General features: G+C 43.6%; 2 protein-coding genes and 1 long non-coding RNA gene across 5 annotated transcripts; 1 reads left to right on the top strand and 2 right to left on the bottom strand.

The window, feature by feature from the left end:
* Positions 1-20,462: 20,462 nt before the first annotated feature.
* Positions 20,463-57,945, bottom strand: ENTPD4 (ectonucleoside triphosphate diphosphohydrolase 4). 3 transcript variants are annotated; one of them, XM_004763258.3, is made up of 14 exons: positions 57,756-57,945; positions 56,490-56,549; positions 50,024-50,122; positions 48,606-48,803; positions 47,893-48,098; positions 44,389-44,539; positions 43,727-43,830; positions 35,326-35,385; positions 34,472-34,626; positions 32,397-32,563; positions 28,678-29,002; positions 26,842-26,927; positions 25,777-25,938; positions 20,463-24,705 (listed from the first exon to the last, which is right to left on the bottom strand). In XM_004763258.3, the coding sequence occupies exons 3-14, from the start codon at positions 50,029-50,031 to the stop codon at positions 24,477-24,479; spliced, it is 1,851 nt and encodes a 616-aa protein (XP_004763315.1). In that variant the 5' UTR covers positions 50,032-50,122; positions 56,490-56,549; positions 57,756-57,945; the 3' UTR covers positions 20,463-24,476. The 3 variants fall into 3 exon arrangements, with proteins under 3 accessions (XP_004763315.1, XP_004763316.1, XP_004763314.1); XM_004763259.3 differs by lacking the exon at positions 56,490-56,549 and having other exon boundaries at positions 34,496-34,626; XM_004763257.3 differs by lacking the exon at positions 56,490-56,549.
* Positions 40,576-41,429, bottom strand: LOC101692185 (60S ribosomal protein L7-like). The gene has a single exon (XM_045069471.1). It carries the CDS (start codon positions 41,402-41,404, stop codon positions 40,658-40,660), a length of 747 nt encoding a protein of 248 aa, XP_044925406.1. The 5' UTR covers positions 41,405-41,429; the 3' UTR covers positions 40,576-40,657.
* Positions 57,946-72,294: 14,349 nt separating the features above from the next.
* LOC101691992 lies at positions 72,295-89,576 on the top strand. Its single transcript, XR_006603518.1, has 2 exons — positions 72,295-72,658; positions 89,008-89,576. It is a non-coding gene; the product is annotated as an uncharacterized LOC101691992 (long non-coding RNA).
* The last annotated feature ends 28,376 nt before the right edge of the window (positions 89,577-117,952 follow it).

Here is a 117,952-nt window from a genome sequence, read left to right on the forward strand (position 1 = left end):
TCTTGAGCTCGGTGGTCAAATACCTTCTAAGTCTGGGTATGTCCCAGGAAGGACAACTGGGCTCTCAGTGGAGGCCCAGCTGATCTCCTTACCAATCTTTGCCCTCAGGGGGCGGACACACCTGTGTGGGGAGACAGACAAGACCCAAACGGACATGGAAGAACAACGCAATGGGGGAGAAGCCGATGACAAGTACTACGGAAAAGACCAGAGCGGAGGGAGGTATAGGGTGTTATTTCACCAGCGTGGCCGGGAAGACCTTGTCTGGCAAGGTGGCATTTTGGGCTGGAAAGACTCACCTTCCTTTGGGTTCCACCGCGCCCCCCTCATGGTGGTTATGTATCCAATTTCTCTTTCTTATAGGACTATCACAGGCTCCCTTGTGCAGAAACCATGGGTCTAGAGCGACTTTGCCTCTGTAGCCACCTGGGGAGCTAGCAGTGGACCCTTCACATGTCACCAGCATCCGTGTTTGTTGAAGTGAATAGACTGAACTGAAACATATGAAAGCCTGTATGTCTGACACATCATTGTAGTCCACATTGTTCATGATTGCAGTAAGAAGAATGAAAAAAAACTAGTAGTTTCAATCTATGCCATCCAAGAAGAGGCTCCAGCTCGCCTGCTTGTTAAGTTAAAAGGGGAACCTAGCAACCAAACAAACATTGGTTCCTTTGGGAAAGTGATTTGGAAATGCACGCTCACGGCCAGGGTGGTGGTCTGCTCTTGTGCTCGCACAGGGATTGCAGTTTAAAGAAGTCAGGCTGGTCAGATAGTTCATCTATCTGACCATGTTGGCCAGATATCAGACCCCCCTGGCTGGCTTTCTCAGATTCAGCGATCTGTAGTGTTATCACAATCACCTTAAAGGGGTGTGGGTGCTTCGTAGGACGAGCTTGGGGAAATTCTCTTCCTCCTGGCCGGCAGCGCCCCCTCGTGTCCGTGTCTCGCACGGCGTTGAGCGCCGGCACTCTTCAGGCGGTGTTGCGAACCGCGGGGGGGGTGGGGGGGGAAGGATTTGGAGAGGACCTGACGTCTATCTCTGTTATAGCTGCGCTGTCTGAAACCTGCATCCGACCGCAGTGCGGGAGTAGCTTAGCCGCAGAGCCGCGAGCTGATCCAGATCGAGGTCTTCTACGCCCGAGGAGAACCACAAATCTCCTCGGCACAACTGTAAACTGCACGTGTGTGAAAGTTAAGAGCCCTTAGGCTGCCTCCGCCTTTTCTCCAGAGAACGCGTGTTTTCATATGGTAAAAGTATAATTTCACCTGTATAACCTATTTTCTAGGATGTGTAATCATTCTTTGTCACACACCTAGGACCAAGCCTCCTCCCTCTCTCCCCTTTTCCTTTTCTTTATTATTAATCATTATAACAACATGTTTGAAGGTGCAAAACAATTTATTTGGGACCCCAAAGTTTTTCAGAGCCTTCTCCAATGACGAAAGCAGAGCAAGGCAATTCTTTACATTCTTCAAAGAGGAAAATTAAGTCTAGAAAAGGGAAGTTCCATTTTTCCACGACTACCTGGCCATTTCTGTCCAGAATTTGAGTCGGCAGCTGCTTGGTTCCTTGGATAACGTCTGGTGCTTGTAGCCCATTTGGGGTCCTGTTTGGCCTGATGTGGCCCAGTCCTCCCCTCCCTTGCAGACTCACCAGGGTAGCTCTAGTTTACATAACAGCATGCATTCCTCTTCTGGGGGTTGCTGTGTCTGAAATTCTGTCCTTAGAAATTAGTCTCTTATGAATAAAGTCCCGATACATGCAACAGTATGGTTGAGTCTCAAAATTTTCCCGTTGAGGGGTACCTGAGAGGCTCAGTCATTGGGCATCTGCCTTCGGCTCAAGTCGTGATCCCAAGATCCTGGGATCAAGCCCTGCATCAGACTCCCTGCTTGGCGGGAAGCCTTCTTCTCCCTTTCCCACTTCCCCCTGCTTGTGTTCCCTCTCAACACTGTGTCTCTGTCGAATAAATAAAATCTTTAAAAAAAATTTTTTTTTTTCCTGTCGATCCCCTTCCTAAACAAGCCAGCCACCAAAGAGTAGGATACCGTATGATCCCATTCATAGAAAACTCTGGGACAGTCAGCACTTAACTGCTGTGACAGAAAGCAGATCGGTGGTGGCCTGAGGCATGGAGGTGGGCATGGCATTTGCCTGGAAAGGAGCAAGAGAGGACAAACGTTTTGGAGTGATAGAAATTATCTACTTCTCGATTGTGGTGGTGTTTACATGGGTATACGTCTTCTTCCCTAAGTCGTGAAACTAAACAGTTAAAATGGTTGAATTTTATTTTAGAGAAATTATTCCAGAACGAGTGTTGTTTGAAACCTTGTCCTCTCTTCTGGGGCTCCTCCCCATTCTGATGTTCTCTTTTAAAATGCAAGCAGCAAACCCCTTCTCCAGAAGGGGTTTGAATCCTATTTCCCCTGCTTGCGGAGTCCTGTGAGCTGAGCATGTCATTTAACCTCTCTGGGCCTCGGTTTCTTCACATGTCAAATGCCTCCGCATTTTCCTGCGCAGAATCCTCGTGCGGCCGGATTGAGTTCATGAACATGAAGTACCTGGAATAAAGTGTCTGGTGCGTGGGCACCACCAGCCAGTTTTAAAGCAATTCACACGGAGGTGTAAATGTCACTTCAAGTTGTCTTCTTTTTTCTAATTACTGTGTTTTTGAGTGTAGTGTGAGGTTTACAGAAGAATTGAGCAGCCAATACGAGAGCGCCCACATATCCAGCCTTCACACAGTGAATTTCCTCTCTTACCAACATCTTGATTAGGGTGGCACATTTGTTACAATTGATGAACCATATGACACCATATTATTAACTAAGGTCCATAGTTTACATTAGGGTCTTTGGTTGTACATCCTGTGGATTTTGACAAATGTGTAATGACATGTATTAACCATTATAATATACAGAAAAGTTTCATTGCCCTAAAAATCCTCCCTGCTCTGCCCGTTCTTCCTCCCCGCTGCTCAACCCCCAGCAACCGCTGATCCTTACATTCTCCCCACATAGTTTTGTCTTCTTCAGAATGTCATATAGTTGGAATCCTATAGAGTGTCAACTTTTCAGATTGGTCTCTTTCACGTGGTGATCTGTGTTTATGTTTCTCCCGTGTCTTTTCATGGCTTGATAGCCCAATTCTTTTTATTGCTGAATCGTATTCCGTTGTCTGGCTGTAGCACAGTTTTTCTAATCCATTCACCTCCTGAAGAACATCTTGGTTGCTGCCAAGTTTTGGCAGTTATGCATAAAGCTGCTATAAACATTTGTGTATGGTCATAACTTTTCAGCTCATCTGGGCAAGTGCCAAGGGGCACCACTGCTGGGTCATATGGTGAGACTCTGTTTAGTTTAAATGGTAGAGCCCTACAATGGAATATTATGCAGCTTTAAAAAGAAGGAAATTCTTTTTTATTTTTCTTTTTTATTTTTTATAAACATATATTTTTATCCCCAGGGGTACAGGTCTGTGAATCGCCAGGTTTACACACTTCACAGCACTCACCAAAGCACATACTCTCCCCAATGTCCATAACCCCACCCCCTTCTCCCAAGCCCCCTCCCCCCAGCAACCCTCAGTTTGTTTTGTGAGATTAAGAGTCACTTATGGTTTGTCTCCCTCCCAATCCCATCTTGTTTCATTGATTCTTCTCCTACCCACTTAAGCCCCCATGTTGCATCACCACTTCCTCATATCAGGGAGATCATATGATAGTTGTCTAAAAAGAAGGAAATTCTGACACGTGCTAAAATGTAGGTGAACCCTGAGGACATGACACTAACTGAAATAAGCCAGACACAAAAGGACAAATACTGCGTGATTCCACTTATATGAGGTGATTTAGAGTAGTCAAAATCCTCGAGACAGAATGTAGAAGGCTGGTTGCCAGGAACTGGGGAGAAGGGGAGTGGGAAGGTGTTGTTCGATGGAGACAGAGTTTCAGTTCCACAGGATGAAGGAGACGGAGTTATGAGATGGTATAGAGAGTTCTGGAGATGGTTGGTGCTTATGGTTGCACAACATTATGAATGTATTTAATACCACCCATCGGTATTACACTTAAAAATGGTTAAGATGGAAAATTTTATGTGTATTTTACCATAATAAAAACTATAGGGAAAAAAGGCCATATAAAGCAGAGAAATGGGGGTGGGGGGAAGAGTATACTTTGTTTTCTAAAAAACTGTCAAACTGTCTTTTGAAGTGGCTGTTCCACAGTGCATTTCCACCAGTGATGAATGACTCCCCAGGGCTTGCATTCTCACCAGCACTTGACCTTGTCCGCTCCAGTAGGTCTGTAGTGGTGTCTCACTGTTGTTTTAATTTGCATTTGCCTGATGACATGTGATGTGGAGGATCTTTTCTTAGGCTTATTTGCATCTGCTCACGTTTTTTTTGGTGAGCTGTCTTTTCAGATACTTTCTCCATGTTTTGATGGGGTTATTCATTTCCTTATTGTTGAATTTTGAATTCTTTGTATATTTTATATAGTCCTTCATGTGTTTTGCAAAGATTCTCTCCCAGTCTGTGGTTGGGAGTTTTCACCAAGCACCTGGAGTTTCATCATACTTCCTCTGTGTGTTGGAGATGGGGGCGGGGTTGTGTATAGCAGATAGGATTGGAAGGGGGTGGGGACTAGGATTAAACAAAACTTGATGCAGTCTTCAGGAGGCTTATATTGTGATTTAGGAGAGAAGATCACATAGAAATTAAATAACAACAATCAGAGGGACCAGAGAGTCCCAGGGGCTTCGTGGTGTCTGGGGAGTGTGATAGGTGGGAGTGGGGGATAAGACGAGGGTAGGGACTAGACATTCAGGAAGAAGAGGCAATGCCTGCCAGGCTGGGCCGGGTGGGGGTGGCAGGAGGAAGACACACCCCTGGGAAAGCAGCTTAATCCTTGCTCAGGAAGAGCTCTGGGACATCTTGGAGCAGGTTGGATGTGGCTGGGCACAGAGTGGACCCCGGAGATTTGGCAAAGGCCCAGAACATGGGGTGATGGGTTCTGAAGACAGGCTTCACCCCCATTATGGTATTTCTGCTCTCCTCACTTCCCACTTGACCACTTCTCCAGGAAAGTCTCCAGCTGGGAGAAGAGGGAGACTCTTCCCTAGCACAGTCGTTTGGAGGGAAAAAAAGAAAAAAATTTCCAAATCTTATTCCCAGACACCTGGCTTCTGCTAGTCTGACCACCTTGTCTCAAAGTTGCTGCTAAAACAGGGAGGGGGAGCACCAGAGAAAAATGGGAGCTTTTCTGCAGAGCGATGGGTTGGCACCCGGCAGGGCCCTCGCTCGCGCCCGCAGCCCAGCAAAGCCTTGCCACCTCCCAGAAAGCATTTGAGCAGTCCGGCCAGGTCACTCGGGGTTGGCTGAGGACACAGCCTGACTCCATTCCATTCTAGCCGCTGGCATTTACAAGGCTCTTGCGTGCCCAGACCCAGCTCGGCACCCTAGGGTAGGGAGAAGAGGTATGAATTCTACTCTGCCCACCAGCCCCTTGCTCCCGGGGGAGAGGCCCCAGGACCAGCCTTTCCTGGCGGCTGTCTTAAATATCTCGAGAGGCTGGGAGGTTCCGAGGAAGGCACAGTTCAGGAGAAGGTCTCCAAGCTCCAACAGGGCCAGTGACCAAAATGGCAGGAACAGGGCTGTGGATCGAACTGTGTCCCCTTGAATTCACATGCTGAAGCCCTCCCAACCCCCACCCCAGTGTGATGGCATTTGGACAGGGCTTTGGGAGGTCATGAGGTTAGATGAGGTCATGAGGGTAGGGCCCTCATGATGGGGTTTGTGGCTTTGTAAAAAGAGGGAGAGAGATCAAAGCATGTGTTCTCTCTCTCTCCTCCCATCAGGTGAGGACTCAGCTGGCTGCAGGTGGGCAGGAAGCAGGCTCCTGCCAGGAAAGGTGGGCAACTTGATCTTGGCTTGCAGGCTCCAGAACTGTGCGAGGTAAATGCTGCTGTTGTAAGCCGCCCAGGTGTGGTTTTTGTTGCAGTAGCCCGAGCCGACTTGCACAAACACGCCTGTGGCTCTTCTTCCCAGACCTCTGCCACCGCGGACAGCTGGCAGCATGGTCAGCCTGTGGCTTTGGCTTCTTTGTCCTCTGACTTCACAGTTACTCCCCTCCTGCGCACAGGCTCACTCCCTGACCCCCATCGCCTCCCCTCCAATGCTCAAGCGCAGCATAAATTAAGATGCCCCAAATATGTGAGCCTATCTGCCCCTTCCCCCGGCTACTGCCCTAACTCTCCTCCAGGTGACTGCTAGTCGCTGACTTGGCCCCTGATGCTCTAGGCCAGCAGGGCTTCTCAAAGTGTGCTCTGGGGACCCCTGGGGGTTACTAAGACCCTTGCAAGGAGTCCATGAGGTCAAACGATTTTTATAAAACTAAGACCTTATTTTCCTTTTTATTCTCATTTTTCTGGAGCTGGCCATAGGCCAGGAGCCATGGGCACCCCTTCCTCCAGACTGATAAACAGGTGTTCTGGAACGTTCCAGGAATGTCAGGCAACTCAGATTTTGGTTTCAGGTTTTCTCTTCAGGAAACAATAGGTTGAATTAGATAATGAAGGATCCTTCTATCTATAAAAGTGGCATCACTCTATTTTTGGGAGGGGGGAATCTTGGTGTTTTTCCTGTAGATTAGGATCTAATTGTGTCTTCCCCCACCTACGTGGTAGAGCTCTTGAGAAGACAAAATAGATTAAACATGCATGTGGTCTAGATGGGGAAAGTAGCTCCTCAATTATCAAGTGTGATTATGGTGAGTGGGACAACCCAATAAACATCAGGGAAGTCCAAGGCCGGTCCCCAACTACCAGCCTCCTTGGTTGCTAGGAGACCGCATCCAGGAGGCTCAAGACAAAGCAGCCGTCTCTCCAACAGCTTCTACTTTAGGAATTGGAATCATTTTTCCTTAAAGGATCCCTGGAGCTGTGGAGCTGTAGTAAGAAACAAAACAAAACAAAACCCCGTTCTCCGCGGTTCGGTGTATATCACTTCTGGCCCTTCAGTCTCATTATCTATCTGTCTGTTGATCACCTCAAAACTTTTAAAATGATGGAATATAACCTACACACGCACAAATGTATAATATATAAATATGAGCTTAATGAGCTAATATAAATAAACATCTAATTATGGTCCAGCTGGGTAATTAGAATATTACTGGCGTCCCAGAAACATCCCCACAACACAAGCCCCTTCCTCCAACGCTCTCTCTTTTTTAATGGTGATGACTTTCCTGTAGTCTCTCCCAGGTGTCTTATTGTCGGAGGCTCCTGGGACCAGGGCGGGTTTTACCCTCTAGGCCCCTGGGTTTAACTGCTTCTAGAAGCGTCCAATGCCCAAACACGGACCTCTAGCCTGCTCCTCTCCAAAGCCCTTCAGATTCCTGGTGTCTGACTCTGTGCTTCATGTCTCCCCTGGGTATCTGAGTGATACCTCAAACTCCACTTCTGGTCCTCTCCCCCACATCTGCCCATATCAGAAAAGGTAAAGCCATCCTTCCTGCTGACTCATTCACTTCTAATCCCCCAGATTCACTCCAAATCACTGGATCCCCAGAATCCCGACTCCTCACTTCCGGTACTCATCATCTCTCATTTAGATAACTAACACAGCTCAACTGATCCCTTCACTTCTATCTTTGCCTCAACAGCTGGTTTCAAACCCATCAGTCAAATTCTGTCTCTGCTCTGACGTCACCTTGTGATAATCTCCCATCACACCGAGAGTGAAAGCCAAAGTTCTTACAACTAGTCCATGAACTCCTAGATGCTCTGCCCCCGACTGCATGCCTCTCCGACCTTATCTTCCTTTTGCTATCTCTGCTCCAGCTGCCCTCTTTGCTGTTCTTCAAATGCCCCACATCTGTTCCTGCTCCAGGGCATTTGCACAGGTTCCTATCACACTGAAACTCTCTTTCCCAGGGTCTCCTTGGACTTCTTCTCTTGCCTCCTTCAAGATTTTGCTCTTGTGCCATGTTCTCTGGAAGAACGTTCTTTTTAAAGATTTTTTTTACCTATTTGACAGACAGAGATCACAAGTAGGCAGAGAGGCAGGCAGAGAGAGAGAGGAGGAAGCAGGCTCCCTGCTGAGCAGAGAGCCTGATGCGGGACTCGATCCCAGGACCCTGGGATCATGACCTGAGCCGAAGGCAGAGGCTTTAACCCACTGAGCCACCCAGGCCCCCCTGGAAGAACATTCTTGACGGTAATAGTTTAACTTCCAACCCCTCCTCCCAACTTTGGCATTTCCTGGTTACCATCTCAGCTTTGTATTTTTTCCATGTAGCCCTCAAAATTTCTAGGCATACCATATACATTATTCATTCATTTCCTTTTCCACTGGTGTGTGAGCTCCACAGGGGGCAGACCTTGCTTTTTTTTTTTTTTTATTATTGGTTTTCTCTTCTCACTGCTATTTCGAGTACCTAAAACAGTACTTGTGGAATGAATGAATGGGTTTCTCTGAGACCAGGGGAGCCGGAGGAGCAGATGCCAAGCGCGTCATGTCTCCTGCTTCGCACCTCATCTCAGCGTGCTCAGTCACAATCACCTCCTGATGTCTCTCAGAAAATCAGAAGTTCGTACCTCTCTAGGTTTTCATGATGATTTTACAGACATATTCACAACTCCCTACAAAGCTGGAGAAAGTTATGTCCATTTGGCTGAGGGAAAACTGAGGTACAAGAGAGTGAGCATGCTGTTCAGCATTTGGCTGTGTTACAGTAGCTGCAGGTTTCTTCAGAGTGTGTGCGCGCGCGCACATGTGTGTGTGTGTATGTGTGTGTGTGTTGGGTTGGCAGTTGTTGTATAAGAAAATTTGTCTGGTCTTTGTCCTTGGTTCTGGGGAGTAAGGCTCCAACAACTTTGGAGCACCCCTGGATCCGTGGCACCTGGAGGAAATCCCAAAGGCTTACTCTCGAACAGCCCTTCTCCCCCTGTGTTGGTTTCATTTCTTCCATGGCAAAAAATTCTTTGTCAGTCTAGGGAAGACAGTGAATTTTTTATTTCTGTTACTGTAATTTTTGGCTCTAGAATTTTCTTTTCTTTTGTGTTTGTTTTTAGTTTTTCTCTTTCTTAATATTTCTACTTTGTTCATACATTGTTTTCAAGACCTTTTCCATAGCTTCCTTTAGTTCTTTGAACATCTTTAAGACAGTTGTTTTAAAGTATTTGTCTAGTAGGTCTGACATCAGATCCTTTTTAGGGAAAATTTCCCTTTGAATGGGTCATACTTTCCTGTTTCTTTGTATTCCTTCTGATTTTTTGTTGAAAAACTAGACAGTTCAATCCTATCAGTCTGGAACTCAGGAAACTCTGGGAATCAGGTCTTCACCTTTCCCTTGTGTTTGCTGGGGATTTTTATTATTGTTATTGTTGACTGTTTTTTTTATTGTTGTAGGCTGCCTCTGTGGCACTGATCCTCCTGAGGTATAAACTGAAGGTCTTCTCAGGTTCTGAGTGGGCCCTTTCCCTAGGCCCATAGGGTCACTTCCCAGTTTTGCTCAGGGATACACTGTATTTTATTTATTTATTTATTTTAATTTTAAGGCTTTTATTTATTTATTTGACAGAGAGAGAGCACAAGCAGGCAGAGCGGCAGGCAGAGGGAGAAGCAGGCTCCCCGCTGAGCAAGGAGCCTGAATGTGGGACTCAATCCCAGAATCCTGGGATCGTGACCTGAGCTGAAGGCAGACACTTAACTGATTGAGCCACCTAGGTGCCCTTTAATTTACTTATTTATTTTTACAGATTTTACTTATTTATTTATTTGAGAGAGAGAGAGAGAGAGAGAGCGAGCAAGACAGAACACAAGCTGGGGGAAAGGCAGATGGAGAGGGAGAGGCAGACTTCCCACCGAGCAGGAAGCCCAATGCAGGAGTTCAATCCCAAAACCTATCCGACCAAGCCACCCAGGTGCCTCTATTTATTTATTTATTTCTTAATTGGCGGCTGTTAACTGAAGACATAAACTCACTCAGATCTTGACTGGAAAGGAGGGAATCTCAGATCTATTCTTGCTTCTTCTTGGAGACATACAGGCAATTAACTCATGAGGTCCATTAGATCCTCATAATAAGCCCATGAGGTGCATAGAACAGGTCTCGTTATTCCCATTTTACAAATGAAATGTAATAAGATGGAGAAATTTCTCTTCAACCAAGTTTCAGGTGGAGGGAGGAGTAGTTTGGAAATACCCAAACTGCTTGGTGGGCTCCCCCATATCAGAGGAGCGGCGCCGGGGGTTGGGGGGGAGGCGCTGGGATGGCAGTTCCCCAGAGGCCCCCTGAGGGGGGAGGGGCGTGCTTCCGGTGCAGGATCTGGAGCCGGTACAGTGTGAGAGGGTGGTTTTGTGGCAAGGGCACAGAGCTGTAGGCTCTCTCCCTGGGGGTAACCCAATGTTTCTAGGAGAAGCTCTGATCCATGAAAATGCTAGGGGACGCGGATTTCTTGATAAAAAGTTCACAGGTCATGCCTTGGCGTCTGGATACAGTGTGGGATGGATTGGAAGCTCTGCAAAAGACCATAGGAAGGCACTCCAGAAAGGACAGATGTGAGACATCCTCACCACGGTGGCTGAGTTTCCCCCAAAGGGACAGGAGGAACCCAAATGGACCCTTGTGCTGCATTTTATTGGCACATGGAGCTCATTTTAACAGTCTGAACTTTATGAAGATGGATAACGAGATTAGTCCTCTTCCCCCAAAATTCTTCCCTGAAGTAAACAGTGTAAAAGGTGTGCATCCTTCCATGTGTGTACTTTTTTTTTTTTTTTTTTTTTTAAGATTTTATTTGTTTATTTGACAGACAGAGATCACAAGTAGGCAGAGAGGCAGGCAGAGAGAGAGAGAGAGGGAAGCAGGCTCCCTGCTGAGCAGAGAGCCCGACGCGGGACTCGATCCCAGGACCCTGGGATCATGACCTGAGCCGAAGGCAGCGGCTTAACCCACTGAGCCACCCAGGCGCCCCCATGTGTGTACTTTAATTTGGAATCCAGGGGCCTGGAGTCAAACTATTCCTCAGCCCTGGTTCATGACATGCCTTGGTCATACCATGTCATACTATGACATACATCCTTGATCCATTGTGCATGGCCAGATGTATTTTGTTTCATTTGTTTATTTATTAATAAAAGGAACACTCATGAGTACAACATCTGGCCAAAAAACTGGAGCATTATTGATAAATTACATTTATGTACACACCCCTCTCATATGTCATGCTCTAGAACTCCACAGAAGCAACCTCTCTCCTGAAGTCTGTATTTGTCAGCTTCTAACTTTTGTTCTGCTTGTTCAATATCTGTCTCTCTTTCGTTTTGGTTGATTTTTGTGTTTCTCGATAGTGTACACTACTGTATGCAATCTTCTGGAACTTTCTTTATTCATTCGGTTTTATGTTACTGACATTCATCCTGTTGAGCGTAGTTGAAGTATATTTATTCTCACTGTAGTATAATATTCAATTATGTGACTACATCGCAATTTGTTTTTCTAGACTTTCAATGGGTCTGAATTATTTCTAGTTTAATACAATGAAAAAAACAGTGCTATCCGGAACATTCTTGTGCCTATCTCTAGTGTGTGTGGAGACCTAGACTGCCCTTTCTGGATCCTAGATTGTGAGAATAGCAACTTTCTATAATAATATCAGGATGTTTACCAACTTTCCTCCTACCAGCAAGTTAGACTTAATCACTTCTTGACCAAAATCTATCAGGCGTCTTAAATGTCATTTGAACGAGAGTAGAATGGTATCTCATTTGTGACCTTGATTTGCATTTCCCTGACTGCTAGTGAGGCTGAGTGTTTCTCCGTGTGCTTATTGGCCGGACGGGTTTTTCTCCTGTGCCTATTCATTTTTCCCTTCGGGCTGCTGGGCCCATATTTTCTCTGAGCTGTATGTCATTTCTGAGACATCCCATGTGCATGAATTAAGAGGATAATCTCATAAAGATGCCAATTCTCCCCCCAAGTTGCTCTGGAAGTTTATTTCAACTTGAGTAAAAAATTCTGCCAGGAATTTTACAAGATGATATGGAAAAGCAACAGATCAAGCATAGCGCAGATACCGTTAAACAAAACAAATGAAGTGGGAAGAATGACCCACCAGGTTTAAAAATGTACCGTAATGTAAAGGACATTTATTAAGGAATTGGCGGTATTGGCATGGAGTAGGCCAGTTGGCAAGGAAACAGAATGGAGAGGCTGCAAACAATCCCACGCATGTATAGATTTTTCATTTGCGACAAGAGTCAAGGCAGATGACTGAGGGGAAGGGAACTATTGAACGAGTGTGGCTGGAAAATGTAGTTATCTAAGATACATGAAAGGAACGGAATCAGATTCCCAGTTATCACCATGCACAAGAGCAATCCTAGGGTATTAATAACATAAATGTCAAAGTCAAAGGTTAAGAAATTTAGAAGACAGTAAAGGGGAGTACCCTTCTAACCTTGGGGTGAGAAAGAATTTCTTAAACTGGAAACCGCAAGCAGAAACCATAAAAATAATTGATACATTTCATTGTGTTAAAATTAAGAACTCCTGTCCATCAAAACACAACTTTAAGAAAGTGAGAATATAAGTCACAAACCAGAAGATACTTGTAACAAATATAGCTCCAAATATTGATATTAATAACTTCACTGTTTAATCTGTTATTCAAATGCATAAAAATGGAAAATATATTTTTGAAATCATTTAATAACATATGAATTACCAGAAAATTGCTCATCTACTTAAAAGGTGTATCAAAGGCAACCTTCTAAGATCTAAATAATACATTTAGACCCCACTCACTCCTTTTAAGAACTGTAATATTTTGTAGCACGGAGGTTTCGTGATTTTTTCGACCACTCATTGCACTGGGAAAGGACATTCAGATGACTCCATTTTTGTGATCACAAGCAATTCTGTGTTTAGGGTTGTTTGCTAGGGAGACAGATTGCGTAGGCTGGAATCCTAGTTTCACCCGAGCTGTGTGCTTTACCAAACTGCTGGACTTGACTTTCATTCCTTATGTGAAATAAGGGGAGAGAGTAAGAACTCTCGCTTTGTGGGATTGTTGTAGGGATTAAACGAGGTTATGCACATAAAGAGGAGTATAGAACTATGTCTGGTTACATCACAAAAGCTGAGGAATGTCAGCTATATATCCTGCAATGTACACCCAGTTTTTAAAAGGTTTATTTATTTAAGAGAGAGAGAGAGCGAGAGGGAACGCATTCTTACACACATGTGAGCGCACAGAGGGGAGGAGCAAAGGGAGAGTCCTTTTTAAAAAGTATTTTATTTATTTTTTTGAAGGAGTAAGAGGGAGAGGGAGAGTACAGAGGGAGAAGTAGGCTCCCCATGGACCAGGGAGCCCCATGTGGGACTCAGTCTCGGGACCCCAAGATCATGACCTGAGCCAAAGGCAGACACTTACCCAATTGAGCCACCCAGCCGCCTCTAAATTATATTTCCCAATTCTGTTGCCAATGTATAGAAATACAATTGCTCTTTGGGTATTAAAACCTTGCTAGCTCTCTTACTAATTCCACTAAATACTCTTTTATTAGGATCCATGTAGGCAAGCATATTATTTGTGAAAAATTATGCTTTTGTTTCTTCTTTTTCAGTTCTTAAAATTTTGTTGGTTTTCTTTGGCCTCATGAACAGACCTGGTCATTCAGTAAGAGGCTGAATAGAGGTGGCTATAGTAGGGATCACAGTTTTGTTTCTGATTGTAGAGAGAACGTGTAACTTTTTACCATTACAAATCAGGCTGCCTGCAGGCTGGGGCACATAACTTTTAACAGGGTCAGGGAGCTCCCTTCTGTTTCCTGTTTGTCTGAAGATTTTTTTTTATTACAGATACATTGAATTTTATCACATATTGATGTGATCTTTGACTTTAATTAAGGTATTGGAATTACAGAACCACGTTTCTTGGTTTTTCCTTTTCTTCCTGTCCTCCTCTAGTTCCAGCATCAGGCTAGCCTCCCAGAAGGAACTGGGGAGTGTTTCCTCTATTTCATATTATCTGGAAAAGTTTGCAAAAGACAGGAATTATCTGTTCTTTGAATATTGGTAGAATTTTCCTATGAAAGTACTGGGCCCAGTGAGAAGATTTCAAATTACTAATCCATTCTTTTATGAATGTAGGTCTATTCAGATTCTTTATTTCTTCTTGAATCAGTTTTGGAAAAGTCGTAATTTTATGGGATTTTGTTCGTTTCATCCAAGTTTTAAATATAGTGGCATTAATATAGTCATAATCTTCTCTTTTCGTTTTAATGTTTTATTTGTAGTTATAGCTCTCGTTTATCATAAAATTGTTTATTTGTGCCTTCTCTTTTTTTCTTGAACAATTTTGCCATAAATTTGTTCATTGTATCAGTCTTTTCAAAGCATGAACTTCTGGCTTTCCTGATCTATTTGCACGCTTATTGTTTGTTTTACCTTATTTTCTCATTGTTATCCCTTTTTCTACTTAATTTTCTTAAATTTTATTATGTGTGTCTTTCTAATGTATACATTTTAAGGCTACAAATGTTCTTACTAAGAGAACATTAGCCACACCCAGCAAGTTTTTAGATGTATTTCATTAATGGTCAGTTCTAATTATTCTCTAATTCTGGGTATGGTTTCTTCTTTGGTATACAGATTGCCTAGAAATGTTTTAATTTTTCAACTATTAAGAGTTTAAAAATTATCTTTTGTTAGTAATTTCTGACACAAAGATATTGTGGTCAGAAAACGTGGCCGGTGTGAAATGAATTGCACAAAATTTGCTAAGCTTAAATTCTATAAGTGTTCCAAAAAAAAAAAATTCTATAAGTGTTCCATATAGGCTTGAAAAGTGTGTGTTCTATAAACGTTCATGTTTTAGGTTTGCTTGGCATGTTATTCAAGGGCGGTAAACTGATTTTTGCTGCTTGATCTATTAATAACTAGGAAAAATGTTAAAACCTTCTGCCACAGTGAATTTGCTCATTTCTCTCACTGGATTCCCTACATTTGTCCTATTAACCATGTCATCTCAAGAACCATTTCTTTCTAGAAGATGCTTAGTAAATGACCCCCCACCACCGTTGTTGTGGGTTAAGTTCTGTCCCCCAAAAAGATTGGATGACGTCCTAACACCAGGACCTGTGAATCTGATCTTGTTGGGAAATCAGGATCGGCTGATGGAACGGACTAAAAATGAGATTGTACTGGATTAGGACAGGTCCTAAATGATGATTGTCCTTGTAAAAAGAGATAGAAAGACACAGAAGAAATCCAGAAAAGAAGGCCATGTGAAGATGGGGGCCTGGACACTGTCATATTCACTGTCTCTATCACCTCGTACAATTTACACAGCATTTCTGGGTTTCCACGGATAACGTGAGTAACTCCTAGGTTGGGATTATTTTGCAAAGGACACATTATTTCATCAGTAGGGCGGTTTAGGTTCTCGCAAGGAGCAAGAGAGCATGGGAGTTAGAGCAGCCACTAGGTGGCGACATTTCTTTCCGTAGTTAGTCTGTGGCCAGAGTCGGTCCCTGACCAAGTGCTGCCCCACCACTCAGGGTCCTGGTCCGGTTCTCAGGGAAAACTCTCCAGATAGGCTGGCTGAAGCTGCACCTTGAAACATATCCAAGGAAAATGGTGGATCTGATACTTGATTGGTAGAGATACTTGATACTTGATACTGATTTGATGGAGAGAGCATGGTAAGAAATCATCTAGAATGTTTCCAGGTTTCTGGTCTGAGTTACCAGGTGGTGCATAGAGAGGAGGTGTGACGGGAGGAGGGGTGCCTATCTGAACGTGAGTTTCAAGATCCCTTGGGACACCTAAGTAACGTCCAGTAGGAAACAGAAATCAGGGAATCTAACTTCCGAGAGAAGTCTGGAAGGAAATTAAAGGCAGAGAATGGGATCTTGGAGGCAGGATATGTTTTCTTAAAATTAGCCCCACCATAGTGTAGGGTCTAGAGTAGGAGCTGGAAATCTACAGCCGGTGGGAAGAATTGGCCCACTCCTGCTTTTTGTGAAGGAAAAAAATTTTATTGGCAGAAAGTCACACCCACTCATTTAGGTATGGTCTATGAAACATTTCACACTACCAAAGCAGTGAAGTAATTTTTGGCCCAAAATCAGGTGGTCTGCAAAGCTAAAGTAATTACTACCTGGCCCTTTGGTGAAAATTTTTGCTGACTCCTTGTCTAGAACAGCATTTCTCCACCTTCACTGTGCATTACGAACCACCTGGGGACCTTGCAAATAGAGAAACTGGTTCAGGAGATCTGAGACCAGCCCATCTATCAGGTTTCTGTGATTTTGATGCCACTGGTCCTGGGACTGTGCTTTGAGAAGTGCCTAGACCAGTGCGGTCCAATAGAAACACAAGTACACAAGTCACTTAAGTTTCTAGTTGTCCCCATGAAAAAAATAGGTGGCAGTAATCTCTTATTTAACTTGATACAGCAAAAATACTATCATGTCTTAGGTAACCAATATAAACAAATTGAGATATTTTATGGAATTCTGTGTGCTAAGTCTTTGAAATCTGGTGTATATTTTGCATGTATAGCCCATCTCAATTAGGACTCAACTAGGACTGGCCACATTTCATGTGCCATACTGGCCAGTGTAGCTCTGGGGTAGCCAGGCTGCCCGGTGGCCAGTCCCGTGTTACTAGCTGTGTAGCTACAGTCAAGTTACGTAACTTCCCCACATGAGTTTCTCCCCCGTACAATGAGCATCGTAAATGCCCCTTCTCATGATGTTGTCTTCAGGATCACGTAAATTAATAAAGTGTCTAAACATCCTGTTGGGCACATCGTAGACCACTCTTATGCCATTGGAATGATTCTGTACAGCAAGGAGTTTCTTCCCCTCCTAATAAAGGAAGGAGACTGAGCCCTGCTTCCTGCCTCACGTCCCAGTGGCAGAAGGTGGAGGTAAGTATATTCCTCAGTTCTCAGCCCACAGTTCCCACCTCCCACAAGGATCTTTTTTTCTTTCTTTCCACAAATATTTATCGAGCCTTTACGGTGTATCAGATCCTGGGCCAGGCGCTAGGATAGAACACAGAGATGAACACAGAAGCCCTCTGTCCCCATGGATTACATTCTAGTAGAGAGCTTCACAATGAACATGATGTAGAGTATGCTGGAAGGTGGTACCATGGGCAGGAAGGGGTGGGGGGAGGAAAGCAGGGTAAGGAGGCTGGAAAGTGCTGGGGAGAGGAAGAAAGGTCAGTTTTAAGTAGGTAGCTGGTGGGCTTTCTTGGGGCAGCAAGTTACTGATGGTCCTAAGGCCAGGGGGGGCTGGAGCATAGCCCATTTTTCTGCTGACTTCCTTTTCCTTGTTGATTTGCAAGAAACCTTGTAAATATGTATTAGTCCCTTGTCCATTGTAGTCACTGCAAATACCTGCTTGGTCTGTCTATTCCCTTTGACTATGGTAGCTGTTGAACAGAAATCCTTACTTCTGCTGTTTCTTTCTTTCTTTTCCTTAAAGATTTTTATTTGAGAGAGAGCAAGAGCCTGAGAGGGAGACCATGGGCAGAGGGAGCAGCAGACTCCCCGCTGAGCAGGCTCAACCCCAGGACCCTGAGATCATGACTTAGAGCTTAACCGGCTGAACCCACCCAGGCACCCTCTTCTGGTATTGCCTTATTCATCCTTTCTCCCTTACATTTGGTGCTTTAGGATGTGTGTGGGGGTGGGGGGTGGGGGGGCTGTTAAAAAGTGATTGGCTTTTAAGGATAATTTAGAGTAAAAAAAAATTCTGAAGTTATGTTTAGAATAAAACCAATACACAGAAATCATTTCCTCTAAGCTGCCTTTGGGAAACATCCATCTTACTTTGCCGCTCTCGTTTCTACCTTATTCCAGGTTTCCTTCTCCTTTTCTCAGGACTGAGTGCATTAAGAAGAAAGGAAGCCACTTGATTTTCCCAAGTTTTTCTAAACAGAGCTCTAAAACGCACTGCTCCCTGCCTGAGTGAACTTCACTCAGTGAGAGGAGGAAGCGGGGCCGGGGGGGCTGCTGCTGAGGGGCCTGGAGACTGTGTCCCCCGCTCATCACGCTAAAAGGGCACAAAGCTTGGCAATCCCAAAAGAAGAAAGCCGATGATGGAGAATGAGAGATGTGTAAAAAGATCCGCTTCGGAAACCCGAGGAACCTAAAGTGGTGGTGTGACAAAGAAACCAGATTTTGATTAGGACAAATATTTAGGAAGAACTATATGCTACAAAGTATTCCTTCACCAGCTTAGTTATAAATATACAAACACAGGAAGTGAGCACATCATAACCCACGTGCAAGGGGCTTCAGGGTGGACAGACACAGGGTCCCCGGAGGCTGAAAGTGATTTAAGCATGTTATTGGAACAGAATGGAGAAAGGCCAGGAAATTTCAGGAAGTCCTCTTATGCTGCCATGACCAGAATAAAAAACTTCACAAGGCTAAGTAGAGCCCATTAAATATTTACGCGTCTGTCTTTTTGAATCTCAGATCTAGGTAATAAAGCTTGTGCCGGGTGGAAAAGCTGGAATTTTAGGAGAAAGTGTGGGCGTAGTTCCTGGATTGGAAGCTGTGAAATCACTGGCAAAAAAGGCATGATTCCTCTTTCCGAAATTGCCCACGCCAAACCCTGATTACCATGGAGGCCAAAAAAAGGTGAGAGGTGGAATCAAAACTACCAATTAAAAGCCTGTGAGAACGGTGAGAAGGGCTGGCCTGGGTACTTTCCAGAAATAATACGGGGAAAGAGTTAGTTCCACACCTGGAAGGAGGAGGGCGCTCTTTGTCTTCCGAAGACCTGGCCACAGACCAACTCTTCCCCCTTGTCCTTTTTTTCAGGAGGAAAAAAAAAAAAAGCCCCCTTTCTCCTCCATTTAGTTGTTTATATGTATTTAGACAAGATGCCTGTCTTTTGTGGCCGTCACCATTATGTTCTGTGAGGAGACTTTGGTATTTTTCTCAGGGCAGAGATCCCTCTGAAGGCTGGGTTTTCTTGTTTAGGCTGCTTCTTTGGGTCTCTCACATGCAGCAGGCTGTTGACAGAAACAGTCAAGTGGCCGTGAAGTCTGGAGCCCAGAGGTAATTCACCTGCCAACCAGGATCAAGCTCAAAGGGCAAAGGTAGGAGGCCGAAGCGGCCCCCATCTGGGCTGTGGCATGGCTTAGTCTGGCTTAATGGACGCATTCAGAGATAGAGGCAACCCTGCACCAGGCAGGAGGAACGAATGGCTTGTTAAGAACAAAGGAAAATGCCTTGACAGGTCAACTCTCCTTTTGTTATGGGAGCCATCGGGCTCCCAGACAAGGTGGGGCTGGGGGGACACCTCAAGGTATTTGGTTTCATGCAGGCACTGGTGCTGCAGGCAAACAGCCCAATCTGCCATGTAGGCCTCTGGGAGAAAAGGACACTCCTTTGTCCTCTGGTGACCCTTCTGTAAGAAGACAGCCTGACTCTGATAGAGATGACGTTTGTGTCTCTGCTTCCAGACCAGTGTGAGCGCCAAAATCTGTGCAAACCATTAGCATTTCAGGATCTTGAAAAAAAAGAAGAAGAGCCACCAGTGCATTCCAGACTCGTGGGACAAATGCAAAACAGATAAGGAACAAAAATCCCGAGCCACTGCCTTTCGGCCCCGGTAACATGGGCAGCCATCGGAAATGTATTTACTTCTCTTCAATCAAGTGGAGTAAAATTTGGACATGGTTAGATGCCTTCAGTATTTCGTGTATTTACCCTCAGGCTCAAAGACCTGCATTCACCATATTACCTCAGAAATCACTGAAGTCAGTTCTCTCTCAACACGGTCATCCCATTCCTCCTGCCCTCCAAGCCCCGGGCCTCTGTGCTCACCCCGCACTCCCGTTTTGCTCTGTTAGTCCTTCAGCCCTCCCGGGATGTCTTTCCTAGGCTCTTCTTTTTGTTGCTAACAGCGGGTGCCTTCCTTCTCCATCTGTCTCTATCATCCGTTTTTTGGCTTATGTCTCAGGCCCACCTCATCCCCATCTCAGGGGAAATCTCTATTTTATATATTCTCAAGTTGCTGAAAAAAAGCTGTAGTTTCTAATAGGTACTAGTAACAATAGTGAGATTCACATTTCTCTGGAAATGAGCCGATGACTTTAAGCCTAGATCTAACTGCAGAATCATGTAATATCAAGTTAGTATTTTAATTACTATTTGTGAGAAAACATGCATAAAAAGTTGGTTAATTCCAGTTTTTTGGGCTATGTTCATCGTTCACAGGTATCTTAAAATGATAACCCTGTCAAGAGTTGCCTCAGAATGGCTTTTATTGTTGACGCCAGGGTGGATACGACATGGCAGGAAATGCTTGTCCTTGGGAACTCCTGGGCTCTGGGGCTGCAGGACGCACAGAACCCTCCCTCCAGAATCCAGACAGCAGGGCTTTGTTACACGCACATAAATACGGCAAATGCGAAGTGTTCAGTCAGACTCGGGCGATTTATTTTACTGAATTTAGATTCAAGTTCAACTAAGCTTTCATAACAGGTAACAAGATTCGAACATCGGAGAAAAATCCATGTCAGTCATAAGAAACCAAGACCCTATGGGCCAGTGGCTGAGCTTTCATCTCATTGGCTCTCAACACCCATCTGTGTGTTAAGTGTGGCAACGTGAGGTGGCCGAACACGGAAAATGATACGACACCACAACACCCCAAAGATGTATTCTTACCTTGAACAGAAAACATCACTTAAATTAAAAAACAAACAAACAAACAAAATGTTTAAAAGTTCTCCCTCGGTGTTTGTAATTCCTAACTGTAAAGTATCATCTCAGTAACCAAACAAAGAATTCTCCTGGGTTGGTCACATCATTCATTACTGAACAGGAAAATCAGTATCATGAAAAATGAAACACGGAAGTAGAAATAAATAAAATAATTTACATGTAGGTAGTTTTGCTGCATTGCACATAACCACACAAAATCCTAAAGCTGATTTTTTTTTTTTAAAGCTCAGAAAACACATTTGCCTTTCCAAGTTTCTTGTAAGTGATGCATGCGTCTTCTGAAGGAAAACTATGCAGGCCTGATATTTAAAATTTAAATACCTGTCAGTCTAGAATTTGCCTACCTGGACACGCAGGTGTGGACAATGAGTGGTGAACAAGCGGCCTTCCCAGCCTCCTGGGGGCCCAGGCCTAGCAGCCTGCAGCCTCTCCAGCTTACCCCCAGGCCTATGGCCAGCAGTTTAGGGTGAAAATATGCAAAAAGCATTGGTATAAATGGGTATGCTTGTACTTTTGCTGTGATGTCCTTCAATGGACCATAAAATCTTTACTAGCATCCTCGGAAGGTTTAGAAAGAAGCATTGCACGGTATGAGGAGGGGACAACAGCATTTCCCATAGTGCTTCCAACAAAGCTCAACACAGAGTAGTTTTCTTCCACAAGGCTCTTAGCAAGTTTCTACCAGTCCAACTTCTTTTGCTTCCTATTCCAAGTATTCCGAGTTCCCTGCCTTCTTGGCCAGCCCTTAACTGATGTGAATTACTCTCCTGAATTAAGCTCCTCCCGGGCCTGCCTCGCAGCCTGGCCCTCCCTGGCATCAGAAAAACCCCTGTGCAGTCCTCTCGAGACTGCAGCCTTCTCAGCACTGTGCAGTGAGCCCGCTGGAATAGCACTTTTTCAGTCTGTGGGGGAAGGGCCTGTTTGCTGGCTTATGAGAAAACGGATCTTGAAAATAATCTAGAGGGAAAGATGACGAAGTGGAATTCTGGTGCACACTCAAATATTTTAACATTTAAGTCTGTTCTCTTCTCTTGTCCATCTTTCCATTTCCACAAATGGCAACTAGCCTCCTGAATTAAGAGAGAATGTCAATGCACATCCTTTCTTGAATGGGGTTGTTCGTGCAGGGGTCAGTGAACACTTTAAAGGGACATCTGTCCATAAAGGGACATTTAGTAAATATTTAGGCTCTACAGGTCACATACAGTTTCTGCTGCATTATTCTATCCCCCTCTGCCCCCACTTTTTTCCTTTGACCACCCTTTCAAAACTGAAAAACCATTTGCAGCTCAAGGCTCTTCTAGATTTTCCCTGTGGCCCATAAGTTTGCCAAGTCCTGGCTCCAGGGAGTTCTTTGGCAGGGGAACACGGGCACTTCACTTTGTAAAGCATAAGGCTGTTTGGGCCTCAGAGCCCTGATTTGGGGATTTCTTTTAGACAGTGAGGTAGGTCCTTGCTGAGGGATACTTAGAGCATGCATAAAGCAAAACTCCCATTTGTCTTGATTCTGCTCCCCGAATGGTACTGACAGGGCCCAAATGGCACCCTTTATTTAAAAGGTGGCAACTTATGGTGGGAAGCCTTAATTAAGGTCCATTTAAATCTGGGCCTGGGCTGGCTAATCCTTGCCTTGTTTTAAAGGCAAGATCACATACTCCAGGTGTCTGAAGAGTTTCATTTCCAGGTTACTTACTACCGCCAATGGTTGGTGGTAGAAAAGCTCAAGTGTGAACACGCTTCCTCTTCACCACTGATGCCACCCATAGTCTACAGAACAAACCCCATCTGGCAAGTCAAGAGGAAACACACCAGCTCACTCTACTTCTAGGGATACCTAAAACAGCTTGTCTGAGGCTGGGTCTTGATAAGGAACAACAGTATTTACCAGGGACCAAGCACTTCAAGAGCTGCAGACCAGTGTTTCGGAAGCCAGATCTCCCACAGGGACATTTACCTCCCTCCTCTCTGACATGAGAGGCTGTACCACCACGGAGCTCCTCCAACCTTCTGGGTATTCGTGAGACAAAGAGTCTAACAATAACTTTCTCACTGTTAGAATATTCATTTTGAAGAGCACAGTAAGAGAATTTGCTCTCTTTTCTGTATTTGTGATCTTTTCAAGTCATCAATATACTTATGATATATGCCATTTTAAATAGTTAATAAACAAGATAAAAGTCCATTTTTTTTTTTTAAGTTAAATAAAGTCTTCAGGATCTGAAACCTTTCTCTAACAAATGATGTCAGGAGAAGCTCTTGGTTCTCAAAATACACATTTGCTACCAACCAGGCCAGTTTAACTGTTCTGGGATTAAGAAATAGCATACGTATATACATACACACTCACAAAAAGAACTTTGTCTGAAAAATCTAGGTATGAGAATTCCCAAAGCCTCTAAACTAAACGAACAGGTAAAAAACAACTAATCTCACGTAAGCCAATCTAGTTGCTCTCTTTCGGTTTTTGTTTAAGATATTGAACCTGTTTTCTCAAATTGGGAGTTTATTTCTTGTATTAAAGCCAGAGCCTTCTCTTAGTCTGGATTTACAGTGGAACTACCACCATAGCCTCAACTATGACAGTAATAAAGCCAACCAGTCAAGCTAAGTATGGGGTCTCCAAGATAAAACCACTGAGATCATTTTTCATGAAGGAGGGGGGACACCAACTTGAATTGGAAGAAACTGGAGTGCGATTAAATCAGCAAAAGTGTACCACTAAGAAACAGTGACGTGTCTGCCTGTGGGTAGACACTAGCTCCAGTTCTAATGACCTCAACACTGGTGAAACTTGATGGATTTTCCAACTCACTCAAAGACATACTATTCTATGGCTGCTGAAAGGTGGGACTAAGAAAGTCATTATCTGTGTCAGGAAAGACAATGGTAATGGGGATTTTTCTACATAAAAATAATTGAAACAATAAATTCTAAAGTATGTGTTTTTTAAAAGAAAGACTACTGCATTCTCTCATCCTCTATCATTTCTCTCTCACACACTCGCACACATTGTCTCACACACATATTATCTCACATGGTTTCTCTCACACACATTCACACATACTCTCACACATTCTCTCACACACATTCTTTCTCTCTTACACACACACACACACACACACACACACACACAAACACACTGCTCTAGTCATTATTTCACATCTTCCAGGACTATTGGTTTTAAAAATAGTACCTCCTGGTGCCTATATCTTGGATGTAAATGGTTTTGATTTTTTAAGACTATGAAGAAACTATACAGGGACAGACCTGAACAATAAAAACAATGCATCACCCTGTGTAGGTCAGAGCTTTTGAGATAGACAAAAAGAGGACTATGATTCAGCCCATTGGGTTCTGTTTGGAGAAAGCATCAACCGTCAGCACTACCTTCTCTGATGGAGAACAGCTTTGCCATTCCCTTCACTATCCAAGTGCATGTTTCAAATGTAACACACCTCAAAGAAAAACAGAAAATCTCAGGTTGCTATCCTATGCAGCAAGAATGAAGTGATTTTCCCTTTTCCCTGCTCCTCAATTTAAAGCTGTAGACAAAACAGTGGAGCTTACAAACAATGGATTTCAGTTTCTGTTTCAAGGAACAAAAGGGCAAAGGAGAAACAAAACCAAGTGAGAATAAAGAGGAGAAACCCTGAGGCAAAAATGGCTTTTCCTTCAGAAAGTCTTCCAGGGCTCTCGAACGGCCTTCACAGGGCGCCAGCAATCTTCTGGGAAGGGAGGCCTTCCTCCAGCCAGAGGGCAGCGGTCGAGGCGCTGCGGGGCGTCCGCCGGTGAATGCGCCGCAGCCGCAGCAGGTACAGGAGGATGGAGAGCACGACCACCAGGAAGCAGCCTGAGAACAGGTAGTGATTGTAGACGAAGGAGAAGCCCCGCCAGTGAGCGTGACTGGCCCGGAAGGTCTCCTGCTGGATGTCCCTGCCCGCATGGAAACAAAAGCAAACACCACACGTAAGCGAGACTGGGACTGACCAGGCCAAGCCACGTGGTGGAACAGGTGCGGGGTCTCTGGGACTCGGTTTCCTCACCTCCGAAAGGTAGGCCAACGTGGCCTAACAGAGGGTGATTGTAAGCAGTAACAAGAGAACGCGTGAGAGCGCATTTGTACATCTGCAGCAGTTACCGTCACTGTCATTTGGGAAATAAAACCCAGAATTTTAAACGGTGACAGTTTCCCTGACATACAGGAGCCACTGTGGAATGAGGGCCCCCGTCTGTGAGCAGTAATACCCACCACCCACAATGTCTGCAGGCAGCCCAGAGAAACGGACTGCCGGCACATGCTCCACTGGAAGAAAGGGGGGGATCCCCCAAGAAGTGCATTTCTCGTTTATCAGTGCCCTGGGGTCAGCGGGCAGCAGATCTGTGAAGGGGAGCGGGAAAATGTCTGTCTTCACTTGCCGATCTCTGACTGGCATTTCCACTGGCCATGAATGCAGACAACAAACTACGGCAGTGTCTGTAGAACTTGCAACTTGGATCGTGGCGACACTTGGAGAGCTCTTAGACCACACTGTGGTAGTTTGCAAACACCTCAAAATGTCGACACACGTCACTGTACAGGAATTACGGGAAGTACTAGCTCTGCTGCCAGAACACATATTACTGTACCACAGATATGTCTTCTGTAATATTTTGATAAATATATTTCAATACGGCAGTTTCCTCTATACCCTATTTATTTACATATCTTAGGAGCAGTATTTTGAGGAGTCTGAAACCATAAAGATGAAGAGCCCCAGCATTAGCCCTTCTGTGCAGGGGTTGGGGAAAGATGCTTGACATAACCAAACACTTCTGTGCTGCATGTGATGGGACGGTGGGTGGGAAGGAAGCACGGGTGTGGCAGACCAAAGTCAAACTCCAGTCTGCGGTCCTGCCCGCAGCCAGCATGCTCCCCAAACACCTGCCAGCCCCAGCTGCCATGCGCTATCATAATGCAGAAAAGCCTGTTTTGTTTGATTCTTGTTACCAGATTCGCAGCCATACCTTAATGGTAAAAAACGGGTCCTGTAAAGGATTGCTCCGAGCGTCCACTGAACCTCCTTGTCATAAACTTGTAAGGCTGTCTTTAAATTTTTATAGTTGACAGGAAACGAAAAGCCCCTGTGAAACACTTCAAACATCCAAGCCGACTTGAAGCACTGATACCTAGAAACACCAAGCACAAACCTATGTGGGATTCACTTACTTGTCACCACAACCCGTTTGCTGGGACGGCCTTCCCCTGCCACCACGGTGGGTGCTGAGGCCTCACTAGGCTGGCGCTCCGAGCAGACAAACCAACTGTGTGCACTTCTAGTTGACGGACTTGGTTTGTACCCCTTGTCCCACAACCCAAAGAGTTCACCTACCAGAATCACTAAGCGCATGGAACTTGGTCTCAGTAGGATTTCACACCTTGCCATGACAGATTTTTTCTCCTCAGGCATTCCCTCATTTACTTTCTGATATATACTGAGCAAGTTCCAACTTCTTTGGACCTCAGTTTCTTTATTATAAAATGAGAAGGCAGAAGGGTCCTTTTCAGCTCTGATAGTGTAGGATTCTAAATATCAGAGGCTTACTTATTGCAAAGTGCTGGGCTAAGTTAGTAATGAGATATAATAGCAAGTAATAAGATACCCCATGTCACTTTAATGACTTATGAGGACAGGATCTTAAAAAGCAACAAATAATTATGAAATAAGGCAGAACCTGATAAATGCCACTAGGGAGACATATTGTGTCCTTTGGACACTGAGAGAGGGATGGAGTCTGCTTGAATGGGCAGAGGGAGACTCAACAAGGTCAGCATCTGACCTGACTCTGAGGTCTGGCCAGGACTTCAACAAAGCAGGGGGTGAACAGGGGAACTCTAGAACTGAATAAAACTGTCAGATACGTTTGCACACAAGTATCTGCTGTCCTGTTTGAAAGGAACCCAGGGTACAAGAGGAGAAACCGGGATCAATGAGGATGCAAAAGTAGGTTGGGGTCAGGGTGTGGCAAGCCAGGGGCCAACACTGAAGCATGGTTTCTGGAAAGCGTGTGGTTCAGCCACCCACTACTTACTTCAGCCGGTGGAGGTCGGCATGGGAAGCGTAGAGTCCGCGGTCAAAGCGTTCCCGCAAGATCGACCACTTTGTTGCACAATAATCCTGGAAGAAATTTCACCCCAAATAAATCATCGGTAAGGTGAAACAGTTTCTTCATTTTCAAAAGGGTTTACCAGATTCATATTTCTAACCAACAGATACTTCCAATCAGGCAATACAAACTTAATTTCTATATATAACGGGAAGACAAGATGCACAAGCTTCCAGCAGACACTGATGAGTGCATGTTCCATCTTAAAATGCTGCTGAAGTTTTTGTGACAGAGAATTTCACTGCCCATAACCAACCTCTTCAACACTGCTTACATTTCCCCCTGTGTGATTGCCTGTGCCAGGCAAACTTTTGGAACAGTGAAGTGGTGCTTTAGCTAGGTCAGAGTGGGTACCTGTTTCTGTGGCACCACAGTGCAAGGCTCTGGGAACACCAACAGGATTCCAAAAGGCCCGCATTTAGAAGGGAAAGACATGCCATGTTTTCCTGAAGTTATTTGTAATAATATTGATAGCTAACAGTTATGGAGCACTAAGTGCCTTTTCTGAACACAATACTTAAAGCCATTCCTTGGCATGGCTAGGACTCCAACCTCTATTTCAAGGATGAAGAAACGGAGGCTCTGAGAGATGGTGAAGCGTGCGAAAGGGGACACAGAACAACACTCGGTCTGGGGTGAGAGGCAAGGACAGGCATTTAGGGCAGAGCAAACACCGTGAACGAAGACAAGAGGGCAAGTAGCTTAGCTGCCCGGGAAACTAAGAGCTGTCTGCAGTGATGAGAGTAAAGGCATGCCGGGTGGGGAGAGGAGGCCCCCGAGAGGGGCAGACATCCAAAAGCATCTGCAATTTATCCTGGTATGAAGGAAGCTACTAAAGACTGTAAAAAGGAGAGGGGCCAGCACTTGCGTCTTGGACAGAACTCTCTGGGAGCGGCATGAGGCATGAACGGTGGAGGGACACCGGAGGCAAGAAGATCGACTGGGAGGTTCCTACAGGTGACAGCCACAGGCCTCACTAGGGCAGTGAGAGCAGGACGCAAAGCAGGGAAGGCTTTGAGAGAGGATATGCATGAAGTAATGTGCTTGTTGACTGATTGTGGGGCGTGTGTGGCGAGGCTGGAATGGATGGCAGGGAGAAGCCTAGAACTCGAGTTTTGGGAGGTGGACTAGATGGTCAGGGATGCCATTAACCCAGACAGCATCACAGAATGAGGGAACAGAGAGAAAATGGTGGGTCTGTTTTGGGTCATGAAATCTAGGCAGGGGTCAGGCCTGGAGCCTCTTCTTGACAGGCAGTGGCAGCAACTCATGAGCATGGATGAGACCATCAAAGAGCCTGAAGGTCCAAGGGCCAAAGGTGGCTGTTGGGGATCACCCAGGGTTAAGGGGTATAAAGGTGGGGAACCCTTGAAAGAGCCGAAGCCACCATCAGAAAGGGAGGAGCCAGCAAGAGAACAGGGGTCCTGACAGCTAAGCGACAGAAAGGCTGCTGGGAGTGGCCAGATCATGGCTACATTATCTCCTCGAAGTACACAAGTCTGTCACCTGGAAGCCACTGATGCTCAGAGTGGCTCATGGAGTGGTGGGCAGAAGTCAGTGGACTTCTCACTCCTACTGGGACTGCATCTCTTGTTCAACCAAGGGAACAGGGTCCCCAGCAGGCTGCCCTACATCCTTCCATCCTCCACCCTCCCCTTCTCTTGACTCAGGCCTCTCAAAGTGCAGGAGGGACAGAAGCTGCCACTGTCCACATGAGTCTCTCAAAAGCATGCGGAGGAAGAGGATGTCTTTGAAGGTTACCTTTGCAGCTTTAGTAAACGTAGCAGCATTGTAATCCCCCCCCATTCGTAACACATCTTCAGTGCAATAGTAGAACTCCGAAAAGCCATAGAATTCACTGTTTTGGAAGTGAATTGGGGGCTGGTAGACACCGTTGAGGGAAGTCTGTGTCTCATTCGTTTTATTCATGAAAGGCTGGATGGTCTCTCGACATAGGTCAAAGTCTCCTGTTCCCCGGAGGTACATGGTCTGTCCATTTTGCTGGATTTCATCTTTAATGTCTAGGGGTAAGCAGGGGTCCAGGTATGGAGTATCAGGAGCCAGACCCGTCTGTTTCCCCAGGAGCCTACAGGACAAAGAGAAACTTGATTTGAGACTGACAGAAAACCGTTTTTTGAAGAAGCAGCTGCAGGTCAGTGTTTCTCAAGACATTCTATGGACCATGAGCTCAGCAAGGTGTTCTGTGGGAATGAAAATGGATTCTGGGGTCATAAGGTTAGGGAAACAGGTTCTTGAACCCCTCTTGGAGATTCACCATCCATGCACATGCGTAGGGCAGACACTGTAACAGGGTCCAGTGAAACAGCTACCTGGTGAGATGATCAGTGCTTTCAGTACCCAGGAATGTGGCCTGTTTGGGTGCCTATGCTCCTCTTGGTTTCAAGTTCACTGCAGCTGAATGCCTACCAACTGTGTCATTCCCAATCCTGTTCTGCCACTAGAGCCTGTGGGTTTCAGTGTATAGAGATGAAATGTGACTGTGGAAAAAGGTCATTGGCCCCAGGCTCCATGCCTTGGAGGCAAGGTGCTTACTTGAAAACTACTATCAAACTCAGTACTAGCAAAGTTGAAAAAAATTGGGAAAATCTAGAAGAACTGGTATCAAGTTGCTTCACAAATGTTTGCTAAGCCCTTGGTAGTCTTTAAAGAAGCCAAATGACACTGAGATGAGCAGATGCAGGGCAGGCCAGAGCTATGATGGCGGTAGCCTAAGAAAAAAGAGCTGTGACGGCGGTAGCCTAAGAAAAGACCTCAGTCTGGAACAAAGACTGGCCCATGAATACCTAAGCTAAAACAAAGTGCTTACAGTTACATTCCATTTTGGATTCTACTTTAACTGATTTTTAAAAATTAATCAACTATTGGTCCCAATTGCTACAGATAAGAGTTTCTATTGTTAATTCAAGGTTCTGAGACATTCCATGGACAAGATATCTTAACTGTCCTCTGAAATCACTTCCCGATGTGATTTCCCTGCACTAAGATCTGTCGTCCCCTGTACATACTCACTGCTAAGCCACTGAGGAACCGGAAAGAGCTCACAACCACTGGGTTTACTTTAGTAAACCTCTTGATACTGTGACATCACATGGGCCTAAAAAGGTGTTTAAATTTTATTATCCGTCACTCGAATGACAAGTTTTTTATTCCTAAGATCAAGGCAACTTAAAATGCACTTGAATGTAATAAATTAAGGTCTTTGCCATTAATTAAAAATATCTTATTTTAAAAACTCAGTTGCTATTGATGGCGAAGAGATAACTATATATTTCAAGGCTCAATTCCTCACATATATAAAAAATGATGACTAATGTTTATAATCATTATAAAAGTCCAAGATGGCTTAGTCAGCAAAGCGTCCAACTCCTGATTTCAGTTCAGGTCATGATCTTGGGGTTGTGTGATAGAGCCCCTCATCAGCCTGCACACTCTGTCCAGAGTCTGCTTGAGATTCTCTCTCCCTCTGTCCCTCCCCCTGCTCACACACACTCACTCTAAATACATAAATAAAATCTTAAAAAAATAAGTCTGAGACTAGTCAAATGTACTTCAACACTACTGTTTTTAGCTGCCCTACAACTACATTAAGAAGGGCCACTGAACTGTCATACAAGTTTGACATTAAAGCCAATTACTAAAAATTAGCATTGCAGGTGTTTCTCTGAAGTTCTAACTCAAACATCACTAAAGAAGTATTCCTATATAAGACTATTATAAAAAATAATTATACCAAAATGTAGTATATTATATACTACATTTAAAAGAAACTATGGGACTACCAATCTCTTAATTAACACCATTCAATTAATGTCTGAGCAGAAGAAGAACAAGTTTTTACGGCTCTTCCTATTCACATATGTGAATTTCTGGAAGATGTGGTACTGAATGGCTGTGTCTTGGTCTTTCTTAAAGTTCAGGCCTCCACAATTTTGTTAAGATTAAACTGATCAAGGAACTATATACTACCATTTATCTCTACAAATTGGGATTTTTTTCCCCTTCAAAACCAATCATCAAAACAAGAAAAACTAAACACAGTAATTAACAGGATATCTTATATAACTCCACATTTCAGGTATTTTTATTCATCCAAACAGCTTTGCTTTTCTTATGCCCCAATTTCAAATAAATAATTGCTATATACTTAAACTTATAAATTTAAACTAATTAAAGTGCTGATTTAGGGACACCTGAGTGGCTCAGTCAGTGAAGCGTCTGCCTTCAGCTCAGGTCATGATCCCAGGATGCTGGGATTGAGTCCTGCCTCGGGCTCCTTGCTTGGTGGGGAGGCTGCTTCTCCTTTTCCCTCTGCCTGCTGCTCCCCCTGCCTTTACTCTCTCTCTGACAAATAAATACAATACAATAATGTTGCTTTTATTTGTTTTATATATTTTATATAGCAGAATTTTTTATAAACTCAGTTTTTTGGGTTTTTTTCCGTAAAAATCAGGGCAATTTTATTTATGATGATGTAAATTTAGGGTGACATAAATACCCAAGACTCCACGTTTGGATGCATGGGTGAGATAAGGACCGAGCCCAGGCCTTCTGCTTCTCCTTGGGATTCCTGGGGGCAAACTTCTCTTGCAGTGTCTTCCATATGTCTTTATTCATTTCCTTAAACTCTCTCAAGTTGTTTGTGGACAGGATCAGCTTGTACTCCTCCATGAACAGGCTGCTGAAGCTTGTGTCTCTGGGACGAGGGTACTTGTGTTTGTAATAGTTCAAATGGAGTTGTGCTAAGCTCTCATACATCTGACCACAGGCCTTAGGTTCTGGAATATGGGTGTTCTCTCCATCCTTAAAGGCCTGTCTTACCCTGTGCCGCAGATAAGTGCCCAAGTCCCAGCCCTATTTGCTCTCATCCACTGGCCAATCCTCACAGAGCTTAGGGAAATGCTCATAGCAGCTGGTCACAATTTTGGGCCCCTCATAAACACATTTTTTAAAGTTTCACTGCTAAAAATGTTTAAAATCACTAACTTAGACTTGTAGATCACTTCTTTCTCTCTGGTCTTATCCACTAACTGACTGCACAGGCTGGTTTTCCAGAACACCACCAGAACATCAGGTAATCCCCTTCCATCCTCAATGACAATCTGATCATCACTTACTGGAGGCCTCTGGGACATCTGCAGAGGCCCAGGTGCTGAGTTTCCCAAGGGCTCTGCAATGTGAAATACACTACCCAGGGCTCAAAACTGCCTCAATACATTAATAGTGAAATCTCTAATCTACGGAGGTGTGGGTCTGAGGGAGAGATCTTCCTTCGGAAGCTGGAAGGGTTCAGAGCCAAAGACATATGCTGTCCCTTCATTTCTCAGCAGCCAGGGGAGTCAAAAGCTGACAGTGCTGATATACTTCTGTTGCTTGAGGTCTCCCTGCTTTGCCTGGATATGTTTTCTATGAGGAGGTACCAAGGTTTGAAAGTTAATGCTACGAAGTGGAAGGTGCTTTACCTGTTCTTTTGAACTGTGCTGGCAAATATTCGGTCTTCGTACCTCTGTCGAGCAGCATTGCCACCAAACCCAAGAAATGTGGCCACATAGACTCGGTATACATGCTCAGTTTGGTGAACATCACATCCCAAGTTAAATTCAGCTAACAAGTTCTTAGCTACTTCTTCCTGCAGGTGCAAGGATAAAAGACTTCACTATTTAAAGCAATACAAAAACAATAACCTCCTGTGAAAAAGGATCTAAAAAGATTCCCATCTAAAAGCAGCAAAAATGTCTGCTTCTACCTTTCCCAAGGACCCTTCCAAGCATCCTTCTGAATTCAATATGACAATTCTGACTTAAGAAATTCCAGATGTGCTGCACATCTGTGATACTGTTGCTTTTTGGAAAGGGAAGTTCATACCCTCCAATGTAATATATGTACTTTGGAAAGACATAGCTCATACCCTCCAATGTAGTATATGTACTTATGGAAGCCTATGTTTTAGAAATAATTCTAAACATTTTAAAGTCTCTACATACAAAGATGACCTCTGTGTCCTGTGAGAGAAAAAAACAAGTGTCATCTAAATCTACAACTCTGGGGCACCTGGGTGGCTCGGTTAAGTGTCTACCTTTGACTCAGATCCTGACTTTGGGATCTTGGGATCAAGCCTGCATCAGGCTCCCTGTTCAGCGCGGGGTCTGCTTCTCCCTGTCCCTCCGTCCCTATGCCCCTGCTCCTGCGCTCTCTCTCTTGCTCTCTTTCTCAAATAAATAATAAAATCTTTAAAAAAAATTATTTTTAAGATAAAAAAAATCTACAACTCCAAGGAGGGCTTAGTTCATTATGGTAATCAATAGTATGTGGAAGAATATGCTTATGCACTATTAAACGAGGGACACAAAATTATATAAACAGTAAGATTACAACAACCATATTTGAAAAAAAAACTATAAATACAGAAAAATGAATGAAAAGAAATACACCAAAATGCTAACGATGATTGTTTTTGGATGACACACCCATAGAAAAGTTTTAACCCTGATTTTTCAGTATTTTTTTCGAAACTTGCTTTCTGTGTATTTTTTACTTTGTCTTGAGGGGGAAAACACGACTTTTAACAAAAGGTATAATAGTTTCTAGAGGCATGCGGGGATGAGAAGCAGGACACAGATATCGTTGTATTTGAATTTACAAAGCATTTCTGTAAAGAGCTTAATAAATACGCCAGTAACAGTGAACACTAGGCAGCTGGCAGTACATCAGCTATGTTATATGCACTATCTCATCTCAGCCTTATAAAAGCCCCATGTGAGAGCTGCCTGCATGGACCTCTACAGATGAAGAACCTCCCTCCCAGGAGTTAAACGATGTGCTTAAGGTCACGTTTAGCGAGGCTCACGTGACAATGGAGGCCAGGCTTTTTTAACCACTACACCACACTAGGGGGAAGTGCAGGAAACCAGGTTTTAGTAAGAATTTACATCTGAGTGGAAAGAGAGTCTTAAAGATGTGTAGCAGTTCAGGAACACATCTGGAAACTTTCTTGGTGCTCTCTAGACAAGGCTGCCCAGCCTATTGGGAAACTATTGGTAGTGACTACGGGCCCTGAGGGGCACGGGAGAAAACAGTGGAAACCCTAAGTTCAGAAATGTGCAAACAGTGCATACAAACCTCAATTTTTTCTAGAAAAGTCAAAAGCTGTCTGAGCCTTGAAAGAAACCCCAGTATATTCCCCAACATTAACTTAAGAAATGTGATGCTATTACATTATGTTTTATAGTATCTGTTGAGAAAAGAAGTGACTGAAGAGAAAATACAAAAAAAAAAAATTCAAGCATGTGACTAAAATTTATACCAAATAAAAACGCCCAGTTCAGAAAACAAACCGGCTGACTTCAATGAACAAACACAAACGGCTTAGCGGAGGTTTGCGTGGCTTTCTCCTGACTCCGTTCTCCTGGGTTGGGAAGGTAGGGCCTCAGCAAGCATAGTAAAGATGTGTTCAGACTCAGAAAACAAGACAAAAATGGATGGAGACATGTTAAAGGAAAACCAAACCAAACAGAAGAAAATTTGTACGGATAGTAACCTGCTGTGAGGAGGCAAAGCTTACAGTTTTGGGAACTTCGTACGCTATCTGAGTCGACACGCCGCCCATGTCCAGAATACCGGCTGTCCTTTTACGGAGAATAGCTTCCCTGCTTTCACTACCAGGAATGTTAACCTCCACAACTGCCTCCTCATCTGCAAATAACAAGAAATATCTGTTGGAACAGAACCAACCTGGAAAATGGGGATCTTCTTGTGAGTCCCTTTGTTTCCATGGTGCTTATCTTAAGCCCATCTGGGCAAACTCAGCCTACTCCTCCCACCTATAGTCAAATTCATAGTGGGAAAGAGCAGCCCTCTCTCTACTCCTACCCACTTAGCTGTGTCACAAAACTTGGCTCCTGGGGGTGCCTGGGTGGCTCAGTCAGTTAAGTGTGTCTGCCTTCAGATCAGGTCATGATCCCAGGGTCCTGGGATCAAGTCCCACATCAGGCTCTCTGCTCAGCGGGAAGTCTGCTCCTTCCACTCCCTCTGTTCCTGACTCATGCTGTCTCAAATAAATAAAATCTTTTTTTTTTTTTAAGATTATTTATTTATTTATTTGACAGAGAGAGAGATCACAAGTAGGCAGAGAGGCAGGCAGAGAGAGAGAGAGAGAGAGAAGGAAGCCCTAGACTCCCCACTGAGCAGAGAGCCCGATGCAGGACTCGATCCCAGGACCCTGGGATCATGACCTGAGCCAAAGGCAGAGGCTTTAACCCACTGAGCCACCCAGGCGCCCTCAAGTAAATAAAATCTTTAAAAAACAAAACTTAGCCCCCTTTTTATCCTTTGGGATTAGACAGAACAGCCTCATTTCCAGTCAGACAAGTTGGTTGGAAACATGATACTTACCATCCTCAATATGCTCGAATCGTCCAAGGACAAAATTAATGCCAATCCAAGCATACACACCTACAGACATTTCACAGGGGGAAGATAAGAAGGATAAAGTTCTAAGATAATTTTTATAACTTTTATCCATGCAGTTAGCACAAACAACTCATCTACTTTACTCCCTGACAACCTATGAACACATTATCTGAAATAAAGCATCCCTGATAATGTATTTTGTATTCTCCTAGTGGCTTTCCAAGAACTTTCAACTTTAAAATGTATAATTCTTATCATTTACATGGGTAAAAATAGAATTCCCTCAATGCCAGCTTTCACTTGGAACTTTTTTTGAAATAATGGAGTTTTTACTTCATGAAGTTAAGCCTAGCAACAGCAAGCTTGAAAAAAACACATTAACTCTGACTCTTCCAGTTCCTTCATCCCTTGCTTTCACTCAGTTGCCAAGCCTTGTTCCCCTTCTACATTCCCTCTATCCAGTCTTTACCCACTTCATTTCCACCTTGATTTAAGCTGTTACAGAGACCTAGTCAATCTCCCTGTCCTCATCCCCCACTCCAACCCATGCTATTCTCTGCTATTGGCCTGACCTCTAGAACAAAGGGCAAACGCCCCACAGCCTGACAATCCAAGACCTCTTGGATAAAACCTTTTTGTTTTTCTTGAATAAATCAGACATGTAACATTGTGTAACTTTAAGGTGTACATTGTATTACTTTGATAGGTCTATACACTGTGGTACAATTGCCATTGCCAAGTTACATACAGTATTACTGCCTATACTCATTATACTGTCCACTAGAACTCTATGGCTTGTTACTCATTCCAAGTTTGCACCTTTAAACACCATCGATCTTATCAACCCCCATTCCCTGTTAACCACCATTTTATTCCATTTTTCTCATAGGTTTGACTTTTTCAGATTCTACAAGTAAGTGACATCAAACAGTACTGTCTTTCTCCGTTGGACTTATCTCACTTAGGATCATGTGTTCAAGGTCCATCCATCTTGTCACCAATGGCAGGATATCCTCCTTTCTCATGGCTGAATATTACATTGTGTATATGTACTACATCATTTTTAACCGTTCATGCATTGATGGACCCTTGGGTTGTTTCTCTAACTTGGGTTCTTGTAACTAACACTGTGATAAACATGGGAATGCAGACATCCTATTGAAATCCAGTTTTCATTTTCTTTGGGTATATATCTGGAAATGTAATTACTGGATTGTATGGTACACCTAACCAATTTTTTGAGGAACCTCCACATTGTTCTCTGTAGTGCCTGGGCCAATTTACACTCCCACTTACAACGTATAAGGCCTTTTCACCACATTCTTGCCAGCACCTGCTACCTTGTCTTCTCAATGACAGCCATTCTAACAGGTATGAGATAAAATCTCACTATGGTTTTGCTTTGCATTTCCTTGACATTAGTGATGCTGAGCATCTTTTTGTGTGCCGTTGGCCATTTTGCTGTCCTTTTTGGAGAATGTCTATTTAGGTTTTTTTGTTTGTTTGTCTTAAAGATTTATTTATTTGAGAGCGAGTGAGCAAGGATGGGGGGAGGAGCAGAGGGAGAGAGAGAATCTCAAGCAGACTCCCTGCTGAGCACAGAGCCCAATGTGGGGCTCCATCTCACATTCCGAGATCACAACCTGAGATCATGACCTGAGCTGAAACCAAGAGTCTGATGCTCAACTGACTGAACTACCCAGGTGTCCCATGTCTGTTTAGTTTTTAGTCAAATTGTGTCTTAATTTAATAAGTCATATGAGATCTTTATATATTTTGGATACTAACCCCTTGGCCAATATACGGCTTACAAACATTTTCTCCTATTCTGTAAGTTGTTTTTTCATTTTGTTAATTGTTTGTTTTACTGTGTAGATGCTTCTGAGTTTGATATAGTCCTATTCGTTGGCTTTTGCTTTTGTTATTTTTTATTTTGTTATTTTGTTGTTATTTGTGTGTTGTGTCCAAAAAATCATTGCCATGACTAATACTGATGAGCTTCCTCCCTGCGTTTTCTTCTAAGAGCTTATGGTATCAGGTTTCAGGTTTAACTCTGATCCTTTTTGAATTAGGTTTTGCAAGTGGTATGAGACAGGGTCTAATTTCATTGTTTAGCAAGTGTTTCCTCAGTTTTCCCCAGCACCATTTGTTGAAGAGACTATCCTTCCCCCAGTGGGTATTCTTGGCTCCCTTACTGGGTATTAGTTGGCAATATATGCTGGGATTTAATCCTGGGTTTTCTTTCTTTTTTTTTTTTTTTTTTTAATTTTATTTATTTGACAGAGAGTTAGAGAGAGAGCACAAGTAAGCAGAGTGTCAGGGAGAGGGGGAGAGAGAGAAGCAGGCTCTCTGCTGAGCAGGGAGCCTGATGTGGGGCTCGATCCCAGGACCCTAGAATCATGACCCAAGCTGAAGGCAGCTGCTTAACCAACTGAGCCACCTGGGCGCCCCTAATCCTGGGTTTTCTATTCTGTTCCACTGATTGATGTGTCCTATTTTTTTTATGCTAGTACCATATTGTTTCTATTAACATTGCTTTGTAGAATGGTTTGAAATTGAAGCATGATACCTCCAGCTTTGCTCTTTTTTCTCAGGATTGTTTTGGCTATTAGGGGTCTTTTGTGATCCACACAAATTTTAGGATTGTTTCTTCTGTTTCTGTGAAAAATGCTTTTGGTATTTCAATGGGGGCTGCATTAAATCTATAGATGGCGGGGCACCTGGGTGGCTCAGTGGGTTAAAGCCTCTGCGTTTGGCTCGGGTCATGATCCCAGGGTCCTGGGATCAAGCCCCGAGTCGGGCTCTCTGCTCAGTGGGGAGTCTAGGGCTTCCTTCTCTCTCTCTCTCTCTCTCTGCCTGCCTCTCTGCCTGCTTCCTCCTCTCTCTCTGCCTGCCTCTCTGCCTGCTTGTGATCTCTGTCAAATAAATGAATAAAGTCTTTTAAAAAAATATGTAGATGGCCTTGACTAGTATGGCAATTTTAACAAAATTAATTCTTCCGGTCCAGGAACATAGGTTGTCTTTCAATTTGTCTTCTTCCATTTCTTTCAGTCAAGTCTTAAACAGTTTTTATTGTAAAGATCTTCCACCTCCTCGCTTAAGTTTATTCTTATTTTATTCTTATCTAAAACTTGATACCATTGTGAATGAGATAGTTTTATTTCTTTTTCAGATGCTTCATCCTTAGGGTAAAGGAATGCAACTGATTTCTGTATGTTGGTTTTCAATCTTGCCTCTTTACAGAAACTGTTGATTAATTCAATGACTGACAGCTTTTTGATAGACTCTTTAGGATTTCCTATAATTAAGATCATATTATCAGTAGATAATGAGAGTTTTACTTTTTCCTTTCTGATCTGGATGTCTTTTCTTTGTCTTGCCTAGTTACTCTAGCTAAGACTTCCAGTACCATACTGAACAGGAGTGATGAGAGCAGGTATCCTTGTCTTATTCCCGATCTTAAAGGAAATGCTTTCAATTTTTCTCCATTGAGTCTAATGTTAGCTGTGAGTTTGTTAAATGTGGTTTTTATTATGTTGTTTCTTCTTTACCCACTGTTAAGAATTTTTATCATGAAAAGATGTTATATTTTGTCAAGTGCATTTTTTACAATACTTTTTTGAGATGATCACATGATTATTTTATTTCCACTCTGTTCTTTATTATTTCCTTCCTTCTGCTAACTTTGGGCTTCATTTGTTCTTCTAGTTACGTGAGGTGTAATGTTGTACTGTTTATTTGAGAACTAATTTCTCAATATATGCTTCTATTGCTGTAAATTTTTTTCTCAGAACTGCTCTTGCTACATTCTGTAATATTTGCTATGTTCTATTTCCATTTTCATTTGTTTTGAGATAATTTTTTATTTCCTTTTGAATTCTTCTTTGACCTGCTGGTTTAGAAGTATGCTGTTTCATTTCCACATATTTGTAGATTTTCTCACCTTCCTCTTGTTGATTTCTAGTTTCATACCATTGTGTTCAGAGATGATGGCTGCCATGACTTCAATCTTCCTAAACTTGTTAAGACTTCCTCTGTATCTCTCATATGATCTAACCTGGAAAATGTTCCATGTAGACTTGAAAAGATGTATATTCTGCTGCTATTGGATGGGATGTTCTGTATATACCTGTTAAGTCCATTTGCGCTAACATGTGGTTCAATTCCAATATTTTGCCTTGCTGATTTTCTGTTTGGGTGATTCATCCATTGGTGATAGCGGGATTCCAAAGTTCCCAGCTATTATTGTATTGTTCTCTATTTTTCCTTTAAGACCTGTTAGTATTTGCTTAATATATCTCAATGTTTCGGTATTGGGAGCATATATACTTATGTTCTTCTTGAAGTACTGGCCTGTTTGTCATCATAAAATGGCCTGCTTTATCTCACCACCCTTCTAGCTTTCCAGTCTATTTTGTCTGATATATATATATATGGCTATGCCTGCCTTCTTTTGGTTTCCATTTGCTTGGAAAAGTCTATCTGTGTCTTAGAGCAGAAACGAGTCTCCTATAGGTGGCATATAGTTGGATCTTGTTTTTTTAAATCTATCCAGCCATTCTGTGACTTCTGATTGGAAAATTCGATCTGTTTACATTTAGAGTGATTCCTGATCTGTAAGGATTTACTACTGCCATTTTATGTTTTGCCTTCTGGTTATTTTGTCTCTCCCTTGTTTTCTTCCTTCTTTACCCTTGTAAGTTTGTGGTCCTCCAAGGTTTCCACAGTTTGCTTAGTGTCCCCCTTTTTTTAATGTTTTGTGTCTCTCTGCTCTGATGTTTGCTTTGTGGTTTACAAAAAACATCTCATAGGTAGAAGTCGTTTTTCTACTGATAGCAATTTATCTTTGTTCACCTATAAAGTTTCTATCCCTTTTACTCTTCCCTTTTTATATTTTTGATGTCACAAGATATCTTTTTTATGTTGTGATGTTGTGACCAAGTTATAGCAGCTATGTTTACTTGTAATGCTCTTTTTCCTTTAACCTTTGTACTTGTTTAATATACTATTCCAGAAACGTTAGTTTTTCTACTTATGACCTTAATCAGATTTTGTGTGCCTTCCTCTTTTCATTCCAGCTTGAAAAGCTCCTTTCAACATTTCTTGTAAGTTGTTTGGGGGTGGTAAACTCCCTTAGCTTCTGTTTGTCTGGGAAAGCCTTTATTTCACCTTTATATCCAAAGGATAACTTTGTCAGAGTATTCTCAGCTGGCAATTTGTATTTTTCAATACTTTATTTATTTATTTATTTTTTCCACTTGAGAGTAGTCCTTTATTAACTGGCCCGATTACAAAAATAATCATGGTAGATACCTTAGTTCATTCTTCGAATAAGCCTATTGATCTGGTCTTCTCTGTTGCCAGCATCTACACCTTTCACAAAATGGGTGGTCTTTTTCTTCATCCCTCCTCGTGGAGAGTATAATTTGAAGGGCCATAAAAAGTTGTTTGCCTCTTTGAAACGTTTTCCAACAGTATAGATCTCATGAATCAGATCCTCCATGCAGATGATGCCATATTTACCAAGAGATCGGGCAATCAATGTGTTATCTGTCAGGGCAATTCGCTTCTTGTTGATTTTGCCATAACCACGCTTGTAGATTAATTCATTCACTGACTTCAGGTTAGGGTACCCCCATGCTATATATGGTTCCACAATCCTTAACATGTTAACTGAAGCCTTGTTGAGCTTAACAAAGGTGCCATTAAAGATTTGACGAAGGCGAAGGAGCTGCAATACCTTTTGAACCTTTGGGCTCACACCATTGATGCCTCTGATCCTGATGACAAACGCCAACTTGGGTTCTGCAGGTACGTAGAAGTTGCCAGCTTTTCTCGCCATCCTCGCCATCCTCATCTTGGTCCGGTACATCTGTCTGTACTCCTTGTGGTAATGCTTGGCTTTCTCATAGATAAGCTTCCTCCTTGCCTTTCGAAGCATCTTTTGAGCAAACTTCTTCCTCAGACGCTTGATCTTCAGCTCTGCGAAATTCCTTCGCTTCTTTTTAAGGGTTTCTGGCATGGCAGGAACCTTCTTTTTCTTCTCCTCTGCACCCTCCATGGTTCCAGCCGGAAAAAGAGGAAGTCGGCGCATGCCTTTATTTTTCAATACTTTAAAGTGTCATTCCACTCTCTCCTGGCCTGTAGAGCTTCCACTGAAAAATATGCTGATATTGACAGAACTTCTTTTGTAGGTTACTGTTTTGTTCCCCCTAGTTTCCTTCAAAATAATTTATTACTGTCTTTTGACAGTTTTAATGTAATGTGTCTCAGAGAAGGTCTTTTTGCACTGAGATAAATAAAGAGGTCTGTTAGCTTCATAGACCAGAAAGAACCCAGTTCCTTCCCTGGGTTTGGGAAGTTCTCTATTACCTCTTTAAATATACTCTCTTCTCCTTTTGGGATACCCTCTAATCTTATGTTGGTTCTGCTAAAGGAGTCTGATAGTTTTCACAGGGTTTCTTCACTTTTTAAAAACCTTAGTTTTTGCTCCTCTTTTACGGGAACCATTTTTATATTCCTATCCTCAAGCTTGCTTATTCTCTCCTCCGTCTGCTCTATTTCCAATGCATTCTAGTGATTCCTCATCTCATGCATTGACTTCCTCAGTGCCAGAATGTTTGGTTTTTTAGAAGTTTAATCTCTTTGGTAAAGTACTCCTTCTTTTCATTAATTTTATTCTGGAGATCAGTGTATTAGCTCACTGAATTTCTTTATAATAGTATTTTAAATTCTTTATCAATTAGATTTAAATATTCCATGTCTTTAGGCTCAATTACTGTTCTTTTTGTGATACCATATTAACATGATTTTTCAGTGTATGATTAAAAGTGCTCTTTCTGCTGCATTTCAAATCATGGACAAAGGGAAGGCTTTCTTATTAGGGAAGGCTTTTTTTTACTTTGGTTCTAACAAGGTCGGTAATTTAAATAAAAAAAAAAAAGGATGACCGCAGAGTTTGTGGAACTGTGTTTAGTACTTGGGGCAACCACAGCCTGATAGGTGATCCTTAAGTGGGGGTGGGGGATCCAGGGGTCCATGGGCGATCCTCTTGCCAGAACCCTGGGGCAGAGAGCAGGACACACATTCCTTCAGTTCTCTGAGCCTTCTTCCCTTTTCCTTTCCCTTCTCTCAGTCAGTGCAATCTCTGCTCAGAGAGATCATCTGGCACAAACTGTCGGGTAAACCCCTAACTCACCACCTTTACCCTCTGCCTCTTCTGCTAGAAAAATCGTGTGGGTCCCCTGCTGCCCCTGCCACCACTTGCCTGGCTCCATGGCCTCCTCTGAGGTTCAAGCCACCCATTTTCAGATGGGTGTATGTGCTGAGTGTCCTATGCAGAGCTGCTTTCTCTGGGTTATAGATGTCTGATTAGTTTTAAAACAAAAGGAAGGGAAAAAAGAAACAACTCATGCTGCCACAACATGGACATCACCAAGACCTGTCCAACTTTTCTTCTTACTACCACTTTTCAAAAGGGCCATATGCCACTCAAACTATTTTTGTTCCTCTGTCCACAGTGCAGCTTTTCTAACCTATGCAGACTCAGATCATTTCTTCCGCTTGGAATGTACTTCCTATCCTTCTCTCAGAGCCCAACCCTTACCAGGCTCTGGCACACTTATTGCTAGTTATCCCACAGTTTAAACTGTCACTTGCTCTACGATGTCCCTAGCAAGGAAAAAATGAAGCAAAACTCCCTTTTGCAAACTCCCACATACTTCTTATCTTCCTTACGGCACCTAACACTATCTCATGTGGCAGCTAACTGCGTACCTCACTCATCTGTGAACAGCTCAATGGCAGTATTTGAGTTTCACCCAGTTTGTATTTTCTACAATGTCCTTCCCAGAGGAGGCATTTGCCCAAATGAACCATGATTTTGAAATAGGTGCTTTTGGTCTTCATTTCTAGCAAACTAGTCCCCAAATAATATCTCACTGATTTTTCACTTCATTCTCAATTAGAATCATTTACTTGAAAGCAGAACTAATATTTTCTCAGTGTATCAAAGTCAAGAATTTCCCCTTTGTAGCAAATAAGTTGACGGAAGGCACCAATAACTCAGTAATTATCATAATTACTAAAAGGTGTATACCTTAGGCAAGGAACACAAACCTTCCCTATCCAAATGAATCCAATGTATCTTTCCTAAATGTGGTAAAGACAAGCTAAGTTATTTTTTTAATGGCTTAAGGTTTGGAGAATAAAGGTCACTCATATAACAAACTAACTTTGCCATTTAAAAATAATATTTCAAGCTATGATTTCCTAAATTTTAAGATAGTAAAAGTAATTTAATAATGCTTACACTGGAAAAAACAATGGGGAGGATTTAAAGGAATAACTTCCCAAATTTCAAGTTGAAAACCAATATACCAACCTTCTTGTTTCCCTGAAATCACTTCTGCATGAGAGTCAGAAAACAAGAAGTCAAAGTGCACAGGGATATCAGTCAGGAGGTCCTCCAGGATGGCTTTCTGCTGGCTGGAAGACAACCCCAAAATTGACACATCAAATGGAGCCTACATTTCTCTGTTTTAAAAAGAGAAAAAAAAAAAAAAACAACAACAAAACAAAAACTATGGCTCTGGTATGTCCTGTACAAAAACAGTAAATTTTAAAGCCAAAGTAATTCACTGACTAAAACTATTTTAGGAAGAAATCTCATGAGTTGTGTGAATTCTGTGATTCCCAGATATGAAACTACAATAACATAGAAAATCAGGGTTTTTTTTATATGACCACTTTATAGGTTATGGTTTACTGTTTACTTTATAGCTCACTATTTATAATCAAATACATGAGAAGATTTTTGGTGCATTCTAGCTAAGGGAATAGTTCAGGCTCTATTCCAAATTTGAACAAAGAATTTTTACTGTCTTCCTTTTGGTGATGATAATGAACGAGGAGGAAGGGAAGGAAAAGGGACAGGAGGGGAGGTGGGGAATATACCACCACCATGGCCCACCCCACTCTCTCCCCCACCCCCCACCTCCCCCACCCTCAGGGCCTGGCCTGCCCTGGCCCCACGTGGAGGATCACCTTTCAGGAAGAATTCTCATTCCAGCTGTGCAGAGGATGTAGAGAGGCGTCTCTTTGTGTTTTGCCCGTGGTACATGCTCTGCAGCAAAGTTCAAGAGTGGAGAAATGTAATCACTGACTTTCTCTGGAGAGGTAGCAAATTCTGAAATGCCTACAGAAAAGAGAGCACTGCTGTTAACAAGCAGATAATTAATATGTTATGTTTCTTCAATGGGGCATATTTGAGAGAAATTCTGGCTCTACACCACACTCCCCTAGTTTTTCCCTATCCCTCTAGCAACAACCTTCACAGCCTCTCTTCCTTACGTGGTGGTGGTACTAAATGTTCAGTCTTACCCTCTCTTCTCAGTCTCCAAGAAACTGAGACCTGATTGCGCAACTACTATGTGCCACACACTGGGATCGACAGCACATGAGCTCACAAGCCTGCCCTCCAGAACATGTTTCCACATTGTTCAGGCAAGCTCTCTCACTCCTTTGGCTGCCACCATCCCCTTTGTGTCTCAGTTCTCCAAATCTCACCAGTAACCACCAGATCATGTTCCCAACCTCCAGATCAGCATGTGGGAACTGTACCCTAGACATGGCCAGACGCTGGCCCTTACAGACCCCGGCCCTTACAGACCCCAAACTCAACACACACACATATATAAACCTGAATCGAACTTCCACTACAAATCTGCTCTTATTGCTTGTTACCTACCCTAGTGACCACCATCACTAGCCAGCCAGCAGCCCAAGCCAGGATTCTGGATAAATCCCTCTCCCTCTCCCAATATGTGTTCTGGGTGTCCCTGATCACATCTCCCTGGTTCCTCTCACATTATTTCATTTCTCCTCATCTCTTCTGGCAGCCTGATGCAACACAGGCTCTGCTCCAGTCTTCATGATCTCTTGATCATTCCCTATGCAAAGAGTATCTTCCTGACTTCAAATTTCAAAAGTCCCCAAATTTCTCATCTCACAGATTAGGAAACTCTGGATCCAGAAAAAGGTTTAAGTGATTTGTCGGAGCAGTCAGCAGAAAACAGACTAAAAGACAGATTTTTTTTTTAACTCCACCTACAATGCTGTTTCAACAGACACCAAGCCCCAACTGATTCAGAATCTATTCAGTAAGGAAATTTCTAGAGCTCTGCTGAAATGCTATACATGAGAGTCCCTGCTTCAGGACCAAGAAGAGCTATAAAAAGGTACTTGAATTTCTACTTCAAATACTTTCTGTAGCATCAGAAAGAACCATGTTAAGCCTATGATGTCCCAAAGGACAACTGCAAGGCATGACAGGTTTTATCTTATTTCAGGTGAGCAGTTTGGCCACTGATGGAACCTGATATGTGAAACTAGATGAAATGCAATGTTCTTTATAGAGCTTTATTTTTCAATCCTCTGGTGAATTTTTTATTTGATCAACATTACTTTAACCCTGAATATGTTTCTAGATTAGGAATACATCAAAATTCAAGGAATGGAATAAAAGAAAAGTTAAAATTCACAATCATTCATTAGGAGGTAGAGAAAAAAATGATCATTGTTCATGGAAATTTACTTTGATATTAAAATAATGCTTACGTGAGAGACTCCGATTAAATCCTCTCCCTTTAACCTAAGAAACAAGGTAGAGGTTTTGGATTTGGGGATAATATGCTGGTGCCCAGATGCCAAAATATCAAAGAACAATCACCTTATTAAAGGTTGCCTGAAGAAGGAAGTGGGGCCTAAATTATTCAGTGAAGAATGGGGGGGGCTCTCAAAGAACCCACGGTCAATGCCATTACGAGGAATGTCATTTGAGTCAACTTATAAGTCAATGTCATTTATGAGGAAGGGTATTTTATCGTTAAAACTGAACTTCCTTTACATTTACGTATTTGAAATAGGAGAGAATAAGCTAAGATGATTATTTTTTATCAACATTCTCTAATATTTTATAAGACAAATTCCTGGGATTGTTTGGGTTTAATATTTTACTATTTAACACACTAGCAAGATGAAATAAAAGTGCTGAATCTCTATTAAGATCTGTGGTCCAGTGTTTTACTTTTTTAAGTTTATTTTATTGTTTCAGTAATCTCCACATCCAACATGGGGTAAGCAGAGATCAAGAGTCACATGCTCTTCCAAATAAGCCAGCCAAAAACCCCTGTGGTGCACTGTTTAAATCAGTGATTATCAACTATCAAGACATAAAATGCCTATTGCAAGGTACTCCTGGACACCTTTCATTCCTAATACTTCTGATAGAAGGGCAATGGAAACTATACATACAGAAACAAGTTGAGAATGACAGATTTTAATTATTTAATGGAAAAGGCAAATCCCAATTTTTACACAACACACTGACTTAGACACTGTGATATCTTTAAAAACTGACATAACTACATTGGCTCTTCTAAGTTCTACAGTCACTCTTACTAAATAATCTAGATGATCAGAAATACATTGGGGGGGCACTGGGGCACATGGGTCAGTTGGTTAAGTGTATGACTCTTGGTTTGGGCTCAGGTCATGATCTCAGGGCTCCTCTGCACTCAGCACAGTCTGCTTGAGATTCTTTCTCGCCCTTTGCCCCTACCCCCACCTGCACTAGCACGAGCTCTCCTCTTTCTAATAAATAAATAAGTAAAATATAATCTTAAAAAAAAAAAAAAAGGGCGCCTGGGTGGCTCAGTGGATTAAGCCGCTGCCTTCAGCTCAGGTCATGATCTCAGGGTCCTGGGATCAAGTCCGGCATCGGGCTCTCTGCTCAGCAGGGAGCCTGCTTCCTCCTCTCTCTCTCTCTGCTTGCCTCTCTGCCTACTTGTGATTTCTCTCTGTCAAATAAATAAATAAAATCTTTAAAAAAAAAAAAAAAGGAAATACCTTGGGGCACTTTTTTTTTTTTAAAGATTTTTATTTATTTATTTGACAGAGATCACAGGTAGACAGAGAGGCAGGCAGAGAGAGAGGAGGAAGCAGGCTCCCCGCTGAGCAGAGAGTCTGAGGCGGGGCTCAGATCCCAGCACCCTGGGATCATGACCTGAGCTGAAGGCAGAGGCTTTAACCCACTGAGCCACCCAGGTGCCCCCACATTGGGGCACTTTTTAAAAATGAGGGGGAAAAAAGAGAAATATGTACCAATGTATGTATTAGACTACAGATATCCATGAGTTATCTGAAATTACCCTGTTTTCAGGGATAGCAACCGATGACCACCAAATAGAAAAAAAAAATCCCTCCATAATTAATGTCAACTAGCAAAAACCTGAGTAGACACATGAGTAAGGCACTGTGATAAATGCTGTGGGAGACACAAGAAAGACATGGTTTTGTATATTTTATCAAGGAGTAGTCACCTCATGTGGGATAGACAGAAGAGGGGAAAGAAAGTGAAACAATCAGGTCCTGGCGTGAGCTTTGAACCAGAGTGATGACTTATGGGGAGAGGAGAGAAGGACATGAAAGACCTCACAGAGAATAAAGGACAGAACCTGGTTACCAATCAGATATTTATCTTTTACATACCGGGTTTTATTTTCATAACCACTGGCTTTCGGTTTTTATCCCTCATTTGTCTGATATCCAAAAGATCATGAGGATTGCCATTGTGCCTTGGCCAGCAATAGACGAATATTCGAGACCCACTGCTACCACAGTCCACCACGATACCGTAGTTCACATTGGGGTTATTGGTGTCTGTAGCTTCAATGTCAGTAACTCGTGCCAAGTACCTTGTTCAGAAAAATGAACATATGCTTTTACTGAAACAGAGACTATCATCCTGAATCCGAACGCAACAAATACAATAAACAAACACCAAGTCCATGAATTCTGAGCTGATCCATCATCACATTTTTACAACGGGGCCAAACGATTAAAGAGTCAAAACAGAACCCAGTGATAGTGATAAAGATAATCTAAACCAGATACACAGTCATTACTCCTTTTAGGAAGTTCAAACAAGTTCTGAGAACCAAAACTATTCCCAAACTATTGACATTAACTGAAAAATCAGCTTAGAAGATATCACAGGAGAAGCTTATGTTTAAATCCTCTTACTATGTGGATTTGGTGGTTAATGATTAAACAGCTTCCGACAGTTTAATTTTTCCTGCCACACTGTATTCTCTACAGATTCTGTTTCCTGCAGCCACATGCTCCTTCAATTCCAACCTAATCCCCAAAGTCCTGAAGCTGTAACATGAAGCATCCCATCTAGAAATGTTTTCTTCTCTTACCTGTGAAACTTCTTGTCTCTGGATAGTCGCCCATACTTATTTCGGATTATAACAACAGAAAAATATAAAAGTGAAACAGCGGCAGCTAGGACGCTAATAACAATAATCTGGCGTAAATTGGTATTCAGAATTCGAGGGCACCCCACTGGAGAGATGCTAAAATGCCAGGAAGCAGGAAAAAGACAGGAGATGCCGATCCTAAAATTAATAAAAAAAAAACAAAAAAAGCAGATTTTAAAGCAATCTGCTCCGAAGAGGTCTCACCTTACCGAAACTTATCTCAAGGTTAACATTTGGGTCAAGCCACCCGTTTTCCCGCTGGGAGGTATCTGTACACCAGCACCTTCCCTGTTGCTATTTTGTTATTTTACTCATTATTATAAAACTACATGAATGAAAATTACACCCTGATGGTAATCACATTTCTGTGTTTTTCCACCTTTCTTGACAATATTGTGTAGATTATTTGTTCCCTGCTTTGTTTCAAAAACAAACAAACATAAAAATCAGAGACAAGTAGAAGTTCAATACCATAAATATATAAATCTACAATGAACGCAGGTTTAAGGATAATGAAACCAAAAAACAACTCAGAACAAGGAAATGCATGTAACAAGACAGACCTATAAAGGTGGCCTGGGGGCCAAAACCTTTTGCATTAGATTAGAAACATATAAATAGATCAGGAGGAGGAAGATTTTCTTAACACTGAATCCCAAGGCAAATTTCTCCCTGATGACTGAGTGACAAAATGGGAGAAAAAACAATATCTTTAACAATATCTGCATAATACAGTCAATAAATGAGTTTTGTATGTCCTGTGTTTTTAAATTATTTCTGAGCCATTTTTGCAAATAAACACTTTTCTTCTCTGTGTATGTCAGGAATAAGTGATGATTATTAGGCTGAAGAAAAGCTTGCTACTTTTAGGATAAATGTTTTGTGGTTAATTTCTATACTCTTCCCTTTAAAGAGTGCTTCCTAGACTAAAATAAGTCGCAGAAGGGGGATCCATCCTGCTAACCCAATGGTACTCCACCTGCAGTGTCCAGTCTCCATGTGGGTCCTTGGGCCACTCCACAGAGTGCGCCATCCCCTGCCCACTCCTCCGAGGCTTCCGGATAGTTAACCCGTGCTTAGTACAACCCCTCACAGATTCCAACACACCTGCCCTTCACAGTAAGTTACCCCAACCCCTGCAGAATCCACCTGGCATGACCACTCTCTATATAACAGGTGCCCCAGGGCAGCCTGGAAGATCAGAGCTGTGAAAGAGAAGTGTAGCATAACTTTGAACACTTCTCACTTGCAATTTAGTTTTTTGTTTTTGTTTTAGTTTTTTTTCCTTTCAAGATCTGTCTCTGTGACACCAGAGGCTCGGGTTTTACAAGTACTAGTGATGAGATGCCATCACTTACCTCCCCATGCTGATGGGTCCGAGGCCAGGTGATGTTCTAGGAGTCAGTCTTCATACACCATTACAGAAATAATGGGGTCCTCCCGGACTTAGAGACCTCCTGTTACAGAAAGTGAGAAAAGTCACAAAGATGGCACTATCCAAGAAGACATCTATGTTCTTTTACCAAGTATGGGTTTAAATCCAACCACACATAATCTGGTACACGAATCTTGCACTGAAGCTGTTGGAAGGGCCTATTCTGAGCACCCTACTTATAAGTCAATTTCATGCTGTCAGGGATGTAGGCCTAAATCAAGAGATGGCAACAGTCTGGCACTAGTTAGTGCTCTCTACCTAAAAGCCAATCAGTGACCCCAAAATACCAGCTCATCAAATAGGTACTGAATTAAGGAAGACTCAGGGTGGCGCCAGGCAGTAGGTGGTAGGTAGAATGCTTCACTGAAAGGGAATCTGTAATAGGGACTCCTAGAAGAGAGATCAGCTTACGCACAAGGTACCACACAAGGTCCTATGCTCCTAATCCGCTCTGGTGCTTCCCCCCCCCCCCCCCGGCCTTATACTCCTCCAGCCCCCAGGCTCCAGCTCGCAGAGAAAACAAGGGCTAGCAGGGGCTGGCAGCCAGGTCCTCCTTCTGACCTACTGGATCCATTCCTTGGTTTTGTGGCTTTATCTCTTCCAGGCCTCTCAAGACAGCCATCTCCCCTTTCCCGCTTCCTCCTTCCTAAAGGCCTGTCTGCTTCACTGTGTCCTGGATTTCTTCCTGGCTTGGCTCCCTTCTCCCCCAACTCTGAGCTCTGCTCCTGCTCAACCTCATTGACGGCTTCAGTCTGCAGATCACTCAAAAACTTCTTTTACCATCCCCGGCTTCTCTTCCAAGCTACAGCTACAGAGATCTTCAAGCACTTACTGATACCTCCAGCTGCACATGGCACCTGCCCATGAAAAACAGTTCTAAAACCCACGCTCGTGCTGCCATCCTCACTCCCTTCTCCCTTAACCTGCTCCGCCCTGCAGTCGCAGTCTCAATTCCTCCAAGCTGCTTAAACCAGAAAACAAGGGAGTCAGGCCTGACCCCTTGTTCTCCTTCACCTTCCACAGCCAGTTTCTAGCAGATTCCACCTTTTATTTATTTATTTATTTATTTGTCCTCCTTCCTTTTTTTTTAAACCTCACTTCATCTAAAATCTGATCCTTTTCTCACCTCTTGCCCAGACTAACAAGGTAGTCTCCTCCCTGTAGTGTCAACCCAGTGGTTCTCCAATCCTTCATCCAAGACCTCTAGGCACAGATTCTTCAGCAGAAGTTGACACTCACCGCGTCCCTGCTCAGGCCTATGATCCCGTTACTCTCATGCTTGAACCTCCAGTGGTTCTCATTGCTCTTAGAGTAGGTGCTGAAGGTTCTACTCTGACTCCACATGACTTCGCCACCTGTCACTCCTCTGATCTCATCGTCTGCTCTCCCTTTTCATTCCACACCAGCCATTCTGGTGTCCTGGCCTCTGAACATGCTGCTTCCTCTGCTTAGAAATCATCTGACTCACTTTCTCACTGCCCCCAGGTCTTCACTCAGTGTCACTTTCTCAGTGAGGCCTTTCCTGATCACCTAACCCATCTATCAAGTTGTCTTCTCCACCCACCTCTTTTATTTTTTCCCTAAGCTTTTACTTATTAAATAGTTATATAGAGTTTATTAAGTGCTGGGCCCTGCTTACTTACAAATCTTAATTTATTCCTCTTAATGACCCACAAGGTAGGCACTATTTATATAACACTTTATAGGAGAGGCAGAGAGGCTAAGTAACTTGCCCAAGGTCATGCAGCTAACAGAAGATGATTATATACTAAAAAGCTGAGATTCCAGCATGAGAACCCCACTCTCATCCTTGTCTCTAACATAGCGTGTGCATGTTTGTTTGCATTTCTCTTGCTCATGGGTTAAGTTCCACAACAGGCCAGATTTTTGTTGGCTTGACTGTCTGCTGCATTCCCAGTACCAAAAAACCCCAGGAAAGTGCCTGTCAAAAAGTTGGCTGGGACCCAAAAAAGGTTAAGAACTTACACACTAGAGTGATCTTTCCAAAACAACTGGGAATCCTGACACCTCCCAAACTTTTTTTCTTCCATCCTTCCTTCCTTTTTTTTTTTTTAAAAGACTTTATTTATTTATTTGGAAGGGAGAGAGAGAAAGAGAAAGCACGCATGAACAAGGGGAGGTGCAGAGGGAGAGGGACTAGCAGACTGCACTGACGTGGGGCTCAATCTCACAACTCTGAGATCATAACTTGGGCTGTAATCAAGTCAGATGCTTAACTGAGCCACCCAAGTGCTCCATTTTCTTCCCCACCTCTTTTCTCTCCCCCTCAGGAAGAAGTCCTAACTCCTTAGGATGGTAAAGGAGAGCTCTCCCAGTCTAGTCTTGTGCCTTTCAATAGGGTAGCCATTGCCATGTATGGCTATTTACAGTAATTAAGACAAAAAATGCGGTTACTGAGCTGCAACTGCCACATTTCAAGTGCTCAAGAGGCACATGCAGCTTCTGCATTAGACAGCACTGATCTTGCCCCTGTCTTTCTAGTCCTATCCTGACAGACTAGACAGGTATGTACCCTCTGCTTTAGCCATACTAAACACAAGCAGCGAGTTACTGAAATGCCCCACATTCCTCCGCCTTTTTAGAATGCCTCTCTCAGGTCCGTCTGTTGGTGTTCCCATGTACAATTTGCGACACAAGTCAGGCCTGATTCCTCTGTGAAGGCGTCCCCAGTCCTCATATCCCCAGAGCATTTGCTCAACACATTAGTGGCCTATTGTAATATACTTGAGGTTGACTTTCTCATTAAATGGCAAGCCTCTCATTGGCAGCGGCAGCCTCTTATTCTTCTGTTTTCTCAGGTACCAGTACCTGTCACACAAGTGTTGTCTGCTTCCTGGATAGCTGGGAATGGGATAAGTAAAGATGAACCAGGTATGGACCCAGCCCTGAAATAATTTATAACGCAGTAGAGGGGATAAAACACACACACATACACACACATAGATATTAGAGTAAAAAGTATTAATAATGCCCACTTGACAAAATAGGAAAAATCACTTTAATTCATTCAGGTTTCAATATGGTAACCATATCATACCATGTACCCAAAACTTGGGACAAACAATATTTGTGATTTAAAAGTTTACACAAAAAAGAAAAAAAAAGGTCAATTCCTGAGCTGTTTAAATGAATTTTAATGTGTTTTTATAAAGCAGCTATCTTTTAGCATTTGAATTTGGTGAGATTACTACATCACAATTTTTATGAGAATTCCAATGGTTCAAAATTTTAAATGTTAAAAATACACATAAAAATGTAAGATGAAAATGTACCCAACTCAGAATGAATAAGTTTTTTCTACAATTGATATCAATGTCTCAATCCATAAATGCAAGAAAACAGACCATATGAATTTAAGACTTCTGCATGTTTTTAAGCAAATCCCTTCCCAAAGGCTTGGGAAAATTACTTGAAATACATAACAAAAGGTAAACATCCCTGACATATAAAATGTTCTTGTAAATAAATAAGAGAAACACTGAAATAGAAAAATGCACAAGGATAATTAGAAATTAACCAAATAAGCAAATAACCTTCAACCGATCGCTCCAGTTTCCAGCATCAAATCCTCTTCTGGATGTATCAAGAAAGTCTATCTTAAAAACCATGACATGGGAATTCGAATCTGGACATTTTAAAAAATTGATAATTATGTGATAGCTGAACTAAGAACAAAAGAAAAGAACGTTTTAGTTAACAGCTTAAAGTCAAGTTACTAGGGGGGAAAAGACCTTTAATGATTCAATGATGCGAACTTGGAGGGAATACGGAGGGCACAGAGGATTAACAAACCTGACTCCAGATTTCAAGGACTGTGCAGACTGGTTATAAAGAAAATTGTAATATCCATAAAATAATCAAGAAGATAACAGAAGGCAATGTTAAATTATCTGGACTCCTATTGTAACAGTTCAGAGAAGAGCACAATGAAGGCTGAGGAACAGGAAAAGATTCTTGGGGGTGCAAGCTCCACTTTCAGTGGAAGAAGGGAAAAGAGAACACATTTCAGGCAAGCTGCACTGTTTAGAATGATCATAGCAAACTTGGTAAACGTTATTTAATCTACTGTTTGTCTTAGAACTTTTTTTGAGATACGTGAGGATTTTAACAAAAAGGATAAATAGATATTTTTGTAAGTGACACAATCTGTGTTTAAAGAGAGAAGAAAATAGGACAGCTTATAAACTGCTGAAGTAATTACTTTTATTTAGGACAAAAAGTATGACTATTACCCAGCAGTCAGCAATATGGTAATTTGATCTCAAAATGTAAACTCCAATTGTATTTGTGGCTAAGAATCTTGGCACCAGAGTTTAGGAAGGCAAACTATAATATTACATAAAACTGCCATCTTTTTAAAAGGCCTAAACTGTGTTAGACCTACCACCAGCGAGATGGACAGACTCATGATTTCAGCTAGTGGGGAGGCCCTCCTTCGCTGAACATTCTCTAGTAGAGGGAAGTCCATAGGGTCATGGTTAAATGTGTCAGTTTCTCACTGTTAGTCCTAAAGAAAACAGTGAAAACAGTATCAATCAATTGCAAAGTGAAAGGGCTCTTCTGGTGAAAAATGCAGCATACAATGAGACAGACATTAGCATATTCTCAAATCACAAGAAAACACAATCATAGACAAACCAGACTCTGGGAGACCTAGACCTCTGAGTAAGAAAAGGTAAGATGACACGAAGAAAAGAATGATATAAATACCACAGGATTACAAGAGGACCTTGAACAATCAAAGGGGCCCACAAATACTTAGGCAGAACTTTATAAAGAAACAACTGTGGTGGGGGGAACCCGGATGGTTCAGTTGGTTAAGCGTCTGCCTTTGGTTTAAGTTATGATCCCAGGATCCCTGCTCAGCGGGGAGCCTGCTTCTCCCTCTCCCTGCTGCTCCCCCTGCTTCTGTTCTCTGTCAAATAAATAAAACAAAATCTTAAAAAACAAGAAAAAGAACAGGGTTATTTTTCTGAACCCTGTCAGGGTACCTGGGTGGCTCAGTAGTTTGAGTATTCAAGTCTTGGTTCGGGCTAAGGTCATGATCTCATGAGTGGCGGGATGGAGCCCTGCAGCGGGCTTCATGTTTGGTGGGGTCTGCTGGAGATTCTCTCATTCTGCCCCTCCCCTATTCACAAGCACATGTGTTTCTCTCCCTCTCTCTCACTCATAAATAAATCTTAAAAAGAAAAAGAAAAAGAAACAAATGCCTTGGAAGAGTGAGTCCAGGATGTCGTGTCTCACTAGGTTGTGGGGAAAGACATCAAAATAACTAATTCATTCTTTGTTTCGAGAAGAATGCACATAGTTGCATTTATGATCTACATTTTCTCCAATATTTATTTTTAAAAATTCTATTTTTCAATAACAAGTCCTAATTAAACCTTTTCCTACCTCTCACTACTCATTTGCAAAATTCTGGTCCCTATTTTAAATCACCTCTGCAATTTCTGATATCTGGAATTTCCTCAAGTTCCTATTCCACATCCTAGCTTACTGACATCCTGTTACTACAACTTCTTTAGTCCAAATCTGGGGTCACAATCTTTTGGCAGAAACTAAGACCACCTTCCAAATTTTCTGGGCCCAAGAGGGATATCACTACTGACCAGGGTCACCTGGTTCTTAACCTTGAATCCTAATTATCTGTGTGTCTACATATTATATCATTCATTAGGTCCTGTCAAGTCTTTTTCAAACACACATCTGTACCAGTTAGTTTACACATCTAAAATCACCACAGCAGACATCACTACCTCAAGACAGACTCTAGGCAGATCATCTAGCTTTTGCCTTTACTCTGAAGGCCACACTTCAGAAACACCTGTGTAAAATGCTGCCTTCAAAATATCATCAGCTTAAGAAACTTCTGGAGCCCATGGGTCAACACTAACTTTCCTGTGTGGCATCTGAAATCTTAACATCCAACTACTGGTCCCATCTAATTTTATGAACTTCTCTCCTTAGCCCCAAATAACATCTCTCTGCTGTAGTGAGGTGGGTCTCTTGTTGCCCACATATACTCTTCTAATTCTTGTCTCTAGCCTTTACTAATCTTACTTCTCCCAGCATGTCCTACTCTCAGTATTACACTTCTTTCAAAGAACTGGTCCAATATTTTTCTTTGACAAGATTTAACCTGTTTTACTTTCTAATGTTTTCCCACATTCTGAATCTTCTCTTTATTCAAGTGTAGTTTGTTTTATTTATTTTAGTAGGTTTTGTGCCCAGCATGGGGCTTAAACTGCTGACCCCGAGATCAAGAGTCACATGCTCTACTGACTTGAGTCAGCCAGGTGCCCCAAGTGTAGTTTATTTTAAATAAACATGCTGAATAAATATGTACAGAATATAAATCCTTAGATCACCTTTTTTTCCCCTTCTTTCTAGATTATAGACACAGGACTTGAGGTCAGGCCGTCCTATTCCTGAAAGAATGTAAATCACAGATTACAATATGTAACAGACACAAGTGATCAATGTTAAGGTAAACAATAAACCACTTATGTACTCCATTCTAAAATTGTGCTAATGTGTCAAACGGAATAAACCTAACACAAAGACAAGATAACATCAACTACAAAATAACACAAAGAATATAATTCTTTTAAGCCTCCAAGGTTGGAAAAATTTCATTATACAAAGCTTGACAGGTTTGTGTATGCTGTCCTGTGAAATGCTGTCCTGTGAAATCAAACTAGGGATCTCTAATTTAGAATTCTTTTTTTTTTTTTTTAAAGATTTTATTTATTTGTGAGAGAGAGAGAGTGAGAGCGAGCACAGGCAGACAGAGTGGAAGGCAGAGTCAGAGGGAGAAGCAGGCTCCCTGCGGAGCAAGGAGCCCGATATGGGACTCGATCCCAGGATGCTGGGATCATGACCTGAGCCGAAGGCAGCTGCTTAACCAACTGAGCCACCCAGGCGTCCCTCTAATTTAGAATTCTTTAGTAATTCTAAATTATCTTAGTTTATCTTCTAGCATTGAAGTTCCAGAACTGTAAATCACCTCTTTTCTTCCCTAATCGTGATAAATGCTCTCTGAAAATGCTCTGCACCAGTGTTCATCTAACTAGGGTCTCCACGCATTATTCAAGTTTGAGAAACTGCTCTATCACTTTATTGCCCTAATAGTTCCGTTCTTCCAAGGAGCAGTCTAAAGCATAAAACTTAGTAAAAGCAAAGCAAAGCAAAACCAAGGCTGAAAAGTACCAATGTCAGGGACAAGGCGGCAGGCAAGAAGCAGTCGGTGCAGCATCCCCTCTCCGAGGCCAGGTCCTCCCCAGTGGGGGCCAGATCCGCCCACACTGCGTGTGAGAGAGGGAAAACCCAGCGTGGTCATTGGAGCAGGTGCGACAGCACCAGGCCAGTTTCTCTCGCCAGGGGTTGGGGGAGAGCACCTGCCACCCGGGGTCACGGAGGCTGACCGCCCGGGCGCCCGGATGTGGCCGCGCAGCTCGGGCGGCGAGGGACGGCGCGGACACCGGGGTGACCGCCAGCAGGCGCGGGGAGGGCTCCCCGGGACACGGGTTCGTCCGCGGCCCTCGCCGCCCCGCCGGGCCCCACACTTCAACCGTCCCAGCTCTGCCGGCCGCTTCCCCGCCCTCCTCTCGTCCGTGCCTGTAAGGCTGCCTCACCTGCTCGGCAGCACCCCTTCGGGGTCTGGCGCTCCCGGCAGCGGGAAACTGTGAGCGGAGGGCATCCCGGCCACCGCAGCGCGGTGGTGGCAGCGGCGACACGGTACCGGCTTCCTGGAGGCTGCGCTCCTTTCCGGGAGCCGCGCCGCCGCCCCGCCGCCCCTGCGCTGGCCCGTGCGCGTCACCGCCGGCGCAGGGAGCGCGCACGTCCGGAGGGGGCGGGTGGAGAGCGGCGCTGGGGGCGGGGCCTGAGCCGGGCTGAGTGGTGTGGAGTGCGGAGCGGTGGGTGAGCGCGGAAAGTGACAGTGGTATTACAGAAGTAACGGGTGGTGTGGCTTGGTTACCGCCAGTCGCCGCTGGTCTGTCGCAATGTATTGCGATACCGCGGTTATCTTTCCTTGTGCTCCCAAGGATTATGGAAAATAATGCTTGAAAACCTACGCATTTTTGCTATAAACTATGGGCGTGTTTATAACTTGACCACTAGCTATCCGTGTTGGTTTTTTAAAGTTTTTATTTAAGTTCTAGTTAACATACAGTGCACAGTGATGGAAACAATCAACAAAACTAAAAGGCAACCTACAGAATGAGATAAGATATTTGCAAATGACGTATCTGATAAAGGGTCAGTATCCGAAATATATGAAGAACTTATAAAGCTCGACACCCAAAAAACGAATAATCCAGTTTTAAAAAGGCAGAAGAAATGAATAGACATTTCTTTTTGAAGAAGAAGAAGACATACATCTAGCTAACAGACACATGAAAAGATGCTCAACATTTCACTCATCATCTGGGAAATATAAGTCAAAACTACAATGAGATACCACCTCACACCTGTCAGGATGACTAAAATCAACAGCACAAGAAACAACAGGTGTTGGCAAGGATGTGGGGAAACCTTCATGCACTGTTGGTGGGAATGCAAAGTGGGGCAGCCACTCTGGAAAACAGTGTGGAGGTTTCTTAAAACCTTAAAAATAGAACTGTTCTGATCCAGCAATGACACTAGAAGATATTTACTCAAAGAATAAAAAAATTGAATTCCAGGGGATACACCTACCCCGATGTTTATAGGAACAATGTTTACAATAGCTGAACTATGGAAACAGCCCAAATAAATGGATAAAGAAGATGTGGTGTGTGTGTGTGTGTATATATATATATAATGGAATATTACTCAGCCATAAAAAAGAATGAAATCTTGCCCCTTGCAATGAGTTGGATGGAACTAGAGAGTAGAGTATTATGGTAAGCAAAATAAGTAGCTATTCCTGTTTTACATGTGGGGAGGCTTAGGCTCAAACCATCCAGTGACTCTGTCAGATCCACATAATTAGTAAGAGCTAGGATTTCATCCTTGCCAAAAGCATCCTCTGGAGGAGACAGACTGCCTCCCCCCAACCCCCAACATACACATAATGGTTCTGAGAAGAAATAGTAGGGTGAACACCAGTTTCTGAGATTGACCTGATGACCTGGTACTTGGTTCAAGGACACACTCTCTCTCTAGCTTGGCAAAAACCTGCCTTGAAATAACAGTGCTGGAAGAGACATTGAGAACCACAGCTTTCATCCCCTTTCCCTTTTTCTACAGGTCAATACGTTGGTGTCCAAAGATAGGAAGTGACCCGCTAGCTTAGCCACTTAATTTTTTTTCTAAACGAGAGCTCTGAAAATTTTTACATCATTACTTCCATCAAGTTAAATAAATTTGGACAGAACTAGTAGTTACATGTTTCAAGCAGAATCCTTCTTGGTCCAGCACCAGCCTGAGTCATCTACTCATCCCCAGACTCTGATACTGTTCATGGAAGCAAATTAGTAGTGACCAAGAAGCCTGGTAAATACTATCTTGGAGCACCTGGGTGGCTCAGTCAGTTGAGCATCTGACTCTTTATTTCAGCTTAGGTCATGATCTCAGGTCTTGGGATTGAGCCCTGAGTCTGGCTCTGTGCTCAACAGGGAGTCTGCTTGGGATTCTCTCTTCCTCTACTTCTGCCCCTTCTCCTGCTTTCTCTCTTTCAAATAAATAAGTAAATCTTTTTTTTAAGATTTTATTTATTTATTTGACAGAAGAGAGACCAGAAGCAGGCAGAGACACAGGCAGAGAGAGAGAAGGAAGCAGGCTCCCGGCTGAGCAGAGAGCCCGATGCGGGGCTCAATCCCAGGACCCTGCGATCATGACCCGAGCCGAAGGCAGCGGCTTAACCCACTGAGCCACCCAGGCACCCCAATAAGTAAATCTTTAAAAAAAAAGAAAACACATACTATCTTTTTACTACTGCTTCACATTAAAATCATAAAGCCACAGAATGTTCAAGCCAGAGGGAATGAACAGACTTTCTGGTCTGTTTTTTTTTTTTTTTTTTTTTACCCCCTTTCACTGTTGAGGAACATGGACCCAGAGGCATAGAGTGACTTGACCAGGATCCCTGGACACAGTGGGGAGAAGCTGTACCAATGGTTCTGATTCCTGTGTCAGTGCCCTTTGGTGGCAATCTGTTTCTATTTTTTTTTAATGCCCAGTTTGGATAGCTTACACATTAAGCACCTGTATGATACTTAAGTCTAGTTTTTAGAAGCTGAAGTAGTTAGCTACCAACATGTTGTGATTTAAGGGTCATTCTAGCTCAAAATGATGTGCCCTTCAAAGCCCTTACCATTTGAGATATTAGTTTGGATTATGGTGGTCTCTCTTAAGGAGGCCCCCACTAAAATGACAGACTAGTGTTATTAGTCCATCAGCATTTCTTATAATACATATATAGTAATTATCTGACCAAAGCTAGGAAAGAAAAGTATAAAGGAAGTATGAAAACATGTAATATGGTGTACTCATTTCCTAGAACTGCCCTAACAAATTACTCCAAACTGGGTGCTTAAAATGACAGCAATTTCTCCTTTCACATTCAAGAGGCTGGAGGTCTGAAATCAAGGTATTGGCAGGGCCATGCTCTCTCTGAAGACTCTAGGGGAGGATCTTTCCTTGCCTCTTCTTAGTTCCTAGTAGTTCCCAGCTCTCTTTGGCATTTCTCAGTTAGTAAATGCATCTCTCCAGTCTTCGTCTCTGTTTTTGTGTGCTGTTCTCCTGTGTGTCTCTCCATGTTCAGGTTTCCCTCTTCTTATGAGGACACCAGTCATAATGGATTTAGGGCCCAACATAATGCAATTTGATGTCTTCTTCATGTAATTATGTCTACAGAGACTCTATTCCCAAATAAGGTCAAATTCAAAGGTTCACAGGTGGATGTAAACTTTTGGGGGACACTGTTCAACCAGTACATGAGAGGACCATCCCAGTCTAAGCTGTCAGAGAGGACCTCTCTGAGGAAGTGGTGTTTGAGGTCACACCTGCCAGGTGAGCTAGAATTAACTACAAGAAGGATGAATTCTGGGCCTACATATGAGGAAGCAGTGCAGTGCAATAGAAACAATGAAGATGCTTTGAAGGGGGAAGGAACACAATGGTCAGAATGATTCAACAATTTATTCTCACTTGTTAACAAAAGAAATAAAAAAAATAAAAAAATAAGCTAACTGGAGATAACGTTTACTGAGTACTTTTTTTTAGGCACAGTTCTAGAGCATTAGAAAACATTTCAAATCGAATGACAATGAAAATACATCAACGTTCATGGAATGTAGCTAGAGTAGGAGCCTGGGAGAAATGTATAGTTTGAAAAGCTTATTTTGGCAATGAAAATAAATTTTGAAATCAATTATCTAAGTTTCCATCTTAAGAAGTTAAGATAAGAGGAGTGCTGGGGTGGCTCAGTCAGTTAAGTGTCCAACGCCTGGTTTCAGCTCAGATCATGATCTCAGGGTCATGGAATCAGCCCCTGCAAAGCGCTCCATGCTCAGTGAGGAGTCTGCTTAAGATTCTTCCCCCCAATCCTGTCTGCTTCTCCCCCAGCTCATGTGCTTTCTCTCTCAAATAAATAAATAAAATCTTCAAAAAAGAGAGAAGTTAGAATAAGAAAAGTAAATTTTTTTTAAAGAGTTTATTTATTTATTTGACAGACAGAGATCACAAGTAGACAGAGAGGCAGGCAGAGAGAGAGGAGGAAGCAGGCTCCCTGCTGAGCAGAGAGCCTGATTCGAGGCTCGATCTCAGGACCCTGAGATCATGACCTGAGCCGAAGGCAGAGGCTTAACCCACTGAGCCACCCAGGTGCCCCAGAAAAGTAAATTTTATCAACCTTTTAAGAAAGGTTATATAAACTCAGAGAAATAGAAGAGGAGGGGACAATTCCTAACTCATAATACAAGGTCAAAATGATCCTGATACCAAGAAAAAAAAGGAAAGAAAATTACACCTCAATATCCTTTAGGATATTGTGTTCCTTTAGCAACATAGATGCAAAAATTCTAATAAAATATTGGCCAATCTAATTCAGCAATATCTAGAAAGAGTAAGATAGCTTAACCAAGTGGAATTTCCTCAAGAAATGCAAGGCTGGTTCAACCCTTTAAAATCAGTCAATGTCATTCATTACATAAACTGTGTAAAGGAGAAAATTCATATGATTCACATGATCTCAGTCAATGTAGAAAAAACATTTGACAACACTCAGCAGTCATTCATGATTTAAGCCAAAAAGGTCTTATCTACTATAAAGGGAATTATCTTCCTCAGTTTGATACAAGATCTATAGAATTATACATCTACAGAACTATAGCTAATGTGGCTGCAAGAACAAAATATCTCAATACCTGTTTGGTATTTTAAAAGTATTAAATGATAGTTTGAAAAAGAACGTGACATCTGGTCTGCAGAAGCCATCTTGCAACCATGAGGCAATAGTAATGTGAATAAGAAGGCAATACTAAATATGATGAAATAGAAACAAAGAGTTGCTTGGATCCATCATGGCATCAAGACACCACTGAACACTGTCAGTTACTGGGTCTACTTCTTTACTTCCCATAATGGGGGGAAAAATAAAGCCTTTGTTTGTATAAATTAGTTTCACTGGATATTCCATTAATTGCTGTCAGGTCTTTGGACTGGTTGATTGAAAACTAGAAGTTTCCTCAAGGGTCTTATTTCCTAGCTGCTTTTTTGTTGTTGTTGTTGTTAGTGTAGGATTTATTTACATTTTATAGATGATACAGGTGGGCTCTCAGAGGCAGATCGGCTTGCGCAAGTTTCTAAGAGTGGGAGACAGGATAATTGAGCATGAAGACTATCAAACTGGAAGGTGGACACTTGGGTCCTAGTCCCTGCTGTGTTGCCCATCTATTGTGTAAGCTCAGAAAATTTAGTTTACCTCACCATCAATATGTTATTTTAAAAAGGGAGAGGGGAGGTGGCTAGGCTGATCTCTAAGGTCCTTTTCAGTTCTCAAACCCGTAATTTCTAAGAGGCACTAGGGAAGACTGGATAAGGTCCTCTTCTTCCTCCTCCTTATGTAATCAAACATAAAAGAGCTCTTTCCTTTTTTCATTGAACTCTGGATTGCTCTCAGTTTATGCCTATGGGAACCTTGATGAATGGCTCAGTATTTAACCATCAATCTTTCAAATACAAACAGGATTTCCTTTAAATTAGCTTCTTGAAAAAAAAAAAAAAACAACCCTCTAACACGACAACTATTTGGCATCCTGCTGGCTTTGTTCTTCAAATGGTTTAACCCACCATCCCAGGGAGCCTAAGTTGGCTGAGCTGTCCCTCCTGGTTGTGTGGATATGTGGCTTTGTATGTCACAGAAACAAAAGAATCAAGTGGCCTTGGAAATGCTGAGTCATATTGTTCTCCTCTGGTCCTATTTGTCTTCTACTGCGTTCATGCACAGACTAGTTTTGAGCAACTTGGCTAATAATCCTATATACTTGTACAGAATTTGTCTTCGAGGAGATCATAGCACTTGACAGACATGACCTCATTTATAAGCTCAGCAATCCTAAGGCACGGAATGGGCCAAGAAAATTCTTATTTTTATGGTGTTTTTTTCTGGAGAGACAGTGCTTGTGATCCAGAAGGAGCAAGGGACTTGTTTAAAGCAACATCATAATTTGGGGTTTGCTTTAACTTGGTCTCATCACAACAACATGATCAACTGTATGTAAAGGGATCATGTGGGATGTGGGTCATTACACACACACACACACACACATACATGCACGTGGGGAATGGACTTGGTTGCTGCTCAGGACCCAACCTTCTGCTTCTGGTAGGAGTGCCTCAAATTTCTGAAAGAATATACCTGTCTCACACTTGGTCCATTTGGGTTCAAAGACTGCCCCTGGCCTGGTGGAGTAGAGTAATTTCATCCCCTGATCACAGTGACTGGCACATGCATCATTCTACTCTGATCAATGTAAGCCACTTTCTTCGATGTCAGCTTCATCTTCTGAAAGGATGAGATTTGGGTTTTAATAGGTTTTTGTTCCATTTCACAAACCATTCAGACTTGGCCAGGAAGTAGCAGGTTTTTCATTGGGCCCCTTGAATCTTGCCACTTCTGTGTTCCTTCCTTATTCCAGCTAACCTACCACTTTTCTTAGCATCCTTCATTCATTCCTTATCACCTTGAGGTTAGAGTTGAAATTCGGAGCCCATCCGCTCTGGGAATCAGTGGGTGATTGGATGTTATTGGCAGGTTGGCCTTATGCCTACCTCCTGAGCATGGAACTCATGACTGAGTTCTCTCCAGCTTTTAAGCCTCAAGTCTGAAAACTTCTCTCCATAACCCCTGGTTCTAACATGCTTAACTGCTTGATTGCTCCCAGTCTTCCTTATTTTCATGCCTCTGTGTCTTACGCACATTTCCTAGGACTGGAATAATTTCCTCTTTCTTGATTGCCTAGAGAAGAATTCTGTTCATCCTTCAGCTTGCCCCCCTGCAGCTGTGTTATTACCAAGTTGTTCTTAACCTCGCAGGCAAGAAAGTCTCTCTCCTTTATTGCTCAGCACCATCATTTGGTATAACTGTTTTGGTCTTTGCTACTATCTTACTCCTCTGTGTATTCCTAGCCTGGAGCAAATATGAGATCAATTCAACAGATACATTTTGTGTGTCTGTGATGCGTTCCTCCCATGCCCTGCAGAACTAAGGTTCTAGCTACCTTGCCTTCCACAGCAGAAATAGATTCCACCCATCTCCTGTTGCCATGGTCCTGCTTTTGCCTGATCTCCAAGTTCATCCCTGCCTCAGATCCACACGTTATTTTTTAGGGTAGCTGCCCAATAGTGTCTACTCGAACTGAAGTGGATATTTCATCTTATTCAAGTCAAACCAACAGTTCTATCTGTCAGAGTCTCTGGAATTCATATTTTGTTATCCAACTTGCTCCTTATCCTTCTTGGCGTGGAATCATTCTTATTTGCATACATGTCTTAGTCCTCATATCCTCTCCCAGTAGACTGTAATCCCTTTGAAGACAGTACCACATCTTCTACTTTATGCCCTCCAGAGTGCTAGGCAGATAGAAGGTGCTCAAAACATGTTTGCTAAGTGATGAATGAATGAATGATATTACTTTCCTTATATGCAGAGTTTGGCAAAACAGGTCACTTCTCTGCTTACCACCCTTCAAAGTCCCTGAAGTGAGGGGACAGAAAAGGGAGAGAAAGCATTAGGTGACCTAGAGATAAGCTGGATATCTTTTCTCACAACATTTGGATCCTACTCGCCTGTGTGCCTAGCAGAGAATTCATTAGAGTTTTTGGACTTGGTAGAAAATTTTCCACTTGATTGATGCAGATTGAACCCTATTTTTACACTGTCTCATCATTTCAGCTGGAATTGGGGCCGAATTTACAGCATCTTTCTCTGTGAAGCCTTTTCTGCCCTCTAGCAGGGTCACCCTTCGACCCTGCACTTTTTGCTCATCCCCAATTTCCTCTCTCTGTCGCCTGTATCACTATCTGAAATACCATCCATTTTCTTATTTTGTCAGTTTATGGTTTGTCTCCCTATATCAGACATAAGGCAGAAACCATACATGCTATGCCAAAGGAAAATTTTAATATAAAGAACTGCTACTTAATAGAACATGCTTAACTACTAAAAGACAGTTAAAAAGAGAGAGAGAGAGATTTCATAGAATGGTCCAGAAGAAGCAAATGCAGCAAAACATCTTCTACCTCTAGGCTTTGGACAGTGGAAGAGTGGACAGGAGGGAAATGAGGACCGGGGGAGTGTCCCTAACCCCCTTGTGTCCCCACCCCAAGGCTGAGGCTTAGCGCTCTCCCAGGAGGGTTTGTCACTCAGGACAAAGTGAAAGTGCAGGAATTTCAAAATTCATGAATTGTCAAGAATTTTATGTCAGTGATGGCAGAGTATGAAAGCAAGTACAAGGGTTTTCCGATGTGGGCCCATGGGCCTGACTCCATTAAGTCTGTGTAGTAGCTCTGTGGCCACTTGCAGGAACCCATAGCCTGTTGGTGGCAAAGAAACTGCCAGAAGGTGCCGTCTGGCCCTGCTGTGTGCTGGCCCGGGCTGCCCCACTGCAAGGAAATTGCTGGAGGAGTGGGGGAGAGCCTGGCCCGAGGACAGAGCCAGAATCTTGATAGTTGGCTCACTTCCAGTGTTCTAGAAACCATAGCTTTATGTACTTTCCCATTTTGTTGTTACAAAGATCTATCTTTCAAGTTAGGGCGATCAAGCATGCTGTTTACTCGTGTGGTATCTGGATTTGTAATCTTCCGCATCTCTGAATAGGTACGTGACCTCTGACTGCCCGGCCTACAGATGCTTGTGTCCATTCTGGAAGGGCAAGCACAGAAGGAATCGTTTCCTTAAAAAAAGTGGCATGAAATAGGATGGAGGATACAAAGGGAGCAATCAAAGTGAGTAACAGGAAAGACTTTCATTCCCCCTTTTTAAAAATTGTGGTAAAATACATACAACATAAGATTTACCACCTTAACCATTTTTTAGTGTACAGTTCAGTGGTGTTACACATCTTCACATTGTTGTGTAACCAACAGCCAGAACATTTTTGGTTTGCAAAACTGAAACTCTATACCCATTAAGTAACAACTGCCTAGTCCCACCTCCCCCAACCCTTGGCAACCACCACCTTACTTCCTGTTTCTGTGAATCTGACTACACTAGATACTTCACATAAGAGGAGTCACTTTGGCGGGTCGTCTATTTCACTTAGCATAAGGTCCTCAGAGTTTATCCACTTTGTAGCCTGTGTCAGAATGTCCTTCCTTTCTCAGGCTGAGTAATATCCTTTGTATGGATGGACCATATTTTGTTTATCCACTCATTTGTTGATGGACACTTGGGATGGTACCACGTTTTAGCTATTGTGAATAATTCTGCTATGAAAACAAGTGTACAGACACCGCTTTGAGACTGCTTTCAGTTCTTTTAGATAGATACTCAGAAGTGGGATTGCTAGATCATACAGTAATTCTATTGTTAATTTTTTGAGGACCCTCCCTACTGTTTTCCATAAGGGCTGCACCAGCTTACATTCCCACCAACAGTGCACAAGTGTCCTATTTTCTCCACATCCTTACCAATACTTGTCATTTTCATCTGACTTAAAAGCAACTTCGGGCTTGCTAGGAGAAGGTAAGTCCAAAGAGAAAAAGAGACCTCTATAAATGCCTTTCCTAACCACACCCTACCCTACATATCCACGTTGTGCAATTAACGTTCATTGCTAACAAGTCTCTCTTTCACTTTTGTCATGAGCTCTGCGCTTGTTCAGTCATCTAAGTGGGCTTCTGACCTGTGCCATCAGAAAAGCATCTTTAGATTATAGTCATGGTCAGAGCCGTGCTTACGTAGGATCCATCTCACTTGGCCAGAGCCCAGAACAGCTCCCAACGCCCCAGCCTTTAGAGGGCACTTTAGAAATGAACAGCCCTGACTTTCCTCGTTCAGCCCAGTGTAGGTGCCCTGCCAGATACAGACAATGGCATAAAATGATGGGTAATGCAGCATCTGCTTTCACAGTTAATATCTCAGCCACCGGGGAGAGAGGTAGAGACAGGTGGTGTCCCTCGGACCTGCGCCTGGTATAGTGAAAGTTTCCCAAATACACAGAACTGAGGGGTCAGGTCAGGCTCAGATGACCCCTTTGGGAGGGACATGAGTGTACAGCTGGATTCCTGCTCCCCTGGTGGGAAAGAGCCTGGCCTCCTGAACTGCCAGTTTGTTGTTTGCTGTATATTTTTTCTTTTAAGATTTTTATTTATTTATTTGAGAGAGAAATGAAGAGAGTACCAGAAGGGGGAGGGGACGAGGCAGAGGGAGAAGCAGACTCAGCTTAGCTGGGAGCCCAATGTGGGACTCAATCCTAGGACCCTGGGATCGTGACCTGAGCTGAAGGCAGATGCTTAACCCACTGAGCCACTCAGGTGCCCCCGTTCATTGTATTTTTAAACAGTAGATCCAGACCTTACTTTCTCCTTGAGGAGCCTGCTGTCATTCTTGTTCTGCATCGGGACTTAGGTCCAGTGGCATACATTTCATCCTGTCCCATCCTTTAATATAATGATTATAGCTGGAAAGATAATTTGAGAAGGTTAATAAACATATATATTTACCATGCCCTAGCGTAACACCTTGCTTCATTTTTTTGACATATCTCCTTCCATGTGTATCGATCATTTTACATTTTTGCAATATTGGCATACCTCAGTCCACAAGGGCCATGAGTATTATCTACTTTGGATCCACTTAATTGCTTAGCACAATCCCTGATATATAGCCTGGGTCCAATAAGAGGTTACTGAATGAATACTATTTCATAATATGCTCCTTCATTTAGTGTCATAAGAACGTTTCCCTGTATTTCCATAGCATGACTAATGGCAATCTTTAATGCTTCCACAATAGCATGGGATAGTAATTCATAAAAGCTTTCCTTATGTTGGAATTTTGATGTTTCCTCACTTGTCAATGTTTTTACTCTTATAGATAATCTTATCATAAATTTTTTAAAAAGATTTTATTTATTTATTTGACAGAGAGAGATCACAAGTAGGCAGAGAGGTGGGCAGAGAGAGAGAGGGGAGAAGCAGGCTCCCTGCTGAGCAGAGGCTTCGATTCCAGGACCTTGAGATCATGACCTAAGCCGAAGGCAGAGGCTTAACCCACTGAGCCACCCAGGCGCCCCTTATCGTAAAATTTTTAATGCACATTTTATTTAGCTTTTTTGGAATCAGTTTCAAATAAAAAAAATTCCCAAGAATGGAATTACTGTGTGTTTAGGAGCTTTGGACAACTTTATGGTTCAATAAAGCTCATGACCTGAGCTGAAGGCAGATGCTTAACCGACTGAGCCACATAGGCATCCCTCAATAAAGACTTCTTAAGCAGCCAGTGCTTCTGGGAGAGACAATCCATTTATGCCTGCTCTCCAGTATATATTCACGTATCTATTTCTCGAGTGTGTCCAAGTCAATGATGAGGGGCACAGAAGCTATCCGCAAGAACTCCCTGATCCAAAACTCTTTGAAGAGTCTGAAAATGTTTGTTGGAGGCCCACTAGGTGCAGCTGAGTAGATCTTTTGGTTTCTGAATAGCAGAATCGGTTATTAACAGAAATGAAGCCTTTCCCCCAGGTCCTGAAATAAAATCCCAAAACCCTGGCCTGTATCAGAGCACAGTCTCTGAGAGGCAGCTGGCTCCAGGAGGCTCTTGCTTTGATGCTGAATGAGACTGTGAGATCTCAAATCCCAAGGAGACCTGTGTTAGCTTGTACGTCTCCTCTAACAAGTTACCACAAATGTAGCGCCTGACAACAATGCAAACTAACTTCCAACTTCGCAGAAGTCTGGAAGGCTGTCTGACATGGTCTCTCAGGGCTAAGAGCGAGATGTCTACAGGGCTGCATTCTTTTCTGGAGGAGGCTCTAGGGAAGGATCCATGTTCTTGCCTTCTCCAGGTTCTAGAGGCCACCCACACTCTTTGGTTCATAGTGGCCCTTTTTATCTGCCTTCAAAGCTTGTGTGTCAAATCTCTCAAACTTACCTCATGTTGTTCTCTCTCTCTCTCTGACCGTAGCCTAGAAAGGTTTTCTGCTTTTAAAGGGCTGATGTGATTAGATTGGGCCCACCTCAGTAATCCAAGATAATCTCCCCATCTCAACATCCTTAACCTTAATTACATATGCAAAGTCTCCTTAGCCATGCAAAGTAATGTATTCATATGTCCTGGGAATGAAGATGATGAACATTTTTGGAGGGAGGGTTATTCTGCCTACCAGAAGACCTCAAATGGAAATATATTTTTAAATTAAAGTATATGTATTCACAGAACATATCATATTATTCATGAATGATTACATTGGGTGAATCAGGACAAAAGTCAGAATGAACGCGGAGAACTCTTCCTCAACCAGGTGTAGTCAAGAAAATCCTCCAGGAGGCCGTGTAGATTCTTCCAGCATCTCTTACACCAAGGTCAAATCCACAGTTCTGGATCACTGAAACCGCCAGTCTCACCACCGGTCCAGGTCCGGGCTCCGCGCAACTGTCTGTCCTATGGAAGGTGGGGACAGAGCTGGAATGCACCATCCAGGCAAAGAGAGAGGACGGGAGAATTGGAGGGAGAACCCAAAGGTAGCCAGGACCTCGACAGAGAGCTGAGGAGTCTCCTGTTTGTTAGGTCCTGTTTAGGGGGGTTCCTTTTGCAAGAATAGAATTTTCCTCCTTGGTGGCCTTCATTGCTTAGCTTTCTCGTGCTGCTGATTTTTTCCCACCTGAATCTCGTGTTTAGGAAAATTCCCTTAAAGAGGCTTCCTGGTGAATGACCCTGAGTGTGTGTGTGTGGCCTGGGGGGGGGGGGTGGGTTTTGGAGCTGCAAAGAGAGATTAACTGAGTCCTGTTTTTTTCACCTGTCACATCAATGGAAGTACAAAGGAGAGTATAGAAGGGCATTCAAGTTTCTTTCTGGAAAGCCAAGAAGGTGAAGGTGTGGGCTGAGAGACTCCACTGAGTTCAAGGATATAGATCTGATGACAACGTGGGCAGCCGGTGAATTTTTTTGGCGATGCTGTGATGGGCTCTAGGCCTGAGATTCAAGACTCAGCCAAAACAACGGACTGCGCCTTAGCTCCTTGCCTTGTGGAAAGCAATATCGTCGCCAGATCCTTTCTCAAAGCCCTGCAACGAGGTTGCAGACTCACCACTAGATGGCAGCCGCGCCACTGCTCTCCCTGTGCAGCAAGGAGGCCAGAAACCTGTGTTTGGAGGCACCTCGGTGGAGCCGGGCTCATCACAGGACTGGACAGGATCGCTCACCGAGTTCTACTTAGTAAGACAAAGCCACTCCTGTCCACATGAGGCTGTTTTTGCTTCATTCTCTGGATCCAATCATAGGGAAAGAGCACAAGCAGGACGAGTGGCAGGCAGAGGGAGAAGGAGTAGCAGGCTCCCAGAGGAGCAGGGAGCCCAATGCAAGGCTGATCCCAGGACTCTAGGATCATGATCTGAGCCAAAGGCAGTCACTTAACCAACTGAGTCACCCAGGCTCCCCAGAACTCACTCATCTTAATAGACTAATCTGCTATTACTGAAATGCCAAGTTTTGTGGAGGATTCAGAAGATTGTATCTCCTGCCTGAAGTTTCTAGCAAACTGATTGGACCAGACAAGATTAATCATGGCACCGTTGAGAGTAAGCACAGGGACACCTGGGTGGCTCAGTTGGTGAAGCATCTGACTCTTGATCTCAGCTCAGGTCTTGATCTCAGGGTTGGGAGTTCAAGGCCTGTGTTGGGCTCCTCACTGGGCATGGAGCCTACCTTAAAAAAAAAAAAAAAAAGAGTGAGCACAGAAGCCAATATACAAAAAATGATTACCAATTCATGGTACAGACTTTATAATTAAGTTTATAGTTCCCCCAACAGGCTCAGCTTTTCATAGTCTCACCTTCACAGTGTTAGTTTACATTGGTATTATTGGTAGTAGGCTGGACATTTTGATGAGAGAGGAGGACTAATTTTACAGCAGGGACATTGTGTCTACAAGGCCAGTCTGGATGGGAATCCAACAAACAGCAGGAGAGCATCAAGCTTCTACGGATGGGATGGAGGTGCCGTAGACAGAAAAAAGGAATTAAAAAAAAAAAAAAAAAAGGAAGTGAGAGGATATTGAAGACAACATTTAGCCAACGCACCATTTGGTTGATGATTTCTTCCTCTTCCTTCGTGTGAATCAAGTCACAGAATTTAAATCTGGAAACTACTTTTAAAGTGTTCTGGTTTCATCTCATACCCAAAATAGAAGCCTTTACATAATATCTCTGGCTAGAGGCATTCAAATCATTGCTTAAACACGTCTAGGGGCAGGGAATTCACCCCCTCAGAAGAAAGCCCTGTCTTCATTCGACAGTTCTAATTGTGATTATTAGATCAAAACTTCTCCCTCATCAGTACACCTTGGTGCTGATTCAGCTCTGGGACCCCTTAAATTAAGTCTCCTCCCTCTTCCAGAGCGCAGTTCTTCAGATTGAAAAGAGCTGCTGTCAGTCACATCTTTCTCAGCTTTTTCTCCCCCAGCTTCCGCTCTGCTTTCAGACGTTTTCAGAGGGCTGCCGGCTCTCCTAGACCAGCACTACCTAGCGCAGAGCGAGGGAACCACCGCCGGGCGGCCATCTTGCTCTTGGGCCTCCCGGTTATGCCACGGCGCGCCGCTAGATGGCGCGATGGCCAACGCCCCACTCTGGTGCTCTCGGACTGCTCTGAAGATGGCCCTCTGCCCCTAACAAGTCGTCACTGCCAACGCCATCTTGCATCACACCCGTCAGTGAACCAGACGTCCAAATCCCAGCCTCTGCACCGATCAGTATCACCCTCTCATCCCCATCCTGCTCCCGACATGGACATCACCTGTTCTGCCAGTCCGGTGCGGGGCCTTCCTCCTCTTGGTGACAACATTGCAGCTGGCCTTTGAAGAACCATTTCCTTACTTGCCAACATGTGGTTCTGGTGAGTGCTGTGCACCATTAAGCCGGCAGGGGATGTGGGCCTGGCCAATCAGAGACGCCTCCCCTCTAACCCTAGCGGATGGCTGCGGTTGGGATTTCACTGGTGCGCTAAGGGGAGAGGCAGTGGCTAAAGACCGTGTCTACCTGTAGGGCAGCCATTCACTGCTCTGTGGGGAGAAGCTGCCTGAGAATGTAGCCAATGCAGAGGAAGCACCCTGAGCGCACATTTGGGGTCCCTGAGGCATTGGCGACTAAAGCCAGCAGTCCCGCAAGACTTTGGGTAGGTGAGCAATTAACTTCTCTTTTCTTCTGCTTAATTATATTTGAGTTGGTTCTCTGACACTTGAAACTGCAAAGCCTTAATATAATTCCTAACCTGACCTACCCTCCCACCCCTCTGCTCTGGGAGGCCATTTCACTGTGCCCTCTTGAAGACGGGTGGAGAGCTTGCCTGGTTCCCCTGTATATTCTCACCTCTTTGCTGAATGCCCCAGTCACCTCCCTTCAGTAGGTGAGATATGCCCCCCACCCCTTTCAGGACACTCCTTCCCCTGCAGCACTCTCAGAAGTTGGATGGATTTTGTTCCCTACACCTTCAGGTAGGTACCTCAGGGCCAGGGAGTGGGTAGGAGCTCTTCTTGCTCTCTCTATGGCGCTGTTTAAAAACCACTTCTTTTCCTTCTACTCCATACTCTCCAGCTTCGTTCAAGCCCAGGGTCCACCTGTCCTTACTGCTCACTGATGACTTCACCTCTTGTCTCAGTGGCCTTCCCTCTGGCCCTCTCCCAGCCATTCCCAGCAACTTCACCAGCCACAGGAATGAGTCCTCCAATATGTAGGCCTTCATCACCTTGGCCCACCTTAGACCTTCTTATCACCATAATCACAACACGTCCAAAATCTCGTCCAAAATCTCAAATTCCATCCCACTTCCTATCATCTTTCATCCTTACAACTCACCCAACCAGCAGACCCCAGTACAAAATTCTTTGACCTTAAGGCTGCCAGTTCCCAAGACCCCCACATTCTGGATCCTACTGTCCATCATGATAATCACTCCCCTGAAAAAATCCCAAATTCCTTGTCTGTCTTTCCTTCGAGCACACTCACCATGTTGTATGTTGTATTTTTTAATTAATAACTTGCTTCTGGGAGAATTCCCAGAGTCCCTTTTGTTGAATGTTCAGGGTTAGAGTTGGTCAAAAGTGAGGTTGTACAAGATTTGGGAGGCAAAGTCAGACAGCAGCCACCATGCACTGAAGCTTGTTGTTGGTAAGAGGCAGACACAGAAGGACCATGGTTTCCAGTTTGTACTTACTCTTCCTCTGTCTGGCTCTCTTTTCCCACTTACTGGCGTTGTTGACCAGGGAACACCAGTCCCACTCCAGGAACTTTGGTGTGAACTCGCAGACACAGTAGCTGAGGAGAACCAACAATCATCCTTGGACTTCTACTCCAGCCCCCTTTGTGGTCCCACTACAGCAGCTAGAGGTGGCTAGCTTCCAGAATTTCCACAGAGGCCCACTCATATCCCAATGCCAGAGCTGGTTCATGGCTTTTCTCTGATTCTTCAGCTCCAAATTTGGATTTTTACTTCCCCAGCTCCTCCCACGGTTGTGTAAGCTCTAATTACTATAATAAGTTCCTATTCCAGAAAGCTTACTTAGTTCAGTCCCAATGACACACTTTCTTTGAGATTGCCCCAGAGAAAAATATTGCTGAAGAAAGCACACAATCCTACTAACTAGTTTTCCTTTGATTCATGACTGCATAGCAGTCATCTCATTTTGTCTGTCCAGAATTCCCTCTTCTTCAGGTAATAACACCACAGTTTTGCTGGATGAAGTATTCCTCTCCCACCGAGCATATTCTTGGTGATACTTGTGATAAAGTCATTGTCCTTTGCCTCAGTCTGGCCAATTACATGCTCTCTCCTTGGAATCTGAATGTGGGGGGATGGAACCCACTCATCCCAACAGCTGCTGTCCATGAGTTTTTGCTATGGAGTCCCTGGTACTCTGGTCCTTCGACTTTTCCTATGATCACGTGAATTCTCTCCATTCTTCCAATAGATTTGTTGCCTAACTTAGCCAGAGTCAGTATCTGAGACTTGCACAAACCTCACATGGGCACTCTGTTCTGTCCAGCACCCTGCTGTGCCTACCCCATCAGTTGCAAGGCACTTATTTAATAATTTTCCCTACTTATACCTGCGTTCTGCTCCACCCAACTTCAGGCTCATTCTTCATTAAGAAAATGGAAGTGCTGAACATCTTCCTACCACGAAGCCTACAAACCTACTGGCAGCTGACCTCATATTTTCCATTTTCCAAAATATGGAAAATATGGAAATTTTATTTCCAGTTACAGTACTTGCCTTGTAAGCATTCTGTCTCCCTGCTCCTATCAAAGGCAGACTCCTCTGCTCACGTCCTGGACCCATCTCCACTTGCCATCTCAAAGATTATGTGGATGTCCTCCCTCTCTCCTGACTGTCACTTGCCCTTCCTCTACTGGATCCTTCCCATCTGCACACAGTTATGTTCTCATACCTTCCATCTTCTCAAATACATCCTTCCTTCACTCTACATCCTCCACTGGCTACATCCCATTCTCTGCTCCCCATCACAGCAAAACGTCTACGAAAGGTTGTGTCTGCTTTCTCACTTCCTATTCTCTCACCAACTCACTCCCGTTGGGCTTCCACTCTCAATATCCCAGCCAGAGCTGCTCTGGGATTACGGCCACAAATGACTTCCATGTTGCCAAATTCTGTGGCTACTTCTCTGTTCTTCTCTTATGTGATCCCCACAGCACTTAACACAATCAACCCTTCCCCCATTTTCTGAGATTCCTCTGTCTCTCTGACACCCCATACTCTATTGTCCTCTGCCTCACTAATTGCTCTAGAAGTGATATCCAACTCTACCATTTCCCCTCCTCTATTTCTTTCACAGTATTTGTCATACTATAATTATCTTGCTTCTTGTTTTCATATACTAGCTTATTTTTAGTCTCTCCCTATTTTCACACCAGAATGTAAAATTCTTTGGGACAGCAATTTAGTTTGTGGTCTGTACTGTTCAACTGGCACATAGTAGGTACTCAATCAACGTCTTTTGAAAGATAAGCATGACATGTTTCTCAGACCTTTTATCACCAACTCTGAACTCCCTTCTCAACGAGTCCGTGAATCTTGGGCTCCTGTGTTTGTTTGTGCTTAGTCAAGTTTTAGCAAGAATTCTGGGTCAGTTGAGCAAAAACTCCCACCCTTGATTTCTGGGCAAATTCCTTACCCCCTTGGCCCTCTCTCACCCCAATATTTTACCATTCTGGCCTGGCTTCTGCGATAATCCTGTCAAGTTGGTTTAGCCTGAATACCCTCTACCCCTCATACTTCATCTTAGTAACTTTCCATCCACTGCCTCTGCTCCTTGGCTATAAATCTTCACTTGTCCTTGTTGTATTTGGGGTTGAGCCCAAGCTCTCAACGCTACTACAACACTCCATTGTAGAAGTCCCCGCTGAAGAAAGTCTGACCTAGTCTTTAACAAGTATCATGAAAATTTCTTTAATGACCGTATAGTTCTGTTAGGACAGGCTAAATCCATTGCTCCTTTTTGGGAACCATATCCAAGGCCACCTCACTGAAGTATATGAAAATGGGGCCCCCTGGAGTTGTGCAACATGGCAGCTCCCACAGTTGCTCGTTGGTCAGCGCTAAGCTGGGGGAGTTAAATGCATTTTCAAACATTCTCAATAGACATGCTATTAAGGCAGTTTTCCTCCTTTCTCTGTGTAGTTTCTTCTTATCCATCCTGCCCCTCCCTTTCTTGATAGAAAAAAAGAATCTTTATACTTCTTCCTCATAGGAAGAGTTTCGGTCCATCCTTCAGGTCCACTGAGTTTGGAATCTTGCTCTTGTCACTCAGCATCTTAGTTATAGGTTACCTGAAATTTGATAAGCCTGCTTTCTCCATTTTTGTTAAAATGCTGAATAGGATAGGGCACCAGGGTGGCTCAGTTGATTGGACGTCTGCCTTCGGCTCAGGTCATGATCCCAAAGTCCTGGGATCAAGCCCCACGTTGGCCTCCCTGTTCAGCGGGGAGTCTGGTTCTCCCTCTCCCTCTTCCCCTCTGCCTGCTTGTACTCTCTCTCTCTCTAGAAATAAATAAAATCGTTAAAAAGTGCTGAATAGGATAAAGTCAAGGATAGACATCTGTGACACACCAGTAGAGACCGTCCCTCAGGCTCCCAGGAACAAAAGTCAATCCTCATTAGACTTCCCTTAGCACACAATCATCTGACGCACACCTTGCTCTCAAGTTGCTCAAAAAACAAGAAGGTTTCCGAATAATGAAAATAAGCAAATTGATCCATGTGCAAAATCCAGGAGCATTGGACCCAACACATTAGGTTTCCATTCTCATCTCTGCTGCTTCCTAGATCTATGAACTTGCGAAAGGCCACTCCAGTGCTCTGTGTGCAGTATCTTTGATCTGTAAGGCGAAGGTATCATGGTCTTGAGTCTAGCTGCAGGGCGTTGGATGAGTGAATCTCTTGAAATACAAAAGTGCTTGAGCTCCCACAGGGTAGTGTCCTCAGGAAGGCAGTGGTCTTTTATCATCCACTTGAGTGTTATTTATAATAGACATAAGGGGGAAATCCTGTTAATCACCAATAAGATAGAAATTGTGACATAGTGGGGCGGCTGGGTGGCTCAGTGGGTTAAGCCTCTGCCTTTGGCTCAGGTCATGATCTCAGGGTCCTGGGATTGAGCCCCACATCGGGCTCTATGCTCAGTGGGGAGCCTGCTTCCCCTTCTCTCTCTGCCTGCCTCTCTGCCTACTTGTGATCTCTCTGTCAAATAAATAAATAAAATCTTAAAAAAAAAAGAAGAAACTATGATATAGTTACCTAAAGGGCCATTTTGCAGTAATTACAATTCATGTGGTAGACAGATTCCTAATGATGTGGAGAAATACATGAAAATAATGATTTTATTTAAAAAAATGATCCCTGAGCAACGTGGAAGGAAGTACACAAAAGTGTCAGAAGTGGTTATTTTGGGGCGGTAAGATTATTTATGATATTTTCCACTCATTTTATTTAGCTCTAGGTTTTAACATACTTTATGCAAGTATGTATTACTTACACTGTTTTTAAAAAATGGAAAACATTGGGAGATACCTAAAACATTAAAGGCTTTTGAAATGTTTATGCCCTTTAACTAAATGAGTGGTACTTGGAGGACTTAATCTGAGAAAGTAATTCAAGTTACAGAATATGCTGTGTACAAAGACGTGATTTTTAAATTTTTAATTAATAATGCGATTATTAATAATTATTAATGGCTATTAATTAATTAATAATTTTATTAATAATGTGTTATTATCCCCAGGGGTACAGGTCTGTGAATCGCCAGGTTTACACACTTCACAGCACTCACCATAGCACATACCTTCCCCAATGTCCATAATCCAACCACCCTCTCCTTACCTGCCAGCCCCCAACCCTGCAACCCTCACTTTGTTTTGTGAGATTAAGAGTCTCTCATGGTTTGTCTCCCTCCTGATCCCATCTTGTTTTATTTATTCTTTTCCTACCCCTCAAACCTTCCACGTTGCATCTCAACTTCCTCATATCAGGGAGATCATATGATAATTGCAAAGATGTGAATGTTATTTATAAAAGTATGACATTGGAAACAGTCTAACAATGCAGGCATGATTAGATAAAAACACATCATCTACTTAAAACCAAAGGCAGACTTTTGAAATTATGTGTATAAAGTCTGTAGTAACAAAAGCTTCCGAAGTAATGTTAAGTGGGAAAACAGAATAGAATTGCATGCTGATTGCAACTCTATTAAAAGGCAAAAAATAAAGCACTGAATGTAATCTGGACTGCATAAGAGGGACTGTGTCAGTAATGAGACTCAGGATTGTTGTAAAATGTTACTTTTACTTTTCTACACTTTCCAAAGACAACCATTTGTGTAAATAGAAAAGAAACATACAGTTATTTAAAACTAAAAAGTACCTGCTCTTTGGGAGGGAGATGGGTGGGTTGAGCTTATCTCTTTCTGAGGAGCCTCCTTGTGGGGTTGTGGGGAGATAGGACTGATAACTGCTGTCCTTGACTATTCAAGGGCCCCAGAGCCCCACCCCAGATGGGGGGCCTCTGGGGCCCCCACCACTCACTCGTTGTCAGATGCAGCCTTCTCCGTCCCAGCCCCATGCAGCCTGGGCCCCCAAGGTTCGGTCCATGATGCGGGTCTCTCCCCTAGGTGTTGGAAACCCCCAGGGAGATAGGGAGGGGACTTCTGTCCGCTCAGGCCTGCCGTGACCAGAAAAATCCCCTTGTTCATCCATTGTCACTTTCTCCTAACTCCTTCCCCATGGGACACTTTTGATATTGATGCTGATGCTGATGAATGACAGTAGCTTACTGAGCTCCTAGAACGTGCCAACTATATTTACGTGAATCGTCACAGTGAAGCCTATACACCCTTGAAAGATACGCAGATTTCTCCTCATTTTGCAGATCAGGAAGCTGAGATTTAGAGAGATTAGACCATTTCCTCAAGATCCCATGGCTAGTAAGTGGCAGATCTACTTGACCATCCCTGGTCTGTGCTCTAGACCATCTTGGTTGCATGTTGAACCCCCAGGCCAGGCTCTGAGCTATACTGTCTCCCCCTCCTCTCGCAGGTACCACCCCACCACTTAAACTGGCTAGGGCTATCTTTTCCCACATCATTCTCCAGTCATCCCTCTCTCCTCAACTCCCTGAGATGTGAGGCAGCAATTTCAGTGGCCTTTGTGTGTCCCCAGACAAACACACACACACTTACACCCCCCCATGGCATTTTCTCATTTACCCCTCTAAATGGCGTTTATATGATCAAACTGAATCTACACAGATAAAATCACAAGGCCCTAATGTGCAACCAAAATATAAATTCCAGAGTGTTCCGCTTATTTGTCCCCGTCTGTGTTGGTGTCCCATCGCTGGGTCTTTTCTATCAGCCTACGGCACTTAGCACGGGGCCGACACCGCATGTGGATTCAAGGAAAGTTTTCTGAATGAATGAATGAGAGGAAGAACGCATGATTGTCTCAATGCTATCACATATGGTTTCAGTTTCTTCATCTGTAAAATAGATCTGATGTTCTCTCTCTCTTTTGAGTTGGGAGCTGCCGGAGGGCAGGGAACAGACTGCATTCATGGTGTGTCTGAAGCCCTCGTTGCGTTGTCCATAGACAGGATGTACTGTCAATAACCATCAGTAGGCTTGAGTGAATTCCCCCGGGCTCCTGGTAGGGGTCTGAGAATGGGCAAAGTAGGTCCCGGTGTATGCCCTGCTCAGGTCTCAGGGAAGGACATTCTGCTGTTAAGCTCCTGAAGTGGATTGTGCTGTCGGCCTCCTTCATGCCAAGGCCACATACAAAATGTATTCCTGAATCTCCAAGAGAGGTTCCCACTGAGAGCTGGCCCCAGGGCTCTGCATCAGGCTTTAAGATTTTAAAACTTGCAGCTTCCTTTGGAGACCTGAGGCCTGGAACCACGCTGGCCTTCCATCACTGTTTGCTGAGACCCACTAAGGGTCAGGGCTGCAGCTGCTTTTCAGGCAAGAGCCCTTTTCATTGCTTTGAATGCATGTCAGGAGTTAAGGAAACCCAGGAGGTTAAGATGACCCTGCAGAAGAGGTTTCCCATGCAGCCCCTGACAGGTTTTCTTGGGGGAAGTCTCTCCTGTCCAACCACCTGCCCGGGAATATGTTCTAGCAAACAGTCTCCTTTTGCGTTCATTTGCCTTTCCCCACTTCTCGTGTTCCTGACTCTTTCCCCATCTTCCTTACGCACCCAGGACCTACATACAGTCAACTCGCAAACAGCATTTTGGTGTGGAAGAGTGAATGAGACTCATCCACCCCCTCCCCTTCGCTTGCTTCCCCTCTCTCATGTCCCCTGTGCGCACACGTGCGCGCGCACACACACACACACACACACACACACACACATTCCGCTTCAGCCATGCTCACTGCCAACACAGCCCGCCTGGAGAGCTAGTAGAGTCTTTATCTTATTTTGCTCCCACACTCAGGGAATCTTGAAGGCTCAGGATCACCCAGGTGGGCAAAGCCCTCCAAACCCTGGGAAGGACTCAGTCACCTGGTGGCCAGCACAGGACCCAACCATCCCTGCCTTCTTTTTTTTTAAGATTTTATTTATTTATCGGAGGGGGGGGGGAGGACGAGCACAGGCAGACAGAATGGCAGGCAGAGGCAGAGGGAGAAGCAGGCTCCCTGCTGAGCAAGGAGCCCGACGTGGGACTTGATCCCAGGACGCTGGCACCACGACCTGAGCCGAAGGCAGCTGCTTAACCTACTGAGCCACCCAGGTGTCCCCATCCCTGCCTTCTTAAAGGGGCCATTTTTAGCAGGCCTGCTCTGACTCAGTGGAAAAGCTTCATTCCCATCAGGTTGAAGGAAAGGATTCAACCAAACATAGGACTGCTAGGTTAAGAAGGGCGGCTCTGTCTGGAGACTGGAGGACACAGCTCCTCTCCAAAAGCAGTATGGCGGGTATGGGGGTGTCCCAAGCTCTGCCATCTGAGGTACAGCTGAGAATTCCCTTCCCAACTTTAAAGCTCCTTGGAACGAAGTGTGAGAGGGACAGTTGGCTATCGCATTCCACTACAAGTACCAAGCATTTAGACTTTCCCAAGAACCTTTGCAGACAGATATCCCACTTGAGCCTCACCATGACCATCGGGGCCAAGAAAGATAGTCATTCCCGTTTCACAGATGAGAAAACTGAGGTCTAACCAAGAAATGCAGCTTGTACAAGGCTATGGTACAGCTGGAACTCAAACCCGTCTTCAGATTCCAGAGCCAATCTCTTTGGTCTTAACTGGGTTTCCTTTTCACTCTGCCCTCTTTAAGATGTCAGATCCCTTCCTCTGGTTTGGCAATTATCTCACTGCTGAATTATTAGCTGACACTTTTGCAGTGATAAGCAGGTGTTCATTGAGGACATGATCACATTGTGACAAATGGGAGACAGCTGCACCTGAGGAGTTGGAAGAACCCCCCTGAACCCATGCCAAGCCCCACCTGTCGGCCCACTTCCAGAAATGAGCCAACCTGGGCATGAATATCTATGTTTGGCCTCCCCCCACCACCCCGCCAAGTGAGATGGCTCCACTTCCTTAGCAAGCCGTCTGTCTCTCTGCCACCGTTTCTTCCAGGGTAACAGGGCAATTCTGCCCTCACAGCTGTGTCTGCATGCTTTAGCTGAGTGGCCCACCCAGCTGGAGCTTGGCCCATCTTGTCTCCACGGCCCGGCATTGTCCCAAGCACTTTGCAGGAGGTGGCTGCGGGTCCTATGCTCTCTGGGGGAGAATGCACGTCCAGGAGGAGGTCACACCAAGGGGGGGTTCTGCCCTGGATTAGGCTCCTCTGTTCCCAGGGGAAGCCAGGTCCTCAACAACATGGAGCACTGTATTTGAATTGTCTCAAAGGGCCCCCTACCCCCGAGGCTGTGAGTGCAAACAGGGAGGGGCGGCCCCACCCATTGTGGGGACCTGGTGCTGCTGGCTCTGGGCTGCCCACAGGAGCCCCCGGTCTTCTGCTCAAGGAAGGAGAATAGCTTCATTTCCTCCCACTCCCCTCACCTCCAGCAGACTCGGCAGAACTTCCTGCAGCCCCGCCTCCGTGCAAGGGACTGCTTACCTTGTGCTTTCCTACATCTTTCCCTGATATTTTCACTGTTTCTCCACCTCCCCTAGGGACCCTGCACTCGCTCCTGTGGAATTACACCATAATGGGAACTACGACAAAAATAAGCCGGTAACTACAGAGCCTATTAGGCTTAGTGAATCTGAGTAAATCTTCAAACGATGTGGAGGAGATACTTGCAAACCCCCATTTTACAGTTGAAGAAATGCAGACTTAGAGAAGTCAAGAAACTTGACCAAGGTCACCCAGACAGTAAGGGGCTGCCCCCACCCCACACTTGCCCCTGTGGGCCTGCTACAATCTGGATCGCTCTTGACAACCCGAATCCACCAATCCTGTGTTCCATTAACAAGGTCCCCCCAGTCGATACATGTCTACACGCCCCCCCACCCCAACACCCATGGGCCTGCACCTGGAAGGATTCAAAAGGCAGGAAGCCATAGCCACTGCCCCTGAGTTACTGAGGAGTTGGCTAAGGAGACAAGGCAAAGACAGAAATTGACACCCAAATTCTTTCCCACCTCTGCCTAGTCATTTCCCCTCTCTGGGCCTCAGTTTCCTGATCTGCCAAGTCTGCAGGCCATACTGGGAGATGGCTAGTATAGACTCCTGCTTATCTGTGATCAACTGAGCACGACCCACCTAACGAGAAGTTGGGAATCCTGGGGCCCGGGGATTAGGACTGTCCTAGGGCATAGCTGGAGCCAAACCAGAAAAGAAAACCATGAGATTCGGACCCTTGGAAGAAAGCTTGTTACCAAGAAGAGGACTAACTCCCAAGAATGAATGCCATGGAGGCCCCCAGTTGAGTGGGGAGAAGGCTCACTGCTTCCCAATCCTGTAGCCCACAAAGCCCAGAGAGCATCTGGGTGTGGGCTTCCCCGAGTTCTTGGGTGCTCTTAAGGGAAAAGTCAGCTGCTTGCTTCTGATCTTTTCCCTTCTGCAGTACAGCAGGGTGCCCCGAGAGCAGTAAGCACCCAGAGGTGTCATTTGGAAGCTGTTTTCCTTAGAAACAAGACATGGGGTTTGAGTTTGGAGGAGTAAGTGCAGTGAGGCACCTGGAGGTCTAGAGATGAGGACGGTCCCAGCCGCCAGGCTGCCTTCCCTGCAAGGCATCTGGGTACAAATGCTCACAGCTCACGGCATGTCCTAGAGAAGACTGAGGATTACAGAAGGGAAGGGGTGGGAAGATGGAGTAGCCGGGTGACGGGCCTTAAGGAGGGCATGTGTTGTGATGAGCACTGGGTGTTAAATGCAACTAATGAATTGTTGAACACAACATCAAAGACTAATGATGCACTATTTGGTGGCTAACTGAACATAATTAAAAAAAAAAAAGAAGAAGGAAGTGTCGGCATTGGTTCTGGAAGAAGGAAATGAGTGTCTTGTTAATGTATTTTTTTGCAAATTTTTTCTTAATGGTGTGCCTGTTTTACCCATACGGACACAGAAGGCATGTTTTTAAGTTGGGGGACAGTCATTACCCCTCCGGACGCTGTCTTGTAACCATGGGTTATGATGTCGCCTTAGATTTGTGGAGCAAAATACCATTTACACCACACTGCACACACATTCTCTTGATTTGTATGTAAATTATCACTTGTATATAATTAGAGTGAGGTGGGTAGTCTTCATAAAGTCCATTTTACAAGTAGGGTCACAGAAATTCAAGGAGCTGATTAGTTCAAATCATCTAGCATGATAGCCAAGGTGAGGTGAGCTCAGATGCTCCTTCTGATCTTCTCAAAGCCCACATTCTCTCATATTTCTTTTCTTACCTTCTTGTTCATCCTTTTACTTATTTTTATTATTTTTTAAAGATTTTATTTATTTCTCTGAGCGCTTGTGCACACGAGAGAGAGATAGAGAGTACAAACGAGAGAGGGAGAGAAAATCTGCAGTTGACTCTGTGTTGAGTGTTGAACCCTGATGCGGGCTCGATTCTACAACCCTGAGATCATGACCTGAACTGAAATCAAGAGTCCGATGCTTAACTGACTCGGCCACCCTAGCACCCCATCTTTGCTCCCTTTCTACCCAAAGCTCTTATATACCTGGACTTCATGTAACCCTCCGATGAATGCCGCTTTCTAGACCCTCATCTGTGCTCTCAGTTTAGGAGAAAAATGACCAGAGGGTAAGCCGAACTCCCTTTGTCCATTATAGCCATATGTATCTGTATATGTGAGATGCTTTTAATTTTTAGAAACTAAAAAAGAAATCACAGGCATCATTTCATGCCAGCAGTGGTGCGGGTAGGAAGGGCAAATGGGTTTGAAGCTATTTCCTAAACACCTGCTCTGCCAGGTACCTTACATAAATTTCTCATTTCTTCTCGGAGACAGCCCTGCCTGGGAGTCATGGTTCCTCCCCAGATGGTTACACAACTTACCCAAGGTCGCTCGGTTAATAAGTCAGATTCTGGATTTCAGAGCGGACTGTCTGCTCCAGCTATCCTTCCGTGGAGGCGGCAGAGGGCCATGGAAACTCAGGTCTCCTCACTGACCATCCAGCCCCAACTTCCATCCCAGGGCATGGGACTCAGATGTCATTATGACTCCACCATCTGAACTTTATCCTTGGTCCATCTCACTGTAAATGAGGTGTAAACAAGTCGTCCCCCCGCCCCCCCGCACCGCCAAAGCTATCGAGGTCCTAATCTCTGGGATTTGATAGGGTGACAAGGACTGGTAGGTGTATTGAATGAAGGACCCTGGGGTGGGGAGGTTCGCCTGGGTTTTCCAGATGGGCCCTTGTAATCACAAGGACTTTAAAGGAGGAGGCAAGAAGGTCGAGGAGGAAGGAGGCGAGGGGAGGATGGGGGCAAGGGAGTGGAGTGGGAGGAAGGGGTCAGGAGACCAAGGAACGCGGGTCAGCTGCAGAAGCTAGGAGAAACAAGGATGCCCCCCCCCCCCCAAAAAAACCTCCAGAAGGACCCCTCCAGGGTGACACCTTGTCCAGTGAAATCAATTTCAGACTTCTGGTCTCCAGAATTCCAGGAAGACAATATGTATTTGTTATTTTAAGCTGCCAATTTGTGGTCATTTGTTAGAGCTGCCAGAGGAAACGGACACAAGTACTATTTACCTAGTTAGAGAAATAAACTAAAGCCTTTAAAAAGTGTCCTTTTATATGTAAATGATCTACAGTAGTTCACTGTAAGCAGAAGCCCTGGTTGCGTCTCTTGGTTGGCTCTTGGATATTTGAATCAAACATCATTCTAAATCAGTGGTTAAAGCCAAAACTGTGCTGGGCCAGACTTGACGAGGCCTAATTTTATAGTGGTGGTGTGGAACTTCCGTTTATGTATTTGAAAGTAAGTTTTAAAATCTCTGTATCAGACTTCCAATTCGGAGGGACCTCCCCTGTGTATCCAGGAAGGAAATATACTAAGTACACAGGACACAGAGACTAATACACTTCTCCGGGAGGAAAGAATTAGCAACTTAATTGCCCTTGCCTTTGTGCTCACTTCCATGCTGGTGAAGAAGTTTTTGTTCAGTTATAAATTTCTGTCTGAAAGAGAGGCATCTACATAGAAAGATGCATCTTCTTGCTGGACGATGTAATTTGTCAACATCGTCTGCATGATATGAAGAGCTTATAATTCTAAACCTTTTAACAAGGTAAATGTATTAACCATTAGCTTTAGAACCAGTGCGTAAATATAAAGAAAATGCACAGTTTGCTTTTTACTCTCCTCCTAGAAGGAGCTAGCCTGTGGATCTCAGCCTTACATTTGTGGATGTGCTTGTGTTTTTGTGTAATTGTTATTCACAAAGATGATGTTAATCACACATATCTTGTGGAATTACCACTGACGAGACAGATGACTATTTGTAATAATGACCGTTTTAATTGTAACCCTTTGGCTGATGAGCTTGGGTCTGAACAATATAATTCAACAATCTATTTGGCATGGCTACGGTGTGAGTCATGGTTATCCGTAGGTATTGACCCACCTGCTTTCTGGAGCAGCTAGGCAGATGTACGCTGAGGTTCACTTCTGGCGGGTTAAGCAGCAGAACAGGGACAAACACTAGGTATTTGGCATGGTGTCTGCCATGATTTTCCTGGTGACAGAATTGCCGGCTTTGGGTAAACCAGGGTGGGGCTCACTAGGGTCATCTGCTCCCCGCTCTGGAAGTTCAACAGAAACATGAATATGAAACACAGAATAGGAATCACTCATGAACTAGTTTTATTTTAATAATACTGACTTGGAATTGCACGGGCAGCAGTAGAGGTCACTGAGGCTGAGAGGATGTGAGGCTCAAACTGTACCTTTAAGTGCACAAGAGAAATAGTAGTCAATTGAAAGGATACACCCAGCCAGGGAGAAGTGGACCGTGGGGTTTATCTGAAACCTGCAAGTGCACCCTGACGTCGGTGGCTTGCGTGCTATGGAAGTAAATTTTGTGTCCCAGTAAAGATCTTCTCTCCTCTGTGTTATCCTTGGGGTAGGACGTGCATAAACACTGCCAGATAAATTTCTTTTTTTTTATTTTATTTTTTAATTTTTTATAAAAATATAATATATTTTTATCCCCGGGGGTACAGGTCTGTGGAATCACCCAGTTTACACACTTCACAACACTCATCAAAGCACATATCCTCCCCAATGTCCATAACCCCACCCCCCTTCTCCCAACCCCCCTTCCCCCAGCAACCCTCAGTTTGTTTTGTGAGATTAAGAGTCACTTATGGTTTGTCTCCCTCCCAATCCCATCTTGTTTCATTTATTCTTCTCCTACCCCCTAAAGCCCCCATGCTGCATCACCACTTCCTCATATGAGGGAGATCATATGACAGTTGTCTTTCTCCGAATGATTTATTTCGCTAAGCACGATACGCTCTAGTTCCATCCATGTTGTCACAAATGGCAAGATTTCATTTCTTTTGATGGCTGCATAGTATTCCATTGTGTATATATACCACATCTTCTTGATCCATTCATCTGTTGATGGACATCTAGGTTCTTTCCATAGTTTGGCTATTGTGGACATTACTGCTATAAACATTCGGGTGCATGTGCCCCTTCGGATCACTACGTTTGTGTCTTTAGGGTAAATACCCAGTAGTGCTATTGCTGGGTCATAGGGTAGTTCTATTTTCAACATTTTGAGGAACCTCCATGCTGTTTTCCAGAGTGGTTGCACCAGCTTGCATTCCCACCAACAGTGTAGGAGGGTTCCCCTTTCTCCGCATCCTTGCCAGCATCTGTCATTTCCTGACTTGTTAATTTTAGCCGCCAGATAAATTTCTTAACAGCCTAGCTGCCGTGGCTTGGAGATGGACGTTCATGTACACTCAGAATATCCAGCCATGATACTGAGTCACCATCCTATAGCCCCTGCCTCCTAAGGCAGAGGACCACCCCTATAGCATCTTCACTGACAGCACAGGCTGGTACCAACAGGGGTGAATTTCATGATTCTGTCTGTAGGTTTTGTTTGGGGTTGGTGTTAGTTCAGAATGAGTGTGTGATCAGGGACCGTATCTGTGTAATTTGGTTCAGAACCTGCTGTCTGACCCGTGCTAGTCAAGAGCTTCTGGTGTGGCTTCTGTCACCCCCTCTGGAATGAAGTCACCAGGACCAAGTCTCGTTCTTCTGTTGTAGCCCCCTCCACTTCTTATCCAGGGCTAGAACTTGAACCAAGCTGCAAAGCCAGACAGATGCCAGTGGGATGGTTTGGTGGGATTTTAAATAAAAGTTTAGGAAGCGAGGGAGTAAGGAAGAACGATTCTTTCCTATTGTGCCAATTTCCAGTGTTGCTCCTTCCCATATATTCTTGCCTTGAGATCACTGCTGGAGTCTCCCCTTGTTCAAAGACAGGTAACTGGGGAGCATCTCTAGAATTTCCAGAGCCATACATGACATTTTAATGGTGATAGACCACTGCTACTTTTTTTTTGCTTCTATTCCATCTGGCGGGAGTGGGGAGTCCTGCAAAACTACTTTACTCTGGGGCCAATGGACAGAGGGGTGAAGGTCCTCCTGGGCAGCGTGGGCCTGCTGGAGGGTCACCGTAAGCTACCGAGCCACTGAGAGCTGACAGCCCTGAAGATAGTCCAGGCCTGCCACTCTCTCATACACCAGTCTGGGCCAGGCAGGGGGTGGCCAGCTCAAGCCCGAGCCTCTCAGTGTGGTATCGCCAAGATGGAGCCATTTCCTCACCCACAGATCAAGAAGCCTAAGTCTGACAATGTCAGCAAGCTGTCCTGCCTATCCGATCCAAACAGGTGTGTGCGGGAAGGCCGTGAACCAAGCACTCTTCCTGTGAGTATCGGGGCAAATGTGCATTTTCATCTTCTCTTCTAGAAGCCAGGAACCCGTCTTCCCCTTTAGTGACATTTGCGTCTTGCAGAAGAGGCCCTGGCCCAGGAAGGAGACATGCTTTGGATCACACAGTTGTGGGCAGTGGGTGCAAGAGAGCCCCTTGGTCCTTGACTTCTAACCCATGGCTTGTCCACTGGGCCACCCGACCCTCCTTCTCCCTGGTTCCTGGGTTGTTAACAGATCTAACTGCTTTTCTCTTGTTCTCCCATTTCTTCTTCTTTCCCCACCTCAACTGGCTTTTACTCCTATTTTATTTTGTCCTAGAAATACACCCACAGTGGTTGGCCTGGGTGGACTGCTATCACGGACGAACACATCTGCAGGCTGAGCTTACTCCTCCCTCACACCTGGCGTCTGGAGCGGGGAGATGGCTGCTGCTTCAGAATCTGGACACGCACAGCTGTGGGGTGGCACAGCCAAGGGCTGGCTTGCTGTTGCCTCTGGGGTGCCGAGCATCCCCAGCCTCACCCCAAATACACACGGCCCTGCAGCCCATTTCTGCTGAGATGAGAGGCTTAACGTCAGCCGTCTGTGACCATCATAGCCTGGACTTTAAGTCACATGTCAGAAATGGACCCAAAAGGGGGCATCTGTGGGGAGGAATGAACACACCTGCCCTGGTTTGGAGCCAGAGAGCCTTCCTGCCCACCTACGTGCCTCAGTTTCCCTATCTGAATCATCTACCTAAAAACAACATTGTGCTCTCAGAATAAAAGCTTTGGAAAGGTCTGAAAAATATAAAGACAAAATCAGCTACAAGTTTCCCATTAACATCTTGCTGTTTTCATTTATCTTTTATGTAACCAAATACAATTTTGCATCTTGTTTTTAAACAGTAACCTTTCCTTATTGTAAATGTAATAGGTGTTCATTATGTTGCGCTCAGAAATTTCAGACACAACCTATTATTATTAATCTATGCCATGAAGCCATGTGAGTACTACCAATATAATAAAACAATGTTAATTTGTTTATTAGGGGTGCCTGGGTGGCTCAGGTCAAGATCCGGTAGTCCTCGGATTGAGCCCCGTGTCAGGCTCCCTCTGCCTCTGCTCCTCTCCCCTGCTCATCCTCTCTCTCTCTTCCCCCAAATAATAAATAATTTTTTAAAAATCTGCTTATTTAAAAAAAAAGCAATTCAAATCACAAGAAAAGTGGCTTTTTGTTGTTCCATTGAGAAATAATGTTAATATGTTGATTGGTATCTTTTCAGTCTTTCCTTTGTGTTCAGTTAGCCACTGTATAGTACATTGTTAGTTTTTGACATAGTATTCAATTAGTTACGTATAACACCCAGTCTTTTCAGTCTTTAACAAGCATAACATACCAAAAGGTAAAAAAAAAAGCATAGTAGATTCATACTTTACATGCTTTTTTGTAACTTTCTTTTTCCACTTCATTCAGCATGAATCATTTTTATGTCATTAAATTCTCTTTTTCATTTATGATGATAGAACATAACAAGTATGCCAAATTTTATTTAACCAATTTTCTACTGTTAGCCCTTTGTTTTGGTTCTAATTTCTCCTCATCATGAATGGGACTATTTGTAGCTGAATTTTTGCACTCCCCTGTTCTGTGTTAACACCTCCAAATTCCCAGCGCCATCACAGATTATGGCAAGATTGTACCTGATAAATGGTACGAAAATGCTTTGAGAAATACGCGTGTTGTGGGGCACCTGGGTGGCTCAGTGGATTAAGCCTCTGCCTTCAGCTCAGGTCATGATCTCAGGGTCCTGGGATTGAGCCCCACATTGGGCTCTCTGCTCAGCAGGGATCCTACTTCCTCCTCTCTCTCTGCCTGCCTCTCTGCCTACTTGTGATCTCTGTCAAATAAATAAATAAAATCTTTTTTTTTTTAATAAATAAAATCTTAAAAAAAAAAAAAAAGAAATACGCGTGTCGCTGCGCAGATGTGATGGGGTTATTGCTGTCATCGGTGAATTCAGGGAGGCGGTGGCGCTGGTGGAAATGGTGTGTGTCCCAAGCAAAGAATAAATGGTAAAAGCAAACACATGATACTTTCTATGTGCCAGGTACTGTTCCAAGAGCTTCTTGGAATTTTTTTATTTCTTTTTCTTTTTCTTTTTTTTAAGATTTTATTTACTTATTTGACAAGCAGAGATCACAGGTAGGCAGAGAGGCAGGCAGAGTGGGGTAGGAGAAAGCAGGGTCCGTGCTGAGCAGAGACCCTGATGCGGGACTTGATCCCAAGACCCCGAGATCATGACCTGAGCTGAAGGCTGAGGCTTAATCCACTGAGCCACCCAGGCACCCTGAATTTTTTTTTAAATTTCTTAAAGATTTTATTTGTTTGAGAAAGAGAGAAAGAGAGTGTGCTCGTGTGTATGTGAGCATGAGTGGGGGAGGAGCAAAGGCAGAGGGAGAAGCAGACTCCCCACTGAGCAGGTAGCCTGATGGAGGATTGGATCCCAGGACCCTGAGATCATGCACTGAGCTGAAGGCAGATGCTTAACCGACTGAGCCACCCAGGCACCCCAGCTTCATAGTATTTTTAATATATTTAACTTTTACAGTTCTATGAGGTAGGTACTATGAATTGACTCAGCTTTTAGATGAGGAAGTTGAGGCACAGAAAGGTTAAGTATTTTGTCAAAGGTCACGGAGCTGGGAAATGGTGGAGCTGGGATTCTAAGCCATATTTGCTTCCAAGGATATACGCGTAAACCTTAAGAAGCCAGTCCTGAGGGCAGGTGACTAGAGAAGGAGGGGGAGTGGCAGGGTGGACATAAAGGAAGACTTCAGTGTGCCCATGGCATCCCGATAATAATGCCCATGACATGTGATAATAATAGAGGCCGGAACAGAGGCTTATCATAAGGGGTTCATCAGCCTTCAGTCTCTGCCTCAAAGACCAGAGTGCTTTGATGATAGCACAGAAGTGATTATTTAAAATGAAAGTTATCTTTCAGAGATATGCACTGTATACTTAGAAACAAAAAGACATGATGTGTGTTGTTTGTTTGATGTCTTTTGTTTATAATCCTGATTGGGGAGGGTGCGGGAAGAATGGACAGAATAGAAGTGATATGAAATCAGTCATGAGTTGAGTTCCTTAAGGTCGACCGGTAGGCTAGGGCAACTCTCCTGTATTTGCTGGGAGTTCGCCATGAGATAACATTTTTTTTTTTTTTTTAAATCTCCAATCATTGGACCATTCACAAATGACCTCTGCAGGGATATTCCAATCCAGAGCATAAAGATTCAGAGCAGTACATAAAGATAAACTCAGCTCTGTATTGTAGCTTTCTGAAAAGCTTCCCCAGTGTTGCCCAGTATGTGGAAATATTCCCGAAGGGTCCCCCCTCCCTCTTGTGGGCCAGGGCAGCAAGCAGTACAGGTCTCTTCATTCATTCAAGAGGTGTTATTTTTCATCTTGCGCCCAGCGATGAGCTGTGAGGGGCACGGTTGAGTTTGGGAGACATGATGTACAAATGAAAGTTAACAACACAAACGAACAGTTCAGCAAATACCCCAAAAACCTTATAGGAAGCTCAGTGGGTACGGGAGGACATGAGTGGGATCCCTCTGCCTAGGGCTTAGAGTTCCCCAGGGAGGGAGGGAGGGGGTGCAGGGAGTGGGGACCGTGGAGGGGGCTCTTTGTCCCTGGTCCCCTGGTCACTCTCTTCACATCTAAGATGACCGGGGCTCAGGGTGGAGTCTGGGACAGAGGGGACACGCACGATACTGCCACCTTTTCTCTTCCGCTGGCCCCGGGCTCCGCTGGACACTTTGCAAGGAGAGACCTGCTTTTCAGCTGGCTGAACCCAAGAGAGAGGAAACACCTCTCCTTCAACACCTTCTCTCTGCCTTATATGGTGGCAAAAGCTAAAACTCACCAGGCTGCTTTGTATTTCCTCAATGACTTAATTTGCCGGGAAGAATAGAAGTGTAAGAGGATATATGTAATCCTAAGGGACTCCCGAATGGATTTTACATTATAAGAGACAGATTAATAAGCAAACAAAGCCCCAAAAAGGTGAGGTAGGCCAGGCCCACTGACCATGAACTAGCTGAAGAAATCTCCGGGCTCGGGAAGAGCCTAGTGCTCCTGGGATCACGTGCTCCTCTCCTACCAATGGAAGCGCAGTGAACTTCTCCCTCCCCCACCCTCCCCGTCCGGCCTCCTCCCCCCCTTGAAAGCCAGTGTTCAGTTCCTGACTTACTCACCATGGTCTGTTCCAGGATTTAGGGTAACAGAAAACATAGATCCGTAGCTCTGTAATTAGACCTCCTCCTGGATTTCAGGCAGGGCCCGTTTGTGAATATTTGATTTTCCCATCTGGTGGCAACAGCAGAGAGTGGTCCCCGGGTTTCTTGATCTGCCTCTGCCGTGTGGTGTGTTACCACCCCCCTCCCCCAGTTCCAGGGCCCAGCTCGTGGCACAGTTGCCCGCTGCCGCCTGCCTGCCTGCCTAGGCCCTCAAGCTCACCCTCAGGGGAGGGAGGGCTGATGGCATGGCCCCGAAGGGCCAGCCCGAGGTAGATTAGTGAGAAGCTGCCAGGAGACTCGACAGAAGTTCCCCAAGGGGACTAGATACAGTAACTGGGGTCCTGAGTATTCATTTCCATATCGCATGGTTGGGCACACACCCTGGTAAGGACAAGATGTAAATGTAAGCCCACCCTGCTCCCAAGGGATCCCAAGAAACAGGGAGCAAGACTGAGATGTGGCAAAGCCTTGCTCCTTTAATCCTCTATCTGCTGGTGCAGAGGCTGGCGCCTTCTTCATTGGTCGCCAGGCTTCCATCTCTTCCTGGGCTCAGAAGCGTTCACAGCACCCCTAATTCCACCACCTGGACTTTTCGGTTTTTCCATGGCAAGGCCTTTCCTTGGCTTCTTCTTGGCTTTCCCACATTTTACCAAAGTCTAAATTCTTGGTCATCTTGCCCTGTGAAATTGGCTCACTTGCTGATGTGAAAAGGGCCTAAGCTATTTTCTTGATGACACAATCAAAGGGCTAAAGCCTGTGTCTCTTAGCTTAGGCATGAATGTAAGCACAGGTGCATTCCTTTTAAAATTAAAAGCTAAGTAAGGAATGAGTTTCTCCCAGTTTACTGCACGGTCAGATGGAATCTACAGGATGAAGTTAAGTTCTACGCTTCATCTTTAAAAGAAATGCTGGCTGTTTTACAACATGGCCAGAGGAGAGACAGAGATGTTGAGAGATCTAGAACCATGTCCTAAAAGCACTAGTTTGAGGAATCAGGAATGACCAGAGCAGGAAAGAGAAAACAGAAGGAGACATGAGAATCACCTTCAAAGAAGCAAGGCCTCTGTTGACTCGAAAAGGCAGAACCAGGGGCCAAGGGGGAGGGAATACTGGAAGGCAGGCTTTGACTTCATAGCAGCAAGAACCTTCTAATAATAGGTTTTTTAAACATGGAAGGAGCTCATGGAGGCAGTGAGTCAGGGCCTAGTCAGGCGGTAGCCAAGTGGAGGCTGGACGGCCATTCCTGGCAGGCACTGGAGGGGAATGCTGGCTTGGGCAGAACTTTCACTCAAAGATGCTGCTATTGCTTAGCTGTTTGAAATGCAAGTTCTGTACTTCATAAATTCAATGAGGGGATATAGGAAACACTTTCTGTAGCTTCCTAGAAACATCTAGACTTTTACTTTATTTTATTTTATTCTTTTCCCAAAACGGAAAATGAACGAAGGGGAACAAATGGAAACCATGCATCATTTCTTTAAGGTTACTTTCAGCATTTTGGTTTCATGGGCCTTTGAGTTCATCTTAATTTCAGATCTTTTTTCCTTTCTTTTACTTCTACCCCTATGTCATCATAGTTTCTCTTTCGTTCCCTTTTACAACAGAAGGTTTTCATTTATGCCATGAGTGGTAGGGCTCTGGGACATGCTGGAGGAGTTTAAGGTCTGGTTCTTTGTGAAATGATCAGAGCAAAAAAAGTCTTTCATGTCTCACGTAGATTTGTAAGTGTCTCTTTCAATGTCCCTTCTCTTTTCCAACTACATCTAGTTGTGACCTTGACTGAGTTTAAGAAAAATCATTAACACTCTTTGTATTACAAGTAAAGGGGAAAAAAGCAGAATTGCCAGAATGATTCTAGAAGAATATACATGCAAGTATAAAGAAACTAATGTTGAAACAAAGAAAGAAATGAGGAGTTTCCATAATACTAGAAATGACATATACCATAATTACAATAATTAAAATAATGCTGGCAAAAGCATACACATCCATGGAAACAGAAGAAAGTCCAGAAACAGACTCAATTCACTATATAATTAAAATCTCATTTAAAATCAGGAAGAGAAAGATGACTTATTAATGAAATGATTAACTCTTTGGGGTAAAAAGGGAGTTCCATCTCAGCCTAGAAAAATAATTCCAAAAATAAAGTCAGGGAAGGATTGGGGGAAATATAGGTGAATATTTACATAATGGGGGGGTATATTTAAAAAAAAAAAGCAAAGAATCAGAAGTAAAACATTAATATATTTAACAAATATCTGTCAAAAGACACAAAAAATAAAACGTAAAGGCAAGTGAGAGAACAAAAAGAAAAGTGTTAATAACATACATGAAAAGAAGTTAATGTCATAATAAATAAGAAGTTCTGAGTCATCAGTAAGGAAAAGGGGAACATCTTAACAGAGGACAGGACAAGGCACATGAATACTAAATCGACTCAGAAGAAACAGTGGTAGCCATAAGGCAGTTGAGTCTTGTGACTGATGGCAAATTAAAGTTATGAGATTTCATTTTTTGTCAGTCCAATGAACAATGATTTTTTTAAAGATTATTTATTTTTTAAAGAGAGAGAGAGAGAGAGACAGAGATCACAAGTAGGCAGAGAGGCAGGCAGAGGGAGAGGGGGAAGAAGACTCCCTGCAGAGCAGAGAGCCCGATGCTGGGCTCGACCCCAGGACCCTGAGACCATGACCTGAGCTGAAGGCAGAGGCTTAACCCACTGAGCCACCCAGGTGTCCCTGAACAACCATTTTTTTAACGTAAATATTTAGTGTTTATTTCAGTTGCCAGTGGGAATCTCTCCTATACTGATGTTTGGGTGAATCGATACAAGCTTTTTGGAGGTCTCTTTGGCAATCCATCTCAAAAGCATTGAAAATAATCAGACTCTTTGGTCCAGGGAGTTGACTTCTGGGAATTTTTTTTCTAAAGACATAATTACATAATAAGGCCGTAGGCCGGGGGTGAGCAGTAGGAATGTTTGTTCTGGCATGGAGCAGAGCCTGGAAGCAATCTAAACATCTAACAATAGGTGATTGGTTAAGTCAATTTTGACATTTCCTCCATAGCCACGAAAGATGTTACAGAAGGATATTTCACCACATGGAAAGTTGTTCATAGGGTGGATTTCCGTTGGTGTAAGAACTGCCATTTATTCTGTTCCAGTTGGTTTGTTTTCTAAAATGGTATAGACTTGGAGTGAAGGAAGCCAGATTTAGTCCTGCCAAAAGAAGCTTAAAGAATTAGAGCAAAATTGCCACTCTAGGGGGCTTTGATGTCTCAAACCGTCCTCCTGGACACAACCCCAAGGCACTCAGCCACTGGCCTGGAGAACTTGTCCCTGGAAAAATGAACTGATCCCCTCTGTGAGCTGTGGGCAGTGCTCCCAGGAACTCCTCACCGTCTCGGCTTCTGCGAGGTCTCCTCTTCCCTCCCCTCCCCTTCTCTCCCCCTCTTTCTTCCCTACCCTACTCCATGGATAAGCTTAAAGCTAATACAATCTGGGAAAAAACAGCCTCTTTAAGGAAAAAAAAAAAGTACAAAATTAAGAAATAAAATTTCAGTATAGGACCTCATAAAGGGTTCATGTGAGTGAGAAGCGTAAGTTCCATAAAGTTCCATAAGCTTCATGGTAGATCCACCTTTAATCTACATTTTGGTTGCCATTGGCCTCATGAATTTCCTTTTTCTTTTTTTATATATGTATTCCTAAATGATATTGTGTTGTTTTATGTATTTTTAAGCTTTCTGTAAATGAGATTCTCTGTGATATTTGTATGGAAATTTTTTTTAAGATTTTTTTTTTTTTTTTTTTTTTTTTACTTATTTGACAGACAGAGATCCTAAGTAGGCAGAGAGAGAGAGAGGAAGAGAAGCAGGCTTCCCGCTGAACAGGGAGCCCGATGTGGGGCTCGATCTCAGGACCCTGGGATCATGACCTGAGCTGAAGGCAGAGGCTTTAACCCACTGAGCCACCCAGGCGCCCCTGGAAACTTAAAAAAAAAAAAATTTATTTGTCAGAGAAAGAGAGAGAGAGAGCACAGGCGGGGGGATCGATAGGCAGAGGGAGAAGCAGGCTCCTTGCTTAGCCAGGAGCCCCATGCCAGACTCAATCCCAGGACCTGGGATCACAACCTGAGCTGAAGGCAGATGCTTAACTGACTGAGCCACCCCGGCGTCCCTGTATGGAAATTTTTTTTGTTTATTTTATTTTTTTAATTCAACATCATATTGGGGAAATGTATCCATGTTGACATATATGGCTTTAGTTTCTATTAATTGTTCTACAGTGATTATCAGAACTTATCCATTCTCCTGTTGCAATTTTTTCAGCAAAATAGTAGGTTGTAAAACAAAAGTAGGTTGTGGGGGGAAAAAAGCAGGGCGTAAAACAAAATAAACACACACTGCAGAGTACGTAAATTGGTGTCTTTTTTTTTTATTTTTTTGTAAGACTAGAATAGAATGAGGTCAATAAAACATGATTTCAAGAAGAATCCAGAAACAATACTAAGGAAACTAATATATGCACATTTCAATTCAGTAGGGAGAAAAGGGTTATTTAATTAATGGTATTAAGAGAATACCAATATTTTATCTTTTTTTTTCACATTTTATTTATTTATTTGAGATGGAAAAAGAGAGATCAAGCCTGAGCAGGGGGAGAGGGACAAGTAGGCTCCGTGCTGAGCATGGAGCCCCTCAGGGGGCTTGATCTCATGACCCAAGATCATGACCTAAGCCAAAATCAAGTAGGATGCTTAACTAACTGATCCACGTAGGCACCTGGAGAGAATCAGTATTTATATGCAGACAAAATAAATGAAAGCAAGTCTCTACCCTACACGATACACAAAATTATACTCTAAATGAATTAAAAACCTAAACCCTCAAAACAAAAATTTCAAAGTATTAGGGGAACAAGTATGGAAAAATATCAGTATGATCAAAGAGAAAAGGAGACTGTGAGTAAGTCACGGAATGCAAAACTCAAATAGTAAAAGTCCAATTAAATTTAAGTTTATTTAAATTAAGTTCATGAATGAATGTTATCTTAACTGTAAATAAGAAAAAGAGCTGTACAGTTGGTCCTGTGAACTGCATGGTTCTGCTTATATGTGGATGTTTTATGGTACAGCTGTAAGTGTATTTTCTTTTTCTTCTGATTTTCTTAAACTTTTCTTTTCTCTAGTTTAAGAATATAGTATGTAACAATATAAAAATATAAAAAGCATATAAAATGCATGTTGATCTACTGTTTATGTCATCAGTAAGACTTCTGGTCAACCACAGGCTATTAGTAGTTAGGTTTTGGGGAATTCAGATTATATGCAGATTTCCTACTGAGGATGGGAGAAGGTCACACTCCTAAGCCCTGAATCATTCAAAGGTCAACTACATGGTGAAAGATATCCCAAACAATATTAAAGGTAAACCAGAGACTGAGCAAATTTTGCAACACATGTAACAAAGAATGAATGTAACAGATATACAAGGGGAAAAAAAGGCCACCCTTTACAAAAATGAGCAAAGGATATGAATACACAATTTACAGAAGGAAAAATACAAATGGCCACAAACCTGTAAGAAGACACTCAAATAGTTTTTATTAGGCAAATACTAATTAAAAGAATGAGGGGATAGCAGCTTCTACCTATTACACTGGCCATAGTGAAAGGTCTGGAAGTTAAAGGGTCATGGAGACTGCCGGGAAACAAGAATGTTCAGACTCTGCATAGCAACTTGAGGGGAACCTGGGACAGAGCCTGGCACCCACAGTTTCTTCTTGGAGGAATTTAAAATAGAGAGACATGGAAAAAATTATGTAAGCTATTTACTACAACATTGTTTGAGGTAGAATGATTGTTAACGATCCTAAGTGTCCTGTAAAAGTGGAGAGGACAAAAACAATGTGGTATATTCATACAATGGAATACTATTCAGCAGTTGAAAGAAATTAGTTGGTCTATATATTAATGTGATTAGATTTCTAAAACATTGCTAATTGCAAAACCACATCTGTAGTATGTCTCTTATGTAAAACACAAACCGCAAAATATGTTATATATAATTATAAAACTCTGAAAGGGAACACACCAAACTCCCAAGAGCGGTTGGTCACTTAGGTAGAGAGAAAGGCATGGGATTATGGGAAGTGGTCAATGGATAGTTTGGTTTTATATATGATGTGCTGATTTTCTTTAAAAAGTGCATGGATTTATGTATCTCTTGTTTAATTAAAAATAAAAGATACAGGATTGGAAGGATATACTTTTGCAGTCCTAACTCTTAGAATATAATTGTAAGTGATTTTTACTTTGTTTTTTTTTTCTTCTTATCTACATTTCCTAAAATTTCCACAATGTTGGTCCATCACATTTGTGATAAGAAGACAGTCATTTTAGTCACTTTTTCTTTCTATAATTAAGGAAAAAAGTTTTCTTTTTATTAACATATAATATATTATTTGTTTCAGGGGTACAGGTCTGTGAATCATCAGTATTACACAATTCACAGCGCTAACCATAGCACACACCCTTCCCAATGTCCATCATCACCCAGCCAGCAACCTCTCCAGCACCTCTCCAGCAACCCTCAGTTTATTTCTTGAGATTAACCTTCTTATTATTTGTCCCCCTCTCTTATTTCATGTTTCATTTTTCCTTCCCATGCCCTATGATCCTCTGTCTTGTTTCTCAAATTCCTCATATCAGTGAGATCATATGATAATTGTCTTTCTCTGATTGTCTTATTTTGCTTAGCATTGTACCCTCTAGTTCTATCCATATCGCTGGAAAGGGCAAGATTTCAGGTTTTGATGGCTACATAGTATTCCACGACAGCTTCTTTATCCACTCATCTGTTGATGGATATTTGGGCTCCTTCCATAGTTTGGCTATTGTGGACATTGCTGCTATAAACATTGGAGTGCAGGTGCCCCTTCGGATCCCTACATTTGTATCTTTAGGGTAAATACCCAGCAGTGCAATTACTGGGTCATAGGGTATCTCTATTTTCAACTTTTAAGGAACCTCCATACTGTTTTCCAGAGTGGCTGCACCAGCTTGCGTTCCCACCAACAGTGTAGGAGCATTTCCCTAAGAAAAAGTTTTCAATAGGGGCACCTGGGTGGCTCAGTGGGTTAAGCCGCTGCCTTCGGCTCAGGTCATGATCTCAGAGTCCTGGGATCGAGTCCCGCATCGGGCTCTCTGCTCAGCGGAGAGCCTGCTTCCCTCTCTCTCTGGCTGCCTCTCCGTCTACTTGTGATTTCTCTCTGTCAAATTAATAAATAAAATCTTTAAAAAAAAAAAAAAAGAAAAAGTTTTCGATAGTAATCCCAACATTGGGTTCGAGCCTATGACGCCAAGATCAAGAGTCTCACACTTCCCCGACTGAGTCAGCCAGGTACTCCCGACACAGTTTTTTCAAGGACTGATGAAAGCTTAAAAAATTCTGAAAAAGTTAGTTTTAGGTTACCTTTAAATATAAACTCCTTCCCCCCAACTTAGATACACACACAGCACTGAGTTTGGGAAGGGTGGCAGGTTTTTTTTGAAAATTAGGTAATTTCCCAAAGTTTGGAAGTATTGAAGAAGGTTCTAGGATTCATTTAGCCAAGACTAGGTCAAGAGGTTCTAGGAAAATGGCTTTTGCCATCTACTCATCAACGTTCTATTACCCAGCACACCCCAAGGACTTGACTTACAACTTACTGACAATACTAGACTTAAATGTAGCTACTTTCCGGGAATGAGTCTTCTCAGAGGGCTGAAGGCTTGCTTATTCTTTTAATGTCTTTTACATTTTTGTTAATTATAATGATTTAGAGTAGAACTATTTCTATAATTTTTTTATTTACTTCTCTGCCTTTTTAAACAGAACACAGAACACCTAGTTACACCTTTCCCTGCTTTACCATTTGCGAAGGCTGCCCCAAGTTACACTCTCCATTTTTCGTCTGGAACACCCTCTTTCCTTCTATTCCACCAGGGATTGAGAAGTTAACTTCTGGGAGGGGTTTGTAAAGTCTTCAGTGTAAGAGGCTCATCCTGGGAGGCTGCCCTAAAAGAAAAGAACACACAAACGTCATGATTCTATTTTTTACTTCCTTCTCGTGGCCCGTGGTGCTCTGAAGTCCCAGCTTCAAGTCTGGAAGGTAGAACAGGGAGAGAGGAAAGAAGGGCCTCATTTATTGCCAGTGCCATCTCCATCAAGGTCAAAGGTTTGGCTTTTGGTGCAGGGTTCTTGCCACAGAAATGAGATGCCAACAGATGTCTGAATAACCCTAAACTGAGACAGAAACTGGAGGCATACAGTACCTGCTACAAGATTTCGTGGTTTTTTTGAGAATCTCCAAGATACAGCAAGAGATCACTAATGATGTCTTTGTCAGACATCACCCATCCCGCTGAGAAAACCGGGAGGGTGGGGGCTTTGCAGAGCCAGGCCTGGAATCTCTGGCCGCCTCTTGGCAACATCAGAGGTGGGAAGGCAAGGGAGTATAAAACAGGGCTGCCACGCTCAAGTGTCACAGATAAGGACTTTTCTTATTCGTATGTCACTGTTCACTTTTCTTCATGCTGCCGGGACCCAAAAGCCTGGTGACACACAGCTAGATCCCAAGCCTCTGACTTCAGGAAGTTATGGCTCGTTAGACATTAACTCCGGTGGTGGTGAGCTGATCTAGTAAAAACAGGTAGAAGAAAGTGCCCCCATGCCTTCCAGAAAGAGTACTTACTTTGGTGGTTGGTTTGGAAGTCTCATCCAGGGGCCGTGACCCTCCTCTTGGGCCCATGCAGAGGGTCCATGCTGTTGCACCAAGGGCATGATGAGGATGGAGACCCCAGGACAAAGCATGCACATCTGGGTTAGATGGGCTGCCTATGTCTCTTGGCTTCTTCCTGACCCTCTGTCTCCATCTTCCTTCTATCATTGGGGAGCTTTGCCCATTGCGCCACCTAAAGTCTAGCTCAGTCTGAGGGTAGGGTCCTATTCCAGGAAATCTGGAACACCCACAGCCTTGGAAGCCCATTGTGAGTCGGCCAAAACTTCTGGAATATCAGTTCTGGAAAGGGCCTGAAAGAGCAGTGCTCTCATTCTATAGCCAGAAATGGAAGCACAGAGAGGTGAAGGGACTTCTCCAAGGTCACACAGCTACTGCCAAGTCCAGGCCTTCAATTAATAGGCCCAGTGTCTTTTTCACAGACCTTCTCCAAGTGAGGTCCTCGGATATTTCTTTTCCAAATTACCCAGTGTGTAAATGAGGGCACAGGAGAGAGGATGGTTGCTACAACGCAGATTCCCAAGTCTTACCCCAGACCTCCTGAGTGGTATCTCTGGGAGTGGGACCTGAGAAACTGTATTTCAGCATCAAGCCATTCTTAGGCAGCCCAGCTTTGTTTCAACAACTCCTTGACGTGTTGCTTCTAAATGATCTCTGTAGAGTAGCTACCATTTGTAAACCGCCTCCTAGACAACATAAAAAGGACATATGCTACTCGACGTCACTGGACATTGCTGTGTCCTCAGTTAGCTACAATGTATGACAGTTAGCTATGTGTCCTGTAGCCATAATCATACAGTTGAATGTTCTGGACAATCAAAGCAGCTTGGGAAACACACATCCCTCATGTGGAATCTTTAAGAGACTTTCTTCTCCCGGGTTCTGGGATGGGTGTGCTTGCTTGGTCGGTCACTCCCAGCTTATCTTAGCTTACCCACCACTGCTGGGGGACATCTCCCTTCATACATGTGTCTCTGGCCTGAGAGCAGATGGTTTGTGATACAGGACCCAACCCACCCATCTCCTAATCAACTGAAAAGGACCTGGCAAGTTCACGGGTGATAAATACAGCTGAGCTCTCCCCTCTCAGAGCCCTTGTAGGCTAAATATGGAATGGGAACAAGTGACAGACAGGCCGGCAACTTCCACTTAGTGCCCTCTAAGGGCCCTTTGTACAGCTTCGTAGCTAAGCCGACACTTCCAAACACAATGAAACGGAAAAACACTGGGACCCAGCTGGATCCCTAGGTACTCTATAACGGCTTATGGAGGGTTTGTCTCTTGGGTGTCCACACACCTGATTACCTTCCCTCCCTGCCTGCCACCAGTCCTCTCCTGACTCCAGATGGCCTTGGCTGCTCTTCCCTGCTCGCCTGTCCAGGTACCACACAGGACCATGGAGCCAGGTTTCAAGAAGGAGCCCACAACAGGAAACCATTCATTAAAAGACAAACTTCATGTCAGCAAAACCTGAGGGCATGGTAGGACAGGCCTAGAGAAGTTTCCTTCAGTCTGCATTAATTTTATCTTTTTTTTCAAAGTTAGTTTTTTGGCCTGAGAACCATAGGAGAGGGCTGTCATTTTCATTTCTCTGAAAGTCGCAGTAGAAGCCATACCGGAGGCTCCAAGAGGGCCGGGGCTTGGTGTTCCCAACACCCAGCTCGTATCTAGCATTAAGAAGGGACTCAAAGATGATGTGTCAAATAAATAAGCCACTGCCACTTCCTGGGTTCTGTTCATTAACGTGGTTGCGACTGACCTCACATTCTGGGATAAGGAGCACAGGCTTCCAGATTCAGAAACCCATTTGTTGGTACCCTAAGTGTACTCTGATTCCTCAAGTGGCTGTTTGTATCTATCAAATGCACAAGATTAATAATCTGTGGGACTAGGATGCCAGGTTACCCAGACATTTATCGTGGAACATAAATGAGTGAGGGTCTTGGTGCATTCCCTCTCGGTGGGCAAGCTTCATGGACACCAAAGGGTGACCCAAAGCATAGAGCCAGAACCAGGGCATTTGGATAAATTAGACGTTTCTTTTTTTTTTTTTTTAAATTTTTTAAAATCTTTTTAAAAAAAATATTTTATTTATTTATTTGACAGACAGAGATTACAAGTAGGTGGAGAGGCAGGCAGAGAGAGAGGAGGAAGCAGGCTCCCTTCTGAGCAGAGAGCCCGAAGCGGGACTGGATCCCAGGACCCTGGGATCATGACCTGAGCCAAAGGCAGAGGCTTTAACCCACTGAGCCACCCAGGCACCCCTTAATTTTTAATATTTTAAAATTTCTTTTCAGTGTACCAGAATTCATTGTTTATGCACCACACCCAGTGCTCCATGCAATCCGTGCCCTCCAAAATACCCACCACCAGGCTGACCCAACCTCCCACCCCTCGCCCCTTCAAAACCCTCAGATTGTTTTTCAGAGTCCATAGTCTCTCATGGTTCACCTCCCCCTCTAATCTCCCTCAACTCCCTTCTCCTCTCCATCTCCCCATGTCCTCCATGTTATTTGTTATGCTCCACAAATAAGTGAAACCATATGATAAATGACTCTCTTTGCTTGACTTATTTCACTCAGCATAATCTCTTCCAGTCCTGTCCATGTTGATACAAAAGTTGCGTATTCATCCTTTCTGATGGAGGCATAATTCTCCATAGTGTATATGGACCACATCTTCTTTATCCATTTGTCCACTGAAAGGCATCTTGGTTCTTTCCAAAGTTTGGCAACTGTGGCCATTGGTGCTATGAACATTGGGGTACAGATGGCCTAAATTAGATGTTTCTTGATGTCTTAAATATCAGGCCTTTCTGTAATCATCAAGCCAAAGGACAGAATGCCAGCATGCTGTCAGCACTCCTGTCCCCATGTGTCTTGGTACCAGAGAGGCTGTTGAAGAATGGGACATGAAAGTTTGCCTCTTTCCTCATCTCTGACCAGACAGGTGCTGCTGAGGTTTCTATCCGTGTCTCTCCTCTGACTTCTAGACTTTAAAACCCTTTCTGGTTAACCTGTTCTCCACACCCCCCGGCTTATTGAGTTATAAGCTCTGTATATACTGCGTGATGACTTGGTATACATATATTATGAAATGTGTACCACAATAAGGTAACATTGATCACTTCATACAGTTACGAAAAGTTTTTGTTTTCCTTGCCATGAGAACTTTCAGGATTTACTCTACCAATATCTTTCAAACATACTCATACTCATGCAGTGGTGTTCCTGTGGTCATCACGTCATACATTCCATCCCGGGTATTTATTTTTCTTAGAACCCTAAGTCTATACTATCAGACTATCTTGCTTCAATCCCTCCTTCCCCCACCCCAGCCTCTGATAAACCACAAATCTGATCTCTTTTTCTATGAATTCTGCCATAAGTGAGATCACACAGAATTTGTCTTCCTCTGCCTGACTTACTTCACTTAGCTTAGTGGCCTCAACTTCAAGGTCCATTCTTTTTTGTTTTTTTTCTTTAACTGAAATATTGCAATTTTCAACCAATTATCAGTCAGAGTTTAGGGACCTGGGCATTTTCTTCTCTCTTGCAGAAAACCACCTACCTCCAGTGTATTGTGCATAGATTTTCAAGTTTAGACCTCAGAAGGAACCCAAATGTTTTTTAGTGCCAAAACTGTGAGAAGCACCGTCCCTTGGTCCCCACAGTCAATGTGTAATCATGCATTCTGTACTAAATAAAACTCTTACTAGACCTGGCTCCCCTTTAAACATGCCTTATTTCTCTTTCCTCTTTGCCATCAAACTCCTTGAAAAGCAGAGACTGGACCTGCCCCATTCACTGGTCTCACCAGTTGCACCAGCCTATCAGCATTTGAAAGGTGACTGGTCTGAATTGAGACGTGCTCTAATATATGCACTGATTTCAATATGGAAAAGAATGTAAAATACCTCACCAAGAATTACTTTGGGCCAACTGAGAGGAATAAAACATATCACTAACATTAATTTCATCTGTTTCCTTTTATAGTCTTTTTAAAAAAAAATTATTTATTTAAGAGACAGAGAGCCAGCAACCACACACACAGGCGGAGGGGCAGAGAGAGAGACAGAATCCCAAGCTGACTCCAGGCTGAGTACAGAGCCTGATGTGGGCTCGACCCCATGACCCTGAGATCGTGACCTGAGCCAAAACCAAGAGTCAGAAGCTCCACCAGCTGAGCCGCCCTGGTGCTCTTTTTACATTCCTAATGTGGCTACCAGAAAATTTAAAATTACATACGCAGCATGTGTTGTATTTTTATTGGGCCGTGCTGGTCTAGACTCTGCTTCAAAGCATTTAAAGACCGTGGCAAATATAAAGCACAATGCTCATAAAATTAAAATGGGCTTTGAGTCTATGCAAGAGCTTTTATTCGCAAGTCATCATTTCCAGTCAGCTTTTAAGTAAGGGAACACAGAAGTTGTGACATGAGAAATGGTGAGGGAAATAACAAGGAAACTTGCTTATTGCCCAGGAATCTTGACCCTGAAACAGCAGTAATGGTTGAGCCAGTGCTGGGCCACGCGTTCTGTGTGTCATAGGACATCCTGGCCATGGCAGCCCCCTCAGAAGCTGTGTGAGGGTGTGCCTCCCAGTGGGCAGCTTAGTGCCCCCAGTGACTGACCAGAAATGCCCGTGTCAGGCATTTGATGCCAAGAGCAGACAAGGAAAGAGCAGGAGGCAGCACGGAGCTACTGGAGGAGGGCGACAGAGCTTGGGAAGACGTGAGCCCTCTTGCTGGCTTGGCGTGACCTTGTGTAAGTCACAGAACTCTCTCGGTGTCCTCCTGGATACAGTGCAGTCAACACACAGAAGCAGAGCGCCCACTCGGAGAGTTCCTGCCCTTCTTCTCACACTTAGCACCCTGAGGCCTTGGGCAAGCTCCTGGACGTCTCCAGGCCTCAGTTGTCTCACCTGAGAAATGTGGGCTATGGTAGTCACGTCTTATGGGGTGGGCTGGGAGGGCCACACCGTCCAACTCCCACCCAAACTCAAGAATGCCATGGGATTGTCCCCAGTATGGAGCCATAGCTTGTTCACTGCCCATGGTAGAGGCTTATTGCCTCACTGTCTCCTTGTTTGTTGATTTATTTTCTGTTGTGGTGGTAAAATATTAGAACATAAACATTTCCATTAAGTATATTTTAAATGCAGTAAGCATATTCACACTCTTGTACAAACTTCCCACTGTCCATCTCCAGAATTTTTCATCATCCCAGATACTCTATACTCTTTCAACAATACCTCCCCATTCTGGTCCCCCCAGGCCCTGGTAACCCCTGTACTTTCTCTCTGTATGATTTTGATTACCTTAGGTATCTCAAATAAGTGGAATCCTACAGTATTTGACCTTTTGTGACTGGCTTATTTCACTCACCATGTCTTCTAGATCCATCCATGCTGTGGCCTGTATCAGAATGTCCTTCCTTTTTAAGGCTGATAATATTCCGCTGTATGTACACACCACACTTTGTTTATCCATTCATGTGTTGATGGGCCCTCAGGTTTCAGACGTTATTATCAATTCCTCCACACAGTGATCAGGAACCTGCCTTTCTGTGACTCACACCCGCCTGTCCAGCTCTTCCCTTGGGGCCCACAGCCTCAGACTGGCTCCCTTCCCACAGGAATCCCTGGATTTGAAGAGCGGTCCTGAGCCCTCACTGCCAATTCCTCAAAGGCCAAGTAGTTTCTATTTCATAATTTGCCAATGCTTTGCCACTGTGGGGTAGGTTGTTAGACCCACTTCAATATTCTGATCTCCTTCTCAATAGGAATTATCCTAGAGGTGCCTGGATGACTCAGTCTGTTAAGCATTTGCTTTCACCTCAGATCATAATCCCAGGGTCCTAGAATCGAGTCCCGCATCGTGCTCCTTTCCCAGTCGGGAGCCTGCTTCTCCCTCTCCCTGCTCTGTCTGCTTGTCTCTCTCTCTGTCATTTAAATAAATAAATCTTAAAAAAAAAAAAACAAACCACCAGGAATTATCCTAAACTGAGTTGACCTGTACTCTCTTCCGGGACTACAGCTTCTCTTATCTCAACCCTTTACTAACACAGCCCTTTTGAGCAGCCATATTTCCTTGATTCATTTATTGAACGTGTTTTATTGGACACCTTGTAAAGGTGAGGCAACTCAGGGCAGTCATTTGGAGCTTGAGCTCCAGAGCCAGACTTTGTAGGTCAGATTCTGAGATCCATCCCTTACTAGATGCCACTGGGCATGTTTTTTAACTCTTCAGAGCCTGTTTCCTTATCTATAAAATAGGAGTAACGACAGAATACACCTCATTGGTTTGTTGTGTGGATGAATGAATTAGTGCATGTAAAATATTAGATATGTGCCCGGCACTCAATAAATGTGCTACTTCTCTGCTGGGGCACCGTGCCCAGTGCTGGGGGCACAGTAGTGGTCCAGGCAGACCAGCTCTGGGAATTTTGTGGTTTGCTGTCTAATGAAATGACCAGACAAGTAAACAGTTATATGACAACTAGGATTTATTCATGGGCCAACATATAATTAAAAGATATGTTTTTTTTTTTTTAAGTAGAAATAAACCCCAGTTGCCCCACAGTGTATTAAGTTTCTGATGAGAAAATTACAGGGTGATATGGGAGCCCAGAAGTGGGATACCTAACTCACCTCCATTCACACTCACTCATTTCTTTTTTCCTTCCTTCCTTCTTCCTTCCTTCCTCCCTCCCTTCCTTTCTCTTTCTCCCTCCCTTCCTTCTTCCTTCCTCGTTCTTTCTTTTTTTCTTTCTGAGAGAGAGAGAGAGAGTGTGTGTGTGTGTGTGTGTGTGAGCTAGCCGTAGGGAAGGGGCAGAGGGAGAGGGACAGAGAGAATCCCAAGCAGACTCTCCAATGAACACAGAGCCCAACATGGGACTTGATCCCATGACCCTGAGATCGTGACCTAAGCTGAAATCAAGAGTTGAATACCCAACCAACTGAGCCATCCAGGTACCATGACTCTCACATATTTCTTATAAGTAAATACTTCCTAGGTTCCTATCATCTGTAATGTATAGTTGTAGACTCTGAGAATTATCAGTGGAACAAAACAAAGACCTCTCTCTTGAGAAGCCTAGGTGGTATTGGAGGGAGACAGACAAAAGCATACTGAATAAAACTATAAATAGTAAAAGTCAGGTTATGCATTAATAGATGACAGATACAACTTTATCTTGTCTATTGGCACGTAGGGCTGGCATGATTCTTGATAGGCAGGGTGTTCTATGTAAATGACAATGAGGACTTTGGAATGACTCTAGGGTTTTTGGCCTGAGCAACTAGCTGTCAGGGTGTGGGATCAGGATGGATTCCCAGAGAAGAGGACATGTAAATGCCTCCTGCCAAGTGAGGAGATCCAGGAAAAATGCTCTAAAAGCTGGAGCTTATGCTAACCTTACAGGCAACTACTGTCGTGTGAAGACTCAGTAGTCCTCGAGCACTCTGGCCTTATAGCCTGTCCACGCTGGGTAGGGTTCAAGTGTACAATTTTCTGTTTTTAGAGATTTTAAAAATAACCTTGACTTTCAGCATTCTGGGAAGCTACTCCTCCTGGTATTATGTCTTCCAAGAGGTTGATAAGTCCGTATTCCATGACTTTTCCTGGTAGTAGATTAAAAAAAAAAAAAAGTTGATTTGAACCTGGTCAAGGTCAGAGTCATGAGTCACGCCTGCCTCTGCGCTGATACAGGTCCCATTAACCAGCCCTCGGGGGACAACGACAGATGGACCCAACCATACGATAATATTACACAGCCTGCCCCTCTCCATCTTATTCCCTAATAACAGCCCTCAGAATTGTATTACATAAGACATGTAAGTGGCTGGAAAGTTCTCCAGAGGGACACCAGTGGTCATTGTTTACTACAACTCGGCTGCCAGCTTCTGGGAATGGAGATGCACAGGGGCCGAGGGAGTATGAAGCAGTCACACAGACAACGAGGGGAGGGTTCCTACCTGCACAAATGTGTACAGTAAGGCATCTCTTACTTGCACCAAGCTGACCCGTTTCAAGAGATTGCTATGGCTCTGAAGTCACATTTGTGGGTGTGAAATCAATGGTGAGAATTTGAGTGGGTTCTGTTTATTAGAACACTGATATGAAGCCTATTAAATCAAGCAAGTTGTGTTCATACCCTGATTTTATACACTTACATTTATCAAGAACACTCTGATCAACAATTGATATACTTGCCTTTTTGGGGGGAGAAAGGAGAATACTTAAGAAACAGAATTAGGGGCACGTGGGTGGCTCAGTCATTAAGCATCTGCCTTCGGCTCAGGTCATGATCCCAGGGTCCTGGGCTGAGCCCTGCATCCGGTTCCCTGCTTGGCAGGAAGCCTCCTTCTCCCTCTCCCACCATCCCCTGCCTGTGTTCCCTCTCTTGCTGTGTCTCTATCAAATAAATAAAATCTTAAAAAAAAAAAACACCACAGAATTAACTGCTGCCTAAGAGAAAATCTTTGGTGAACATAAGCATGCTATGAAATATGTCCATGGTTAGTCAGAGATGACAAACTATTGTTAAACGTTGAAGGGAAATGGACATTTTTAAACACACACACATACACATTGCTTAATGTAACTTCTTTTTAAGTCCTATGCTGTCGGAATTCCAGCACCCATTTTACAACAGAGGATCCAGGCCCAGAGATGCTGAGTAAATTGTCCAAGGACATGCAGCTAGGTAATTAGGGGTAAGTGGAGCTTCAGACTACAAAGTCCACCTTTTCTACTAGGCTCTGCTTCCTCCTCAGTGGACTGAGCACGTGTTTATTGCTTTCTGTTATGAGCAGGAGGTTTGGAGCCTGCCGTGAGCCAGGTCTGGGGGATAGAAGGAAGTTTAGACCAGGAATTCTGCCTTCCAGGGGCGTGCAAGGGGGACCAAGGCAAGTACTGAAATGAGCCACATTACAAAGTAGTGAATGATGAATGTCATGTGGGTGATGTAGCAAACAAATCCTAGAAAAGTCCTGTGGAAAGGACTTTTGTGTGTGGGCTGTTGGGTCAGGGAAGGCTTCCTGGAGGAAGTGACATTGCATTTATTCATTCACATATAGTCATTCTGTATGTGACATAGAGTGTCATCCTATATGACATATAGTCATTCTATATATTCATTCACTATAGTCATTCACATATAGTCAGCTGTATGTAGTGACAGCTGACTCTGTGTCAGTCATAGTTTCAGGCACTGGGGACACAGTCATGAAGATGTGACACGCACTGTCTGTTTTCTTGAAGCTTCTGGTGTGTGTGTGTGTGTGTGTGTGCGTGCGAATGAGAGAGAGGGAGAGGAAGCAATACGGGGGAGGGAGAGAGAAAATAAATAAGATCATTTGAGAGAGCAACGAGTATTATACATTTTGGGGAGGGGACAGGGTGCCTGTCTGGCTCAGGCAGAACAGTGTGTGAATTTTGATCTCGGGGTCTTGAGTTCAAGCTCCATGTTGGATGGAGAGATAACTTAAAAAAATAAACTTTTAAAAAAAGTGACTGGGGACTCAGTTAGATGGTTTTATCTGAGGATGAGATATTAATACTGAAAGATGAGAGGCCGCCCATGGGAAGTACAGAGCTTTGAGGACGGAGCCAGACAAGATACGTGGCTGGAACCTGGTGTGCCAGAGACTCAGAGAGTGGGGAAGGCTCCTGGAAAAGCAGCTTTGCAGGGTCTGGCTTCAGTCCTAGGACAGTGGGGAACTCCCAGGGGGCGGCATGCTCCCCAAGGAACGAAGAGCTTGCAAAAACAAAAAGAAGCACTGAGGCGTGTTGGAAACTCGAGGGTTCCATTGTCCATTGTTCCATTGTCCCAATGGAGGGACAAGAACAGTGGTCACCCTAGATTCAGTTCTAAAGGGTTGTGGGAGGAGGAACCCTTCCCTGAATTTTCTATACCCCTGGTTCTCCATTTACCTCACACTTCTCTGCATGGAGGGCCAGAAAAAGGATTAGTAGGATATTTCCATTCTGGATCTATCATCTACAAGTTTTGTCGATGCAAAAAGAGAGGTTATATTTTTCCTCCAAAATATAGAAATATTTCCATATTTATTATTACGTATGGACTTAAACACGTGGAAGAGTGCAGAAGTCACAAGAGCCCGGCTCAGCGAATTTCCACAGAATGAACACACCTGTGTACTAGCCCCCAGTTAGAAAAACAGAACACAACGAGAATCTTAGGGTAACACTGCCTTGATTTTTCTTCCTTTTTTAAAAAAGGTTTTATTTGACGTGGAGAGACATGGGGAGGAGGGAGAAAGCAAACACGAGCAGGGGGAGGGGCAGAGGGAAAGGGAGAAGGCTCCCCACTGAGCAGGCATCCCAATGCGGGGTCAATTCCAGTACCCTGGGATCATGACCTGAACAGAAAGCTAACGGACTGAGCCACCCAGACGCCCCACTGTGCAGATTGCTAACATTCACAATTGGCTTTGACTGCTTTGAGCTTTATCTAAAAAGATTTCTACTTTGTCTATATTTTGTGTCTGGCTTCTTTTGTTCAGTATTACCTGTCTGAGGTTCATCCATGTAGTCCCCTCGAGCTGGGCATCATCCATTCTTACTGCCGCTCACAGTCCCTTGTGTGAACATACTACAGTTGACCTACCCATTCTGCTACTGATGGACATCTGGGTTTTTTCCATTTGGGGACTGTTGTGAATTGTGCTGCCATGCGCATTTTTGTAAATGTACAAAATATACCTGGTACCTGTAACCAAGTGTATGTTGGTATTTTGGGAACCAAGTATATGTTTTTGCTGGATGTATATTATGAGAAGAACTGCTGGGTCAAAAGATGCATATGTATGTTCAAGTTTAGTACATACTGTCAGACAGTTTTCCAGGCTGGTTGTATCAGTTTAGCTAGTTTTAAAAACCAGACTCAAAATGCTCCTTCCGATTATGTTGACCAAATACCTTGGCTTTTGATAACCTGTCCTGGTTGGGCAGGTTTCTGAGGGAAAAACTACCAAGACAAATTTTGTGGATTACTACATTTGGGCTAACTTGAGAAGGATATTAGCAAGGGAGACATCATTAACAAACAGAATTAAGGAATTTTTAAAAATAGATTTTATTTATTTGAGAGAGAGAGAGAGATAGAGAATGATCGAGAGAGCACAGGAGCAGAGGGAGAGGGAGAAACCAATTCCCCTGCTGAGCAGGGAGCCTGACGTGAGGCTCTATCCCAGGACCTGGAGGCCAGGACTTAAGCAAAGGACAGATGCTTAACTGACTGAGCTGCCCAGGCGCCCCTGGAATTATGGACTTCACAGTTTATGTGTGATGGAATTTTCCCATAGACTGGAGCTATATTTTAGGGAAAGTTGCCTTCCAGCCCATTCTAGGAAAACCAAGTTGGGAGCCTTGGATATTGGTGTTCATCTTCCAACATAGTACCTGAGGGGTTTGGACTGGCTGTTCTCTGAGGGCACTCATGGGACTCTTCCCTTCTCTCCGTTTCTGAAGGGGAGTATAGAGTTGGGTAATCCAGTGGTGATCCTTGGTTAATACTTCTCCTTGACTGGAGAGACAAGCAAGTGCTAACCTCACCCCTGCTTTGTTCACTAGTGACCAAGGCATCTTTGGGTGTCTTTCACCTGTTAATTCACAATTGCTCAGCAATCATTCTTCAACAGCAGCTGAAGCTGAGCGCGCACTAGAAAGATACATGTCCAGAGGTCTGGAGAGACAGGCCATGCATAACAGGATACTATGGACAGAGAAAACAAATATGAAACCCAAATGAAAAATCACAATGTTGGTGCCCCAATGTGCAAATGAGCTGCTCTGCTCAAGCACAATTCTTGGAAGCAGCAGGTATTTGTTTAATTAATCCTGGTCTGTCTCCAAAGAATATGCTTTCTTACTTTCTTTCTTTTTTTTTTTTTAAGATTTTTAATATTCATTTTTGAGAGAGAGAGAGAGAAGAATGAGTAGGAGGGAGCAGCAGAGGGAGAGGGAGAAGCAGACTCCCTACTGAGCAGGGAGCCGGATGTGGGACTCGATCCCAGGACCCTGGATCATGACCCGAGCTGAAGGCAGAAGCCTAACCGACTGAACCACTCAGATGCCCCACAAAGCACATGCTTTCTATTTCTCCTATATTCCCTTAAGGAGCACTTCTTTTAGGCTTAGTAGTCTATCTGAGATGTTTGAAAATGCTCACTATATCACTGAAGGATCACAATCCGTCATTCATGAGGACCAGAGCCCAGTGTAAAGCTCCCATGTGGAGGGGTGCCTGGGTGTTCAGTCCTTAAGCATTTGCCTTCAGCTCAGGTCATGATCCCAGGGTCCTGGGATCGAGACCCGCATCGGGCTTCCTGCTCAGTGGAGTGCCTGTTTCTTCCTTTCCCTCTGCCTGCTGCTCTGCCTACTTGTGCTCTCTCTCTCTCTTTCAAATAAATAAATATTTTTTAAAAACCAAAAATCTCCCATGTGGAATTTGGCAAGTGTGGCCATGTGCTAACATGCTGTGTCAGGCAAACCTGGCCAGAATGGAGGATTGATGACTATTGATTTTTAGACATCAGCCATCTGAGATATGACTAATGGCAGTAATAAAGGAGTCTTATCAGCCTCCACGTTTATTTCAAAGGTGTGGAGTGAAAGAGTACTGAATGAAACACCTGGGGTTTGAACTCAGTTCTGCCATTAACCACTTTGTGTCCTTGGACAAGTTGCTTTAACTTTTGGATCTCTTTTGTGATATGCGAGATGAGACTTACAGACTATATCACTTTCTAGGTCTCTTCAGTTCCTGAGCGTAGCAACTCCAAGCTCCTAAGAAAAGTAGCAACTTAAGTTAGCATTTATGACATGTCCTTCAGAAGAAAAGAAAGTGCCCTCTTTTTTCTCTTTTTGACAAAATATATTCAGAGCCTTGGGATCTAAAGAGCGACATGCTTTAATTTCCTGGAAATCATGAGTTTGCAGTGTTTTAATGTTGTGTGAGAATATGGGGCTTTTTTGAAAGAAACTCTGACTCCTTTAACAAATATGGATTGCTTACCCAGCTTATGTCCTCAAGGAACTTAGATTATAGTGGGAGAGCTAAGACATGGCTACTAGAACTGTATGTAATGCAAAGTGAGAGGTAGCAAAAGCCATGGAGGAAGCATAAAAGTGTGACAGGGTTCAGCTCCCTTTTTCCGGGTCAGATAAGACTTCATGAAAACAGAGCTATCTGAGCGAGAAATGAGTACCATTTCAGCAAGTGGAGACACGGAGAGCCCTCTCTTACAAGAGGATATAAGGAAGGGACAGAGCTATAGGTCAATGAAGGTTTGGGGATGGAAAGCAAGGGCTGGCTATATGTAGGGTGACCATATGTCCGAATTTTCCTAGAACAGTCTGTTTATATTTTCTGTCCTGGTGTAATTTTTAACAGCACCTCCTTTTTACTCTCAAAAATCAACCCAATTTGGGGTCACCTGGGTGGCTCAGTCTGTTAAGCGTCTGCCTTAGGCTCAGGTCATGATCCCAAGGTCCTGGGACTGAATCCCGCATGAGGCTCCCTGCTCAGCAAGGAGTTTGCTTCTCCTACTCTCCCTGCTTGGACTCTCTCTCTATATATATAATATAAATAAATAAAATCTTTTTAAAAATTGTCCCAATTTGGATGAAAAACTATATAGTCACCATAGCTATAAGAGATGTTAAGAGGCCAAAACTCCACAGGGTTAACAGGATCTTTGAGGGAGAAAAAGAGAGGAGTGTTACTAAACAATCAGTGGGTCAGTGAAGAAAGCAAGGAAGAAACCAGAAAATACCTTGAGATGAATGAAAATGGAAACACAACTTTCCAAAATCTTTGGGATGCAGCAAAACCAGTTCTAAGAGGGAAATTCATAGTTATACAGGCCTACCTCAGGAAAGAACAATTCCAAATAAAGAACCTAATTTTATAACTAAAGTGTAGAAAAAGAAGAACAAACAGAACCCCAAATTAAAAGGAAGGAAATAACAAAGATTTGAGAGGAAATAAATGAAACATGGACTAAAAAAAAAAAAAAAACAAAAATAGCAATGAAATTAAAACCTGGTTCTTTGAAAAGATAAAAAGAAATTGATAAACGTTTAGCCAGACTCATCAAGAAACAGAGAGGGCCCAAAGAAATCCACAAAAATGCAAAAAATAATTGCCTGCTATGAACCATGATATGCTGACTAACTAGGAAACCTTAAAAAAAAATGGATAAATTCCTGGAAACATACAAATTTCTTATACTGCATCACAAAGAAATGGAAAATCTTTATAGACCGATTACAAGTAATAAAATTGAAAACTCCACCAAAACAAAAATCCAAAACCAGATGGCTTCCCAGGTGAATTCTACAAAACATTTACAGAAGAGTTGGCACATATCCTTCTCAAATTATTCCAAGAAATTAAAGAGAAGGGAATGCTCCCAAACTCATTTTTCAAGGTAAGTATTATTCTGATACCAAAACCAAAGCTAACACACAAAGAAGAAAATTACAGGCCAATATTCTTGGTGAACACAGATGTAAAAATCCTCAAGAAAATATCAGCAAACTGAATTCAACAATATATCAAAAGAGCATAACCATGATCAAGGGGGATTTATTCCAGGGATGCAAGGATGGTTCAACATCCACAAATCTCTCAAGAGGATACACCACGTTTGCAAAACAAAGGATAAACATACGATCGTCTCAATAGATGCAGAAAAAAAGTTTTGACAAAATTCACCATCCTTTTATGATGATTGCAAACTCAAAAAAGTGGGTAGAGAAAAAATGTACCTCACCACAATAAAGGCCACTTATATGTGGAATATAAAAAGCAAAATAAACAAGCAAAATAGAAACAGAAACAGACAAAGACTCAAAGATACAAGAAACAAACTGCTGGCTACCAGAGTGGGAAGGGGGTGGGGAGAAGGCAAAATTGGTGAAGGGGATTAGAGGTACAAACTTGTAGTTATAAAATAAGTAAGTTGTGGGGGTATAATGTACAGTGTTTGGAATATACTCAGTAATATTGTAATAACTTTATATGGTGATCGATGATAGCTAGACATGGTAGGGATTATTTCATAAAGTACAAAGTTATCAAATCACTACAACATACACATGAAACTAATAGGATATTTCATAAACTATAAAATTATTAAATCACTATAACATACACCTGAAATTAGCTAATATGTTAATTTTACTTCAACTAAAATAAGGAGGAAAAAGAGAGGAGTCGGGAAAGACTCTAGGCTTGCCATTTGGTTGCCTGGCAAAATACAGGTAAAAATGGCATTAGAAGGAGTTGCCATTTAGAAGGAAAGATTATGAATTCAGCTTTTTTTAACTGAAAAAAATTTTTTTTTTAAATTTGAGAGTGAGGAGCAAGAACTGGGGAAGGAGCAGAGGGAGAGGGAGAAGCAGACTAACCGCTGAGCAGGGAGCCCGATGTGGGGCTCTATCCCAGGATTCGGGGACTATGACCTGAGCCGAAGACAGGTGCTTAAGTGACTGAGCCGCCCAGGTGCCCTATGAATTCAGTTTTTGATCAGAAAGATAGAGCTGGAGGGGGCCCTGCCCACCACCGATTCCAACCCCTCCTTTCACAGATAAAGGAAATGGCATCAAGGACATTATTCAGGACAGAAACCCAGGTCGCCTGCCCCCCTCCCCTTGCACCTCTTGCCTCTCTACCTCCCTGTACTGAGTTGAATAGAGTCCCTCCTAAATTCATGTCTGCTGAAAACCTGAAAATGTGGCTTTATTTGGAAATAGGGTCTTTGCCAGATGTAATCAAGTTAAGATAATGGCATGCTGACGTGGTATGGGCCCCTAATCCAACATGACAGGTATCTTCATAAGAGGAGGAAAATCTGGGGTTGCCTGGGTGGTTCAGTTGCTTAGGTGACTGCCTTTGGCTCAGGTCATGATCCTGGAGTCCCAGGATCAAGTCTTGCATGAGGATCCCCACTCAGTATGGAGTCTGCTTCTCCCTCTTACCCCTCCCGCTCTCCTGCTCTCTCTCCCTCTCTCTCAAATAAATAAAATCTTAAAAAAAATAAAAAAGAAGAAAAGGAAAATCTAGACAGTAGACATGGAGACACACAGGGAGAAGGTGAGATGAAAGTGGATTGAGATGAGGCAGAGATTGGAGCGATACATCTACAAGCCAAAGACC

The sequence above is a fragment of the Mustela putorius genome, unplaced genomic scaffold, assembly GCF_011764305.1.
Source record: "Mustela putorius furo isolate JIRA1106 unplaced genomic scaffold, ASM1176430v1.1 tig00003937_pilon_pilon_pilon, whole genome shotgun sequence".
Classification (NCBI taxonomy): Eukaryota; Metazoa; Chordata; class Mammalia; order Carnivora; family Mustelidae; genus Mustela; species Mustela putorius.

What these genes read in the sequence shown, in the direction of transcription:
- LOC101692185 (XM_045069471.1), bottom strand. Translation starts at nt 41,404, where the DNA reads ATGGAGGGTGCAGAGGAGAAGAAAAAGAAGGTTCCTGCCATGCCAGAA.
- ENTPD4 (XM_004763257.3), bottom strand. An exon ending in GGTTATGAAAATAAAACCCG is followed by an intron (nt 44,540 to 47,892) that starts GTATGTAAAAGA and finishes TCTTTTCTGTAG; the next exon opens with GCATTTCAGAATTTGCTACC. An exon ending in GATTTCAGGGAAACAAGAAG is followed by an intron (nt 35,386 to 43,726) that starts GTTGGTATATTG and finishes AAATGTCTGTAG; the next exon opens with GTGTGTATGCTTGGATTGGC.